This window comes from Felis catus, chromosome B2, assembly GCF_018350175.1.
Source record: "Felis catus isolate Fca126 chromosome B2, F.catus_Fca126_mat1.0, whole genome shotgun sequence".
Classification (NCBI taxonomy): domain Eukaryota; kingdom Metazoa; phylum Chordata; class Mammalia; order Carnivora; family Felidae; genus Felis; species Felis catus.
In genome coordinates this window covers 112642469-112786647 of record NC_058372.1, presented here as the reverse complement: position 1 = coordinate 112786647, position 144179 = coordinate 112642469, and the positions used below count along the sequence as shown (strand labels likewise).

Below are 144179 nucleotides of genomic sequence, written 5' to 3'. Positions count from 1 at the left end.
CACTTGATTACTGTTCTCCAGGTAGTGATGCTGTACTTAGGCTTCCAAAATAAATATATTTTTCTACCTCCCAGGAAAGGGGAGATCCATACAACTCTTTGATTCCCTAATGATGCCTGGCATGTAGTAGGTGCTCAAAAATATACCTGCTGATTAAATCAATATTTGATTAAATGAAATACAGAGAAAGAAACTAACTCCCATAGATCTCAGACAGTCATCATTTCCTTTAGATGAGTGGAGATTCAGTCTCCATTTATTCTCATACTCTGCATCAGTTTCCTTTTCTTACTTAAACTTGTTGGTTAGTGATGATGCTTTGAATTAGTAAGGAGATTGATGAAGGAATGGTGAACCCGGTCACATTTAGGTTTATTGAATATTGCAAATTGCTTTGAGTTCAGAAAAACCGAGACCATGTTTGGCAAAGTACTTTCTTCTCAATGATTTAAAAGCATGTGGATTTAGGATGGAAATTTAATCTGCATGTTCATTTACACGTAACTCATCAAAACATTTTAAGCAGCACTTTGAAGACTTCAGAGCCTTTTCAATCCATTTTATGGAAACATTTCAAGTGTTTCTGGGGTTTTCATGAAAATCTGTGTTTTGCTAAGATCAAGCATACTAGATGTAATGCACCCTCTCATTCCAAAATATTTCATATTGACCTAAATCTCATAGCCTATATTCATGAGTTCTGTTGTGATGCCAACCCATTTCTTCATAAAGAGAGGGACAAATAACTGAAACTCGAAAAGGAGAAAAAATATCATCAAACTTTGACGGACAAAAGCTAGACATAGTCAGCCTTTGATGGCATTGTAATGGAGAATAAAAGTGAGCAATTCAAACTAGCCAAAAGGAAAAAAAAGAATTCAATTTGGTTTGAGAACAACTAGTGTCTCTAGTAGTCCATAAAACTCAACATGGCCAGAAACATTTATTTAGTTTCAGTTAGATCTATAAAACTTTGACACATTTTCGTCAGAGAGTGGTGTGGTTGTGCTTGCTTTTTGGTTAGGAGGTTGCTACAGTAGTGGAAGACAGAACTGAAGGAAGCCTGCTTTAGATAGTTACTGCAGTGGTCTAGGTGATGAGGTGGAAAGGCAGGCATAGATTCAAGAAATATTTCAAAAGTCAATTGGCAGGACTGGAGAATGATTGGCTAGCTTGGATCACTTGGGGGTTGGTAGTGATAGTGAGTGAGAAAAGGAATATGGGAAGAAGAGAGAGATGGTGAACTCCACTATAGATGTGTTGATTCTGACATGTAAGTTGAGATATTGAAATATAAGGAGGTATTGGACTTATGATTCCGAAGATGTGGGGAGAGATCTGGGATGGATAAAAATTTGTGAGTTACCAGCTTATAGCTAGGCAATCATAGGTGAGAGGTGGGTAAGCTCACTTGTGAAGATTAGTAGACCAAGTTTACAGTTTTTAAGATGGATGCTTATGTATGTATGAGGTTATATGCTTTCATTTTCTCAAGTTGTAGACAATGTGGTTGGCCAATAATTAGAAATATGAGCACGCTTGAAATATGAGAAATCTTGAGGAGAATAGTCAGTAGTAAATATATATTGATATGGGATAAAACATACATTGTATATTTGCTCAGGGAAGAAAGGGTTGACTGTCCCAGCACTGGTAAAATGTCTTGAATTAGACATTTGCAGTGATATCATTTGCAAGTGGCAAAAAAGCCAACCAAGGCTTGAGAAAAAAAACAAAGCATATTTATTAGTCTACATGGTTAGACATCAAACAGTGTCCTCAGAAATTTTCAGGCTCTTTCCCCTTCTCAGTTGCTTTACCCTAAAGAAGGTAGTTCGGTGTGGTATCAGCAGATCCACACTTTTATTCTTTTTGGAAAGATGAGATTGAGCTTGAGATGCTGGAACTTATTTAAAACTTCTGATATGGGACACTCCTGAAGGATAACATATTACACAGTGTGGCCATGCAAACTATTCCAGTAAGGTAGAGATGGATGTATTGTGTATGGAGGAAACCTGAGAAGAATGTGGCCAGGGGTAGGGAATCCTCACAAAGACACATTCAAGATGATGTTGGAGTTGGGTAAGAAGGACCACTTTGAACTACATGCCACTTTTCCATGAATGAAAGGGAGTGACTGGGAAGTTTCTAGATGACAGTAACAAGAAAAAAAAAAGGTAAATACTATAAATAGATGGTTTAAAGCAGATAGTTATTTTCCTGCCAGTGAAGACAAGGACTATAATTGGGGAGGCACTAGGACTTAGGAGAAGTCCTACTCACTTTCACGTGATGGAAATCCAAAGCCAATTAGTTCAGACCAAGACAAATTTATTGGTAAATAAATAAATGGGTGACTAGAGTTAAGGATGTCCCCACCAATGGCACTGTTCTTTTTGCTACTCTGCCACTCATTTTGCCACTTATTTTGCATCTCTTCACCTTTAGACTTCTATTCTGAAAAATGTGACAGCTCATATTGTTCAGCTTTGCCATATGAGAACACTCCCTTATCCCTCAGCTCTAATGTGAAAATTTTCAGAGAACTCTGAAAGTTAGGTATGCATTGTTGGCTCTAATACTATGGCCAGTAATGTGGGAGGCTGTGATTGGTCCATTTGGGATCAAGAGTCCAGCCCCGGACCAATCACTGTGCCTAGGGAGGTGGGACCTGAAGTACTGTTTTCAGAATAAAGCAGGTTCTTACTATGGCCTGTAGGCCTTACTCATCAGATGTTCTGCTAGACCTTCAACTGTGTCCCCATTTATGCCACACAAATCTCTTGCCCTTCTTTGATGACATCGAATGTGCTTCTGGATCAACATCTCTGCCTCTGATGTTCCACAGAAATGCTTTCTTTCTAGATGCCTGTGTGATTAAATTCCCCACTACATTCAGGTCTCAATTTGTATATCACCTCCTGGAGAGGCCTTCCTTGACCACTCTATCCAAAACAGTGCTCCCTGCCCATCTACTCTCTAGCTTCTCCTAACATTTGTTACCTCCTTACATCTTAAGTGTTTGTTCATTTTGCCTCCCCAGAGAAAACAGCAGCCCCATAGGAGTAAAGATTTTTGTCTGTTTGGTTTATTACTGTATATTCAGCACCTTGAATGCTGCCTGATCCCCTCTGCCTCAAAGTGGGAGAACTCTTTAGCAAGATTTAAACAGCAGAGCTTATCTGCCCACAGTCAGGCAAGTACCACACCCTTGTTCAGCAAACCCCCTTCTCTGGCCTGTTTCATTCCTTCCCTTATAAGAGTTTCCTGAGAATGTCCCCACAATAAGTCAGGTATAATGGAGTCTCTGGCTCGGGTCCTACTTATAGGAAACTCTATTTAATACATCTATATTAAAGTTACCTGTTATATATATAATCAACTAAATTTTTTTAAATTTTGTTTTATTTTAGAGAGAGAGAATGCAAACAAGGGAGAGAGGTGGGGCGGGGGGGGGGAGAGAGAGAGAGAAAGAGAGAGAGAGAGAGAGAGAGAGAGAGAATCCCAAGCAGATTCCATGCTCAGTGTGGACTCCCATGCAGGGCTCAATGCCAGGACTCTGTAATCATGGCCTGAACCAAAATCAAGAGTCGGATGCTCAACTGACTGAGCCACTCAGGCGCCCCTCAACTCAAAATTTTAAAGTAAGGCCTTCTACTCAATAAGTAGGTACATAATGAAATTTCCTAAAATAAATGATGAAGATAGAGCCTCTTTTCGAATGATAAGGTTGGGATAGGAATATGCCAGAAAATAAGGGTGGTGCTGATCTGTGCAAAAAAAAATAATCCAAGTCTTCTACCGACCCCCTTCACCTGATCCGTGGAGCATGGAAGACTGCATAGAAGCATCTGCTCTAGCTGTGTCTGGAAGGAAAGCCCAGTTTAGTTAAGGCAAGGGAGTAAAGGAAATGAGCATTCAGTAAAGAGGTAAAGAGTATAAAGAGGTTTGTTCATCTTGGCATGGAGGATCCAGCAGGAAGAATGGGAAGGTCTGGAAGATGAGAGAGAAGATAGAAGACAGGAGGGGAAGCAGAGGACAGTATGGAGATGGGACTTTGAAAAGAAGAGATTTCGAGGGGGTGTTATGTTTGGAGTAGTAACAAGGCATGACAGGGAGGAGGTGGTATTAATTCCAAATGGCTTTTTTTCTGGGCCTATAAGCAATAGAGTCAGCCTCGTTTGGGGCTGGGGTGGGCTGAGATGGCTGTGAGCCAGCAGTCTTGGCCTCCTGGTATCTGAGTCACAGCTTGAGGCAGGGTCTGTGCAGGCAGACTCTGAGGACAGGTGGGCCCACGGTGCCTGGGAGGAAAGACTGAGAAGCCTGTCTTTGGATTGAATGTTACTAGATTTTGCCCCGCCCCATATTTTAAATATAGAAGATTAAATAAAAGTTAAAAATATCATTAGAACTAGCTTATTGGCACTAAATAGAAGCAATTTTCAATCCTTCATATTATGGGGTTTTATTACTATGATCTAACAATTCTTTACCTAGAATTTAGAATTTACTTCAGAAAACTAACAAAATTTTTGAAAATTCATGCAAAATTTTGTGTACATGTGTTTTTGTACCTATTTATGGGAGAGGATCCTTTCACCAAATTCTTAGAAACTTCCAGAATTCCAAATGATTAAAAACCATTATTCTAACCTCAACAGATGAACACGCCTCTCCCCTGGTTCTCTGGAAGATTTGATGTTAGTTCCATTTCTCTGGCTACTTGGTTAACATTGTTTTAGAATAGCTGAATATGTACAGATTTACCCTGTTATATATGTTTTATTTGGGATATTATTAAGTTATTTTGCATTACTTCCTAATCAGTGGCTTGATGATGGAGAGAAGCATTCTGCACTTGATTGGGTAATGATAAGACTCTATTTAAAATTTTCAGTAGATAAAACATAAAGGAAGAAACTCTAATACAGTTGTCTCAGTGAAGTTGCCCAAAGGGAGCTCCTCAGACAGGGATTCATTCCTATGTGAATCCAGTCTTGGGGAAACTCTTGTGAGGGAGAGTGTGGAGCAAGTTAAGGAAGGGGAAGGAGAAAGGGGCCAGGCAAGGAGGTGATCCTTGATCTGACTGTGGGAAGTTTGAATCTCACTGCAGGGTTGCCTCACCTTGACACAAAGGGACCAGCCTTTCTCATCTTCCTATCAGTATTGGTCATCTGCTGGGAATGAGGAGGAAGGTTGTGGGTGTAATAATAGTGGGGAAGGTGGTGATGGCTGTGATGGTGGCCATTGTGAAGGAGGTGATGGCGGTTAAGAGTTGTGGCTGTGGTGAAGGCGGTGATGGCAATGATGGTGGCTGTGGTGAAGGCGATGTAGGCAGTGATGTGGTGATGGGGGTGATGTGACCTCCCTATGCTTCCTAGTGAAGTGGCACCAGAGAGCCCAAGGCAAGTGTCTGGAGAATATGACAGAGGTCAGTCTTTACCTCACCACTGGCAGCAGCTGAGGGAATGGGCACCCTGGCCGGTAATGGCAATTTGGGAGAGTCACCAACAGCACCCACTAACAACATCTAATTCTTTCCGTATTTAACTATAATATGTCTCTGAAAATTTTGAAAGTCAATAAATGATCAAATACATATTGAGAGTCTATTATGTGCAAGATATTTTAAATTTAATAAAAATGACCTCTTAGTAGAAGTATGACTATCATTTGTTAAACTGTTGAAAGTTAACGATCTCATTTTAAGTCATCTTTTGGTCTCTCTGGGCTGTGTGCTGTGCTGACAAAAGCGATAAGTATTAAAAGGGGCTGGTGTGCTTTGGTAAAATCGTGCATATTCTATCTGAGAAATCCCTGCCTCAGGCTTCAATTTATCTAGGACAATGGTTTGTAAATTTTAGCATGCATCAAAATCACCTAGAGGGCTTTTCAAAGCATGGGTTTCAGTCTCTCCCCCCCCCCCCCACCCTGGTTTCTGGTTCAGTAGGGTCTGGGATGGGGCTGGAGACTGAGTTGCTAATATGTTCCTAGATGCTGCTGCTCCTGATTGTCTCTCTATATTACCGCTCCAGCAATGAAATAGCTCTTATTTCAAGCTATCAAAGACATTTGAGACAGTCTCTTCTTAGTTCTACTTGTAAACACTCACACACACTCACACACACACACTCACACACACACACACACACACACGCACACAGTGACAGTTTACTTAGTTGTACTTGTTTATTGTTGTGTGCTTAAGTTTACAAGCTCTATCCAGGTGGGCATTGCAGAGACAATTAGAAAACTGAATAGTTTTCCTGAGGGTAACATAAAGGTTTAGATCAGCACCATAGAATGAAATATGATGCAAGCCACATATGTAATTTAAACATTTCCAATAGGCACATTAAAAAAAATTTTTAAAAAGGGCACCTGGGTGGCTCAGTTGGTTGAGCATCGGTCTCTTGATTTTGGCTCAGGCCTTGATCCCTGAGTTATGGGATTGAGCCCCATATTGGGCTCTGCACTGAATATGGATCCTGCTTGGGATTCTCTTTCTCCCTCTCTCTCTGCCCTTCCCCTGTTCACGTGCACTCTTTCTCTCTCTCTCTCAAAACAAATAAGCATTTTAAAGAGAGAAAGAAAGAAAAAAGAAAATGGTGAAATTATCTTAAAAATGTATTTCATTTAATCCAATAAGCCAAAATATTACCATTTTAGCACGTATAAAATTAGTGATTTATTTTGTATTCTTTCTTTTTGAAACTAGCTCTTAGAAGTCGGGTGTATTGTGCATCACAATTTTTTACTAGCCACTTTTCAAATGCTTAATATCCACCCATAGGTAGTGGCTACTATACTAAACAGTGCAGAATATGGTCTGCTTTTGCCAGAATTATTTAACTTGTGATCTGGTTAATTCAAGAAAAAGTGTGATTTCTCTCTTTTATTGTCTAAATTATCCACTTTTCATTTGGTAGGTAGAAATCTGCTCTTTAAGGTCTTAACAATGTGCAGTAATAATAAGAGGTCCACAAAGGCTGCTGAGGATACCAAAGTGTCTCTGAGTGTGAGTGTTTTCCTACAGAATGCAAGGGAGAAGTGGCATTTTTCAAAATAAATTTATGATTTTGATAAATGAGTCAGGAGCCCTTTGTCATTAAGGACACAATGCTTCCCAATAATTGCAAATTTTGAGTCAATCCAGTGTACCAGGGGAAGACAAGATCGCCTACTTTACTATAGCCATTCTACCAGCCTGAGGGGGTAACAAGGCAAGTCTGAGGACTCCATCACACATGGAAGCAAGCCAATGGGAAGCTGTCAAAGGTTGGTTCCAATTAGTCTGAGGTTAGCTAGAGGTTTAGCCTCATTTCTGACTACTGGCAGGGTGCTAAAACTCATGTAATGCAAATGAAAAAAATAATGAAAGACAATTTATATGTATAGGGCTTCCTAGAAAATGCCTTGATATGTGTTATTTCTCCCTTTGACTTGGTGTCTAGAGGTAGGTAGCATTTGTATTCTTTGTCCCCCATTCTACAGATCACTGTGGACAATGACTTGCCCCTGGTTGCATGGTTACCGGTGCATGAGCCTGGATTTGAATCCATGCTCTGATTGTCACCTAGTCCCATTGCACCCAGACACTGCCTGTGAAATACATGTAATGTGGGTGCCTGGAGCTGTGAGAGACGGAGAAAGCAAGACCTCAAGTCATTTTTACAATGGAATGATGTCAGATATTTCCTAGCATTTAAACAGTTTCTTTTTCTGATAAACTGTAAGTGGAAGGACCTTCCAGTACTCTCACTTAATCTCTGGAAAATTGAAAAATTCTGGACCTTATATTGATGCTGATAATACACATATATGTTCTTTTCTGAGCTTTCACAAAAGCCCCTAATGTGAAGACCAAGCAGCTGAGAAGTTGTCACTTGGCCTGCTTTTGGCAGAGCTTACCCACTCCTACTTACCTGGGCCTCTGTTACCTATATCTAAGACAGGGAACTTGAATTGGGATCCAGTGTCCCCTTGCTTCTCTTTAGGTAGGCTGTGTGCAAGAACTGAGAGAGTTAGCCTCCCCTTGAGTGAGACATTTTGGCACAGAAGGATGAGATATTTCCAAGTTTTCAAATACAAAAATGAGGCCATCACACTGCTTTTTAATGTCCCTATGGCTTGTGGGACAATGCAGAATGCAAGGGAGAGGTAACATTTCTTTAAAAAAATAATTTATGTTTTTGATAAATATGAGTCAGTTCCAAACACTGTGCCCAAGCCTGGCTGGACATTAGAAACACCTGAGGTAAAGGTGCCTGGGTGGCTCAGTTGGTTAAGCATCCACCTGATCTTGGTTTTGGCTCAGGTCATAATCTCACTGCCATGAGATCAAGCCCCGCATCTGGCTCTGTGCTGACAGTGAGGATCTTGCTTGGGATTCTCTATCCCTCTCTCTCTCTCTGCCCCTCCCCCGCATGCACACTCTCTTTCTCTCTGTCTCTCTCTCTCTCAAAATAAATATGCATTAAAAAAAGAGAAACACCTGAGGTAGAAGGTATTTTTTAACATATGGGGATGCCCAGGTCTATCACACAGAGATTCTGATTTCACTGATCTAGGGTGAGACCCTGGCACTGGTGTCTCAGGTGATTCTCATGTGAGACCTGAGTTAAGAGGCAGTGTAAAGTGAAATTTTAAGTTCATGTCATTCCTCTCATCCATATACAATTTTCAGGTTTTCTGGGAAACTCAAACTTCATCTCAGAAGTGCAATTTGAAGTTTAAAAAGAGAATAAATGGCTTTCTTATTTACATCTGCAAATGCATTTGGAAGGCAGATGACACAGGAGATAATTGGCCCTGCTGTCTTGAAATGACCTTGGAGAACTGTGAGGCAGGACAAGCATTGTGAAGTGGAGACTGCTCACCAGCTGTTCCCCACTTTCTAAAAACTTGCAACACTACTTTTAATGCTTTGGGAGGAGCCCCACTGGAATAAAAAATACTGAGAAGGGGTAACTCCCTCGCCCCTGGAGCACATTTTACTGTTCCCTCTTTCTGTTCCCCTCTCATACTCAGTTTCTCTCTGTTAACTGGGGGATTTATTTTATTATTATTTTTTGTTTATTTTTGAGAGAGAGAGAGAGAGAGACACTAAGCGTGAGTGGGGGAGGGGCAGAGAGAAAGGGAGACGCAGAATCGGAAGCAGGCTCCAGGCTCTGAGCTGTCAGCACAGAGCCTGACTCGGAGCTTGAACCCATGAATGTGAGATCATGACGTGAGCTGAAGTCGGTCACTTAATTACTGAGCCACCCAGGCGCCCCAACTGGAGACTTTAAATGCTAAGTAGGAGTTTGGGACTCATAGTATTTGCCATTTTTTGTAGAATGGAGCTTTATATTCTTGGTCCAGTTTTGGATAAGTGGCCGATTAAGAAAGACCTGAGTTAAAGTCCCAACTGTTCCTCTTCCATGCTGTGTGTCAACTGGCAAATTCTTTATGTCTCTAGTTGCCAATGTCCTCATCTATAAAATGGGGATGGCAATATTTATATCATTTGGTTGTTGTGAAGGTTAGATTAAATTTTGTATGAAGACTGTATAACCCTGAGTCGGGAGACTTTCATTTAATGAAGTATCAATAAGGAACAGCTATTACTACTCTCCTATTAATTGTGAGCTTTCTCATTACAGTAAATTAACATATATCATCCCCACCTGATACCCCACCATCTTGGCTTCTCCTAGTCCTCTTCCCCACCTGACTTCTCTTTAAGAAACCCCAAACAGGATCTCTCCATGTACACCAACCGTCTCTCCAACCCTAACAAATTTCTGCCATTATTTAATATGGCTCTGTTTCTTCTGAAGGTCAATGTTGCTTAATAGTAAAACTGCCCATTATAGCAATTTTACTTACTTGACCCCTCATTTTTCTCTATTTAAAACCCAATGTTGGTTTGTATTGTTGACTGGGTTTTTCCATTCTTTACCAGTTTGGCCAATATCGCTGGGATCTGCAAGTGTGAATCACACTTGTCCCCGTTTTCATTTCTAGATTTTTATACAGCAGTCAGCTGGCAACACTGATTTCTTGGTCTCCATAATGGCATATCTTGTTCAGTTTTCAGATATATTATTCTCACCAGCTCCTGCCTGCACCCCAGCTACATCCTTTTCTTTGTCTCAAAACCAACTTTCTTAGGAAGGTTTGCCACATGAGGTTACCCAGATTATGGTTTTTTTTTTTTGCATTTCTGGGAGCAAACCATGAACACAGACCAGGATGTGAATGGTGCTCCCTAGTAGTTTGCTGTGACTGCTGTATAACCATATAATGGTGTGCCTTTAGTATGCCTCCAGGCTTATTCTCATGGATTTATTAAGAGCCTTTGTTTTCCAAAGTGGTTGTACCATTTTACATTCTCACCAATATAGGTGTATGAGAGTTCCAGTTTCTCCACATTCTAATACTTGTATAATTAGGTTTTCTAATTTTAGCTCTTCTAATAGGTATATAGTGGTATCCCAATATGGTTTTAAACTTAAAAAAAAAAGTTTATGAATGTATGTATTTATTTTGAGAGAGAGAGTGAGAGAGCAAACATGGGAGAGGCAGAGAGAGAGAGAGGGAGAGAGAAAAAAATCTCAAGCAGGCTCCCCACTGTCAGTGCGGAGCCCAGTGTGGAGCTCGAACTCACAAACCAGGAGATCTTGATGTGAGCCAAAACCAAGAGTCAGACGCTTAACCAACTGAGCCACTCAGGTGCCCCTCCCATATGATTTTAATTTGTATTTCCCTAATGATCAGTGATGTTAAGCATCTTTTCTTCTGCTTGCTTGCTATTCATGAATCTTTGGTAAAGTGTTTATTCCAATCTTTTGCCCATTTAAAAAATTAGGTTGTTTTCTCAGTATTGACTTTTTTTTAATATGAAATTTATTGTCAAATTGGTTTCCACACAACACCCAGTGCTCATCTCAAAAGGTGCCCATCACCCACCCTCAGTATTGACTTTTGGGACACACACACATATATTCATTACATATGTTTATACGTAATATATATACTTTTGAATTTTGATAATGTCTCCTTGACAACTTGTAAATTCGTTAGAACAGAGGAGTTCCTTGAGAACAGAGACACATTATAATATGTAAATATGTGGCATCCATTTGAGATTCAAGTACTTGATCGATACTTCTTAAGCATTTCATGGTGGTGAGGACCAGTCCACATGTCTCTGTGACACATTTGGAGACCATGCTACCCAGAGTCAAATACTTTTTAACATTAAGCCTTTGGATTAACCTAATCCTATTTAAAGAGTTCTGTATGCATAGCATATGTTATAGAATTTGCAACAGAAGAAGTACTTTTAAGGTTTTGTTAGAGAATGAAAATTTGGTAGTTTCACCCAGGTGGTGAAATCAGGAAGCATTTCCTTCTAAATTACTAGCAACCTGCTTGGAGTACCAGTTTAATATTTCCAGCGGACTGTCTTTGTAGATAATTTTAAATAATAAATAAACAATTTTAAAGAAACTAGTGTCTGTTTACCAAATGCAGAATGTGTTAGTCAGTTATATTGCCAAGGGGCAGAGCCATGGTTTCTGAAAATAAGTTTAATAAGTTCAGACCAATTGGCAACCTAAACTGAATTATCTACAAAGCACAATGTCCTTTGGGATAAATGTCATTTGAAAAGTGAATACGAATAACATATTAAACCTCTCAAAGTAGTTCTGCCTTCTTCTCGGGTTGACTTATGTGCAAGTTGGTAGCAGCAACTCCCTAAGCTGTGAGAAAAGATTATTCTATTGGATCAAATGATACCCCGTGCAGCATTGGAGCAGATAATACTAGTCCTTGTAATTTGAGCTTAATTTCATTTTTAGACTTAATGGACAATCTCCAGCAGGTCAGTGGCACCTTGATGGATCCCCTAGTTCTTCCTCCCTCTTCTGGGCGGCTGTCAGCTAACCAGAACCAGAACTTCCACTCACTGAACCACGCAAGGAACTACCTCAGTTTTGTTTTATCCTGACTCTGATGTCTCACATCCAGTGATCTTTCTGGTTAATATTTTAAGTCTATTTCCTTTTGTCTCATTCCCAGAGCCCAGTACTTTCATTCTACCTGAACAGCACAGCTTCGTCTTGGAATTTTTTTTAACTTTGTTAACTACGTGTTTGCAGGCTCTACAGACTTCATGAGAGGGGATTATTTTGTTGAGGCTTTCTTATTTTCCTGATATGATTTACATATGGGATTCTATGTTTTTTCTGTTATTTGAATGCTAACTTAAACCACCAAAATCTTATAATAATCACCATCGTCCCATGGCAATTCAGAGAGTGTCCCGGACACTTTTCATATGTTATCTTTAATTTTGATAATAATTTTGTGAAATAGGTCTTAATTCACTCATTTTACAGGTGAGAGAATAAGTTGTCTGCCCAAGATCACACAGCCACAAGTAAGTGGCAGAGTTTATTATCGTTCTAAGCAGCAGCAGCAATAATTTTTCTTTAGTTGTTAAAGCTTTGTGCTAGAATTTGGAAAAAGTAAATGGAAGAACTGCCATCATTATCATCAATACATTTTGAAAAAAGTCTATTATACACATGGGAATATGGTGTAACTTAATTCTTTGACAGCTTTTAAAAGATGTGAAATGGAGACTAAGAACTGTAAGGTCACCCGAACTTCTACAGTCTCTTGAAGAATCAAGTATTTTGACATCTACTATCACCCGTTTTTTCCAATTGGTAAAGAGAGAAAAGTTTTGTTTATTACATACATGAATTTCCAAAATTTGTTATTTTGGATCTTTCGTCTTCTGGAGTGAATGGGTATTTTTGCTATTAATTAATTTTTAGATTGATCGATAAAAATTTTACTAGTTTACAGATTTCATAAGTGTATATTATTTCATGTACAGGCATTGGAAAGTGGCCATTTAGAAGATTTACCTCCAGTCATCCCATTCAGATACAAATACAGAAGGCAACTTCCTAAGGCTAAAGGTAACCTTCCAGTAAAGTGTATTTCAGAAGCTGGGACGGACAATGCTATTATAATGGGGACATCATTGTGTGTGGGAGCTGGCAAGTTCAGATCAGATAGAAATTAATACCGTACAAATGTATTAATTCCTCTTACATATAGAAATGAAAGAAATTGATATTGTATTACTGGATTGTAACAAGTTTATAAATGGCGAGTATATAATCTTTATCAAATTCAAGAGGGGCATAGTACTGGGGAAGCTTTTCTCAATGAATTGATATGTATTATGCATTCAAGTTATCCACCCCCCCCCCCGCCTGCAAATCTGTGTTATGCACTGTATGAGAGCACTTCTGAGATATGTATTTGGAAACCCTTATATCCTCATGACATTCTATAACATCTCTCCCCAGCACTTGCCAGTTTTAAAGTTGCCCATTTATTTCAATAATCAATGACTAATGGCAAGCTCTCTCTCTGGACTGCAAACTTTTTTTTTTTTTTAAATGTTTTATTTATTTATTTATTTATTTATTTATTTATTTATTTATTTGAGAGACACAGAAAGACACATTCCAGCAGGGGAGGGGCAGAGAGAGAGGAGACACAGAATCTGAAGCAGGCTCCAGGCTCCAAGCTGTCTGCACAGAGCCCCACATGGGGCTCAAACACACAAACTGTGAGATCATGACCTGAGCCGAAGTCTGACACTCAACTGACTGAGCCACCCAGATGCCCCTCTTTTTTTTTTTAAGTTTATTTATTTATTATTGAGAGAGAAAGAGAGAGAGAGAGAGAGAGAGAGAGAGAGAGAGAGAGAGAGAACAAGAGAGAGAGCATGAGTGGAGGAGGGGCAGACGGAGAGAAAGGGAGACAGAATCTAAAACAGGCTCTAGGTTCTGACCTGTCAGCACGGAGCCCGATGCGGGGCTTGAACTCACACATCATGAGATCATGACCTGGGCCGAAGTCGGATGCTTAACTGACTGAGCCACTGGACTGCAAACTTCTTGATGGCACGGACCACACCTGCTTTGCTTACCATTGTATCTGCCTGGCATGGTTTCTGGCACATAACACGTGCTCATGTACATAGTTGTTAAAAAATTATTAAGTGAGTGAACAAATTCTTGCTCTCCTGTGATTACAGTCTGAGAAGGAGGCAAGTTAGACACAACACCTATATGCCTTTTAGCCTCATAGGGGGAAGAGGACCGTGCTGGTGGCTTGTGTGCTCCAAGAATCTCTAAGTCCTCCCAGTTCTTGCCATGAAGTGGAAGAAGAGGGGTGGGATAAAGCATCTAGCATGTCCATGTTACAGTCAGAGTGAGGAAAGTGCCTTTCAGCTTCTTGGGGAAAAAAAGGGATGTTTTTCATCTGAATTGAGGGTAGGTAACCTAGGGTATTCAGTACCGTTTTTAGGAGACTGGCTATGAGGCTCCATATTATAAGCTCCTGGGAGGCCACTCGTTTCTGCTGTACTCCTACCTAGCTAAGGGATCCCCGGTTCAAAACAGAGATGTAAGTTTCTAACGTGGAAATCAGTGGGGAAGTAAGCTCCAAAAAGGACGTTAGCCATATAGCCATAGAGCCATCTTAGATAAAATATTGACTACATTTTCTGTATATTGAGAGATGATTTGCAACAGGAAGCTAACTTGAATAATAATTCAGTCCAATTAAAGAAGGATGTATGGGGAAAAAAAAAGTAGTTTTAGCTCTCAGTGTAGGAAACTTCATGTTGGAGAGAGAACCTGTTATAAACAGGCTCTAGGTCTATATTTATATTTTAGAGGACATGATTAATTCTTAAAATAATGAACAAAGTAATAAAACTTGCATAAAATAAACGACATGTGCTAAAACTTGCTTTTCCCCCCAAACATATATTCAGGTAAAATACACAGATAATGGAAGCTTTAATTCCAGTGAAGTTCTGGCAGCATTGACATCATGCATCATAACTTGGTATGTAACATTTTAAGTGATCTTAGTCTAAAAGGCCTTGGGAATGACATGTCAGGAAAAGAGGAGATGTACAGGAACAGAGAAAGCAGTAAGTTCCCCATGTGGATATCCCAGGTCTCCAGATCACTGAAGTCTGAATGTGGGAAGAAGGACCCTGGCTGCTTCCATTTGCCATGGATCTGCTGGGAGAAGCAAGACGACCCTGGAGGCTTGTAGTTCTGAAGAAAGGGCATCAGGGCTCTCCCAGTTCCCTCCAGACCCTTTTGTTGTGCAGTTTCTCTCTCAATCCCTTTATCCAGGTTGTCATTTCTACTCTCCCTAGATTCAAATGATGATTTCAATGATTTCTTCACAATAATCCTTGGGTCCTGGCTCTGATCAGCAAACTGGTTGTTTGTTTCATTTTTCAGATATTCCTTTGATTGGTTCCTTGTTCCTAGTCTCCATATTTTGCATTTTTTTCTAAAAGAACAGCATCTGCCACATGCCATATCAATCCTATAATTGATCCAAGTCCTTTTATATTTGATTAGTCTTCTGAAAGCAATGAGAGTGTCATTTGCTCTCTTAAAAAGTTATTTTCTCTGGATGTCTGTCTGAACTCCAATGCAGCTAAAATCCTTGAATTTGTGATGCCGCAAATGGGCACACCCACCAGAAAGAATAGATACTCATTTATATCCTTGTGTTATCCTCATTTGAAAATTCAGTGGCTAAAATGCAATACTTACAAATTCTAATTCCCAAAGTAAGGGATTTGTGGACGTAATAGTTGATGGTTTCACTCCTTTACATGTGCTTCTTTGTGTTTCTGTTCAAAAGTGTATTCTGTTTGGGTGTAAGTTTTCCAAAAAATAAGCCATTACCATGAAAAAGGTTTAATTAAGTGCATAAAAATATGTTTAATTAAGTGCAACTAACTGGCAAAATCATTGACCTCTGATACATAGAGGAGAAAGTAAGCCTCATTAATGGAAATTGACATAGAATCAGAATTTCAGAACAAGAAGACATTTTTGAGCATCTGGTCTTACATTCTTGTTCTTTGAAGAAATAGCATCTTGTTATTTCTCAGTCTCTTGGCTAGTAATGGAGAATAGATTTGTCCAAGTTTATAGAGTTATTGGTATCAGAGATGAAATTAGGCCAATTTCTCCAGACTCTTCAGTCATCATCCTACTTCACTGGCTACACAGATACATGGATTCATTTGGTAAACATGTGATCGTTCTGTATAAGCAGAACAGGTGAGTGATGAATAGGTGTGTAAGGAGGTGAGTAACTATATTTTTTCCCCATTCTTTTTTTTGTATAATGAAATTTTCAAACTCAAAGGGATCGTCTTGACTATGTTTGGAAAATTGGATGATGAAACATCATGGGCCCTGTTAAGGTTTGTGTGAAAGTTATGTAGGTTCAAGTCTCTCCTCAAATTTAAAATCTTGTTTGTTAGTTTTTTTGAAAAGTGGACAGATGTTCAAGAAGTTTTCTAATAATTCATTTCCTGGTGTTGATGTAAGAGGAAGCCAGACTGAGCTTACACTGAAAAACTGATTCAAAGGAACCACTTTTCTAACAAAGTAACCTTTTATCTAATAAAAAAAAATAGTTTTGGCAGGGAGGAAAATGGTTATTAAAAGAGGCATGAATCTCTAGATGATACCTGACCATCTTCCAGCTACACGTTTAAATGCACATTTCAACAATCATTTAAAAGGCAATGGTTTTAAGTGCACAATTTAAATTTCACATGCATGGAGACTTCAAACCATGCTGAATCTTCTTCTCCAGCACGGTCCTCCAAACCTTCTTAGTCTTTCTTTAGCCCCCTATTCAGTCCCTATGTCTTCGAAGCTCACCAACCTTGCAGGTCATGTTCAGAGATAGCAGCTAATGGGAGGCAAAAATACCAGGCCTTCAACTTGGTCCAAGTTCAAGTGAACACAAGATTACATGAACAAGAGTGGACATGAGGTGTTTGCAGACATAGCATACAGGACCAGGTTAGCGGAACTTTACAAGTAGTTCCTTTAGGTGGATTTTATGTCTAGGAGCACATGGGTTGTTTTTGTTTAAGTAAACATAAAATAATAAAACCACGTTTCAGGGCATTAAGTAGATAAATTGAAGAAAAATGTTTAACCAGAAATAATTATGCCTCATTTAGATCTCACGAGCTATTACTGTTTGACAAAGCAGCTGCAGTTTTAAGTAATGGCCAAGTGGGAGCTATATACACATTCTATGGTAGGAGTTGATTATAAATACCTACCTTTTGCTTTAAGTAACATATTAGCCAATCCTTCCTTTGATGGAAAAATACGTACATAAAATCCTTTTAAAACCCCTATGGGGTGTGTGTGTGTATGTGCGTGTATGTGCATGTGCGTGTGCGTGTGTGTGTGTGTGTGTGTGTGGTGGGAACAGAGAAGTGAGGGGTACTGTGTATATGTGTGTATATTTAAGGGGTAGATTGGGGGGGCATGGAAGGACCCTAGTATAGGCAGTCTTTGTTGTGGTGACAACAATATATTGAATATTCCTAAGTTCAAATTGGTGAATCTCAAATAAATTCATGTTGTAACAAGGCTCTTAACATTTTAACAAAATTTTAGGAGATTGAGTTGATTTAAAAACTTTCATGACTTGAACAGTTGTCAGATACAGTGTAGCACACCTAGCTAAATTTGAATTTCAAATAAACAGCAAATAAATTTTTAGCATAAGTTTATCCCAAATATTGCATGGCATATACTTATACTAAAAATTCATCATTGTTTAGCTGACATTCGAATTTAACTGGGTGTCCTGAATCTTTATTTGCTAAGCCCGGTAAGCAATAACGAAGTGAATATATGGAAGCCATTCCTTCAAAATTATTTAGTACAGCATAACTCGAATGTGCTATTTCAAAGTAAAGGAGCTGTTTCATCAACACTCGAGAAAGTTACGATCTGCAGTTGTGTCAATACCAAAAAGCTCATGTGCCTGACTTTTGCCTCCTCCTTGTTTTATTTTATTAAACAATACCACTCCAAAGCCCAATGCATCACTTTGAGGGAGGATGCCACATTTTAGCTATTCCCTTATCCTTGAAGACAAAAGCTTTGAAAAATTAGGACCATGTTTGGGTCCTAGATACATAAAGTATGCTTGCCAGCAAAATGCAATGTATTGTTTCAAGCTGATTTCCCCCCTTTTCCTTGGGAGAAAAGTACAGCATCTTAAACTAAAGCACACTTCAGCCGTTCCCCCTGTGCTAGCCTGGTGCCAGCAGCCACAACACAGGGTTTTCATCTTGGCTTCAAAGTGTGGTGGAGGGAGTTTGGGGGAGGGGAGTGGGGAAGAAAAGGGAGGGCAAGTTGAATGCAAAAAAGGAAACAAACAAACAAAAAAGAAAAATGGAATGGGGTGAGTAGAAGGAGAAGTCTCCTATCTTTCAATTATCACGTCCCGTGGCCAGGCTGTGAGATGCAAAACCTTCACCGTTTTCCCTGTTGTGTATTGTTTTTGTTACTGCCACTTCCCATGCTGGGAAGATTCTTGTCATCCCTCACATATTTTATCCACAGAAAAGGCTGCCCTGCCCTGGGCTTGGTGATTGAGGCTGTGCCCCTGGTGTGCCACTCTATCACTGGTTCCCAAGGCTGTCTAGCCTGGGAAAAGCTGCGTGGACACGTTCCAAAATCAGCATTACATGCATCATTGTTCTTACCCTCCCTGATTAGAGTGCACACAATGAAAACAACAGCAACAGCCTCGTTTTCTAGCCCTCCTCCCCACAAGGCAGTTCTTAGTCTGTTTTTCTTTCTCTAGGTCTTCCTACAAGTTAACTGCTTCAGTGCTGGGGGAGTCCCAGACCTCACAGCAACTGCCCTGCCAAGTTGCTTTGTGCTTCTGGGAGGTCACTCCCAGCTCTGGGGCAGTGGGGAGGCGGGCAGAGCTTTCCTGTCTCCTGGAAATCTGGGCAAAGTAACTAACAGGGCGAAAAGTCAAAAGCTGTGTGTGGTGCTGCTGGGTCAGCTGTGGGCATGCATTCCAGGACAGCTCTTCACAGCCCTGAGGTTGGTTAGGGGCTCTGAGTTTCTCATCTGTAAAGTGGGGACAGATGTAAAGAGGTGGGGCTCCTGGTGGAGGTGGGGGTCCTGGTGTTTTAACTCTGAAAGCCACAAAAATCTATCTGCATCAAACCTGTTGGATTTAGTGGTTGAGTCTCAATTATCCATAGGAAACTCTTCTCAACTGTCTTTGGAACTTTTGAATAAGATCTTTATAAACATTTGCAGGTATGTGGGGATACTGGGTGGGGAATGATAATTTTTACTTTAAAAGCTATTGGGCAAATCCAAGTCCTATTATAATAAATACTAAAATGAAAGTTCTGTTACAAAAATAAAAAAAGAAGGAAAAAGACATCCAATATGCAGCTTGTGACTTCTTCTTTATTTTAAATAGTGAAGGGTACGTGATATTTCAGGATAACTGAAGAATTTGTTCCTCTGGATTATATTGTAACATAATTGGTCTGGCTTTTATTAAGAGTGTGAGCGGATGAAGGGGCTATGTGAGGCTATGTGAGCGTGTGTCAGTACACTCAAAGCTGTAACTCTAACTGTTCACAGATTGCACACCTATCATGAAGCTGGAGAGCCCTTCCACACACCCAGAGTCACAGCCACAGTGGAGAAGGACTTTAATGCAGATGCGGAGACAGACATTATTTGCTGTGTTTCTGGTATCTGTCCTGAGACCAAGCATTATGTACATTTATGGTCTGGATGGGGGACTGGTCATGAACTTGCTTTCAGCCCACTCAGAAAGATGAAAGGCTGAAGTTTACTTTTGAGTCACTATCCTTGACTTTAAGTACTTTTAGGACGTAAAACAAATAGAGAATGACCCAAAGCATTGTGAGCTCTTAGAATGCACAGATTCACTGGTGCTGTGCAAAGGTTTCCTCCTGGTTGAAGCTGGATGTCACTTTCCTGCTACTTTAATAAAGAGCCACAAGACTGCTAGTAGAAAACCAATGTCTTTTATTGACCTATACAAGTGAAGGGGCTTCCTTCCTTTTCCTCCCCCCCCCCCCCCCGCCGGTTCTTCCACATGAGGCTAGAGGCATGATGGCTGTAATTAACCATAATGCTGTTAGCCAATTTCTGATAAATTGTATTTTTGAGGTCCACACATCACATCCATTTTCCAGAAGTTTGACTGTTGGCCAATTATTTGTCTCCCTGCAAATATCTATACAGGATGCCCAGTGTCTCAAAAACAAATAAGTGAGCCAAACTCCAAATCAAAAACTGAATTGTATCACTTGCCCAAGACATGATTTTTCTTACCAACCATAAAAATCTCACAATGAGAATTGAGGTAGAAAATCATAGTATGATGCTAGGGACAAGAGTAGATCTAGTTTGTCTACTAGACAAATTAGAGAATTTGAATTCTAGAAGAATTTGAATTTGAATAGAAATTGAATACCAGAAGCTGAATTGGTTCTGGTTTTCAAGGCTGTAAAGGTCCCTTTTGTAAGGAAAGCTTATTTCTTTGGACTCAGGATACAAGTAGGGAGGAAATGCAACATCATATCCTCTTACAGCCTTTTTTTTACTACTCCCAAACACTCTGAGAATAAATGTTTGTGGGGATGAGTTAGACTATTTACATTATTACATTGTATCAGTAGCATTTCTTTCCTTGAAGTAAAACTGCTTGCTGGCATTTGCAGTAGTATCTCATGTCGACTCTTCCTGAGTCAACATGTGTAAGCAATCTCAGCGCAGGGATCTTCCTTGTCCATATCCCCAGCTGATCCTGAAAGGTTCTCACCAGAGAGGAGCTGTCAAAGCCACTAACGGAGCAGAATGCAGGCAAGAGCACAGGATCTGGTGTTTGAAATCTTGTAATTTGTGGCTCCATCACTTGGAAACTTTGGGACAACCAACCACTTTCTCACTGTTCCTACTTCTCAGAACTGATGTGAGGATTAAATGAGATAAAGGGGAAGAATGCCATATAAAGTGTAGTTAAATTTTAGTTGCTGAAGTCTTATCATTGTGTAAAAACTGTGAAAATGAGATTTGCCACTGAACCAAATTGATTTACAGTGTGTAATGCTTAGCGAGTTTTATTGTTTTTTTTAAGTGTAGCTCTGCATTAGGCCATTGCTTTGAAGCTATTTCAGAGGGGGCTTTGCACACACAGACACAAAACATTTAAACTTTAACAATATCTGAATTAGTTTCCTTGGGTTGCCATACAAAGTACTACAAACAGGTAGCTTAAAGCAACAGGAATGTGTTCTCTTGTAGTTGTTAAGGCTAAGGTCTGAGATCAAGGTGCCAGCAGGATCATGCTCCCCCTGAGATTCTGGGTAGAATCTTCCTGACTCATTCCTAACTTCTGCTGGTAGCCATCAGTCTTTGGCCTTCATCAGCTTGCAGTTGAATAACTTCAATCTCTGTCTCCATGTTCACATGGCTTTCTCCCTGTATCTTTATGTCTTCCCATGGTTATCTCCTTCTTCTTGTAAGGACACCAGTCATGTTGGATTGGGCCCATTCTAATGACCTCATCTTGATTATATTTGTACAGACTCTATTTCTAAATAAGGTCACATTTGTGGGCACTAGGGGTTAGGACTTAAACATGTCTTTTTTGTGGATGCATTTCAACTGGTAACAATATCCTACAAAACAACACAGTGTCTCACTGACTGGGGACCTGGCTGCCAGCCTCAAATTTGCTATTAAGTAGCCAATAACTTATAGGTAAAATGAGGGAGTTGGAATAGATCTAAGGATGCTTTTCAATTTTAATGTCCTGTAATCCTAGCATTAGCATTTCTTTCTAGAAACATGAAGGTTCTCTTTACTCACTTACAAATCTATGTACACCAGGGGCACCTGGGTGGCTCAGTCAGTTAAGTGTCCGACTTCAGCCCAGGTCACGATCTCGCGGTCCGTGAGTTCGAGCCCCGCGTCGGGCTCTGGGCTGATGGCTCAGAGCCTGGAGCCTGCTTCCGATTCTGTGTCTCCCTCTCTCTCTGCCCCTCCCCCATTCATGCTTTGTCTCTCTCTGTCTCAAAAATAAATAAAACGTTAAAAAAAAATTTTAAAAACAGATCTATGTACACCAAAACCCAAAAGTCTGGCTGCAGAAGGAATGAGTGAACCGTTGTAATTTCTATGAGCCCAGCAAGCAGAATGTTCCTTCTTCAGCATCCTCAGGCCAGCTCTCACTTCCTTTTGCCTGGACTATTACGATAGTCTGTCAGCTTCCTCGAGTCTCCTCCTTGAAGAGCTGCCAGAGTGAGATTTTAGAAAACAACTTGATCATGTCACACCCTATATGACAACTGTTTCATGGCTCCCCAGGCATGCTGTATGGGATACCATTCTGAGCTTGGCACCCAAGGTTCTATAAGCAAGAACCAAACTCACCTGCATAAGATTTACCCTCAATAAATCTAATGTATTAATTTCTCTCCCATCATTTTTCACATTTTCACACTTTAGCGTAGGATGTTTCCTCTGACTGTTAGGATTTCCCCCCCTCTCTTCTGCCTAGAGAATTTCGATTTATCCTGCAAAGTCCAAGTAACGTCACCTCTGGGAAGTCATTCCTGACTGCCCTTCTCGGATGTAACCATTTTCTTTTCTGTATCACCATATAGTTCATATTTATTTCTAGTTTTTCACCTATCATAGAATTATAACATTGGTGTATGTGTGTGTGTGTGTGGGGGGGGGCGTTCATACTAGTTAAGATGTTGCTTAAGGTTTGGGTGATGTGCCTCCATCAAGGTCTGTATCTTCTTTATTTCCAGGTGTCCAACACATAGTCGGTACTCAGAAACATTTTATTAAATTGAATTAAATAACCAGTTCTTGACAAGGAACTGAAACCAGCAGTCATGGTCAAATGGCTTTTTTATATGTGTTGTTGAATTAATGAAACAGGAAGGCGTGCTTTGGCACAGCTGTCTGGCATACCTGGGTTAAATTCTAGTGCAAACAGCTGCGTTGCTGTAACTTGCTGTAAAACATCCACTTCACACGGTGCCGTGTGCTGTGGGGCCCATGGAAGGCAGCCAGGCCCAAGGCTAGCAGTTACCTGAAAACACTTGGGTTAAGTTTCTATTGTCATGGTGGTTAGGCAGCCCCTTGTAATTATTCCCTTCAACTGGCAACCTTGCCTCACAGAACATATTCTGATAGGGCTGGACTCCCAGACAAGTTGCTCTTGGTTACCACCTTAAATGTTTCACCACTGAGAGCTCTGCCCAGGTTGCTTGGAAGCTGCCTTGCAAATAGCCTAAGCCCATGTCACAGGACTGCAAGTTGTAAATTATCAACCACATTAAGAGACATGTTGGCCAACTTGGGGGCTGAGAACCCCAATGGGGTTATCGCTATGGGTGTGCTCACTTGTATTCTCCCATTAAATTGGCCTCTTTCTAATGCTGCTACAGAACTCTGGGAAGTGAAATACCAAGCTCCTGTAGAGAGTTCGGCAAGGCCAGGATAGGAAAAAAGGAAAGGGGTAAAGCCTTGGGCACTGCTGAGGGTGATGCAGGAGAAAGAAGATAGTGATACTAGAGTTGGAAGAAGCTGGGGGATGGATGCTGAGCCTCAATTTTGGCTATAAATCTTGTATTGGATGAGATAATCTTTTTGTATATAATCTCTGTTATCTAAAGAGTGGATAAGGGGCACCTGGGTGGCTCAGTCTATTAAGCGTCCGACTTCGGCTCAGGTCGTGATTTCACAGTTGGTGAGTTCAAGCCCCATGTCAGGCTCTGTGCTGACAGCTCAGAGCCTGGAGCCTGCTTCAGATTCTGTGTCTCCCTCTCTCTCTGCCCCTCCCCCATTCGCTCGCGCTCTCTCTCTCTCTCTCTCTCTCTCTCTCAAAAATAAATCAACATTAAAAAATTTAAAAAGAAAGAGTGGATGAAAAGACACAATTATCAATCCTCTTTTTTTTTTTGTCAATATGAACAGTCAAACCTCTATTCCAACAATAGTGCTTTCAAATACCACTAACTGGTCATTGATAAGTGCTACTGCCTGTATTTGTGTTTGTCTTGATTCTACAATGAGAGTGAAGCTCTTTGAGAGCAGGATCCATATCTCATCCCTCTCTGCTATACCTAACACCTGATTTTCCTACACCTGATCACACATGAAAACTTTTGTGATTAGAGAACCTTCAACATAAACACTGCAAGTAAGATTCCTCATAATCCAGGTGGGTAAAAGACCGCCTATGGCTTTATCCCATTACTGCTGTTGGCAATGAAAGTACAACAATTATGCAAACTGGAGACGCGTAATGGCCAGACTTTGGAAAACAATAATAAATCATAGTGGGTAAATGGATCATTAGAGATATGTTACCAGAGAGCTCACGATTCACTTTATCTTTCATATTCCGGCTTGGTAAATGCATGAATTTGTTGAAAATTCATATTATAAAGGCCTACTAAGTGTAAAGCACTCTGCTAGGTCTTATTATTAAGGATTAAGAGATTCAACATACTTGAGAGGCTGTTTCTAAAAGTTTTCTGTGAGGAAATGCTATACTACAGGAAGGAACATCACTTAAACACAGGACTCAAATCACTCAGAAAGGAGCGTCTGTCAGGGGGCAGCATGGCCCTCTAAGTACTAATGGGTCCCCAATGATGTTTCTCAACTAACAAAGCTGACAAAATACAACAGAATCATAGAATCTACAAATCATTTCCTTCCTTGTGCAAAATGCCAGTGCCATCTGACTACCTTTCACACACAGTACACGATTTCTGGCACTCCATTATGTTAGGAAGCCTGCCTATCACAAAGACCCCTGAGTCCATCCCATGAAATGTCAAAAATATTGTACATATTAGTGATGGGCCAGCCTCAGAAGTGTTAGAGCTTTAGTCTGGGAAAAGATCCAAGATTTTGTAAGCCTATATAAACACTTTTGATCTTGAAAAATTGGTCTGTAAATCTTACAAGAACAGGTCTCTCCCAGGATTTACAGTATGATTTTGGTTTGGTGTACCTTATGTGGTAATTTTTAGGGAAATTTTCCTATTTATACCTTTTTATTTTTACCATTCTGACCAGGAAAAAAAATGTACCGAGATATATGTGTTTTATAAGGGAAACAAATTGATTTTAATTTTGCACAAAAGTCACTTTATCTCTGAAAATAGGACAAGAATGTATCCACCAATCCTTATCTTACTAAAATTAATTCAACATTTCCAATGAATTATACACATATGCTATATTTAGGAAGAAAATAAATACACATTGAATTTCTCATGATGGATATGAACAAATGTGAACTGATATTAAAACTAAAACAACACTTTGTCAGCACTTTGTATATTGCTTTTAATTCACACTTATTTGGACATATGTGCATAATATTTTCTATAACATGCAAACACAATATGTGTATAGATAGAGTACATCTGATTTAATACATCACAGAGATCACATTTTCTCAAGCTCCATTTTAAATAAACCATGGAAACGTGGGTTGTAAAGAAGATTCTACTACAGTTCAGTTTCAAATCTAGTAAAGTTTTGGGGAGGAGAGGTATAGGAAAGAATTTCGCCAGTTGTGTTCTTTTTTTTTTATTTTTTTTTTTCATGTTTATTTATTTATTTATTTAAAAAAATTTTTTTAACGTTTATTTATTTTTGAGACAGAGAGAGACAGAGCATGAAAAAGGGAGGGGCAGAGAGAGAGGGAGACACAGAATCTGAAACAGGTTCCAGGCTCTGAGCGGTCAGCACAGAGCCCGACGCGGGGCTCGAACTCACGGACCGTGAGATCATGACCTGAGCCGAAGTCGGCCGCTTAACCGACCGAGCCACCCAGGCGCCCCCATGTTTATTTTTAAGAGAGAGAGACAGAGACAGAGCGTGAGCAGGGGAGGGGCAGAGAGAGAGGGAGACACAGATTCTGAAGCAGGCTCCAGGCTCTGAGCTGTCAGCACAGAGCCTGACGTGGGGCTCAAACCCACAAACTGTGAGATTATGACCTGAGCCAAAGTAGGACCCTCAACCAACTGAGCTATCCAGGCGTCCCAAGCCAGTTGTGTTCTTTGGGGTGTAAACATGTATGACCTGAATAGTATTCTATGGTAATTTCTGGAACTGTCATCTAAACACATTTTTTCTTTCACTATAACACTTTTTAGAACCTTTAAAATGCAAATGTTTAGTTGGATTTTTCAAGTAGAATCTTTCCCAAGAGAGTAGGTGTTCATGAACTAAATTTGGGGCATACTAGTATAGAGGAAAATATATTATAACTGAGGCAAGAAGACTCAGATTCGTGTCCTGATTCTGCCATTTACTTGAAATGTGGCTTTAAGAAGACTATTAAACTCTAAAACCAGTAGGTTAGATTGGATGATCTTCAGTGTTTTTTGTTTTAGCATTTTATATGAGGTTTCTACTTAGGGTTATATGCTATTTTCTTTATTCCCTGGAGGTCTAGCATAGTGCCTTATGTTTTGTTGGCCTCTAATAAATGTTGATTAAATTGAACATAGCCTTTTAAGTTTTACAAATCATTAATGGAGCCACTTTTTTTTTTTTTACTAGCTATGTTACTTTGAGCAAATCATTTCTTCTCTCTGAACTTGTTTCCCTGCTTATAAAATTTAGGACCATTGGATTTCACATCTTTTTTATTATTAGAAATATTTTTCATATTCCTGGTAACACATGGATATTTCTTCAAATGAAACCTTACACAGAAGTCCAATGTGTAAAGCAGATCGGAAGTGGAGCTGCTCTGGTTGGGTGCACAACCAGGTCCACCCTCCCCCATCCCAGCCTACCCTTCACTTTTTTTCTTGCCCCTGTCCTCAGGTGTGGGGAGGAACCCCTAGAGCTCCTCAAAGCACAATCTGAGAAAACGTCTTAGATTTTTCTGCAAAATATATAGAACTCTTATTGCTGAGCCTTAATATGCTTTGGGCTAAGTAAAATATAATCAAGCCCCTCTCTACCTGGAAAATTTTTTTTTACATTTTTCATGAAGCACAGTCTCAAACAAATGCCATAAAAATCAAGCGTTTATAAAAACTACAAATGACAGACCCAATTTTGGCTTTAGTAACATATTTGAAAATCAAAAACGATTTTTATTTCATATGTAGACAAGATTAACAACCTATAGTAAATCCCTATTTATCCTTGGAGTAATCTTTATGGTCCAAACTGAAATAATTGTACTTTATCATGGTTTAATAGTCTTTCATCTCTATGATTCATATAACCAAGACCAGAAACAGGTAAATATTTCATGTAGATTTATGAAGTCAAAAGTAGAAATTAAGTTATTAATTATCAGTGAATGCAAGGATAACTAAAAATGTAGCTTAGCATTTCAAAAACATCTGGTTAAATGCTAATGAAAAAATATATCTGGAGAACCAGTAGCTGCTAGAAACCATCAGGAAACATTTCAGTGACATGTTTATAAGAGACCTTAGGGCTTTCTACCTGATGCGTGTATTTTTTAAAAGATAAACAAGACTGAAATTTGTGTCTGAAGAAGACAAGCTCTTTTTTTAAAAAAAAAAATTATTTTGAGAGAGAGAGAAAGAGAGAGCGCTTGGGGGAGGGGAAGATAGAGAGGGAGAGAGAGAATCCTAAGCAGACTCCACGAACCATGAGAACAAAATCAAGAGTTGGATGCCTAACTGATTGAGCCACCTCAGAGCCCCAGAAGAAGACAAGTTCTTAAAGATTCAAGGGTGAGTGTCACTGGTACTGCAACAGAAAGAAACCCTGCATGAAGCCAAGAGCCCCTACCTTTCTCCTCCTCTGCACTTAGAAGCTGTGGGAATTGTGTGTGTTTACAATCTCTGCCTTCCTCCCTCTAGATAGAGCAGAATTGAGGCAGGGCTGGTGTGTGATTGACGCAATCAACTTCATCAAGCCCAGCTTTCTTATTTGCAAATGACACCAAATTTGCTAGGAGTTTGTTGATCTAGAAAACAAGTGGCATAGCATTTTGCATTTATTTCCATACTAAAATCCACACCAGCTACATTTGGGGACTGGGCCACAACAAACATCATTACTAGATCACTGTGTTATCCTGGGGAAATATTTATTCTATAGGTTATGATTCTGGGATCATGCTTAAAGTCAAAGTCTGGACTAAGGGAACAGAGCAAATACGAAGTATTCAGATGCCTTCGAACTGAGCGTCAGGCAAAAACAAAACCTACCTCGGTTTGAGATTAAGGGGGCAAGGCAAAATGGTCTGATTCAAAAAGAAAACCAGACTGTGCACTTGCAAATTTTAACCAATGTGTTCAAAAACAAAAATCTGGGAATTATTTTTTGTGGTAAAGAGGAAACATGTTAGAGTATGGTGCTTTGTTGAGCACAACATGGAGAATTCAGAATACAAGAAGATGATGTAGAATCCTTAGCCTCCATGTCTTACTCAGTGATGGTTAAGTTGTGCCCATTTCTGGCTTCACAAACGAGAGAAACAGAGAACTTGGAGGGTCTTCAAAGGTGATTAAAAGGATGGAAAATAAGCCTTTGGAAGAAAGGATTAAAGAAATGGGCATGAATTTAAAGGAAAGTAAAAGAAAAAGCCCTTTGAACATGCACATATTTGAATAATTTTAAAGAATTCATTTTGGTTTCTAGCTCCAGATTATTTTATGGAGAATTTCCTTTCAATAGAAGATCACTAATATGTTATAACATTTCCATAACCAAAGTAAGAGTAACCAAACACAGCAAAGAAATTAAACTAAGTTCCAGCAGTACCCACCATGGTTTTATAATTTTTATTTGTGTAGAACATGGAATTTGCCAACTTCTATTTGATGAGAAAGTATGTTTATACCATGTTGTGAATTTGCTGTTGGATCTGCTTTTCTAAAATTATGTTGTGTTCAGATACCATATCAGGTTAACTTCCCTATGTGTCAGTATCAATCTACAACAGACCACTGGAAGGAGAATGCAAAAATTTATTTTATTTATTTTTATTTTTAAAAATTTTTTTTCAACGTTTATTTGTTTTTGGGACAGAGAGAGACAGAGCATGAACGGGGGAGGGGCAGAGAGAGAGGGAGACACAGAATCGGAAACAGGCTCCAGGCTCTGAGCCATCCGCCCAGAGCCCGACGCGGGGCTCGAACTCACAGACCGCGAGATCGTGACCTGTGAAGTCGGACGCTTAACCGACTGCACCACCCAGGCGCCCCAGCAAAAATTTATTTTTAAAAATCTGTATAACAGTTTAGAAATAACCCAGGTTTAAGGACTGGCTAGATGAGGCAAGTATCCAACAGAATCAAAGCTACTTTTCTATGGATTTATGCAATATAGCTAAATGGGTTGCTATATACGGATATGGGTCTTCCACATATGGATATGTGAATCTTGGTTTTTGGTCCTTGGCCTTAAGTGAGGGGCTTAAGACTTTCTGAACCTTAGAATTATCATCCGTATAGTAAGAATCACAATATAAATCTATGAAGTTATACTTGGTAAGTGAAAGAAAATGTCTCATAGGATAATTATAAGAAATTTCATCAAGTATTTCAACAATGCCTAGCATGCAGTAAGTACATAAGTGTTAGGTATGATGATGATGATGATGATGAAGGTTATGGTGATGATGGTGATGATAAAGAATCTAACTCAGTTCCCAGAATATAGTGGGAACTCAAAAACATTAGTTAAAGCTGCATCTAATAGGACATATTAAAAAGAAGTGGTGGGATTCTGCAACATAGGTATAGATATTTAAGTATTAAGTGAAATACATTAGAAATGTATAAAATCTTGAAGAGAACATTTGGAATAACTTACCATCAAATTGCCAAATTGAGATGTATATTGAAAAATGGAAAGAGACAATGATAAAATTAATAAAAGAAAACTTACACATAGTATATATTAAAACTGAATGCTCATTACTCCAAGATACAGTAGAGGATAAACTTATAAATAGTTTCAGGGAGGGCTCAGCAAGTCACAAACTCATGACAGGCTAACACAGAAGCCACCGTCTCCTGCTGGAGGCTGTTCTCAAGGAGAATAACCATGTCATTGTAGTCTGACCCTGGTACATTGGATGGCCAAAGATGGCACATAGACTGGCAATTCCTGGTCATGGCTGTGACAGATCACCTTAGGCCATTGGTCCTTGAGGATGGCAGACTGAAACTTTCAGGGCAAGTTTCACAAGAACTCTTTGCATGTTGATTACTTAGTGGATACTTCCCAAATACAAAAGGGTAGGCAGCCTGCTTCTCTGTCCAGTTTGATATAAGTTCACCTTCTGAATCTAGATGTATTAAGTAGAAAGCAGAATAATGGAAGTATAAAAAGCCTTTCTCAAAAATGAGGAATTCAAGCTTAAAGACACAGAAACACGACAACCAGTAAACACAAATGACTCTTAACAGTCTCCCGAGGCCTGTTTTGTTATTTGAGCAGATATCTTCATCACAGATCCACACTATGCGTCAGATCACACATTTATCTTAGTATAGAAGAACTATAAAGATACTAAAAGAAGAAAGGATGGGATTGTGAATTCGTGATCTTTCTGCAGAAATGCTCATTACTTTGGTAACGTTTGAGAGAAGGCAAGCAGAGATATAACCAAAGCAGCCAGGGGTGCAAAAAGTCAGCAAGAGAATTCCCTCCTCTAACTCCATACCCAGAACTGGAGACAATTCACACTTGAGAATTGTCTCCAAAGTGCCATTGCTATCCTTCCAGCCAGCTGGGGCAAAGACAGCAAAAATTGTAGCTGGTGCCTGCAGGCTTCCAGTCTGTAGCGGACTTTCTTTTTGCCACACCTGAGCATTAAGCCTTACCAGTGTGCAGAGCATACTGTGCTATATTGTTAAGCCTCACACTCCCACACGAGAATGAAAAGAGCCACACCAGCGTGCCAGTACAAGCATTAGTAGATAACTGAAAGCACTCCCGTCAATCATCTGCATTCCGGTTGGCTTCCAAGTCTTGTCTAGGTCATATTATGACTCCTTTATTAGTGTTTAAGGTCACCAGGAGACAGGCAAGTGCATCCTATATCAGGAAGTGTAGTGAGCCTCAGGAGTGAGATATTTGGCTTTCATAGGCACTGTGGCCAAGACTCGGAAATCCAGGGAAATGAGTTAAGCTCAGTCAGACTCCAGGCGCCGTGCTGCCTCACAGCAGATAGAATGAAGTAGAATAATAGAAGCTTTCCTGCCATTCTCAACATTAGATTGAATTCCGGTCAGCCCTTCCAGTTGAGTTTCTGAAGACTGTTTTCTATTCAGCCCCCACACTGCAGGCTGTAACTCACGGGAAGGGGCTCTAGAGAAAGGTTGGCCCCAGATTCAGGCTGGATGGTGCCAGGGAAGCCCTCCTGCAGGAAGAAAGATTAAGGGGCATGTGTACCCATTTGGTGGGTGAGTGCAAAATTTAGTGCCTACATTGGGCTCCCACAGAATTTACTGCCTTGCTGACTTAGATCTGGTGACCACACATAAACATGAATATTTACACATTTCCACACGCTTCCTTGCACGGTGACTAACCACATCTGTTTAACTCCAGTGGAGAAGGAAACAAAAGGTAGCAATGGTCATCTCCTCCACCCACTGGCGAGCCTATGTCCTCGTAAGATAAGCTCTCAGCTTGTCTGGTTTGAGCTGGGCTCGTTCTTTTCACAATATGATTCCTATTCAAAGTCCTAAAAATTCAGATGACCTCACTGCAATATGAATCAGTAGCCCGAAAACTTTTCCTTTGTGGTATGATAGTAAAACACAGGGCGGTGGAAAAGCTAGCAAAAGGCAGTTCAAAAAGAAGAAACTTTCTATTTCGATTAACTGATAAAAGTAAATATCATATTGGCAAAGTTGCTGGTAATGGATTACTACCTTCTCACTTCTAAGAATTCCACATTCACATGAAGAGGTAAAAGCACCAGCAAAATCTTCCACATATAGAAGGTTGAGACATAATGATGCACTGTGATATCTGTACTACTAGAGTTAATGTAAATGTTCATGCATTTGGTCTTTGATGTTGCAAAAGAAGAATGATTTTAAACTTAGGAGGCCATTTTTTTCTGTTGATTTTATTTTATTTTTTCTTTAATTTTATTTTTTATTTTTTAAAATTTACATCCAAATTAGTTAGCATATAGTGCAACAATGATTTCAGGAGTAGATTCCTTAGTGCCCCTTACCCATTTAGCCCATTCCCCTCCCACAAGCCCTCCAGTAACCCTCAGTTTGTTCTCCGAGGCCATCTTTAAGAAAAAGCAAGAGGCATTTGTCACTGAGGCAGCCCTTTACCTCCTATCTGCTTTGTCCCAGTGTGCATACACATAAAGCTGGTTCTCAAGGACACAGTGGAGAAAGGACTCTGAGCTGTTAGCTTTCAGTAGGCAGAGAATGCATGTGTAGCTTTTTGCAAGGGTAGGGTTGTTTGTTTGCAGAGAAAACCTCAGCATCTAGCAGATTGCCCAGCGCAATAGGTGGTCAATAAGTGTTTTCAAGTGATTGGTGAATGGATGAGCCAACTAAGGCCATGACCACATGTCAATACATATTTAAAAGAAAGAACAAATACAGACACAAAATGGACAAGTTACTGTACAGAGATTTATGGATAGTTGACATTTTAAAGATTACGTGATTTTAAAGACCACTTCCAGGGCTAAAATTCTGCAACATTTTGTGAAACAATAGATTGAGTTTTCTTATCATGAGAGCTATTTAAGCTCTACTATTGAAGATATTCTATGGGGGGAAAAAAAGATATTCTGTGACCCTCCTTGAAAGACTTCAAGAAGTGCCAAGCCTTGAGAAGACTGTAGAAAATTTTCTATTGGTAGAATTTGGAAGAGCAAGAACAATAGAGAATGTTGTTTTCCTGATACAGCAGGGCTTTACTGAGTTAATGGCTTGTTTTGAAGTAATCATAAAGACTGCGTGCATGATGAAAAAGCTTTGTCTTGGGACCCTGCGTGCGCTACAGGCATGGGAGTGTTGTGGCATCGTGTGTGTGAGCACTAGATGAAAGAGGTTTCAGAACGCTGCTCCTGGAGCCTAGGGACATCCGCTCCACACACAGACTCCAAGTCAGGGGACAACACAGAGTGTGTGGCCTTGCCTGCTGAGCAGCAAGGCCCTGCTGAGCACATACAGCCCCCAGTAACCTGCCACCCAGGGCCTTACACTTTATCACACTCCAAAATCGTGACTACAGAGGGCTGAGGGCTTTGACATTTGGTCAAGTACTCATTTCTGATGATTTGAAACTATGTCAGGTAAATAAAATACAGCCTCTTGATTATGACCAGTGCTGTGGAGGGGTAGATAGGCAGGTGGGGGAGGGGTGGGGAGAATCTTCATAACGACCTAAAAACCCACAAGGCATTCTGGACATCAAACATCAATTACCAAGTACCACTTTGATGAGTTAAGAGTAAATGAATCAGAACCAGATGGATTAAATTCCTCTTGAAATATACACAGGATTAAAAATTAAGAGAAGCAGTGCTAGACACAAGCGTTTAAAATGAGAATCGGAGCCTTTGCAATGAATAAACAAAATTCACTAAAGACATTTGACAATTAAGTGATTGTCTACCTCTAGACTCTGAATTCTAATCTGGGAACATAAATAGTTGGAGAAAGTTTTATGTGTATGAATATAAAAATGTTTACTAGAATACCAAAAGGGGCAAAAGAGAAAAAAAATCTTTCAGCACTTATTTTATTTACTGGCTTAGGTAAATAAGGTAACATGAAATTCCATAGAAAATATTTATTAAGTTACAAGTGTGTAGAAATGAACAGTTGCATATGTGTGCATACAGACTGGCCCAGGCACTTAATTAAAGACACTTGATCATGTCTGACAGATCTTAATAGGTCCTTAAAACACGCACACACACACACACACACAAAGGCATCCACATATCCATGTGATGCATCCTGACCCTGATGTGTTGATCAGTCCTTCAGAGAGTTGCTTTTCTTAGTGATTACTCACTGCCACATGACCCTCTACATGGGCTCCTTGTCCCACTTGCTTGTGACAGCAAACAGGGCTGAACGGCAGGCACTTCTCAAGCACAATCCCAGAATCTCAGTGCCCTCTGGATTCCATGCACGGGCTGCCAAATAAACAAACAAAGGGTTCCAATTTTATGCCTAGTAGCCTTGGTGGTGTTCCTGCAGCAGGGTTTGCTCTGTTTATTTACTCACAGTTCCGCAGAGCTCCCTTGGGAATGTCTGAGGCAAAGGTTTTGGATTCCCAGACAGTCTGTGAAAGAAGTAGTGATTCTTGCCTTATTAGCCCTATGCGTAAAATTTCAGTTTATGCATGGATATGACACCAAAAAAGCAGGCAACAAAAAAAGTAGATAAATTGGGCTACATCAAAATGAAAGACTCTGTGGAACAAAGGGCATAAACAACAGAGAGAAAAGGCAACCCATATATTGGGGGGAAATAATTGCAAATCCTATACCTGATACGATGTTATTTTATAGAGTAAAGAACTCCTACAAGTAAACAGCAAAAACAACAAACAACAACAACAACAACAACAACAAAAACCCCAATCTGATTAAAAATGAATAAAGGACTTGAATAGATATTTCTCCAAAGAAGATATGCGGATGACCACCAAGCACATGAAAAGATGCTCGACATCACTAATCATTAGGGAAATGCAAATCAAAACCACACCGAAATACCATCTCATACCATTAGGATGGCTACAATCAAAAACCAGAAAAGAGTAAATGTTGTTGATTATTGAGCCCTTACTGTGTCCTAGGGGCTATGCTAGGAATTTTATAAATAACATGTCATATAATATAGTAACATAGTAAGAGAGACTTGATTACTCCCATTTACCCTTGAGGAAACTGAAGGTGCCAGAGCTTAAGTGACACAGCTAGTAAGTTTTAGAGTCATTGGACCAATTCTCTGACTCCAAAAATAGACCCTCAACCTATATGCTCCAGTGTTCCTAAATTATATTCTACGATCACCGACAGGATTCAAAATAGGTTCAGAAAGCAGATAATCAGTTATCTAAGTCTCTATAACCCAAACTGCAATTATCCTAAGTTAGTAAAAAGTTTTCAAAGGAAATAAAATGATACATATTTGAAGTAGAAGAATCACAGAATTGGAAAGGACCTTAGAAGTCACTTAATTTGGGGCTCCTGGGTGACTTGTCGATTAAGCATCTGACTCTTGATTTCAGCTCAGGTCATGATCTCATGGTTTGTGGGTTCAAGTTCAGCATTGCCCCCATGCTGACAGTGCAAAACCTGCTTGGGATTTTCTCTCTCTCTCCCTCTCTTTCTTCCACTTTCCCCCACTTGTTCTCTCTCTCTCTCTCTCTCTCTCTCTCTCTCTCTCTCTCTCTCTCTCTTTCTCTCTCTCTCTCAAAGTAAATAAATAAACTTAAAAAAAAGAAGTCACTGAATTTACTTTTCATTGCAAGAAATTCAGATGAATGTTTGCCAAGCCTCTGCATGAATACCCTCAATGCTGTGGAACTTACTACCATGTGTGGTAAACTGACACTATTATCAGACAGCTGGGGCTGGTGGAAAACTTCTGTTCCTTCTCAAAATAAATCTACTTTCTAGTGCCTTCCTTCCACTTTTTCTGGCTCTTCTAGAACCACACAAAATAATACAATCTCTGCTCCACAAGATGATCCCCACTTATCATGTACACTTTGGTCTCCCCATATGACTGTAAGGCAAATTATCCCTGGCATAGCTGGAGGCAGCATAGTACAAAGGAAAGAATATAGATTTTACAGTCAGAATGCCTGTTCACATTCTTGCTCAATCACTCATTACTTATGAGATCACAGGCAAGTTACTTAACTTCTCTGAGGGTCAGTTTCCACATCTTCATAAAGACTTATAGGACAGCTCTGACAGTTATGTGAGATGATAATATCAAATGCTAGCAGGTAGTAAGCATACAACAATGATCAGCAATTATTCCAAGGTAATATTTTCTCTGGTAAAGGGGCTAAGTGTTTTGCTAACCTGAGTTATTCTCAGAGTGTTGGTTAAACTAGAGCCTTCTCTAGTCCATAGCACATGGGCAAGTGACCTGTCCTATGGTTAAGTGGTACAAAAATAGCAACTTTTCAAGAGAGATGTTAAATTTGCTATTGTGGGTGTGGTGTGGTGTGGTGTGGTGGTGGTATGTGTGTGTGTGTGTGTGTGTGTGTGTGTGTGTGTGTTTAGTTTCTCCAGCTATATCTAACTAATTTATTTTGGCTACCCAGGCTATACACATTGATAGTCAAGTGTCCAAATAAATTGGGATCCTGGGATACTAGTGTCTGAGGTGGGGCTCAAGGTCAGGTTCTTTAACTTAACTCCCTGATAATCTGAAAGGTCTCCTTAGAGAACTTCAGGGAATGTCTGCCCTTTGTATAGTTCTTCTTTGGTTAGGAGAGTGGTTTTACAGAGCACAGCTTTCTTCAGACAAATGTCTTACCTTCCCTGTAGCTCAGGGCATATTTCCCAGTCCACCTCAAAGTAAAGAAGGCTGTTGAGGTGGAAACAGCTAATTGCCTTCCAAACTGTGTTCTTGTCTTCTTCCATAATAACAGAACTGTAGCTGGCATGTGCCTACCCAGTCAGGACTGCATTCCTCAGCATCCTTTGTAGCAAAAGTTGGGTATGTATCTTGGCTCTTGCCAATGAAATGTGAAGAGAAAGGAAGTGCACAATTTCTGCTTCACTTGTTTTAGAGGAATTCCCTGACCTCGAACTTCTAATTTTCCCCCCTTTCTCCAGGAATTGTGACTTTGAATACCTTATTTTCAAGATGGCAGAGCTACCATCAGCCTGGGTTTCTGAATGGCTACAAGGATCAGAGTTGCCTGCAGGCATGAAATTCTGACCTTGGAGTTGTTACATAAGAAAGGAGTAAATTTATTTGCTCTTTGAGCCACATGATTGTTAGGTCTCTTCTTTTTTAAAATTTTAATTATTTTATTTGATATAGTTGACACATGATGTTACACTAGTTTTCAGTGTACAACACAGTGATTCAACACAATAATGATTGGCAATTATTCATAGCATAACTTATGCTATGCTCATGTAGTTCTAATAAAGCCACTTACTTATCCACCTGCTTTATTTAATGCAGCTTTGAAATTCCATTTAATTTCTGGAGACAAAGCAGTCAGTAGTTTCTTCTATATTCAACAAGAATTAATTATCTATTTTATTGGAGCCACTGTTCCAAAGAGAAGAACAGAGGAAAACATTCCTTTGTCCTAGCAGTAACTAGGACAGAATTTTCAGAGTTCAATTTTCAGAATCTTCAGTGAGTTCACCCTTTGGGCAATACCAACTCAGACCTAATTTCCAGAATTGGCTAAGATTAAACTCAAGGGCTGAAGGGGCAGAGAAGCTAGATATTTTCTTTGTTCCACCCTTCTTGTAGTCCCACAAAAACTACCTACCCCATAGAGTTGCTTCCTTGAGCTTCCAGACATTTCCTGTGTGTTTTACCATGAGAGGCTGTGTTTCATCCAACCATGAAGACTTTTTGCTCCTACTACTTCAAGCGTAAGCATGGACTATTTTGGAATGGAAACTATCAGTTTGGGGGGAAAGCCCTATTTCTCTGATCTATGCTCTAATTCTGGCAGGTCCTCTAGGCTTTCCCAAAGAGCCACAACTGTGAGCCTTGACGTGTTGTCTTATCTCTACTATGCTCTGTGCACAGGAAATCCTGTGTGAGGCTGGCAGGAGGACAGAGGGGATAAAGAAATCACATTCATCAGAACAAGCTGGTCAATTTCCCTAAGTAAGGAGCTTGTCTAACATCCAGTGGTTTCCTCCAAAAAAGATAGTGTACTTTCTTAACTTACTGATAAGATTAGTGCATAGGATCACTGTCTGCAGATCCCTAGGCTACTTTTCAGCTTTATTCTTCCCAACTAGACAGGTACAAAGTGCAAATCTCAATGTTTACAATCTGTAAAATCATAGGATAACATATAATATTATTGTAATGTATTGTAATCATTATTAAATGATAGAAATCTATTAAACTCAATGTATATTAAAATAAACTTCTGATCTTTCTAATCTGACTTCTGCTACCCTCTGCCTTCACCCATCTCAGGTGGTGGTAACTCCATCTTTACAGTTTCAGGTTAACAACCCCGGTCATCTTTGACTCCTTTTATTCTCATCTCACAACCAATCCATCTGAGCTCTTGCCAGCTCTACTTTCAGAATCTTTCCAGAATCTTATTCCTTTGTACCATGTCCACTGCTACCAGTCTGGTGGCGCTGCCAATATCTCTTGCTTGGATTAAGTGCCCTCCTAACTCCTCTCACTGCCTCCTCCACTCACCCTCCAACACACACACACACACACACACACACACACACACACACACATACACAGTCTATTCTCAACAGAGCAGCCAGAGAGATCTTTTGAAAATGGAAGTTAGGTCATTGAATTCATCTATTCAAAAACTTTTAGATGATTCTCCACTTTGCTCTGAATAAAATTCCAAGTCCATGAAAGAGTCAAAAAAGCCTTTGTTACCTTTCTGACTACATTGCCTACTGCTCTCCTCCTCTTAGTCAGATCTCACCCTGGTGACTTCCTTGTTGCTTCTGGATCACAATAGTCATGCTCTTGTCAAAGGGCATTTGCTCTAGGTCATTCTTTTTTCTATTAAAATTAAAAAAAAATTTAATTTAATTTTTGAGAGAGAGAGAGAGAGAGAGATTATGAATGGGGGAGGGGCAGAGAGAGAGGGAAACACAGAGTCCAAAGCAGGCTCCAGGCTCTGAGCTGTCAGCATAGAGCCTGATGTGGGGCTCAAACTTGTGAACCGTGAGATCACGACCTGAGCAGAAGTTGGACACTTAGCTGACTGAGCCACCCAGGCACCCTTGCTCTAGCTCTTTCTTAATGCTCTGTCCTGAATGTCTGCTTGGAAACTCTCTCACCTTCCTTAAGACTTGGCTCAAGCATCTCCTCCTTCATAAGATCCACTCTGATGACCCATTTGTACTGCCACTTCCTTCTCCACCAACTCAACCTTTTTAATTGTTTGATATCACTTCTTGCCTTCTAACATAATGAAGTAATTTACTTACTGTGCTTATTGTCCCTCCCACTCACTACTAGAACATAAACTCCCTGAAGGCAAGATTCACTGATATACTTCCCTGCACCTATAACACTGTGGCACTTAGTAAGGACTTTCTATTTGTTTGCTGAAAGAATTAATGAATGAAACATACACATGATGAAGTTGATTCCTGGATGACTGTGAAGTCAACTGAGGTCATCAACTTCTCTAGAGACTGAGGCTACAGAGATTACTTTCATTCCTAACAGCAAGGATGTGGTAGCAGGAAAGCATTGGACCCTGAGGACAAGACTTTCCTGAACATGAACCAAAAAGTATAGAAAGGAATCTTGAGATGGCAGCCCTGGTAAACTCTCCTAGGTAAGATGTTGGGATGATTGACCCGGGAGGTTGAGAACACTGTTTTTGGAGTTAGGACTTGGCCTGCTGTTAATAAGAATCTTAGTGATGGAGAAAAGCGGTGTGGATCGAGTTCCCCGCCTCCTGCACAAATATTTCCTGGTCTGGTTTCAGGGTATCTCTTTCCTTGGGTGGCTTTATCATTGAGGGATTAAAGTGCTTGCGATTCAGAGCCTGGACTGCCACAGCAGTGCTGACGCACGTGCAGTATCTTGGATCTCTATTCTGTTCCTCAATCACATTCACCTTTGGGCTGAAACAGCAAACTTGGTCCGTGGAAGCAAATACCCGAACCTGAGTAGCCCAGGGTGTTTGCTGTCTGTCCACTTCTCTGGTCCCAGGACTGCCCTGCCTCTGGTAGCATTAAAGCGAGGGAAGAAGGGCAAGGAACATAGAAAAGCAATGGCTGGAAGAAGGTGAATAAATGGGAAGAACATATGGATTGAAGACAGAAGAAAATAGGCTGACCACCGTGTTGTTACGTTGCTGTGTGTGCCCCTTACTCTCTGGCTTTTTCGTGCATTATGCTCTCTGGTGACACGAGGAACACACTATTTACTTTGCTCCATGAAATATGGAAAAAGCTACTTCATCATTCAAATTTGAAATCACTGCCAATAGGGGAAGAATATACTTTGCCAAAGTTTGCAAGCACGAGTTGCTCTAAAATGTGAAGATTAAAAGGCTCTCAAATGACCCTCTGACCACTAACACGCTTTCCAAGGCATTCCATATTAGACTTCTAACCTAAAGGAGATGTATTCTTTTACATGTTCAACCCCAGGCACTCCGCACCACCTTTCTTAAGCTGGTTTCAGTCATCAGGAAATTTATGAACCGCAAATTAGCTTTGCTCAGTTGTCTTCTGAAAATGTACACTACAGGAATAGCAGTAATTGTGAGGCAGCAATGCAGGGACAGAAGGTTAAAAAACAAAACAAAATCCGTTTTCTCCAAAAAAGGAAGAATCTGCATGAAAGAGACTTTTCAGATCTAGGGAGTGTCCGGTTGAGTTCCCAGCAGCCTGTTGAAAGGCCCCGTGTTGTCTAAACAGCCTCCTGTAGGGTAATTGCCAGAGCAGCCCATATAAAAGGAACAGTGGAAAGGTGCAAAAGTCATTAACAGGGAGAAATAGGAAGCAATCAGCAACACTTTAAACAAATTATTGCCATGAAATTACAGTCTCAGCTTGAGATAAGTGTCCTGGGTCTGTTAAAGCTATATACACCTCACTGGCTTAAATGAGATGAGGAAAGTTTTCCTCTCTGGTTATTTATGAAGTGTGAGACCACGATGGATTGCGATGCCTGAGTCAAGGGGGCTGCCTACTTCTTCCCAGGCTTCTCGAAAACACATGCATTACCTGCACTGGAGCTGGGGCAGAGAGGCTTTTCAGATAGGCACCTGGACAAGATGCTACCTTTTTGGATGAAATGGAAACGTATTGGGCCTCCCGTGTTTTATTCAGAAGTCGTTTTGAGGAGAAAAGTCCAAGACTTTCCAGGGTTATTAGCGGGAATGTGGGCGTTCGCTGCTGCTGCCGGAACTCGCTTGGCACCTGGGCCCTCCCTCCCACGCGGCCCAGCATCCGCCTGCATAAAGGGCTGCTTTCCCCTTTCCAAGAGTCTTGTCCCTCCCCAGATCCATTCCCCTGCGTGGAATGTTCCTGCGTCTTGGCCTTATTTTAAGTCCCATAATCCTCTCTGGCTCCACTTTGGAGTCTGCTTTTCAAAATGCCCTCAGTTGGCAGTGACTCAGACTCGGGATGCTGTTTGCTTCTCCACCCACCACCCTGTAAAGTTCCGGATGAGGAACTGCTGGCTGATCAGGGACCTCCGGCCCCTGCCACCCCATCAACACCAGCCTGGACCATTGCACTTGGCCTGAGGTTAGAGCACCTCACCCCTTTAGGAAGTGTCACTCTGCATTACTGTTGTCTGTTTTTGAATCTCTTATCTGTTTGTCTGTGCTTGGACCCAATGGGCTATATATCTGGTGTGCTCCACAAGGGACCAAGATGCGCTCTTGGCGCCCTAGATGCTTGGATATGCAAAGGTGTTTTTGGTTTTTTTGTTTTGTTTTTTGTTTTTTGCTTTTTCTGGCAAGCACCTTGTTTTTTTTCCCCTAGATGCCCTAGGCATGTGCCCAACACTCTCCCGTTATATTTATTTCCCGGATGCATCATTGCGGCTCTCAGCAGCCAGCCCAGAGGTAGTGCTAATTCTCAGTTACAGTTTCTTTTTTTGCATTCTCATTTTAATCACAAGGAAATCTGTGAGAAAATAAAGTTTTGATTTTTTAAACAAGATTTTAAGTTGAATCTTGGATGCTCGCTTTTGCTGAAAGGTGAGAACGGGGTTGTGGTACACTCAGTGCACAATGAATTGAAACTATAGAAAGAAGAAGACTTTAAAGGTATCATGAATAAAACTAATGAATGTTGATGTTATTGTAATAGGGACTCTTCTTATCTATACTCACAATTATCTATACTTAGAATCATGTTAGCATTGAAATGGAATGTAGAAAATAGTGTGTCTAATCTAAAAATGAATACAACAGTAACTATCTATACACACTTGAACTGTTGTCATGCAGACTCTTAAACCTTCTAGAAACTTTCAAACTTACAAAGAAGCCCATTCCAGTTAAAACAGCCCAACATTGTTAGATTCATTCATTCTCATATTTAAATGCCTCCCTGTAATATCATTCTACTGCATTGTTTTGCCTTCTAGATATTAGTAAAAATCAATTCAATCTTAGAGTTGAAAGAGACATAGAGAAAACCCTATTGCATATTACAATTCTTCAAATGTTCCCCCCTCTCCCCAAGTGAAGCCTCTCTACTTGTTTCAACTCTTCATTATGTGACATGGTTTCTGATTGTTCTACATTTTGGTCTCTACCTTTGGGTTCAATTCCTATTAAAATTTGGTGCCCAGGGGTGATTATGGTGACAGTCACAGACTTTGACTGCTAAGGAAGATTCACAGGACCCCAAATAGCAATACAATATAGCAAGAACATTAAAATAAAGATACCCATCATACCCAAAAGTTACCCCACAGTAAAGAGTCTGGAAAGTCTGGCCCAGGCTCTAATTATCCTCCTTCTATAAAGACCATTTTAGACATGCTTTCTTTTTGAAGCTGGAACCGACAATGTGGGCACAGAACACCTTGGAACCAGGGAGCTCAGAATGGACTCCTGACTGGACTTCTTATACATTGCTGGTCACATAGGCATATTTCTTGCTGTGTAACCAGATGCAAGGACAAAGCCTACTAGGCTCTCGTCAAGACCAGGTACACATCATCAATCTCAGTGTTATCAATAAACAATGTTGACAAACTGGAAGAACCACTCTGAAATTTGCCTTGAACTCATAGTTACCAAGCAACACTATTATTCAGCACATTTCACATCTTGGCCAGGGGTCAGATCTGTGTGGATACATCACTTACTTCAAGCAAAACAGCCCAGGCCAACTCCAGGCCTGCTGGAATAACTCCTAACAATAAACCAGGACTGAACACTCACTTCAAAAAGTGAACTGACTGACTCAGTATATGGTAGGATAATGTCTGCCATATTCTGGACACTATCATCCACGTATTATTTTAAAATAGTCTCCGTGAGTTTCTCTCTGGGTATAAATCCCTGATGCCTCCCTCTGTAGGTTCAGACTAAGGCTGAGCCAATCTTATTGAGGAAGAAAGTTCAACTAAAGCTTTATTTCCCTAGCCAGTAAGATCTGAAATAGGTCTTGTCTAGCAATTCAGAGCTATTGGGGTGATTTCCAAAGGGCCTCCTGTTTGCTTTTCCCTTATTTCTAGCATAATCTCAACCTTGTCTTGTATTCCCTTTCTAGCTATCTGATTCTTTGTTTGTACTGTAGTCATTCCTTAAGGCCCTAGTTGAAATGGTTGGGTACTAGTATCCCACAACATTCTTGCCAGCCCCATCCATAGTTTGGGATCCTGCTGAGAATAAACTTTTATAGTAAATTGTGACTCTGATACCCACTTGACAGGAGACTGCCCTCTTTTTAGCCCCCAGGGGCAGAACTCCTTGGATGCCCCACACTAGGCCTGAATCAATCCCTGTGGACCCAAAGTCTTAGAACATTCAGCTGCCCTCGTGGGGCTACCCTTCTGCTCTTAATCAACAGAATTCTAGGTCCCTCCCTCTTACCACTTACTTTTATTGATAAAACCCCAGCATCCCTCATGTTTGAGCAAGGCTGGATTAAAATAGTTCAAATAAGAATAATCCTTGAGAAGGAAAGCTAAATTAAGTTTGTAAACTAGCTGCAAAACAATCTTAGAATTTTAGAACTGGAAGACTCCTTAGAGATGATCTAGGCTGTGGTTTTTAAAGTTTCTTTTCTTCTGGGGCATCTGGGTGGCTCAGTTGGCTAGGCATCTGACTTCAGCTCAGGTCATGATCTCGTGGTTCGTGAGTTAGAGCCTGGCGTCAGGCTCTGTGCTGACAGCTCAGCTCTGTCTCTCTCTGACCCTCTATCTCTCTCTTTCTCTCAAATTAATAAGCATTAAAAATGTAAAGTTTCTTTTTTTTTAAGTGGAATATTACATGTAAATTCACATGCAATTAATCAAAATATACCTGCTTGGAGGAGGGATTAGAGGTAGGAATTACAATCAGAACATATAGGCTATTTGGGATCTCCTCATGCTTCCTCCTTTGAGGAAGCATTAGGGAACCCCGGTAGTGTAGTCTGAGAATTATTAATCTATTCCGATGCATTTATTTTATAGAGAAGTATTTGAGGATCACAGATATTAGAGAGTTCCATAACATTAGTCTGAATGTTATTTTACTGTGTTTGTACCTCTTATGGTACAGGAAAGCAGAAATATCAGGTTATCAATTGACCAAATATAAATGACTTATTTATTTCCATTCTAGTAAATTTAAACAAACTTGCATTTTTGAGTACCTGCTGCATGCAAGATACTACCCTAGTGCTGCAGGAGAGGCAAAGGGGACCAAAACAGGTGCTGCATTGTGGAAGCTCAAACATTAATAGTACATCTATAATTATAAATCCAGGTGTCAAAATTAGTTTAATACAAAAATACAAAAAATGTTGAGCTTTTAAGATGAGTGTATCCATCAGGGTTTTCCAGAACCAATTTGTATGTCTGCTGAATACATATAGTATATATGACATATATGTGATATATGTATATATTTATGATATGTGTGTGTTATATATATATATATATATATATATATATATATATATATATACCCAGAGAGAGACAGACAGAAAGAGAGAGGAGAGAGAGAGAGAGAGAGAGAGAGAGAGAGAGAGAGAGAGACTGACTTTAAGGAATTGGTCCATGCACCTGTACAGGCTTTAGGGTAGGCTGGGGACTTAGGAAAGGATTGATGCTGAAGCTTGAGTTTGAAGACTGTCTGAAGACAGAATTCTCTGTCTCTTGGAGGAAATCAGTCTTTTTCTTCTTTAGGCCTTCAACTGATTGGATGAGGTCCACTCACAGTTTGTAGGGTAATCTGCTTTACTCAAGTCTATTGACTTAATGTTATTCCATCTGAAACATACCTTCATAGGGACATTTAGAGTGGTGTTTGATGAATCATGAGAGTACCATGGCCTAGCCAAGTGACACATAAAATTAAGCATCATAGTGGGAAAACTATGTTTTGAGGGAAAAACAAGGAAGTCCTCAGATATAATATAGTGTTTGAGGGTTGGGAGTTAGGAAGTGAAGGCATTATTAGTGTGGGGAGTAGCAGGAACTAATACACACATCTGGGAAAACAAGAGACCCTCATGACACTAAGTGGTCTACTTAAAAACCCAACTTAGGCAGTAGATAGTCATTATTCCTGATGCATGGACTGAAGGCAGTTCCATACAGACAAGTTTCAAAAACCATGGCATTCAAGTAGTAATTAGAATCTGATTAATTTTACTGAATTCTACTATTCTCCTCTTTCCTTGCCTTTAATTGGTTAATGTGTGACATTGTTTCCTACTCTTATCCATAGAAATGAGACTGACCAGCCATAAACTTTTCATTTGTACAGGAAGTAATTGCAAAATCTTTGTGAAAAAGAGGACTGAATTAGAAAGTGGAAGCCTTAGGTCTCCTTCCCAGTTTGCTGTGTAATTGTGCCTTATAAGAAACTGTAAATACCTTACCTATTTTCCTGATCTTCCATAGCAATTCTCTTTCAAAGGCAGGCAACTACTAACTTTATCATATGTGAATTTCTGGGGTGAAAATTTTACTTACTTTTTATAGGCAGGTTAGCAACTCATTCATATTCCCTTTTCCCCCCAAAGTTGTCCTTGTTTTTATTTTCAGTGTTATCAAATAGTTGTTTTTACTATTTGTGTGTGTGTGTGTGTGTGTGTGTGTGTATAATTTCTAATTAAGAAAGCATTAAAATTTTAGTAACAGCAACAATGCTTTGATATTTATGGCAAAAATGTTCTGTGGTACTTTCTTGGGTAGTGACTGAAAGAGGTAAGCTAGATGCTTTTTATCACATTTCAACCATATTTTTAGGCTCTCCCATGTTCTAGCCTTTAGGGGAGTTCCTGGGAAAGAGATGGAAATGAAAAGTGGACTTATTTTTAAGGAGTTTGGCATGGGAAACGTACTACAAGGGAAATAGGATCCCAGAACCTGGGGGCATGGGGCAGGGGTGACATGCTGTATTGGTCTCAGGTTGGCTGGCCACCACAGGAGAGGTCAGGGGCAACTTTACAGAGCATGTGATGTCGGCTGGGTGTTAGAGGATGAATGTGATTTCACTAGGAAAAGGATGGGATGGTCTTCCAGGCAGAGGAGCCAATGTGAGTACTGTCAGGCAGGTGTGAGGGTCCTGGTGTAATCAAGAAAGGCCAGCAAGTTCCTTACAGGGAAGGCCAGTGAGACCTGAATAGCTGGGAGGGTATGTGGAGGTGGAAGAGAATGAAATGAGACTGAAAAGGTAGATGAGCCAATAGAGTCTGATTGCTGATCATTTCAATACTATTTTAATCTATTTTACACATTTATTTAATCATTGATTTTTACAAAAGTGATGTTTGCTATCTGTAAAAATCGCTATTTCCTTTAAGCTTACTTGTTCTGTAAGGTTAAAGGTGGTCAAAGACCCAAAGGTTGCAGTTCTCATAGTTCTATCTGCTTAGGTCAGTGCAGCCCTGATTAGCTGCTTTAACCCAGAAATATGCACATTTCCACCTCTCAGAGAAATCCTTATACCTTATCTAACTGAAATGGTAGAGACAACAGATGAATGCTAAGCAGCATTTGGTTGGTAGAAAGGAATTGCCAAATGTTTGCAAGTAAGTTCTTATCAGAGAGCCATTGCACTGCCTTAAATAGCTAATAAAAACAGTTAAATAGCAGTTTATAAGTGATTAAGTGCAACATAAATATTCTCTAGTACTGCAATAACAATTCCTATGCAATGGGAAACAACTGTATTTGTTTGAAATTATTTGAATATGAATACAGTCTTGCGTTATTTTTAACATTAAAAAAATATTTTATTATTGTTGGGAGAGCGCAAGTGGGAAAGGGGCAGAGAGAGGGGAACAAAGGATCCAAAGCAGGCTCTGCACTTATAGGCTGACATCAGTGAGCCTGGTGCGGGGCTTGAGCTCATGAGCTGTGAGATCATGACCTGAGCTGAAGTCGGGTGCTCAACTGACTGAGCCACCCAGGTGCCCCTTGAATTATTTTTAACATTTTAAACCATTTTACTGAAGTAAAGGAAAGTAATAAAGAAATAAAGTTGGAAGTATCCCTAGGAATTCCTCCTACTATTATTTGGTTACATCCTCATTAATGGAATAAGCATCCAGTTACAACTACAGGGAAATAGATTCTACGTCTTTCACAAGTCACTTAAATAATCTCCACAGATATAAGCATTTATTTCACTTCACCCAACTGTGCTATGCTATAGCTGAAATCTCTTACATCTTTTAATCAAATCTTAATAGGGACTGAGTATATTGGTTTGGATCCTTTGTAACAAGATCATTATATCTGTTTGTTACTACTACCAGTCTTCCCTCATGCAAAAGAACACCAGTGCTCACTGGACAATGCTTAATTGTAATGTCCACTTCTAACCATCTCACTTTGAGAATGACACACACAGGAGTATCCTTTCCACAAATGAAGAAACTAAGCCACCACAGTAGGTCCATTTACACCAGCCAACCTTGCAAATCTCTTCAAAGAACAAAAAATTGTGTCTTTAGTATCTAAGCAGATCAACCCATACATTAGCAGCCCCTGAGAATCTCAGACTATGGAATAATAAACAAGTCTCCCTGCTGACTGCTTTCTCTATGAGGTAACTTGTAGAAGGAATGTGTAGAAGTTATAGAAGGAGCAATGGTAGAGGTAGACTATGGAATTCTGTTAGTGCTGGTGTGTTTTAAAACTATTGCAAGGCCAAACTGCTACAGAATTTGTTCCCAGACTATCATCTGTGGAAAAGCTTCTATTTGTGTAGTCGTGTTTCAGGGCAATCAAGAGACACTCTTGAACCATTATGCAGTATATTCTTTTCTTAACATGGAAGGATCTTAACTATGAAGATTTCAAAATCAATTTGTTAAAAGTTCCGTCATGTTATTTTCTTAGACTCTAGGCAACAGAAACAGAAAATATATTGATTGAACTAAAAAAAAAAAAAAACAAAACGAGAAAAACCCCCCAAAAATACAAAAAATTCAGAGGAATAGCCCATATCCTATCACATATTTAAATAATTCAAGAAAAAGTCTTGATGCTGCCTTTCTTTCCCCTTTATACCAATGCCCCATGGTACTCGTTCTCATTTGTTTCTCAAGATTATGATTATTGCTATGTTTTGAAAAGTATAATTACCCTATATTTGTACCCAGAATTCCTAATAGAGATTTTGAAAGCACCAGCATGGTAATGGAGAGTGAGGTAAGAGAACAAGGGGATGGGTCCTGTGTGAAAAATGGAGGCAGGAGGTCCTGAGCATTGTTCTTCCCCCTCAAACTAGCAGGTATGTCTCAAATGTGCTCTAACCTTGTTGGGTATCATATGTGGTGTGGTTTGCAGAGGAAAAGCCAATGAAGCCCCACCAGAAAATCCATCTCTATCCATGAAAGCCTTTTTCCAGAGAAGGTATTTCTCCTTAGTTAAAATAGGATCTGGATCAAAGGAGCAGAATGTGAAGACTTGGTGGTGTAATTCTTGCTGTTCTAATAAGCCATGTGATTGCCCAGCTCATTCCATCAAGCTGTGTGTCTGCTTCTTCTTCTTACATATGTCTCTGAGACGTGACCGTGAGATCTTCTCCTGAAGCACTTACATGGTTGTAGCAGCGAAGGTCAGAGTGCTTAGAGACTGAGGGATTTCATGTGCCTAGAAATATAGAACCATCTCCATGCTCTTGTTTCTGTGATAACGAGACAAACAAGATGGCAGATTCAGGATTCCTGTCCATTGTGTGTGTGTGTTGGGGGGAGGGTTTGGTGTGGGAATGAGGTGGAGGGTGGAGTGAAGGCAAGGAATGGGTAGAGGAAGGAGACTTAAGGAGGAGGAGGAGGCACTGGGAAGTAAGCCTAGGGCTGGTATCTGGGGAAAGGAGAACCAATACCTCTTTTGTTGTCAGGAAAGCCCTGGGCACAAAGGGTGAGTTTGAGTTTCACTTCAGGTCAGTCCAGGGCATTGTGAAAAGGCAGCTCTCAGACAGTGAGCTTAACTGACTGACTCTGAGGTAATTAAATCACTACATTAGGCTGCTGACCATGAAAGCAGAAAAATACAAGCACACAAAAAATAAAGAAGAAAAAAAAGCCCTTACATTTGTTTCTAATTATATAATTAAAATGTTTACTGTTCCATGTAATAATTATGTGGCTCATATTTGATCATGATGGAGTTTCTCTAATTAGTTAAAAGTTTTACCCATTCTTCTTGTGGGACAAAATTTGGTTTTATTTAGTCATTTTTCATTCAGGCATGTAAGGCTTCCATGCCATCTGACTTTGTTTTATTCTGGCTGGGGTCTTGGCAAATTCTGTGGTAATTTTCAGTTTTATTTCCTCTCTTCAGTGATGTCTGTAATTTTGGACAGCCAGTTACCTGAGGAAAGGATTGTTTCTTAGTCCTCCATTTGCTTTCCTAATGTAAATTTTATTTCTCAGACTCCATGATGCATGGTAGGTGTCAAACCAGAACGGTCATTCTGCAGCGCTGAGAAGGTCCCCTACAGAGGACTTGGTGGCCTCCACAGTTCCATTGTGACTGGCTCATTTTTCCTCTTTTAACCGCTATTACCTTGAGCTTCCTGTAGCTTTAGATCTTGATTATTCAGGGGCTGATTCATTACATCGCAAATTATCTAGGCACTTTATTTCTCTTCCTCCTCATCTCCTATCTCCTTTTTATTTTTTATTTATCTCTTTGTGTTTTGCCATTTTACAGATGACCGCCAACAGTCATCAGAATAATGCATGTGGAAAGAAAAATGACAAAAGGAAAAGCAGTTACATATTGTTCTTGTTCATTGTTCTGGCTAATGGTGGTAGCAGAGAAGACGCTGAAGTTTAGGACTAAAATTAGATTTTACTTTTAGTTATGTAATTCAATGATCTATTTATTGTCTGTTACTTCAAATAAGTAGTTTGGTGGGATAAGTGGGTTTATAGCGGTATTGAGAATCATTATTAATCTAATACAGGACAAAGATGGATTTCTTTCTATAAGACAAGCACCACACTGATAATCTGTAATGAGGTGTCCAGAGAGGAAAACGAAAACAGCTCGAGCCGGGAATACAATTGGCTAGTCAGTCATAAAACGTACCAGTTCTCTTGGGAGAAGGGCGTTGTGTCACTTCCGGGAGCCCGAAAAGTCTGTCCAATCAGAGAGAGCTCAGACCATAGAGGTGGGCCAGCCGGCCATGCCACTGCATTCTGGGAGTTGGGTGGGGCCACGTGGAGGGGCAGCAAGATGGCGGACAGGTTCAGGTAGCTGTTGGATGAGTTGGAGAAACAGTTGGGGTTTTCGTTCTAGTGTACACCTTCCATTTATCCTGGCTCTATGGTAGGCTACCCACTTCAGAGAAGACACTTGGTACCTGTCAAGGTGACAGTAAACGGATAAACTATTTTCCCCCCTCCTCCAATGTGCTAATAAGAAAATATTACAGCATTAGCTCTAAACCCCAGGGCAATTGTGCCCCCCATGGGGAAGTAATATCCAGGGACAGTTTTATTTGCTACAGCTAAGGTCACTACTGGCATTGAGTGGTTAGAGAGCAGGAATGATGCTAAACACACCTGTATAGCACAGAACACTGTTGAGGTTAAGAGTTTCTGGATAGAGGCATCTGTTTAGAATTCCCTAATTCTCCTTCTAGGTAATAGAGACACTTGTTTAAAAAAATGCTGTTCTGGAGGCACCCATCCATCCCTCTCTCAGTGTGGTCAAGAAAACAAAAATATGCCAGAAAAAGAGAGGCTCTTGAGGAAAACTCCTGGGTGTCACAATGGCATGTCTTCATGTGAAGTTAGTTTATGTAGTGATTACAGTCACCACTATGCACCCAGGAGAGCCCAACAGAGAAAATAAAGCATTTGGTGTGGTTTGCTGTAACTCGGTTGGCTTGTAGTGGGCAAAGCAGTGTGCTAGGTGCAGCCAAGTTTACAAAATCCTGGACATACAGTGAGTAAGAAGCCACTGACGCCAAGGACTGTGGTTAATGGGAGAGAAAAAGATAGCTAGGTAAGAAAACAGAGGGAGGTGAGGGTGCGTGGGCACACATTGAAGAGGCATATGTTCTGCACTTTAGGGGCTAGAGAAGGCATCATGAAGAAAAGATGGATAAATTGATAAATTGTAGTTAGCTGCTCTTGGTGGGTTGTGGCAGATAGTCACTCAGATCAGTAATAATCTTGTTTGGCACAGTCTATGGAGAGTGAAAACACAACACTCCTTTACTGTCTCTCTGGGGATGTTGATAGTTGTTTTTCCTCCTTGTCACATTATTTGGAAATGTGCCCTGTAGTGATTTCAAATGATTTATAATGAGCTAAGATGCTAATTCTAGCATCTCTTAGATTATTGTTGCTATCATACTTCATGCATTTGCTTTCTGCCTTCTCATTTTTAGCTTTTATAGAATTTCAAGAACAAGAAACTGTAATGTTTTCAGCATAATGTTTTGTTGGCTAAAATGTCCTGGCCATCCTAAGTCTGTTGAAAAAAAAAACACATAAAGAAATTTATTTATATACAAAAGGAAGTAAAACTAGGGGGTGCTTTTATCTTGAAATGAAAGTAAGTTCACTAAGAGAAGTTCATATGTGGTTATTAATATAGAGAGATTGGTTTTATTTTAATGTGGAAATAAGATTTTTTTTAAGTTCATTTATTTTTGAGAGGCAGATTGAGAGAGAGAGGGCGCACAAGGGAGGGGAAGAGAGAGAGACAGAATCCCAAGCCGACTCCACACTGTCAGCACAGAGCCCTATGTGGGGGTCAAACTCACGAAACTATGAGATCGTGACCTGAGCTGAAATCGAGTCAGATGCTTAACTGACTAAGCCACTGAGGCACCCTGGAAATAAGATATTTATTATTATTATTGAAATCTGGTTATTGACACACACCTCTGAATGCTAAAATAAGAAAATCTTTTTGACATAATTTAGTTGAACCTCTTGATTTTATAGGTGATAAAACAGGGACTGGAGAAGCAAAGTGACTTGCACAGATCACCAGTTATGTCACAGTTAATTCCCTTTTTAAACACATCACATTATTAGAAGGCTAGAACCCTCTAGTAATAGACACAAACTTTTTTTTTTTTTAATTTGGCAAACTATCTTGGGAGACTTAATTCATGAGTGAAATTTTGAAAAAAATGGAAAAAAATATCTTATATCTTACACTGGGCAAAAGAAAAAAGAGACCTAAGGATGTTTTGTTGTTCTGAGGGGGCATATATGTATCTGAGGGAGGTCTGTGCTTTTTCCTTGAAGGAAAATTTGTACGTCATCAGTTTATGAAAAAAGTCAGTCTGCCAAACTCATTGGTGATTCCTAAGAATCCAATCCATCTTAAAACTCTTCCTTAGACTAATTGACTGCATAATTTTATCTGTTCTACCTTCTAGTCACCCAGTGTCTTCAGCGAAAAATCTTTGTAGCCTCAGGGGAGATGCGCAAGCACCAGACTCTCATATTAGTTTCCTTGGTTGCCATAATGAATACTACAAAACTGGGTGGCTAAAAACAACAGCAATTTATTCTGCCACAGTTCTGGAGACAGAAGTCCAAAACTCAACGTGTTGGCAAGGCTGTGTTCCCTCCAAAGGCTCTCAGTGGATTCTGTTTCTTTCTTCTTTCACTTTCTGGTGAGTGTTAGCATCGCTCCAATCTCTGCCTCCGTTTCCACATCACCTTCTCCTATGTGTCTCTGTGTGCTCTCTGTCTCTCATAAAGACAGCTGTCATTGGACAGAGGGCCCACCCTAAATCCGGGAAGAGCTCAGGTCTTTAATTACATTTGCAAAGGCCTTTTTTCCCCAAGTAAGGTCACATTCACAGGTTCTGGGGATTAGGGTGTGGGAATTTTTTGGCGGGGGGGGGGGGCGGTGTTGGGGGGACACCATTCAATCCACTATACTTATCTTTCTACAAATAGCACAGTCAACTGTTCAGTCTTGCTGTCCCACAGCTGAGGTGACCAATTGTCCTGGTTTTCCCTGCATGACGGATTTTTCTGGAAGTGAGACTTCCGTGCTGAAGCAGAGGAAGGTGCATCTCAGGGAGACTAGGATGGTTGGTTACCCTATAACAGAACAAAGAGCCTGAATGACCAATATCCCCATCCTGGAAGCTTGGAAGTCATTGTTAAACCATGTCGATGTCAAAACACCAGAAAGCAAATGTCTCTGAGAAAAGGTGGGTTGTCCCCAGGTGCCCCTTCTTCTCCTTTTGACCTCTGCTTTGACAGCTGTGATGAGTGAGTCACAGGCTTCTGCTGGAAGGAGAGGCCTTAGGAGAGCAGTTCTGTCTGTCAGAGCCATTCTCCAGACTTCATTTCTGCTCATCTCATGACCAGTGACCAGTGATCCCTCAGCAAAGTTTCTTGTGGAGCTAGTAATGATTTACATTGTGCTAAAATGCCCTTCCTTTTTTCTCCCCCACCCCCTCCCTCATTAACCACCCCTTCAGCCTCCACAGCAGGAGAGTCAAGAGAAGCAGTGAGTAAAGCTAGGGCTTTGATCTTCTAAGAGGCAGTGTCCCTTTTTCTGTCTGTTTGGACCAGGGGTCACTGGGCGAGCAGCAGCACAGCTGACCTCTCTTTGAAGAGTTTACCACAGTCAAGGACACTGAATGAGGTCTGGCATCCACTTGCTGTAGAGATGTCTATGTGCAGTGGCCATCCACCTTGTTCTAATGACTTTGGTCTTGAGAGAATAAGATAAACCTGCCTTTAAACCAGCTTTATGAGCTTCTGGCACTGCACATACCCTCTTCCGACCTGCAGCTTCATGGAGATGGGCTATATCTGGTTGCATCTTTAACCCCATTTTATTCTCCAGGCTGAAAAAGATAAGACTCGTAGGGGAACAGCTGCTTTGGATCAAGTTAGAAGCAGTAAATTAAAAACAAAGTAACATGAATGAAATGATAGGATCAGGACATGATCTTAATGATGAAATGACTACACTTTTTGCTTTTGTCACATTAATTTCATCTTTCATTTACACTGATTTTACACATTTTCATGATTAAAAATTTTAATACCTAATTCAGTGATTTACAAAAAACTCTTTTGATCATTATCACTAGTAATTGTGATGGTTTAAACATGCAACATGCATTATTATGCAATAATTTTTTGTTGTTGAAAGCAAATTTTTTCTTTTTTTTTGGAAATGAGATATTTCTGAGAACCAGTTTTCATTTATTTATTAATTTATTAATTCATTCCATCTTGATTTATTTATAGTGTTTTGGAGTGTTTAGCTTTGTATACTTTTCTTAGTGGTTGTTCTCTGATTACATGTGCATATGTCATTTACAACAGTCTATTGGTATCAACTTATGTTTTACTACCTACTTTTATTTTTTTTATTTTTTATTTTTTAACGTTTATTTATTTTTGAGACAGAGAGAGACAGAGCATGAGTAGGGGAGGGGCAGAGAGAGAGGCAGACACAGAATCGGAAGCAGGCTCCAGGCTCTGAGCCATCAGCCCAGAGCCTGATGCGGGGCTCAAACTCGCGGACTGCGAGATCGTTACCTGAGCTGAAGTCGGGCGCTTAACCGACTGAGCCACCCAGGCACCCCTACTACCTACTTTTAAGATACAATTCCCTTTATATACATTGGCCACCACAAAGATGGCTTTATTATTTTTGTTTTAAACATCAAATATGATATAGGAAACTCATGAAAAGAAGGATAGTCTATTATACTTGCCCATTTTGCCTATTACCTATTTTTACCCATTCTCATGTTCTATTTTTCCTTTCTGGAATTCCAAGCCTTCTTCTGTTATCATTTCCTTTATGTATAGAGAACATTCTTTAGCCATGCTTTATGGCTGGATTTTCTTGTTTTTCTTCATCTGAAAATGTCTTTATTTTTCCTTTGTTGCTGAACCATATTTTCACCAGATATAGAAAAGAAGGTTGACAGTTCTTTTCTTCCAGGGCTTGAAAAATATTGTTGTGTCCTTTGTGGTTTTAGATGAGGAATCCCTTGTAATGTGTCATTTTTTTTTTTCTGGATATTTTCAAGACTTTTTTTTGTTTTTAGTTTTCAGAAGTTTAATTATGGTATGTCTTAGTGTAGATTTCTTTGGGTTTATTCTATTTGGGGTTCACCCTCCTGAATGTGTAAGTTTATGTCTGTCTCCAAATTTGGCAAGTTTTCAGTCATTATGTGTTTGAAAACTTTCCAGCCTCACTCTCTCCTTTCCTTCTGGGACTTAAATGATCCAACTATTAGCTTGAAAAAATATATATTTTACAGATTCCTGAGACTCTGTTAATTTTTTACCCTATTCCATTTTTCTTCATATTGTTCAGAATAGGTAAATCATTTTGACCTGTCCTCAAGTTCAATGATTGTATCCTGTCATCTCCACTCTACAATAGAACATATCCAGGGAATTTTTAATTTCTGCTATTGAAGTTATTTCTATTCTTTGTAATTTCTATTATGTTGCTGATATTTTCTGTATTTTTCATTTGTTTCAAGAGAATTCATAATTGCTAGCTGAAACATTTTTTATGATGGCTTCTTTAAAATTCTTGTCAGATAATTCCTTCTGATTCATCTTAGTGTTGGCATCTGTTGACTGTGTTTTGTCATTCAAGTTGTGATTTTTCTTATTCTTGGTGTGATCCAAGATTGATTTCTTTCTTTCTTATTTATTTATTTATTTATTTATTTATTTATTTATTTATTGGTGTCATGGAACTTGAAGTATTATATTATGAAGCTCCTACTGAATCTTTCTTATTTAGCAGGTAGTCTCTTGTTGAGGTGTAGCTTGAGGGCTGGGTGAGTGCCTGTGTTGAGCTTCATGCTGGGTCCCACTGACACCACCCACCAAAGTGGAACACTTGTTCACACTGCCTTGTTGCAGACAAATGGGATGGTACTTCAGTCACCCCTCATCCCACTAACACCTTCCAAGAGAAAGTGGGGCATGGCATTTTTGTTTTTGAGTCAAGGTGTAAGCTTAGCTCCCTGGGCCCTGTTAACAACAAAGAAGAGAATGGAGGGTTGAGTGGGAAAGGACTCCTTCTGATACCTCTTACCACCTCATGGGTGCTGATTGGGGGGTAGAGGCTTAGCTTCTCAGGGAACCAACTGATAGAGGGAGAAATGGGGAGCTAGACAGTGGACCAGCCTTGCTTTGCACTATCTTATTCTGTCTCAATTATGCCAGCTGGTTTAGTTTATTGCTCAGCCCCACCAACACCTGGGAGGGGAATCAGAATGTCTCATTCATTCACTTATTCAAGTAGAGTTTATTAAACACATATTGTGTCTTCCAGACATTAAAGAAGATTCATAAGGTCAGTGAGGAACCAAGGAAAGGTTGGTTCTCTTCCTTTGTGGACCTTGCAGTCTAGTGAGGGAGATAGACATTAAAGAAATAAATTTCTAAATAAATATTTAAATCAGGAAAAGTGCCAAAAAGGACTTACAAAGGAAAAAGTAGAGATGTCTTAATACAGAAAGTGAATTTTATTCTTATTTATTTATTTTATTTAACTTCAAGTTAGTTAACATACAGTGTAGTCTTGGTTCCATGTCTTACACATAACACCCAGTACTCTTTTGCCTAAAAGTGCCCTCCTTTATGCCTATCACACATTTAACCCATCCCTCCCACCTCCCCTCCAGCAACCTTCCCGATGTTTATAACAACATTATCAAAAATGGCCAAATTATGGAAAGAAACCAAATGTCCATCGGCTGATGAATGGATAAAGAAGATGTGGTATATATATATGCAATGGAAAACTACCCAGTGATCACAAAGAATGAAATCTTGCCATTTGCAACAATGTGGATGAAACTAGAGTGTATTATGCTAAGCAATATAAGTCAGTCAGAGAAAGACAAATATCAGAAAGTGAATTTTAATTAAACCTTGAATGAATGGGAGTTCACTTGCTGAAGGAAGTTCCAGGGAGAAGGAAAGAATAGCTAGTGCAAAGGTCACAAATTGAGAAGGACCTGGCACCAAGGTAGCACTGTCAGAGAAAACTTTAATACAAGGAGCATGCACAATTTTAAATTGTCTAGTAGCCACAATAAAAAAAAAAAAGGGAGGGAGGGAACAAATGAAGTTAATTGAAGTTAATTTTAAAAGATACATTTTATTTAACCTCAGCTGTCCCCCAATGTTATCATTTCAACATGTGATGAGCCTAAAAGATTAATGAAATATTTTATATTCTTGTTTTCATACCAAGTCTTTGAAATCTGGCATGTCTTATGCACTGTAGCACGTCGAAATTTGGACTAGCCATGTTTCAAGTGCTCAAGAGTCACGTGTCCCTAGTGGCTATTGGATTGGACAGCAGAGTTCTAGGGTATGATAGATCTCAGCTGAGTGATGGATGTGGAAAGTTTAAGCTCAAATCAGGGGTACAGTCATAATTTCTTTTTTCTTTCTTTCTTTCTTTCTTTCTTTCTTTCTTTCTTTCTTTCTTTCTTTCTTGAGAAGAGCGGGTGCAAGTGAGCAAGGGGCAGAGAGAGAGAGAGAGAGAGAGAGAGAGAGAATCCCAGGAGAGGCAGAGAGGGAGACAGAGAGAGAGAGAGAAAAGCGGGGCTTACCTGAAATGGGTCTCATCCTCACCCGAAGCGGGGCTTGAGCACACCCAATGTGGGACTCGAACTCATGAACAATGAGATCATGACCTGAGCCAAAGTCAGATGCTTAATGACTGAGCTACTCAAGTGCCCTAGAATCATAATTTCTATGTCACTGAGGTGGTTGGACTTGGAGAGACTGGACATGGGGAGATTTAGGCTAGGCAGTTGCAATAGGCCAGGTGAGAGTAGACTAAGCAGTGAAGATGACAACAAGAGAATAGTTTGGAGGAATATTTCAAAGGGAGAATTACCTGAACCCACAAGATTCGGAAACTGATTTTCTGTGGTGATGGCTACAGTTCTGGTATGAGCATATTTTCAATCAGTGCTGTGAGCACTAGAGCAAGAGCAGGTGAGGGTAAGAGAGATGTTTGTTTTAGACAAATTGAGACTGAGGTGCCCATAGGATACCTTGTGAACTAAGACCTTGGACAGAAAGAGATAATTAGTGCTTCTCCCACAGGTCTGCACAGACATGGCTGAGAGGTGGCTCTGTCACTGGGCCACTTCTCTACATGTCCTTGGTTTAGTACCAATTACCCGGGAGGCATGGAATAAAAGAATTGACTCCTGAAATGCCACCTTCATGAAACAACAGCAACAACAATAAATCGACCACATGATGACATGGACCGAGATGGGAATCTATTTCCTTTTTTAACGTCTTTAAGTGCAAGATAGATGCTCAGGTAACTGACAATAGTTGTTTCGAGCAACAGAGAGGACTAGTTCATTTCTCAAAGCTTTTCCCAACCCATGAGTCACAGAGCTGCTGAGAAAGAAGAGGTTGTGTGCCTGTCCCTGTGTGGGGTGCTTCTCCTGATGTCCAGCTGTGCCAGTGTTTCCAGCACTGCCTGCTGATTTGCTCTTGACTCTGCCTCCTCTTAGTTACAGTTCACAAGCTGGGCTGGTTGGCCATAGATATAGGAAAAAACAAACAAAAAACATGCAGCCTTGGCTTTTTAGGAGTAAAGGTAGCATTAGAAAAATAAATGTGGGATTTATTTTCTCAATGTTTACTTATTTATTTTGAGATGTGGGGAAGGGGCAGAGAGAAAGGGAGAAAGAATCTCAAAGAGGCTCCACACTCAGTGCAGAGCCCAATGCAGGGCTTGATCTCAGGAACTGTGAGATCATGACCTGAGCTGAATCAAGAGCCAGATGCTTAACCGATTGAGCTGCCCAGGTGCCCCTAGATGTGAGATTCTAAGTGCAGAACTTCCATTGCAATCTGGGAGCTCACTGAACATGGTATACACCCTCTATTAGTGCTTCACATGGGAGAAGAGCCAGGAAATAGTAATAGAGTACATTTCAGAAGCATTTACTAGTATCACACCCTACCGTAGGGGCTTACAAACACTGTCCCATTTACTTCTCACAATACTGTAACATAATTACCATTTTCTGCTTTTTAATGATAAAGAAATTTAAGTTTAAAACGCTGGGTACCTTGTCATAGGTTGTGGATCCAGAAAGTGTCAGAAACTCAGAGCTGAACCTAGTCCTAACTGATTGCAAAGCTCTCACTCTCTGCTGCACTCTTCATGTTTGGGGAAGGCTTGCCATCTAAGGGCAAGCATCAGAGCTTGTAGATCTCTTGTGTAACCACTGCCCGAGGGGACACGGTACCATATCGATGTGAGGATCTGATATGGTGATGTGAGCAAAGGCAGTTAGAAAATCTGTAGGTTCTAAGGTCTGACTCCCAGAATGAAGAGTTTTGGGGGAAAAAGTGAAGGTGTGGAAGGGGGTTGGATGTTGGATAAAGGCTTGTGCCCTGCGTAGGCAGGTAGCTCTGCTGGTGAAATATGACATTCCCGGAGACTGAAGTATATTGGCTGAAGGATGCTTTTTGGAAGAACACTATATGGTATCCACTGAAATATCCTTCCACTGATCTTCAGGGGGAAAAATATCCCCCTCAATTCCTTTAGGAGAGGGAAATAGAGCAGAACTGGATGCTGTAAGAAAACTGAAAGAGTGGGACACCTGATTTGGAAGCCTAGTTAAAAAATTGCAACCAGTTCCAAGGGGAGAACTCTAAAGGATTATCTATAGCTATGTGACCTTGGTAACCTGCTTAACCAACCTAAAGCCTAATTTCTCTACTTGTGAAATGGGGAGAGTAATCATGACATTGTGTAGTGGTTGTTGGGATTAAATGAGAATATACATGAACCACTTGGTACAATAAACCTAATGCTCCTTTCTCTTGCCTTTCTTGCCTTTCTCTGTCTTTCCCCTCCTTTGGTAAACAGCACTTTTGTACACTAGTGCCAGAACTCCTACAGTCACCACTATTTGAAATTTTTAGCTTTGAATACACAAGCTTTATTCGGTTGGAAACTTGTTGATTTAGTATGAGGCATCCCTGGTTTATAATCAGAATAATTCATGATAACCCATCTTAGTTACAGTGTTTCAGGCCAGAAGTCTTGGGGTTATCATGACACACCTCTTCTTGAACCCCACATCCAAAATGAACCAATCTTGTAGGTTTTATCTATTCAGAATCTGGTTACAGAATCACCTCTACAGCTAACACCCTGGTGATAGGCACCATCACCTTTTACTTGGCATTGAATAGAAGATTCCAAATTGCTCTCTTCTTTTCTGCCTTGTTCTCCTTTAGTCCATCCATTCTCAACACAGCAGCCAGAGGTGCCTTTTTACCCTTCACATAGAATTCATATCATGGTTTCTGCTCCACACACTCCCAATAACTTGCCATTTCACTCAGAGTAAATGTCAGAGTCCTTACAATGGTCCACAAGGCCTTATATAGGCTGGCTTCTTTGTTACTTCTCATCTTTCACCCTTTTCTACTGCTGTCCTCACTCCCATTCAGTTCCAGCTATATTGGTCTTGTATTTCCAGGACCGTGACCAAGCACCCTCCTATCTTCGGGCATTTGTACTTTCCTCTACCTGGGAAGCCCTGCATGATGGGTTGGTTCCTTTTTTATGCCTGGGCTGGAAAGATGCCTTCTCAGTGAGGCTGCCCCTGACCACACTGTTACAATTCCTCTCCTCTCCATTCTTCTTTTTGAAAGTGTTTGTTACTTTCTACCACTCTACTATATTTTGTTGAATTCTGAATGTTATCACTTAAGGCTTATATCACTGTTTCATGGCCTGCCACAAAGAAAAAAGATCACCAATTAAAATATTATTTACCATCAATTTAAAAATGCATCCCAATTTACATACATCAAAATATGGGAAAGGTATATGTTAAAAACTAATGAAACATGATACCCAATTTTCTCATTTAACTTTGTTTAATGCCTATTTTGTTACTATTTTGTAAACTCCATGAGAGCAAGGATTTCACTGTTTATTCACTGTCTAAAACAGGGCTTGGCACCTAGCAGGTCCTCAATGTATAGCTATTGAATGAATATAAGACGTGACTCCCACCAAAACATAAGTATAGTGATAAGACATGGACATTTAGAAATAGGCATTGCAGGGTGCCTGGGTGACTCAGTCGGTTAAGTGCCTGGCTTCATCTCAGGTCATGATCTCACAGTTCGTGAGTTCCAGTCCTGATGAGGGCTGTCTGCTGTCAGCACGGAACTTGCTTTGGATCCTCTGCCCCCCTCTCTTTCTGTCCCTCCCCTGCTTGAGCTCTCTATCTCCCTCAAAAAGAAATAAACATAAAAATAATAGGCATTCCATGATGAAGGTCAGTTCAGTAGCTTGCTTGTGCTTTGTGAACACCTCTAAGCAAGAGAGCAGAATATTCTTGCTAAAGCTTTTATTTTAATTACAAACATATTGTGTAGCTTAACCTGATACGTGTTAATAAATAGCATCAAGACCCACCTCCGTTCTTCCCATCACAGGACCAAAGGATATTTAAAAAAGAAAAGGAGAGAGGATTTAGGAGTAGATTAAGGATTCATTTTCCCTCCACTATACCACACAAACCTTTTTTTTTTTTTTTTTTACTCATGTGCCCACACTTGACCTCTTGTTTCCCTCTTTCACCCCGGACTTCTGTAGCAGCTCCGTGACAAGGGCATCTAATCATTTCTAGCATGCGACAACATTTGGTTCAGATTCCCTTATCAGCATTACCTTTTCTTCTCTCCTATTTGCCCCACCTCCACCTTAAAGGGGACCTGGAATGGACCTCAGGGATCATTGACATGTCCACCACTCTTCTTCAGACACTTCATGCAGAAAATCTTTCAGAGATGTGATTGTGGGAAAGTAGACCTGGAAAATAACTGTCATCAAGACCTTTACATCTCTTAAAGGAATTTACTCCAGTGACATTGCCCGGCCCTAAATTTATTGTTCAAAAATTAAGAATCTACGTATACAACTGTGGGTTTTATTACACATTTACAGGAAACTCATCTAAACTCCACTTATTTCCATTATAAATCAGTTCACTTAAACAACTTGAGAACTCCAATTTGTATTGGAGTAAAAGGCAGTTTCAGTTAGATTTTTGAAAAGTTGTTTTTTTGCCTTTGAAAAATGTGTGGATAGCATTATGGTAGTTTTTAAATATGTTGCATATATTTGACGTATTTTCATTATATAAATGCATATTCAGTGATATGAGTGTTAACGTTCACAGCTCCAACTAAATGAAACATTAACTATGGCTTTTAATTAACACTTAGAAACTTCAATCTTCAGAAAATGTTGCCTTTTAAAATCAGAATTACTTCCAGATTTCTATAGTAGTCTGACTACAAAAATACTTTTAAATATATCAAATTATTGTGGTGGGAGCAAAATCTGAAATTTCTCTTTTTGTTGACCTTTGAAGACTTTAGGATTCACTTGAGAAAGTATCACTTCTTTGAAAGTCGAGCTATTTTCTAAAGCTCTGTGTAAATCAATGTTTGCTGATTCACTGTGATCCAGGGTACTTAATCAGAAGCAAGTGTTAGGAAAATTCTTCACATGAAAATGTAAATTTTTCCTGCCCCAACCCAACTTTGTAAATAAGGTGGCAAAAGAAAACACAATGAATATATAAGCAATGTGTTCAGTTCACACAATTCTCAGAGAAATTTAGAAAATCGAATCCTCTATTTTTTATGAAGTTATACAATGAGATACATGTAGTTCTTAATATTAATTGTGTAATTTGCTTGAATGTTATATTTCCTTTAATTTGTTTTCTGGAATATAACAAGATGACAACAGACAGGTGGAAGAAATATGAAGCAATTTGAGACACAAAAAATTTGAGGTCATTCAAACAAGTATTGTATTTTGGCAAAATTTTTAAATTTGAAGTTTTCTTCATTTATTATAATGGTGTCTGCTCTGAAAATTGTTTTAATTTTTTAAAAAAATGTTTATTTATTTATTTCTGAGAGATTGAGAGAGAGAGAGAGAGAGAGGGAGACACAGAACCCAAAGCAGGTTCCAGGCTCTGAGCTGTCAGCACAGAGGCCGACCCAGGGCTTGAACTCACAAACCATGAGATCATGACCTGAGCTGAAGTCAGACACTTAACTGACTAAGCCACCCAGGCACCCTTGTTTTAATTTTATTTTTTAAACCACTCTATTGTAGTATGATTGACATAACATTAATTTAATTAAAAATTTTTTTTACATTTATTTATTTTTGAGAGACAGAAAGAGACAGCAGGAGCAGAGGAGGGGCAGAGAGAAAGGGAGACAAAGAATCAGAAGCAGGCTCCAGGAGCCTGAGGATCTGAGCTGTCAGCACAGATCCTGACGCGGGACTTGAACCCACAAACTGTGAGATCATGACCTGAGCCAAACTTGGACGCTAAACCAACTGAGCCACCCAGGCGCCCCTAATATTAATTTAATTTTAAATCTACCTCCAACCTTAAATGTTTTTACATATTGTTTCAACTGCTGCTAAATATTTTCTAATCATATTAATTTTTTTATAAAGATAAAACAAAAACCAAATTCTAAAATTAAGATGCATGTAACATCCTCTAAAATAATATCAAATATAAATTTAAAAGAGAAAGGCCCTATGAGTGAAATAAATGTGAATCTTGATGACATTTTAATCTCAAAATGTTTCTCTTGAGCAAAGACTTATAGATACAGTTTTTTGAAAGTTTTAAGTTACCACAATCATCTTCTTTTGATGTTAGAATTAAGTAGCATTATTTACTACACAACATCTATTTCTTTTGTAAGTGTATTTTCTAAATTTTGGCATGTTAGAAATCATATGAACGTTTTATTTATGTATTAGGCACATTTACTGAGTGAAGTTTATTTTGGGCAATAATATAATAATTTAATTTTAGAAGACATGGGATTATATGGTTTTCGAAGGAAGATATTTTCAAATTTAAATGTTAAATATTGATGCTGTAAAGCCTGAATATAATTACCAATACATAAGTTAATGAAAGTGTGTGTAAGAATCCCCCTACAAAAGAGTACTCTGTAAAGTTACTATTATTTTCACCAAAATGGTAAAAAGACACTTTGACTATTTGATTATAATTATTAGACTGTATCATGTATCAGATTATAATTGGTGCACACACTTTATCTTTTCAGTTTCTTAACTACATATTTTGGTAGCCCTTTGCCCTCCATAATTTTTATAACATTTCTATTGATTAGAAAAAGTCTAAAAGTTCTAACAATACCATACTTCAAGATTTTGATGATATTAATAGTTGGAACAAAATGGAACACATGGAAATAAAGTGCAATTTAAAATTAATTACCTTTCTTTTATTTTTTTTAAATACATTTTTTATTTAAAATTTTTTTTAATGTTTATATTTACTTTTGAGCATGAGCATGAGCAGGGGAGGGGCAGAGAGAGAGAGGGAGACACAGAATCTGAAGCAGGTTCCAGGCTCTGAGCTGTCAGCACAGAGCCGGGTGCAGGGCTTGAACCCACAAGCTGTGTGATCGTGACCTGAGCTGAAGTCAGCCGCTTAACCCACTGAGCCACCCAGGCGCCTTAATTGCCTTCTTTTAACATGGTTTTATAGTCTATTATAAACCTAATAGCTATGTAGCTTACTAAAACATATCACTGATAAGAACTCTAATGTTTCTAAGTTAAGTGTATTGTAGCACATTTAAAAATGCAATTGTCCAAAAAAAAATTCAGCTGTGAACTACAGTTACATTTTCGTGATGTATTTATATCATTAAAAACTCTTCAAGTAATCTTTACTATTTTGTTAGTGATATTTTTGTTGGTTTGATGTCTTTGTCTTTCTGTAAACTAACGAGGCCTTTCTAGTCAATACAGCACTAATCCAATCTTTTGAATTAACAGCTTGGGGTGCCTGGGTGGCTCAGTCAGTTCAGCGTTTGACTCCTGATTTGGGCTCAGGTCCTGATCTCACAGTTCGTGAAATCGAACCCCTCCGTTGAGCCAAGAACAGAGCCTGCTTGAGATTCTCTCTCTCTCCCTTTCTGCCCCTCACCCTGCTTGTGCTCTCTCACTCTCAAGATAAAGAAATAAACATTAAAAAAATAAACGGCTATATTGAGATATAATTCACATACCATATAATTCATTTGTTTAAAGTGTACAATTCAGTGGTTTTTAGCATATTCACAGAACTGGGCAACCATCGCCGCAATCAGTTTTTTAAGACATTCTCATCACTCCAAAAAGGAACCCTGTACCCATTAACCACTTCCTATTTCCCCCCCTAGTCTTCCCAGCCCTAAGCAACCATGAATTTACTTTCTGTTTCTATGAATTTGTCTATTCGGAACACTTCATATAAATGGAATCACATAATATGTGGCTTTTTGTGACTGGCTTCTTTCACCTGACATATTTTCAAGATTCATTCATACTATTGCATTTATCAGTACTTTATTTTTTCCACTGCTGAATAATTATTGTTAGCTATATCGCATTTTGTTTAACCATTCATCATTTGATGAACATTTGTGTTATTTCCACTTTTTGGCTATTATTAATACTGCTGCCATGAACATCTGTGTACAAGCTTTTATGTGGACATGTGTTTCCATTTCCTGGGGTATGTTCCCAAGAGTGGAATTGCTGGCTCCTATGGTAGCTTTGATGCTAATTCTAATGCTAACTCTTAAAATTTTGAGGACTTTCTAGTCTGTTTTCCAAAGCGACTGCTCCATTTTACATTCCCACTGGTGGTGAATGAGGATTCCAAATTTCCTCTACTGCCTCTCCAAGATTGATTATTGTCTGTCTTTTTGATTACAGTCATCCCAGTAGATATGGTGTTACTTCATGGTGGTTTTGATTTGCATTTCCCTGATGGTAACTTATCCAATTTTAGTCTAAACCAGAAAAGCATGTGTTTCAACAAAATAAACATATATTTTCTAGAATTTTAAACATTTTTTATCAGAAAAATATATGCATTAAATATGTTCTTATTTGGGCTATGTGTTCTACTTAATTTTCAAAATGTGAAGATTGGGTTGGTGGACTAGGAGACTGTCAGGCTAAATTCTCATTTCTCTTTCTTTGTGGACATTTTAATCTATCCTTCTCATATAGTGGCCTACTCAATCCTAGAACACAAAATTGTTGGACTCTTAGTAGGAGTAACAACTACCATTTGGTTCAGTGTAAGTTTTTGCCTGTATTGATTCCTTTCATTACCACAACACTGGAGCAGGTATTATTATTCTCATTTGGAGTTAATAGAGTGATGTAATTTGGCCAAGGCCACACATCTTGTAAGAGGTGGAGTAGACATCCAAACCAAGGTCTGTCTGACTCCAAAACCTGTGTTCATCATCACTGCCCACTCTTGACTTTTAAATATTGTTGCTTAATTGGAAATGTCATTTTGTATGGGGCTTGAAATATTCTTTTGAAGTCCTATATGATTATTGCTCAAGGGAGTCTTCAAATAATATCCCACAGTGTGGTGTTTCCTACTTGAAATAGTTAATTGATAACTTGTTGTATATACTCTGGACCAAAAAATAATAATTACTATTTATTGAGCTCTTACCATGTTCTAGATACTATACTATGTCTTTAATACTTATCATTTCATTTAACAAGCTCTTAAATAGTCGTGAAGTGATTTACAGTCTAGTTGAAGAAATGAGACATATATTTGCATATAAAAAATTAAATTTAAAAAGAGGCAAATAATAATACATGACACCATTAAGCAGCATGTGATTAATGTCCATATAAACAAGTGAATCATATAAACAACATATACAATGTTTGGAGAGGGGGTATGAACTCTGTGGACTGGCCTAAGCTACTGTGGACACATTAAATGTGACTGTCTTACTGCATTAAATGGCAAAGTTTTCTTCATTTACTAAACTATATGAACATGAGATTTAAAGACACCCTTAAGAAGTCATTGCCTAGTGTGTTCATAGGCAAAACGTCTCCTTTATCACCTTATATGGTAATAGCTTATTACTCATATAATCCTTAATGGATAGTATACACAGCACTTTCAATTACATTGTTCTTTACATCACTCCATTTAATTTTTGCACATCCAGATGCAAAAAGAAGACCTAGGAATATTATCTATGTTTTCCAGATGAGAATGTGCATCTCTGGGAATTCAATGATTTGCTTCTAGTCACAAGGTAAAAGAGAGATTAAAATTAGTTCTGGCATTCTTTCTGCTGCTAATCCTTTCCTATGTAGAAAGAACCTAAATGCATGGTAGTTGACCATACTCTGTCCACTTCTGTAGTCGTAATTTCCATACTGACACTGGAACACTTTCTTGGAAATAAATATAGCATAAAGATTCTTTGTTTTATGGATGTGGAAGTAGTCCTAAAGATGGAAACTCAGGAAATAAAAAAATGAATTTGTCACTAATGGCAACCCTTCAGTCACCAGCTTTGTTGAGATGTGCTTTCTGTCTGAGGTGATAGGAGGGGATACCGGCTGCTTTCCCAGAGGATACTCTTTGGTGTAATTGAGTAACCCGAGCACTGATAAGTTACCAGCACTCCAAGCTCTCTCCCCAGCCAGATGTGATCTGGACCTCCAAGTGTTTGCAGGATGGGCTAGTTGGAATTTATTTTCATCACCTCTAACCCCACCCCCAAGATTGTGGGCTTGCCTTTGTTGAACTCAGTAAATGAGGAAAACCTCATTGATTTCTCTCTTAGATTGTACCAGGGGTAGGAAGCCTGGGGCTGGTGGTGGGGGTCAAGGGTAGTTAGAGGTAAAGAACAAAGTCTTTCAAGATAGAGGAAATAGGGTCTGCAAAGGGCTCTGGCCTTTCTAATGTGGAGGATCTGAAGAGGATGAGTTTCCTTGTGAACCAGTACTCTTGTCCCCACTATCGTCCAAGTAGGGGTCTGTCATGAGGAAGTAACCGTGTCCAGAATTCGAGTATGCAGGGAAAGACTCCACACTGGACTAAGCTTTTGTAAAGTATGCTTTTCTTCATCACTTCTCAGTCAAGCCCCAGCTGATGCCTCTAGGAAACAATTATGATCACAGGAAAATCTGGAGGCATAGCAGAAGTTTAACTGCCTAAACTTGAGGGTCAGGAGAAGATAAACTACTTCTCTCTTCAATTTTATTTAGATATGAATTATGGTCATTTTTCAAAGAGATGCTTGTAGGGCTTGCAAAAGCCAGTGGATGCTTTTATTTACAGTTATGGCCTTTCTCCTTTCCAGTTGTGGCCATCTTAGGTACAGGGTAAGATCCCAGATGGAGTCTGAAAAAGCATTACTGTGTACATCTTAAGAGCATTGCAGCTAATTGAAAGCCTTGGGTAAATTACCAAACTCTCTGGCTCTCTGTAATGGCTTTCCATGTCTGTAAAATGGGGCAGTAATAAATAGTGCCTTACCTGGTAAAGACTATGTTAAGAATGAAGGGTATGTTAAGAATGAAATGGTATTTGTGTTAGATGATTTTGCCCAACTCGAGGCAAGTACAAGTAAGCACTTGGGACAGTGCCTGGCTCAGAGTAAGTGGTCCAGACATTTTAGCTGCTCTTAGATGTTAACATATTTATATTAATATTATACATATACTATTTTAATTTTTTGTGTGTTTAAGATGGTTTCTCCAATTCTTTAACATATTCTTATAGCTGTTATAACATTTTATTTATACTTGTTTGTGTTTTCATTTAATTTCTGCCAAGAAGCAAGATGAGTTTTGTGGCCTTCTTGTGGGAGTAGGGGTGGGGACAGGAATTGATTTTATAAACAAAGCAAGATTTTATGTTTCAAAGGTAGTTCTAAAAGGTTGAGTTCTGTATTTTAGACTCTTTTGCACCATTTGCTTTATTTATAGAATTGAAATACAATTGCTATTTTCATCTCTATGTAAATACTTCATTTTGTTAATTTTAATTTATATACTACATGGGGCGCCTGGGTGGCTCAGTTGGTTAAGCGTCTGACTTCAGCTCCGTCTGTAAGTTCAAGTCCCATCACAGGCTCTGTGATGACAGCTCAGAGACTGGAGCCTGCTTTGGATTCTGTGTCTTCTTTCTCTGCCTCCATCCCACTTGAGCTCTCTTTTCCTCTCTCTCTCTCTCTCCCTCTCTCTCTCAAAAAATGAATTTAATTTACATACTACATTTCCAGAAATACGCTGATGACAGAATGCAGGGTACATGTGCAGTAACTTTGCCTGTAGGCAGAGTTTGACCCAAGTCTCTCAGTCACCAGACAGTAGTGAAACCGCAGCTGCTGTTCTTCTGGTTTTCTTTTTTCAAATATATTATGTTCATGCCTGGACAGACGGTCCCTGGGTTACGATGGGTCCCCTTATGGTTTTTCGGCTTTGCGATCCTGTGAAAGTGATACGCATTCAACAGAAACTATACTTCAGATTTTGAATTTGGATCTTTTCTCGGCTAGAGAGATATGGTAAGACCCTCTCTGGTGACGCTGGGCAGAAGCAGTGGCAGCGGCAGCTCCCAGTAGCCACCCGATCGCGAGGATGAACAACCAATATGCTTACCACGATTCTGTCCCCATCCAACCATTGTTTCTCCCTTTCTTTTTTTAAAATTTTTTTTTCAGTGTTTTTTATTTATTTTTGGGACAGAGAGAGACAGAGCATGAACGGGGGAGGGGCAGAGAGAGAGGGAGACACAGAATCGGAAACAGGCTCCAGGCTCCGAGCCATCAGCCCAGAGCCTGATGCGGGGCTCAAACTCACGGACCGTGAGATCGTGACCTGGCTGAAGTCGGACGCTTAACCGACTGCGCCACCCAGGCGCCCCGTGTTTCTCCCTTTCAGTACAGGATTCGATAAGTTACATGAGATATGCAACACTTTATTATAAAATGGTATTTGTGTTAGATGATTTTGCCCAACTTGAGGCTAACGTAAGTGTTCTGATCACATTCAAGGTAGGTCAGACAAGCTATGATATTCAGTAGGTTAAGTGAATTAAATGCATTTTCAACTTATGATGGGTTTGTTGGGACAACACCCCATCATAAACTGAGGAAGATCTGTACTCACATTGCTGCTAATTTAAAAGAAGATCTGGGGCAGAGTTTATGAGTTCTCAGATAATTTGAAGTTCCCAGCAGCTAGGGGACTATGGCAGATTCATTACAGGTTGGTTAACAGATAGCAGAAGGCTCAGAAAAGTCAAGGGAAAACCAGAAGAGCCTCCATTGCTGTTTTTTGAAGGGGTGGGTATGAGGGGTATAAAATATAATAATATAATATAATATAATATAATATAATATAATATAATATAATATTATATATATAATATAAATAAAATTTTACCATTTTAACTTTTTTAACTACAAATGTTCTGTGGCATTAGATATATTCACATTTTTGTACAACCATCACCACATTCATCTCCAGAACTTTTTCTCCATTGCTTTTTGAGGCAGCACTACCCCACCTGGGGGACCTTGAGAGTTGAGCAAAATAGACACATAGTTCTGTCCTTTCCAGTTTGAGAGAGATTTATTTTTTTTTCCCTTCAGACACCTGCTCAAATAAAGAGAGAAAACATGGACGTTATTTATTTATTTATTTATTTATTTAACGTTTATTTCTTTCTGAGACAGAGACAGAGCATGAATGGGGGAGGGTCAGAGAGAGAGGGAGACACAGAATCTGAAACACGCTCCAGGCTCTGAGCTGTCAGCACAGAGCCTGATGCGGGGCTCAAACTCAGGGACCGTGAGATCATGACCTGAGCCGAAGTCGGATGCATAACCGACTGAGCCACCCAGGCACCCCGGACTTTAATTTTTTTTATTGAGCTTTTCATGTCCTCTTTTTCATATTACAGTATTTGAACATAATAACTTGAAAAGGAACGTGGATTTTCAGATAAGTTTTTTAAGCATTATGAGGACTCAGATACGTCCCTTCTGCAGAAAATACTAAAGTGTAACAGTCTTTGCTTGTCACATTTTAAATCTATCAGAGAGTAGCTGAAGGCTGTTGTGTTCCATCTATGTGACAACCTCATTCCCAATTATATAGAATTGTGAAAATAACCCTGTTTTATTGTAGAAGACAATGTAGCCTCATAATATGTTGTAGGTTTATAATATGTTTTTAAAAAAATGTTGACATTCAGAAGAACTTGCCAGATAATCAATCATATGAGTGATTTGACAAGGCAACCTACCAGGAGCAATGTGCGAAAGGAATGACTAAATCTTAAAATAGCTTAAAAATTAAAGTGAACTTTCAGTGCTGTCGATGGTGGTAAAATGGACATTTAAATTTTTTTTTTTAACGTTTATTTATTTTTTGAGACAGAGAGAGACAGAGCATGAACAGGGGAAGGGCAGAGAGAGAGGGAGACACAGAATCTGAAACAGGCTCCGGGCTCTGAGCTGTCAGCACAGAGCCCGACGCGGGGCTCGAACTCACGGACCATGAGATCATGACCTGAGCCGAAGTCGGGCATTTAACCGACCGAGCCACCCAGGCGCCCCGGTAAAATGGACATTTAAAAATATTACTAATGGGGGGCACCTGCGTGGCTCAGTTGGTTGAGCATCCCACTTTGGCTCAGGTCATGATTTCATGGTTTCTGGGTTCAATTCCCTCTCAGACTTTGTGCTGACAGCACGGAGCCTGCTTCAGATTTTCTGTCTCCCTCTCTCTGCCTGTCTTCTGCTCATTCTATCTATCTCTCAAAAATAAACATTAAAAATATTAAAATAACAATACTACTAATGGAGAATAAATTGGTAAACTTGTGGGGGAAATTATACACCCACAGCACTTACTGATATATGTTACTGATATATTTGTATCATATATATATATATATATATATATATATATATAAGAATAAATAGGTAAACTTGTGGAGATATTATATCCAGAACCAGATATTTTGGCCTTTTTTTCCAGTTTTATTGGGCTATAACTGACATATAACATTGTATAAGTTTAAGGTGTACAATCTAATAATTTAATATATGTATATTGTGTGAAATGATTACCACAATCAGTTTAGTTAATATCCAAGAACCAAAGACTTTAATTGCAATTCCATTTCTAGTGAATTATTTTAAGGAAATGAGTAGACAAAGATTAACACATTAAAATTATAACAACAATATTTAGAAGAGCTAAATGATAGAAACAGTTTTTTTAATGTACAAACATGAGAAGTTATATATTACAAACTAACCTATTTGACATAATATTATATAGCAATTATAACTTGTTAATAAAGGATTTCAATGACATGTAAAAAGTCTCATGATGCACAGACTGTTGAGTGAAAAGAGAAGAGTATAATTTTTGAGTGTAGCATCATCTCAACCATGTCAAAATATGTATATAAAAAAAGCTGATTATATCTGGACGTGGGAATCCAGGTTTCTACATCTAGATTCCCACATTCAAACCAATAGGACTTCTTTTTTCATACACCGAGCTTCATTTTACGAGAAAGAAATAAATCACAAGTAACTAAGTGAATGTGAAGAATTTGTTTAAAAGTGTACATCCCAGGGTAGGTCTGTGGGGAGTCAGTTTATTCTTCTATAGCTCTTAAAAATGACATGTTTAATGGTGACCCTAAGCCCCATTACATTCTAAGGCACTTCGGAACCAAGAATGGTTTTACTCAGTATAGTTTTCATACTAGATGAACATGTTGCCCTCCAGTTTTTGGAATTGGTGGTCTGTGTATGGGCTATACACAACTCTGTGTAAGTAGAAGATCCAATTAACATAACACACATAAGGCATTCTGCCTTCTTTATGGATAATCTGGGGCTTAAAATCTTGTGGCCACAAGCTTTATTGACTTAAAGAATTCATTTTCATTAATAATTAATTAATGGATCTCACATGGCCTCAAATAGTCTCCCACATGAGAAAGTCTACATCTAAATGATGAGAATACAGTAGTTTCCAAGTTTCTTTAGGCAACATAAAAATACCAATTCATGCCAACTGAAGGAACAACTTCCACCATTAATACATTGGCAGTGAGAAAGGAGACAGACCACCAATGTGTTTCACACAGTCCACTGCATTTTCCCCAGGAGCCTCTTCTGTGGCAGAGCTTCTCAGTGCTACCAACAGAAGACTGGCATCTCTCCAGGAAGTGAAAGGCTCCTTTTCATACCCTGTGCTGCCATATGTTTTGAGTTGAAGTTGGTACTTTAAAGGTTTTGTGAAGTGGCCACGGGGCTTTCCTTATACATGTGCCTTTGGATCTGTCTCTGAAGACTAGCCCCCATGGTCCTTCTGATATTTTAACAGCTTTGTTTGCAATTTTGGATACATATTTTGGTCTAGGATCAAATATGAGTTCTGAATCGAAGACAAACGCTGAAACTGGCCACCAAAAATGTTTTCCTTCAAAGTGTGTCCAAAACAGCAGCTCAATTTTGGCACGTTTCTGGATCCCATAGGCAGGACCTCCGAGCTTTCCTGATCCAGGTATTTCAAAAATCCTCTTTTCCAATTGGTGACCTGACATGACATGTCAGAGTATTTTAAGTGACTCTCAACTATTCTGTAGCTTCCCTAGGTGTGGCCCCTTTGAAGTTAACTGTGTTAGAGTGCGTGTATCATTGGGGGTCTGTGCTAGACTGGAACAAAGACAGTGGTTGTCCTTATAGTGAACTTCTTCTAGGAGAGGAGATGCTTTCATTTAGCCTGTCAGATGGCAAATACTTTGCTGAATGTCTAATGAACAATGTATTCATTCCAGGAGGAATGAGCTTAGAGAGAAATGATGGAAGCCTTTTACATTTGAGTTAGAGGGATGTAGGTCTCAGAATCACAGTGAACCCAGTAGAGGGTTCTATGCTCAGCAGAATAATGAGTAAATAAATGAATAAGTCTACTTTCCATGAGAAAAAAAAAATGATGATATAGTGTCTGTATGGGCAATATACATAGTACAAATGGACAGTTTGAGAAAATTAAGACTGTAGACGTGTTTGAAATAGGGCTAGATTTACATCCAGCAGTAGTAAGGAGATTGGAAGCACGTCTTAAAGAGCAAAGCTAAGTCTACTGTTTGCAGTATCTGTCGGAACAGAAGTATCTATTGGTTGCAACACAACAATGCAAAAGTACCTTCTATAGGACAGAATGCCCTCCTTATTGTGACGAGGCCTTTCTAGTCACGAGCACGACAAAGAGTGCACACGTACACAGCACAACTCCAGTGTGCAGATGAGTTGTTTTCTTGGATTCTTTCGAAACTCATCCTACCACGTCAAAATGTAGCTTTTCTTAGTACAGAAATAAAAATAATCCCTCCTTCAGCTGAGTCTCCATTACACTTATCTTTTTTCATAAATAAATACATTAATTAATTCTATAACTATTTATTGAGAATTTACTCAGTCCCAGACACTGTGATCAGTGCTGGGAATACAAAAAAGATGTGATCCCTGAACCCAAGAGTCTTGGAGTCCAGGGAATAGAAGCAAATAGATAATTAAAATACAATGTTCCTGAAGTATCTCTATTGTACTTATTTGTTTAGATGTCTACTTTATTTATTTAGATGACCTAATTTGAACTATGGGAGCACAGAGACTGGATCTTATATTTATTTGATTTCCTAGTATCTGGGATGCATCCTATATATTTAAATATATTTATTGAATTTAACTTAATTGAGTAAAGTCTGGCATATGATTGATCTCGAAGTAGTAACCATTACTTATTTTTTGCTCATATTATTATAGAAGTTACATATGTTGGAAGAATACTGCATTTACTTAGTCCAAATTGATCCAAGCCTGATTCTAAAATGTCATATTAAAAAAAACAACTCTTATTTTTAAGGTAATGATGTTATATAATGGAAAGAGATTGAAGTTTATACTGGATCTGGATTTCAGTTCTATGTAAGTACACCTTTTCTTAGACCCAATTGCCTTTTCTCTAAAAGGAAAATATAAAAAAAAAATGAAGTCAGGAGTTTTAAAATGAGATTAAAGTAGATAGTATATGTGAAAAACATTTTGTCAACAATAAAGTGAGATGAAATTATAATGGTGAATCAAAGAGTCAATTAATTACATAGAAATAGCTATTGGGTGGGCATTGTAGTAGGCAATTATTACTTTTTTTTTTTTTCTATTCATCATCTTCTCCTTGGGGAAATGCCTTTTCCCCATTTTTATGTGAGGCACATAACAGCCTCACTTGGATACTTTTCCACAAATGTCCACTACATTCCCTTTGCAAACTCTGGTACATCTGATGAGGACAGTGGGGGAGGTGAGGGGATGGCACCTGAGAGTTTTTTCCAGGTAAACTAGTCTAGTTCCTACTGATTAAACCTAGAATTTTTTTGAGATATGTGGATCAACCAATACCCTGGTAACCTGCCCATCTTTCCCTTTCCCAAGGGCTCTGTGATAAGTAACCACCAGATTTTTCCAGGTCTGACAGTCTGATCAGCTCTCCCTGTTTCTGCAGTCTGTTATGGTAATTACTCCTTTCAAGTCCACCAGGATTACATACTGCCATTGAAATCAGGACCCAACTGTGCAATAACATTCCCCCTCCCTCTATCTCTAGCATAGAGACATTCTGCATCTTTGTAGAGCTTTCTAAGGTAGAGCTTTCTTTCCCTAATGCATTTCTTAATAAGGGGAGCATCATATGGGTCTTCTAAAGTGGGAGTGGGGCATGACGGGGTGAGGGTACTTGGGTGGTTTACACATAATAAATTCACTCCAACACTTCCACCTTTTGATGTGTATGGACCCCTTATTCTTCCAAGAACAACTGTGATATTTCAGCCTCATTTACTGGTCCAATTAACTGGGTAAGGAAACTGCTTTACAGGGGTTCCCAACCTTGGTACCTATCTGGGGCAACTAAAAACTTTCCGATGCCCTTGAGGCACCTGTGTGCTCAGTTGGTTAAGCATCTGACTCTTGATCTCAGCTCAGGTCATGATCTCACAGTTCTTGAGTTCAAGCTCCATATAGAGCTCTGCACTGGTGGCACTGAGACTGCTTGGGATTCTCTCTCGCCCTCTCTCTCTGTGCCCCTCCCTGACTCTCACACACTCTCTTTCTCAAAATAAATAAACTTAAAAAATTTTTTTTTTCTGATGCCCAGGCTATACCCCAGAAAAATTAAATTAGAATCTTTGGGGTTGGACTCCAACATCACCAGTATTTTTTGAAGGTTGTGCCTGCCAAATGTGCTGTCAAGGTTGAGAACTACTATGTTAGGCTCAGGTGAGTGCACTCATATCAATACATTCAATCCTATCCAACTATATTTTGTCTTCCTTGGTCCAGTCTATTTCTACCCATGTTTCCCAAGATTCTGCTTGTTATGGATTGAATCATGTCAACCCAAAATTCATATGTTGAATTTCTAACCCTCAGTGCCCCAGAATGCGATTGTACTTGGAGATAAGGCATTTACAGAGATAACTGAGATAAAATGAAGTCTTATGAGTGGGTCCTAAACCAATATGACTGAAATTCTTATAATAAGAGAAGACTAAGACACAGACATGCACAGAGGAGAGACTATATAAAGACACAGAGAGAAGTTGGACATCTAGAAGCCAACACATCAGAATGTAATTAGCCCTGCTAAGACCTCGATCTTGGACTTTTCACCTCTAGAACTGTGAGAAAATAAGTTTGTTTTGTTTAAGCCATTCAGTCTGTGGTAATTGTTATGAAAGCCCTAACAAATTAATACACTCTTTGTAAAAGTTTGCAAGATTTTATAACTCCTTTAGTTAGAATGAGTTGGGTTTCCTTCAGGAGCAAATCTTGAAATTCTTCTAAACCACACTGGCATTTAACTCTCCTAGTGAGTCTGTTGGGAGTGTGTGTGTGCATGTGTGTGCACATGTGTGTGTGGGGGGGAGGTGCTGGGTGTTGGGGGGATTTGAGTAGGTTTTGAGGAGAATTGACATTACCTCAAACAGAATCTGCTGTGGGTGAACTCACTGGAAGATCTATAAGTGAGGGAAAGCTTCCTTTTTCTTAGCAAGAGAAAGAGACGCTTGGCTTTTGATCTAGAGCTGTGGTTTTCTTTCCTTTTGTGTGTGTGTTAATTTTTTTTTTAATGTTAATTTATTTTTGAGAGAGAGAGACAGAATATGAGTGGGGAGGAACAAAGAGAGAGGGAGAAACAGAATTCGAGGCAGGTTCCAGGCTCCAGTCTCTGAGCTGTCAGCACAGAACCTGATGGGGGGCTTGAACTCATGAACTGTGAGATCATGACCTGAGCCAAAGTTGGATGCTTATCCAACTGAGCCACCCAGGTGCCCCAGAGAGCTGTGGTTTTCAATTTGTACTTTTGCGATGAGCAGCTAAGGCCTCATCTGTGTTAGAAATGCACAGTGTTGGACCCTACCACCTAACCTACTGAACCAGAGACTTAGGGTCAGTTCTAGCAATCTCCTCTCTGGCAGTGACTCTCAAACTTTATTGAGTGTCAGAATCATCCAAGATCTTGTTAAAAATAGAAATGACTAGATCCCACCCTCTAAATTTCTCATTCAGTAAATCTGAGGCAGGGCCTGCAAATGTTCTAACAAGTTCCCAGGTGATACTAATGTTGCTGGTCTGGGGACGATACTTTGAGAACTGCATCTCTCAAAGAATTAGCACCATTAGGACTGAAACGACAAGGGAAGATCATGTTACTGGAGTCCAGTGACTGCTGGGATTTTGTAGGAGAGTCTGCCCAGTAGGAAGGAGACAGTAGGGAACAAATACCCCAGTTTCTCTCTCCTCTCTTGCTCTCATCTCTGCCTCCCTCCCATTGGTGGAGAGGAAGACAGCTGGAGGAGAGTCTAGTGATTCTCCATAGGGGTCAGCATTCCAGGACACAGGCAGGTCATAGAATAGATTTAGATCATAGGGCTAAGGGAAAATGAGTAGCAGATTGGGTCACTTGGGTGTGAATCTGGGACCCCACCTTCACTCAAATTACAGCTTAATCTAGTTCAGACTTTCAATTCAACCTTTTCTATAACTCAACCAAAGTCAAAGAACTAGAGTCAGCCATAGAGCCAGCACTAGAACCAGGTCTTTTGACCCCATGCACTTTGCTCTTTTCACCACACCAGCAGGAGTTTAGGCTGATAAATCTGGATCCACCATAGGAAATACCCTGGGAGGTGTGTTTGTGATTCAATCTTTCTGTGTTGGGATGGTGGGTAAGAGTGGAGTTCTGGGAACTAGGGAAGCGGTTCAGAACTTATTGCAAGAACTTGGATATGAAACTATAAAACACAGCACCAGGTTGGAGGCAGCAGGAGTAGAAATGAGGGAATGGATCATGAAAATCTTTGAAAGGAAGAATGGCTGGGATGTCTTGGGCAAAGGGAAAGAACATTTGCCAAAGGTGAATAAATCCTGGAGAGGAGCCTAGTAAGGCACATGGGAGGGAAAAATTTGCAGGTTAGTTTTCGCAACTGAAGCACAGTGAAGAGAGCCAGGGTTCCGAAAGAACAGAGAAACAGAAGTCAGCCCTGCTGCCTCATTCCCAGAGTGTGCACCCTCTGGCACTGATTCTAGCAGGGCTGTGTGTATTGCTCTCCCTCTCACTTTTCCAGCTGGCACCATTTGTGACAACAGCACACTCTGGAAGGACAGCTGGCCAGGCGTCAGGTGAAGTGAATGACAAAAGGTGACTGGCTCCCACAAGGCCAGTCCATGCTTCCGACCTCAGTATACCAATGTGGTATCAGATCCACCTGGGCTTGAGTTTCAGGTCTGCCACCAATGACCAGGCAACCTTGGGCACATCCAGAATCTCCGGGAGCCTTTGAAGCCTCAATTCTGGACTGGGAGTAAAAAATAATATCCACCTTTTTTCTTGTTATTTTAAGCTTTCTAACCACGTTGACCAACTTGTCTCAGATTTACAACAGTGACTCAGTGTGAAATAAAGAAAGTATTGGCATCTGGGTTTCCAGCCCAGGAAGTGGACAAGTTTTGACTTTTACATGAAAAGCACAAAGTGACTAAAAGAAGAATTTGTTAAATTAAATTGTGAGAGACTGGATCTTTGAGGAGAGAGCAATCACCAGTATAAGAATAGGTCAAGGTTTTAGTCAAATAGATTTCCCTTCCTGATATGCTTAAAGAATCGATAAGTGTTATCTTTTCCCAAGGTGTGCTTAGATAACTACTTTTACATATAAATAGGACATTTCACCAGATCACACACTCATGGATATTTTAGGATCCTCTGGAATTGTCAAAAAGCAGGGAAAGTTTAGGTTTGTTACTTGGGAAGACTTCTTTTATAGTGAGCCTTATCACTTCATCGTGAATATTTTTAAGGGGCTGGTTGGAAAGTTCAATGTTTATGCTATTTAAAAATTATACTAGCCATTAAATTCAAAATTTTAGTGTGGAGGCAATTTTTGCCTTCAGCAGGAAGAGTGATATTAAGACATTTTTTTTTTTGCTTTCTCCATCTTTTCCATTTATTTTTAAGTTTCTGATGATACACACGAGGTAGCCCAGAATAAGCTAAAAAAATGGCTGTCAAATGGTTTAAGTATCTAAGTTTTCTAGCACCTAAAGTCAAGAAGTAGGCTGCTCTTTGCTAGTTCTGCAGTGTTGAATGAAGCAATTATTAATGGAAAATGAGAAGTGACCAGCAAGTTAACCCATATTTACTGCAGGCAGATGACTTTTATGTTCAAAGCTGTGATTCAAGTAACTACTGTTATACCTAGCTTTAAAAGCAAACTTCCAAACAACTATGTGTGTTGTCTCATTTACCTTATTCAGCAACTTGGAAGTAAGTGATATATTCCCATTTTACAGATGAGGAAGGTGAGGGCTCAAAGAATTTAATAACTTGCCAATGTCACCAGGCTAGCAGGTGGTTGAGTTGAGCATGGAATTCAAGTCTGCCTGATTCTAAAGTTGGGGCTCTTTCCATTACATCATACTGTCACCCTGAGTGGACAGAAGCAGCACTGACAGCTATCTGGATCTGGAATGATGCGTTCCATCTGAAATGAGGGTGAACAATGTACAATTTTGGGGAAAGCTGATGGGAAACAAATCAGAATCAGCCCTACAGAGCAAGGGCTGGCTGTATTATATGGAAATAAGTGACAGGAAAGGACAATTCATCACTAAATAATTTTTTCTTGGGCCAGTCGTCTCCCAGGGTACTTGAGAATTCTGGTATAAAAACATTTCTTATGTTTACATCACTCGATCACACATGTAGCCCTGTTTATCTGTTAACATCTTTGTGTTAATTAGTATTTGAAACTTGTTTTTCATGGGACAAGTGACTGGGATGGGACAGAAAGAAATGCGATGCAAAGAGAGTAGATTTTGATGGTCTGAAAGGTGAAAAAAAGGTTTCAGAGAAGAAACTACCCAAGAATGGGAGGACAAGGTGAAGGGTCACAGTGAGAGGCCTCTCCTACTCTCTGAGTTCCTGTGAGGGTGTGGGGAATGGAGGGGCCAGGTCAGGGACAGGGGCCACCAAAGGTTTACATATCCTTGGTGTTATAATTTTTAGCTAAGGGTGACTCTGAATTAGGGTTTGAGGCACAAATGATGGGAAAATCAGATTGTGAGCAGAGTAGGAATTAATCTTAGTAACTGTCCAGCTTAACATGGAAATGGGTTGAAGGCCTGGAGCTATTGCTGTCCCTGAAAGTGGACCCTGGGAGCCGGCAGGCCTAGAGGCTGATAACAGAAAATCCAGGCAGGCGGGAAGATTGCAAAACCTTCACCAGCTTGTGGCACAGGTGGGGGCTGCCTCCTGGGGTGAGATGGGAAGTCAGTGAGACAGCATCATAAGACCACCCTGAAAAGGAAAGGATGTGCAGAGAAGGAAGACTGGGAAACTGAGCTTCATGCCTGCATTCAAAAGGAAAAATAACCTTGTTGCTGTGTAGTGAGGAAGGATGTTTCTGTTAACACGGAGAGCTGGGAAGAGCCACAGAGGCTGTGGGAGGCCTTCTGGCGTGTTCCGCTTGACCTCCCACTTGACTCATGGCACCTCGCCTGTGATGGACACCAGGAGCCACTCCCAGGCCTCCACTTGTGAGTGTTGAAGTGTTAGTCCCATAATCCAGCCTACAAGTGGCCAGTAAGATGGAGTGCATGGGGCACAGTGCAAATTCCAGCCCCTTCGATAAGTCGTCCATGGTCTGGGGCTTGCCTGATCAAAAGGTGCAGACTGGAATTAAGATTCCAGATAAGTAGAATGAGTGTCTGGGGAGAGGCCTATTCAATTCTTTGAGGCCAACTGCTGCAACTTGTGGTCTTTATTTAACCCACACAGAGGCAGGGATTTTTTTTTTTTTTTCTATTTCGGCTAGTTTAGTGGACAGCTTGTGTCTCTAATGGCCCAAAATATAAATGCAGTGTACACCAAAGTGAGGTATTTCCCCATGCAAGGCTGAGGGCCCATTGTTGAATCTCCTCTGGGAGGGCAAACTCTAAATACCATACAGGTTTAGTTACAAAAATATTGGGCCATGTTATCTGCTTCTCATCTGGATCACATATTATAATTGATTAACTGCCTCTGGGCCAGGATCCTAACTCACTTTTGCCTATGTGGTCTACTTGCTGGCCATAGAATCTTTCATGGGACACCTTGAAATGAGAAAATTATCTCAATGATTTATTGTTTAGTGCATTCTTTGAATATGTGTACATAAATGTAATTTGGGTAAAATAGATAAAAGAAAAATAAAATATCCTAGGAAGGAAATGTTGTAATATCCGATTGGCAAACCCGCAATGGAAAAATCTTGATTCTTAAGACTTTGTTCTCGGCAGTACAGAGAAGGAACACTGACAAGAGTCTGAGATGCAGTCCCAGAGAGTACAGATTTACATAGATCAAGAATTGTCTCTGGAAGTAAAATGACTCTTCCTCATTCACATGCTAAAGAAGCCTTCCCTTTTCATAAATGGACCTCCACCCACTGAAGCCCATGATGGAACACTCCTGGCAAAGCTTGTCTATATTTGCTTGTTCTAGAGCCAGAGATGGAAAAAGCTCATTTCTCAGATTTATTCACCAGTATTGTTTTTTCTCAGATTTCCCCTATGAATTTTATTCTAGGGAATAAGTGAATTCTGAGTTAATAATATCAAGTAATTTGCATGCAGTCATGTAATTTGTATTTCTTTCATTGGACATCTGAAAAATGATGGACCTGCTCAGATTTCTGGCTTTCCAACAGTTTTAATACATCTGATCCCTGTAAGAAGACAGCATCAGAGTGTAACACTGAACTCTCTGTAACACAGAGAGTAACACTAAAGTGTTACTTGATTAGAGAATTTAAATGAAGAAATAATACCAGTTAACTCTCTTTAGAAAAAAAAATATTTTTGACTCCCATTGTTCTTTTGTTTGTTTGTTTTTTTGCCAATTGTTAGTTTAGTTGAAGCATAGATTAGTTGAAGCATGTAAAAGAGACAGATTGCTGTGATGAACCCTCTTTTACTCGTCGCCCACAGACATTTCTAAGTCCTCATTGGTCGAGCTTCATATAAACTCCACCAACCATCTTTCCTTTTATTTCGAAGCACAACTCAAAAATCATTGCATCTCATCCTTAAATATTTCAATATGCTTGAGCGTTTATTTTGTTTTATTTAAAAAACTTTTTTAAGTTTATTTATTTATTTTCAGAAAGATAGAGTGCGAGTGGGGGAGGGGCAGAGAGAGAGGGAGACATAGAATCCCAAGCAGGCTCCACCTTCAGTGTGGAGCCAGACATGGGGCTTGATCTCACGACCCTGGGATCATGACCTGAGCTGAAGTTGGACGCACAACCTACTGAGCCACTTAAGCACCCAGAGACTGGTCGATATTATTTATTTATTTATTTTAAATGTTTATTTATTTTTGAGAGACAGAGCGTGAGTGGGGGAGGGGCAGAAAGAGAGGGAGACAGAGAATCTGAAGCAGGCTCCTGGCTCTGAGCTATGAACACAGAGCTGGATGCAGGGCTCAAACCCAGGAACCATGAGATCATGACATGAGCCAAAGTCCAACGCTCAACCAACTGAGCCACCCAGGTACCTCAAGACTGGTTGATATTAAAATTGTGTCCCAAGCAGCTTTGCAGCACATGCGTGGCATAGTGCATGCTTAAATCCTTTAATGAAAAACAACAAACTTTATTTGAAATAAGGGAATTTGATACCTTTGTGCTGTATAACTGTCTACTGTTCGAACAGAAACCTGGAGGTTTAACATGTTTCTGGAAACCATCTTGTCCTTTAAAACTTGAAATAAACAAAACCTCTTTGATGAGGGAGTCTCAGTGTCATAACTGATGGGAACAGTGTAATAAAAGAAGCTGGCAAAAACCATGAAAGTTTTATGAAACAAATACTACCAAAATAGAACCACAAACTTCTGCTAGGTGATAGTCAACAAAATAAATGTGCTTTTCAATACTTCTCTTAGGAAAACCAAGCTGAAATCCTATATCAAATCTTGCTCAGTTCACTTTGTTGAAATTTCACTAAAAAAAAAAAAAAAAAAAGCTTTGGTTTTCAAAACTAAGGCAGTGTTCCCAAACTAAGCCAACGTGACACTTAGTCATTAATGGGATATGGACCTCGGTGTTCCTCCCATTTGTATTTGGAAATCAACACATACACAGACATTGAACATTTCAATGGTAAATAAAAAGCATCACATTCCTCTTTCCCCAGGCCAGCTACTTTTACAGTTGTCTCTCCCTGGGCTCAGGAAAACAACTCAGGATCTGAGCTCCTGTGAGAACCTGTTTGATTCAAGCTCTGCCAAGAAAACACCAAGTCGTTTACCTTACACTACAATGCAGGCTGCCTGAATAGTGGGCTGATCAAAAGGGATAACAGGTCAGAGCACTGAATAGAACCACAAAGAAATCCATCCCTAAGTGCATTTCACTGGGCATCCATGTGTCCTGCTCCTGGTTTCAGACCTCTGTTTAGCTCCCCTTTTAAATAAGGCTCAGTTGATTTTCCAGTTAATTTAAAAGCAGTAAGAACATGTCAGAAAACCCAGAAGCAAATGGGACAGTCATAGCTTCCTTTCCCAAAGATGGTTATCAGCGCTATCAGACATCTCTGGTCTTCACCCCTGGGAACTTGCCTTTGCCTCCATTTGGACAGTGTCTAAGGATTAATTGGCAAGAAGCTGTCTCCTGATATTGAGTTTCTTCCTTCCCTCGCTGACAATCGAACACCACTCCCCCAGTTTACTGTGATATTGTGGTGCTTGAGAGTGGTTCTGAAACAGCCCAGGGAGACCTGCCTTCCTCCACATTGTCCCGTACCTACTGTCCATTCCCAGGGACTAGAATGTGGTTAGAAAGAAAAACAATGGGCCACAGTGCCATGGTGCAGAATGGCAATGGGAGGAAATGACAGAGACACAGGAAACAGGGAGAGAGGTTTTCTTACACAAACAAGCCCAGGGAGGAACAGACTAGCAAAACAAAGGTAAAACCGGAGAAAGCAGCCACTGGGCCCCGGGGAGAATGTGGTCAGGGCAGGGCCTCTGCCAGAGCAGTGGAGCCAGGGACCTTGGCGCCTGTGGCACCTTGGTGACCAAGTCTACAGGGGCTCCTGAAGTCTGAGGCAGTAGAGGGGCCAAGAAAGAAACCTAAGAAAATACTGACCTCTGGGCTTTAGAGTCTTGGTGAAGGGCTCACCCTGTCCCTGTGGGAGTCAGGAGCACGCTGCCTCATCCCTCTGTCCCCGCCCTCCCTCTGCCCTCCCACACAACACAGTGGGGGAATATTCACAGCTGTGAGCATAGCTCCTGCCTTGGGATGGGGACTACTCTCTGGAACAGCCCGCTCACTAGCTCTCTTCTGCCAAAAGATGGAAGTCCGGGCCTCTCTAACTGATGCTGCACCCTTGCTTTGTCCTTCCTGGTTAAAGAACTGGTTGCTCTGGGATGGATCCCTGCCTCAGTTGCTCCTGCATCTCCATTCCCATAATGCCTGGTAGGCATCCTTATAACAGATCCTGTGTGCTCCCTTATCATCCCTTGTTGCTTGCACAGCGCTGTGATCCATGACCTCTGCACAGTGCCCAAGCTTAGTAGGTGCCCAGGAAAGGCATGGGACATGAAGTTAATTGAATCCTTGCCTGTACTCTTGCTCGCAGGTAGAATCTTCCTGTTCTGGGGCTTCTGATGCTGACTCCTCCCTGATGACACCTCTTGGCCACTTGCAGATTCTACTTGCTCTTTTTTTCTACAACTTTCTTCCAGAAAGGGGCCAGGGAGTGTTCTGACAGAGCAATAGGAAATGCCTTCTGCCTACTCCCTAACTATTTTGAGGGTAGCATTTAGGAGTAGGACCACTGTCTGGAGAATGCTGCCATTTCTAATATTCCTCTGTGGAATTATTTTTGGAAGGTGTCCCCATCCCATCCCCCAGCCCCCAGTGGAAACGATTCAGCCAGAGGCAGCTCCAAGGGTTGCTTGGGGGATGGTAATGGCTAGAGCTGTCCTATAATCTCCACTGCCCTCTCTCCTAAGCCACCATGAATAAGACAATACATTTTTATGTGCACTATTTTTTGTGTGACTATTGCTAGTTTTCTAAATGTGGTATTAATAAAATAATAATTTTAAAAAATCTATGCCCATCTGAGCTGAAGTTTCCTAAAAGGTACATGGAGACTTGAAGAGGTTCTCTCAGAGACCAGGAGGGTGTGTTTCAGAAAAAGTTTACCCCCTTAGAGAGGGCTTCGCTTTGGGGCTCATCTCCCCTTGAGCTATGAAGTCACATTTAGCATTTAGTTTGACATCCAGTTATTCAGTGACATCTACGTGCCCCCACATCTTGGTGTGGTGAAGTTACGAAGAAACGAAGAAATGAGGCAGTAAATGGAGGTGAGGCCTGCCTCATACACTTCTGTCTTCCTCATGAACCCTTGGCGGGGAAGAGAATTTTACAGGGGTTCTCAATAAATAGCAGCCACATTAAGTCATGGCCCATGGCTCATGGTAGAGTAGGAAGGGGCCCTCAGGTCAAGGAACAGTGGTCAACTGGATGACTTGAAGGCAGGTGTGAGACAGAGGGGAGTGATCCTAGGATGGAGGGGAAAAACCACCACTGCAGGCACAAAGTACTTGTGTGATTAGTTAACCAATGTACATCCCTCTCATTGAATTATAAACTTCAAGTGGGCAGCAGGGACTGTGTCCAGAGTTATTTGCAATAACTATTTGTTGAGCAGGTGAATAGATACATTTATGACACTATTGATTTTTTAGAAGTTTCTAATTTACGCATTCAGTCATTAAAAAAGAAAAGTTCACAAAATACATTGAATCTTGTCTCTGAGCTGAGCACTGGACAGACACCTTGGAGTAATGCAAAGCAAACAAATAAACAAAGCTTCCCCATCAGGATATGGTTCCCCATAGGATAGAGCTTGCCCACAGAATTCAGCCCTGCAAAAAGTTAATTCCTTCATCATGCTAAAAACCAGCCCCTGGAAATTCTGTTCATATTTACTGGACTTATTGATGATGTCTCAGTTTCTCTCCATTGGAATTATCTCTTTCTTGCATCTTTCCAAAAGATACTTAGGATTCTTAGGAACGTTAGTTCATTTATCTCTCAAACTCCCAGCCCATGCACAACAATGCAAGTTTGGTTGAATTAAAGTGGATTTCTTTTTTTTTTTTTTAATTTTTTTTAATGTTTATTTTTGAGAGTGAGAGAGACAGAACACGAGTAGGGGAGGGGCAGAGAGAGAGGGAGTCACAGAATCCGAAGCAGCTTCAGGCTCCAAGCTGTCAGCACAGAGCCTGACACAGGACTTGAACCACGAACCGTGAGATCATGACCTGAGCTGAAGTCGGACGCTTAACTGACTGAGCCACCCAGGTGCACTTAATTAAAGTGAATTTCTAAAATTTGGACGTGTCGTCTCCAGACATGTGAAGGTAGAGGTGGGTCTAGATTTGACAATAAGCTAATGAACACAGCACTGTTTTCAAAATGCTCTGAAAGCTGATAAAGCTGATTACCTCTTAGTCTTGGGCTAAGACATACAGGGATTTTGAAACTAGAAAGAAACTTGCAAGTAACCTTCAAATTTTTCTCATTTTATAAAGAAAGGTAGAAGACAGAGTAACAGTTAGCTTCTATTGTTAGCTCTATTACTCCATATATCTGCCGATTCTAAAGAGATTATAGATATGGAAGTTTAAAGTGCCATGTAAATGAGATGCTTCTGGAAAGGCTGGGTGGACACTCATTTAATTTTCTAGTACCTGGGAAGTGGTTTCAGATAAAGCAAATCATGACCGTTTCTTTAAATCAGATGATGTATGTAAGGCTCTATTATAGTCCCAGGCTCCTAGTGAGTGCTCAATAAATGTTTGCTATTATTATTATGATTTCTTTAATATCTCAGAAAGTATCATCATTTCAGAGTAGTACATGGACCAATTGCACTTGAAAATACACCTGTATTGGGTTTATAGGGAACACAATATGTGATGGGATATCTTTATCTTGATTAATACAACAAGCCAAAAAAGCGAGATTTTCTGGTTGAAGGAATAAAATCCATGCATTTAAATCTGGAATTAATCCCAGAGAGCAAATTTTATCCCCTCAATTAGTCTTCATCTTTCTTCATCTACATTACTTATTTAGAGTATCTTAGTTAAAACTTTGTTTTTAAGGATCAGATCTGAATGGATATTCAGTGGTATTTGTATAATCACTATACATATTTACATCAGTTTTCCTACAGAATTTGAGAGGCACTGAGATAATTATGATACTTCCAACTTACCCATAACATTTAAATAACTGGAATACAAAGAGGAGATAATTTTTACCAAATAGTTGGAGCTTCAAAAAACAAATTCCTTATTTAAAAATAAATCTCACTTTAACAAGAGGTTTGCATCAATTTTTTTTTACTTCAAAATATTTTATTTCCATAATTTTTTTTTTATCTAACAGCAGAAGCTGCTGAATGAAAATATTCATTCTCTGGATGGGGACATGCAAAGGCCATGTGAATGTGTAACTTAGAAGTGATTCTAAGGGGGGGAGCACCTGAGTGGCTCCATGGGTTGAGCATTGGGCTCTTGATTTTGGCTCAGGCCATGATCCTGGGGCTCCACACTGAGCATAGAGCCTGTTTAAGATTCTCTCTTTCTCTCTCTCGCTCTCCCCCCTCTGTCCTACCCCACTCACACACATTCTCACTCTCAAAAAAAAAAAGTGATTCTAAGGGAAAATTATAAATAAACATCTCAGACCATTGCTACCCATTCTACTCTACAAGCTTCCCAATTTGTGCTTTTCCTTTTATCCACGAGCTGATGTTTACTTTAGAGCTGTGCCATTACTCGCAGTGCTTCTAATTGAATATTTGACTTCAACTGGATTTTAATTAAAATGGATTCAAACTGGAATGGGAGGCCTTGTGAGAGAGTAAAGCCCATCGCCGGATGTTTGGTCAGATCCCCGATGGCTGTACACTGAGGATGCTGAAGAGAGCATCCTTTGGGAATTGGCCTATATGGCTAATAGAATCGTTTCCAATTCCTGAGATTTTATTCTAAAGATCTAACATAATCATATTTATTTTTTGCATTTATTGTGTAACTATTCCATTTGTATGAGGTATTTGGCATTTTACTTAATTTTATGCTGCCTGTTCCTTTTGTATTTATGCAGCTGCACACTTGATTTTAAAATCACTTGAGATTTGCTGGTCGTGCCTTAGGCAGTTGTCACCAAGACCCTCCCCACACCCTCCAACACAACTCACTGGAGGAACAGCCTCCCTAGGGGGTAGATGAACAAGTCTGGAGTTAAAACAGGACTATAGATTCTGGAAACTCATTTTAGGGAGTTTGATGCAAGGAGGCAGAAAAGGGAACAGAGGGACAATAAGAATGATTTATATTGCTATTTAGGAAGCAGAGAGTGAGATTTGTAAAAATAATCAAGTGTTTTCTCAAAGAAAGTGAAAGAGGCACATCCCAGTCAGTGACTAATGGGATTGCATTGGCTCCATACAGCCTTGTTCACGATGAAAATGAGTAAGAGTCTAAACTGCCTAGTAGGGTTGTTTGACTGCTGTGTTCTCTTCTCCTCATGGCTGCTATTTCAGTGGAGTTCTTTATTTTTCTTGGGTAGGTTCAGCTCATGAATATGCACCTGCTTTAATCCTCCCAGAGCCCTCCAAACTTACACGCCTTGTGAAAGTTGGTCCCTAGGTGTTGAGCAACGCTCAATTACCTGCATTTATGTCGCAGAGTGGGAAAAGTAACAGTTGGCCACTTGCTGAATTTCTTTCTCCATCAATTTCAGAATGATGTGGAGGCTAGTAAGGAGCTGTGAATCAAGTCTTTAGGTAAATGAGAGAAAGATTAACAGAGATGGATGTTAACCAGACTTACTGTGATTATTTTTGTGATATACACAAATATTGAATCATTATGTTGTACACTTGAATCTAATGCATTGTATGTCAATTACATCTAAATTATAAAAAAAAATGGGGAAACTTGGACCCTGAACTATGGAACTGTAACATTTTAGAACCAGCAGATGCCTTAGAGATTGTCTTGTTAACCGATTTTCTACCCTGATTGTGCGTTAGAACCATCTTGGTTGCTTTCAAAAACAATGGCAATATTGGGACTCTACCCCAGACCAATTAATTTCCTTGAATTGGCCTCAGGGAAACTACCTTATTTTTCTGATAAACAAAAGGAGGACTGCAGTTTCTGTTAATTACACCACGTTCCAGAGCAAGTGGTGGCAGAGGGATACCAGTGCCTGCCTCAGGGCAGTGAGCTCCCACCAGGAAACATTTTGGTAAAATCTCATTTCTCTCCTTAATTTCAGTTTTTTTTTTTCTTCAGTTCCAGATGGAAATAGTAATCTTCTATTTCTTTATGGCATTTCTTTGCCTCCATGGTCACCAAACACCAACTACATCTTTGAAGGATTTCTCTTGCAAAATAACTTGGAAACTCCAGGCTGTGTTGTTTATTTAAAGAGTCCCTGACCAGAGACACTTGGGATAAACCAAGATCATGTGGAGTTGATGAAGTTCCCCACATAAACACACACACACACACATACACACACACACACACACACACACACACAAACACACACATCTTGAGCTGAAATTGACCCAGCTGGTGGGTTCAAAAGGGTAAGAAATTCGGTTGGAATGGGTTAAATGTACAGGAAGGCATTCTTGTCTTCTCCCCTCTCCCTTAATTCCAACCCCTAAGCTACACTGTGGTTAAGTGGGTCACATGAGAGCCTCCCAGGTGGCCCAGCCACCCTCAGGAGGAGACACTTGTGGTCCTCTGACCTGAGGGCAGCGTTTTCCATTACAGAAGTGAAATGAGGCTATAAGGCTGGAAAGGGGACATTGTTGTTGAATGGTGGCTGACTTTTACAACCCAGAGCAGAAACTCAAAGCTTTCAGTCTTCCCTTGTCCCTCCCTGCCACATTTCTTTTCACAAAGCAACAAATTCTGGCTGGTTATCACTTATGCTCCACCCCATTCTTCTAAGTTAGCTTTTGTGCAGGAAAATAGAGAACTGTTTTCATTGCCTTATCAGTGTCCCAGGAAAGGGGAAAGGAGCGTCTGGGCTGCTATCTGCGCCTTGCATAGGGACAATGAAATGCTGAAAACAGGCTCCATGAGCAAGGGGCTGCCACTTCAGCCCCACAGAGTGTCTGTAAGGACCAGGGAAGGAGGGGCTGGGCTTAGCCTCCTGCAAACATAATAGCCCCTGGGGTGGGCTGCCGCAAACAGGAAGGGTGTGGGCAGGATCTGAGTGCAGCTGCCATTCTGCTCATGCCCCCATTCCCACAGCCTTTGATCAGCACGCAAATGGCATTTTGTGCCCTGAGATAAATGCTCGGTCAGAGGGTGTGGGGGCTGTGCAGGGGGATAAGGATTAAAGATGAAGATGTTTTATAACCTGCCTTAAGGATGTGTGCTTTAAACCTGGGATCAAGGAGGTGCTAACTACAAGGGAACAGAAAGATTTTCCAGGAGTGCATTCATTCATTCCCCAGGCATTTTTTTTCTGCACGCAGTAAGTTCAAGGCATTGTGAGGCACCTGGGTGGCTCAGTCGATTGAGCAACCAACTTCGGCTCAGGTCTTGATCTAGCAGTCTGTGAGTTCAAGCCCGTGTCAGGCTCTGTGCTGACATCTCAGAGCCTGGAGCCTGCTTCAGATTCTTTGTCTCCCTCTCCTCTCTCCCTCTGCTCTTCCCCTACTCTCTCTCTCTCTCCTCTCTCTCTCTCTCTCTCTCTCTCTCTCTCTCTCTCTCTCTCTTTCTCAAAAATAAATAAACATTAAAAAGAAGTTCAAGGCATTGTGCTAGACAGTGTAGGAGATGCAATGGTGAATAATACACATGCTGCTTCCAGTCTAATATGGCAAATCTCATGTGTTGGAGAGGTTATTTGGAACGTTGGAAATTGTGCATAGCAAGAGGTGGGGTACTCTTTCAGCCTGGATATATTCTTCCCCACAATAGACTCAGACACTCACTGTCCCCACCTCAGGATTTGTGCTCTGCAGTTGATAATCACTGTGGACTAGGAATGCTTTGCACATTTCAAGTGGGTGGAGGCAGATTAATAAAAACAAGGGGAACGCCTTCTTAACCTAATTTGCAAAGCTAAGACTCATACAAAAAACAAACAAATAAGCAAACAGCAATAAACACAATCAAAGCCTCCCAATACACAGTAAAGATTGTTATTGCACAATCAGGGAGATGTGGATCTAAATCAGTGAGAGCAGAGAGGAAGTGGCTTCTTCCAGCCAGAGCAATGGCAGTGATAGTGATGGTGGGCATGTGAAGAAGAGCCTCCGGGAAGGCACGATTCCTAGACAAGGCTTTGAGTGTGGATGAGATGAAATTGAAGTGTGTGGTGATGGCAAGAAGTGCCAAGGAGGCTGGAAATGGTAGAAAGAACAGTTTGGGGGCAAATAAAATATCATTAATAGGGCACAGTGGTGGGGTGAGCACATCTGGTAGAAAATAGCTCACTGGGGTAAGACTGTATATGTTTACCCCAAGAGGGAAGGCTGGAAAACAGTGGAAGGCTATTCTATAGAAGTCTTTGAATGCAGACTAAGACCTTAAACTGTGATCAGGCCATAGTCTATGGGGAAAACCCACCACTTACCAACCCTAGACTTTTCCACAGCCTGAAGGAAGGTCCCCAGGTCCTGTGGTGTAGCACCTTGCCTCTGGGCCACACACAAAAATGAGGGCACTATACCATGAAAAGTCAAAAAATGGCCAGAAACCTTTCTGAAACTCTAGGCAAGATGTCTTACCATCATTGGTTGGTTCATAAGACAAATATCTCAGGGAGGTGTCTTTTTAAATTTGTGATTGAATTATAATTTATAATATATAATTAATTTATATTTAAAATAATTTTTATTTATAATTTAATAATGTCCTGGCATCGTTCCAGGCCTTAGGAGTGCGGCACCAAACAAAAAACTCAGAGTCCTGTCCCCAAGGAGGTGATATTCTAACTGGGGAGAAGCAGCCAACAAATAAATGTAGTGAGTCAGGGTTCGGAGGCAGATTCATGCAGGGTAAGATGTTGAGAGAGATGGTGGTGGTGGGTTAACTTACATAGGGTGGCCAGGGAAGGCCTTCTGGTAACTGAATGACATTTGGGCAGCAGCATGACTGAAGTGAAAGAAAAGCATTCCAGGCAGAGGGAACTGGGGGGGAATTTGTCAGTTCTATAGTCAATGCAAGGAAGAGGGACATTGCCACGTCCACTTATGATGGATACAGGCGCCTCCTCTCTGAGGTGAGGAGATGAGTAAGGGAAAGCCAGTACTGCATGCTTGACCTGGAAACAATCCCATGGCCCCGCCGGGGGTTTTGTTCCTTGGGCAATTCTGGGTGTTGTTTAATATAGCCTTCTTAGGATGGAGGCAGACAAAGTTTACCAAAAATATCTCCATAAGCCCTGATTTTGGTGAGCAATGCTGGATTAGGAAAACACTGTGGTTTAGAATGCTTCTATGACACTGAAGCTGGTTTTTGCAAGGAGACTGTGAATTTTATAGAGGATGGTGGATTGTTAGGGATGGAAAAGTGCTTCTTATAGGTCAGTTGTTTATTAATCCAAAAAAGATTTCTCCTTTGAGGTGAAAGGGAGGATCCATCTGTCTTGCCCACTTGAGCCAACAACACACCAATGAATGGTGTCAGAGTTTTTTTTGGCAGAGGAAATCCCTGTTAATACACTACAAAATTTGGTATATTTCCCCATACCCTACAATTGCCTGCTGCTCCCCTAAATGTTATGTAAATATAGTTGGAAAGCTTTAAAAAAAAGCATGTATAATAAAAAGAAAGAAAATGTGGGGAAAAATCAGTAAGTGGAGTGAGTCACATATTTTGGTATACATATGTTCCTGAAAATGAGAAAGTTGAACCATAGAAGTACTTACTTCCTGAGGGCTAAAATATGAGGAAAAAAAGCAAAAAGAAAAAAATCCTAATTTTTAAAGAAACACTTAGGAATAATTCAAGAGACATTGCCAATTGCCAATATTAATTCAGGTTGAAGCTGCTTCCTCTTATAACTAGAATTCTTTTAAAATACTTTTATTTTCATAAGGTAAGGGAAAAGATGTAATCTAAAAGGAATATAAAAACTTTTCTCTATTCTTTTCTTCTTTTCTTGTAATGGCATTTCTTTAAGTGTGATCTTACCTGAAAGACCACTTGTTAAGGAAATGAGATGAGTTTGAATGCATTTTCTGGGCTGCTGTGGTGCTTTTCCGTTTTGGACCCTGAAGGATCTTAACCGTGAATATGTTAAGACCGCTCAAATAGCAGCACACGTGTCAACTATAAATGGATTATTAAATAACATGCTCACCAAACAGGGAGTTTTAAACAAGAAAAGGAAACCTATTTCAAAGAGACTTTCTTTTGTTCTGTATTGGGTCTCTGGAATTAAACATTCATACATGTATACATATATATTTCACACATACATAAATCTCTAGAAAATATAAATTTCACTTTTCTTCTGCTTATAACCACTAACTTTTTCTCCCCCCTCCAAATCTCTTGGAAAATGGCCCAGGGCTGCTTTAATGGTTTCTTTGTTCCCTTACAGAGCAACAGACCCTTGACCATAAACTCCAGTCTGTGTGCAGATCTAGGTTCTGTCTTACACTTGAGGAGCCATCTGCCTGAAGCTTAGAACTCTGGGGTGACCCTGTGGCCCTTTGGTATCCTGGTTGGAGCCCAGCTGCAAGTAGGTGGGATGAATGAGAGCCAGGGAGTAAGGGGGTCTCTTCCCATCCGCCCTAAGGTGATGCTTTGGAAATAACTACTTTTGAAAATCTTCTTGACCTAATTGTAAAACCCAGGAGATGGAGTGTAGAATCAACTGTCCTGAGTTGAGAATTTTCTTAATTTCTAGCAGGGGGAGGTCCAAGATAAATCAGATATTTTAGGTGTGGGTGAAATCCACTTGAACCCAACTTGCAACAATGGACAGAGGATCCTTGGGGTGTAGTCAGTCCTTCTTTGGCTACTTTGTAGCTCTGAGAAATTGAATATGTAGCCTAACCTCCTTGAGCTTCTACTACCTTAGCTCTATAATGTGTGGCAATTTCTTCCTCCTACTGGGATTGTGAGGCTCACATGACACACTCTTTGAGGCAGCCATCATCATTCCTAGCACTTAGTGCCTGATACACGTTTGCTTCCTTTCTCTTGTCTATGAATAGGGTGTGGACATTGGCTCAGGTGCTCAGGCCCTACAGCAGCATATTATTCTCAGACCCATCTGACACGAACACCTGATATTAACTACTTCAGACTTAGTTGTGAAATCATATGAAATTCCACTTTCTTAAAATCAGCATTGATTTATTCAACATAGATATCTCTTTGTGCTAAGCTCTGGAGATATCAATGAAGCACAACCCTCATCCTAAAGCAGTTATGAGTTTAGGGGAAAGTCCAGCATGTAACAACAAAGATTACTTGGAGTCAATCAGGCAAAGAGGATGGCAGGTGAAAAAGGTATTGGGGGGTCATTTTTAATAAGGACACTGAATAATTCAGATGGAGGTGGCTCAAGTAACATACCTGAAAAATATATTGCTCTTAAATATATTCATTCTAGAAGTCTAATTTTTACGAATAACGATGTCCCTTATAGTTGACTACAAAAATTAAGACTGCTTTATCACCTTGTCTTATTATGTACTCTTATTTTTTTTTGTAACCTCCAATCCTATTTACCAAGAAAACCACACTTTCTCCCACACCTTTTCCAATCATCACATCTAATGAATACAAGCACTCAAATAATTAACTTCACTTAGCTCTCTCAAAAGTGTAGATCTCTATGGGCATGTCTCCCAAGCCACCAAGATTGTGTTGAGGTCTCTGGGCATTACAAACACATATGTGTAAAATCACTGATTTAGAGGCACATGGATACATGCCCAGTCTCAACTGCATATAGGTGTCCAGTGTTCATTTAGATGTATCCAGCTTAATAAGGAACAAGCCTTAAGTGGTCCCATGGTCATTGTGTAATGCTAGAACATGCTTTTGCTTGTGTTTACGATTATAATGGCTTGTGGGTTCAGGTTGTATTTATATAGCACTGTAACAAACAAGGTGAAAAATAAAAAAAGTTCAATTAACGGGCTGATTGTGTGACCTTCATCGTATATTGATGATTTTATTATTTTCTAACTTTGCCAAATGAGTGAAGTATTTTAGTGAATGACAAGTACAGACAAGTGCTGGGCAAGTGTTCCATCTGATGTATGTTATTTTTGTTACAGCTTAACTTCTTGAAGATCTGTTTTATACAAAACCAGTGTGTGTACTGGCACAAGGCTTGGTATTTACTTGGTATTTACCAAAACGTAAAATTCCACATGCAGATTGAGACACCTGGCTCTGCAGCATCCAGGCTCATTTACAATACAATTGTGCCTTCTACCAAGGTTGGCATTGCTGGTGCAGCAACATTCGTGTTCATTGTTTTGATTTGTCATAATGTCTGGCTGAAGAGTAAGTACTATATTCCTACAAGATAGAGTCAATTGCTGGCTTCTCACAATAATTTTTTTTCCCCCATTTGAAGTGGCCTGTGTGAGAGGCAGATGGCTAAGTGATTCCATTACGCATGGCATCTCACACATCTTAACCAATTAGAAAAGGCTGTAGAGAATTACATGGAATTAATCCCATCCAGAAGGTCTAGGGACAGCCTCATCTACTCAAACTCTAGTTACTTGGTTTACAATGTCACAAGAGCCCCTTGATGGGATTAAAGCTGTGTATCTCTGGGCAGTTTGTCTATTATTTCTTGTGAACAGTGTGTGGGGGTGGTGGGGGGGCTACAACTGTGTCAGCATTTGTTGGGGGTTAACAGTAAGCTCTCACATTCATTTTATTCAATCTGCCAAGCCGTGAGGCCCTTTGAAAATGTCCACTTCTTTTATACTTGTAAAAACCATGCCATTTAGTTGACTTCTTTTGGCTTTTTCAAGTGTTTGTTTTGAAGTTTCATTTATACAGGAAATAGACATAATCACCAATAAATTTAACTTTAATAACTGAGACCCTGGGAGCCTTTCCTGGTTGGCAAAAAATTCCCTACATGCTGCAAATCCTCCTTATGGGATATCCTATTTCTTATCTGGAGTTGAAAGTCGGGATTAATCCAGATGATTAAGAAAATCTTTCTAAAAGATACCCTGCATCCTCTTTAAAATTAAACTCTCCTTGGAAGTTTCCTTTCTTTTCTTACTAAAATCATAATGGCAATGATAAAAGTAAAAGTACATCACAGGAATTTTGGTATTTTCCATAGGTATGTTTAAAACTCAAAGACAGTGGGATCCTCCCAACTTACTATTCCACAAAAAATGACATTAGAATATAATTTTGAATCTAATTATTAATAATTGATATTAATTTGACAATGTATGCAATACACTAAAGAAGTTGCAAGTGTATATAAAGAAAAGCTTTTGATTCTTTCATTTAAGTTATCCATTTGAAAAGCTCCCACATCATATATACCATATATATGTGTTTCAGTGAATACACACACACACACACACACACACACACACACACACTTCATCTTCTTTGTAAATTCCTAAAGCCAGACACCCTCCAGCAGATAGTGTTACTGAAGGTTTCTGTCCCTTCCTCTTTGCTTTCCAAGCCATGGAACTCGCACTCTCCTTCTCAAACAGGCAGATATGCTATAAAAAGTAACATCAACCATGGGAAATATAAAGGGAGAAGGGATATGCCATAAACAGGGATAAACATCTTCTGTTATGCAAATCTGCAAGATCTCTTTAAGCACAGAACTGCTCCTTGTCCCCACTGTGGGCCCTCTTTCCTGTCCGGGGACCTATGAATGGGGTCTTTCCCTCTTAAGTGACCCACTATGAGAGGCTTAGATAAGGCACAAAGTTGCCCTCACTAGACTTCAATCCCCCATCTCTGCAACAAAGTGGGAAAGTTATACTTTTGTTAGCACTCTATCAAGGAAAAAAAAAAAAACAAGGAAAACATCCACTGGACAAAGCCTACTTTGTGTGCCGAGAAACCCTGATCCTTGACTATTGTGTCTAGTCTTGTTTATGCAAGAAATGATTTTTCAGTATTTTAGCAAAATTATCAGCAGGGAAATTTTAATATTCTATATGTTTATTTGGTTAGTACACTCTTCAATATCTAGAGGAAGAAAACATTCAAAAAAATTTCTTTAAACAGAGGAAAAAATCAAATGTTCATTTCTGAATAAGAAAGCTGTCACTGTGAAATGCCCTGATACAGTAAGAAATGTACTTTACGCCAAACTTTAAGAAACTTACTCTATACATAGGATATGTGGATATATTCTGTGTTTATACTTTTTTATCATACAGTTTATGTATAGTTTAGTTTATATATTTATATATATATTTAAATATATAAAATATTTATATATTTAATACATATATTTAAATATATATATTTATATATACAGTTTATATATTTATGAAATATTATTATCTCAAGTCTTTTATGTGTGAACAAGTGCAACTATGAGACTCAATGGCTTTCTCTGACTAACCCCAAAGCCCAAGTAGGCTTTAAATTATATGTAGTGCTTTCAGCATGTGACAGAGGCAGGAAATTGAGGGAGAGGTAGAGAACGCCAAAGACAGAAGTGGGTTTAGAGATCCCATGGCCCAGGTTCTGAGTCTCAATTCCACACTTCACTCATTAATAGACCCTAGTAAATATTATTTTGTTTTGATTTTTGAGCTATGATGCTAGGATAATAACATCTCCCTTACAGACCTGCAAGTACTCATGTAAAAACCTCCATTGTAAAGGAGGCATGAGAAATAAGCTTTGAAAGTGGTTGGTTAAGTACCAGAGGTAGGTAACTGCAGAATGGCTTGGTTTTCTTTCTATCTCCCCTGGAGAGGACAAGGGGTCTTGAAAAGACCTTTGCTCTATTATGCCAGTGAATTTTCAAACTAGAGTCTGTTACCCACTCAACAAGTATTTATTACTGACTCTAGGCCAGGCGGTATGTCAGATATTAAAAGAACTCTGGAAAATGATTCAGGAAGCTTCAAATGTTTGATCTGAATTTTATTCGAAAAAAGAATAGAAATGGCATGCATGTTCAATATGCTGGATATCAGGCTGACTCTTGATAGCACTGGTGTTGTAACTCGTGTACTCAGGTTAACTCGTTTTTGTGTAGAGTCAGAATATAGCTTCTCCTGCCTTCTCTGAAAATATTTTTACTTCTAAATGTGCCATTGATTAGGAATGTAATGGTGCTTAAATGTTCCTTTAAAAAATTCAGGCCCACTCATGTGTACTCATGTAAAACTGTACAAGCACACGACTGTGTTACATGAATGCTGGGTTCGGTTACATGAATACTGGGCTCGATAAATGCCAGGTCAGGCCTGGGGATCTGCCCAGAATCTGCTCTGTTCACTATGTAACTACACAGCTATGCAAAAACAAATGACCAGCTACCTTGTTCGAAACAGTTCTTAAGTTGTAATTTTGAGTGCTTCTCTTCTGGCTTTTATATTTTTGAGAAGGAATGAACAGTTACTAACATATTCCTGATGATACCGTTTTTTACAATAAATATTTCCATCCACTTTTTCAAAGAGTATGTTGAGATTGCCAGGGGAGCTATGCAAGAGTGTCGGCCTTTGCAAAGACTTCTACAGCTGAATTAGGATTTTTCTCAGTACTGTGCAACCAAAACGAAGTAGAGCAAAAAATGAAATACTGAGGCTGATTTCAAATTATTTTCTAAATCAAAACACTGGTTGTGCTTAATGATGGATTTGATAATAAGCCAATGTTGTAAATTAATTACATAGAAGAAATACACTAGTAGAATAATGTTTTGCCTGTTTCTATGCTGGGGTATTAAGTGCTCTTAAACAAGTACGGAAACCATGGCTTGAGGTATGACTTTCTCCAAAAGGAAGGCCATAGCAAGACAGCAGCAGAAGTAGTATAGAAGCTCTGTTTAAGGCAGTGCTGTTTTCCTTGTTTCTGGAGAAAAATGTAAATGTAACCCCCAGACCTGTAGTTTGCATGGTAACACAGACACAAGTGTTCTATGACACAAGTGAATGTCGAATAAAGTTCGAGTGAGATGGTCTCAATCATATTTTACCCATTTTGTGTATAACATCCCTTTTGTAAAGGCATTATCAAATTGCATGCATCTCTTCCCCCAGACTCAGAACCATCTGGGGATCTGCCCAGAATCTGCTCTGTTCACTATGTAACTACACAGCTATGCAAAAACAAATGACAAGCTACCTTGTTCGATAGAGTTCTTAAGTTGTAATTTTGAGTGCTTCTCTTCTGGCTTTTATATTTATGAGAAGGAATGAACAGTTACTAACATATTCCTGATGATACCGTTTTTTACAATATCATCCTCTCTGGACAAGGCTCATGTGGATTCTTCTGGTTCTGTAGGGCTCATTTCTCCTTTCACTGAAATGTCAATTCGTGCTTAATTCTTTAAAAATCACAAGAAACATCACGTGGATATTCAAAAATGAAGATCACAAGCTTTATAAATATTCCTATGAGAATGTTTCCCTGCTGTGGTCAATATTTAGAGTCGCGTACATTCACAGTGTCCATCGTTATTCTATTGAGACCAAGGAGTAAATATCACTTCCTGTTTCCAGATCTTACAAGCTGAGAGGAAGGAAGGAAGAAATAGGGAGCAACCTGTTGGCTGCTGAAGCTGATGCTTCCCTTAAATAAGGATTGGATGGAAGCTATATGTTGCCTCAAAAAGCTTTTGTGCATTTGGGGGTGGGGTAAGGGTATTAGAAAAGCCTGTATTAGTGTAGTGCCCTGCATGGGTAATGATGTTCAGTTATTACCCCATTTACAGTCTTAATAGTTTAAATGTTGACCTTTATATTGGTGATGATTTACAGTTACTTTTTGATCTGTTGCACCTATACTAGACAATTAAATAGATGCAAATTTCCAACTAGGAACTAGGGATATATTTTGTTTTATCTTATTCTCTAGGACATTAGTGTGATAAAACTGTCTTCCTACTTGCCTATTCCTTAATACTGGTTGCCTGTTTCCTTTGATCCTCTTGGTCCAGTGAGGTCAAGTCATATGCCTCTCCTGAAATCTGTTTGCAGGTTAGCACCGGTGGTATCAGCCTTGCTGATGCTACTTTTCATTTCTCAATCTCTGGCTTTGTCTAGTGCTCCTTCTACTGCTTTCTCTACTGCTCTTTAGGACTTGTTCTACATTTTTGTTCATTTTCTGTTTCTAAGACTACTCCCTTCTGTACTTTTGCATCCATGTCCATAGGTTTTCAATAGGACTCTCGTGTATAGAACCCAAATAACCGCATATAAATTCTGCCATTTTTCATTTTGGAACTATGCCCGCCTCCAAGACTAGGTTAAGATGAACAATAGATTACCTCTCTCAGAACTAGAATAGTCCCAGGGTGCCTGGGTGGCTCAGCTGGTTAAGCATCTGACTTTTGGGTTCGGCTTAGATCATGATCTCATGGTTTCCTGAGTTCGAGCTCTGCATCAGGCTCTGCACTGGCAGTGCAGAGTCTGCTTGGGATTCTCTCTCCCTGTCTCTCTGCCCCTCCCCCACTTGCCCTGTCTCTGTCTCTATGAAAATAAATAAATAAACTTAAAAGAAAAAGAATTGGAATAGTCCCTATTGGTCACCACACAGCTCGACTGAACATGAGATAGTTACTAAACAGTGTAAAGATCCTTGATCATCCAGTCTCTCTCATCCTTCATATGAGACACTTTAAACAAAAGACACTCAGAGCTAATCATCTGAAAATCCTGCCAATGTAAAAATAAGCAAAACTTCAAAAACGTGTTAAAACACGTGGAAAGGGATGTATGCTTATGCTTAACTCAATATACATTTGAAATCATTGTTTTCCCTTTACAAAATAATTATGTGGGGGCAAGAGTAGCCTAGAGGTTAGATTTGGTCTGAGTTCTTGAGGTATAATCATGAAGAGGACTTACTCTGTGTTCTCGAGCAAGTCACTCCTTGCATTTATTTCCCTAACTCTAAAATGGAAATAATGTCTCCATCCTGAGGGTCCTGGGGCTTACTGTCAGAGAAGTGCTTTGGAATCCACCACTGAAAGGCGCTCAGCAAGTTCAAAGCACTTATACTAAGAAAGGTTTATCATATTTATAAACCAGTAAATCCCTCCCACGGGTGTAAAATGATTCTTACTAATTTTATTCCCTACACAGACCAAAAGAAAAGCTTCAGATTCTTCGATACCATCAACTTAACACAGTGCTCCAGCTGTGTCCAGGCACAAAACTCTTCCCATCCTCTTTTGATTTGCCCCACGCGCTGAGCCCAAGACAAAAGAACGCACTACTCGCAAGTGTGACTCATGTGAAAATTGAAACTGCATGCTCCATTTTATTAAGGGCCTTGCTTTCTTTCAGTGGGTTAGAATAATTGGGAATAAAGATAAACACTGTAAAATAAACATGAACACGGAGTCCAATAAAGTAGGTTTGAATCAGCTGCTCCCCAGCAAACCTAGTGGACAAGTGGGGAAACTGCAAGAGGCAAAAAGCTATTGATGATCCCAATGCATTACTTCACTAGGTGCTTCATTTAAATACATGACTTGAATTAATAGAAACAATGTCTAATCATAAGACACATGATAATTGTAATAATCAGGGTTTATTCAAGAGAAGAGGGAGCCTAGAAGAGAAGAGGGCACCTGGCCAGCAGCATGGATGGATGGCAGAAAGGTTGAGGGCCCAACAGAAGTGATGTTATCTATCGCAGGTTATAAAGGGAGAAAAGAAGAAAGATCCAGACATTCAGTGTGTGCCAAGTGTGCCAGGCATCACGCTAAGCACCTTACATGCACCGTGTCTTGTAATCCTAATAATGAATTTGCAAGATAGGCATTACGATTACTTTTATTGAAGCTGACACCTTGGGTCATTTTTCCAGGTACTAAATAATAGAATAAGAAAACTGTCTGGTTTCATATGACTCCCACTCGCACTGTTGATACCACATCCTGGCACCATTTTAGAAAACAACTCTGTTGATTCTGAAAACTATTGTTAGGTTTTTCATTATGATTTGTCGCTAAGCACACTAAAATACTGTTAGTTTCCATCTTGGCTTGGTGTATCTCTTTCACTTCTCTGTGGCAATATTCCCTCTTCTTCAACAATATTTGGATTGAAAGCCTGGTTTTTCAATAATTTTGTTGAATTATGTTTTAAATATGTTATTGGTAGTGAAAATACACACGTCAGGTCTAATGATTGGTATCTCCCTTCTGTCCTGAGTTATCGATAAGGGTGGAGAGGCATTGAGATGAATTTGAGAATTTTCAAGAAACCTTGGCAAAAGGTGTAAGAAGAGAGAACAACTTTTTGAACACTTCTTTCAGGAAATTTGTTCCAAGTTGTATACTAGGAAAGGAAAACCGTAGTTCTGGGAAATCCCATGAGGAGAAACTAGTGTGTGGATTGCTCTGAAGAAACCAGCTCTTGTCCCAACTGTTTGTGTCCTTCAGTGTCTGCCTCCAGAAAGTCTCTAGAAAGGAACTTGTGAGGTTAGCTCAAAACTGTCCCCTGACCCATTAGTGCCTTGGCATTCTTTCTTTACTCCCCTCTCTCCACCGCTCTCTAGGTTACTTCTTTCTTCTCAAATCTTCAGTTTCAATTCCCTAGTAGCTTCTCTCTTGCCCTGGAGCCTGGGGCTAGGGATTGCCTTTGTTTATTTACTAGACGCTCAGACTTTCAGCTGCTTTCAGGACAGTATCTGGGGTCTCTCTCTTTCATCTGAAAAACTAAAGGATGAACAAGGTCAGAGAGCCATAATGTTTCTTCTTCGGTGACCAAAGAGCACTGGGTTGCAATTCATCAAGGCCTGGGCAGGAGTGAGGCTCCCATACCTGGAAGTCCCTGTGGGGGCTTGATACTCATTAATTTAGACAAGTCTAAAACCAGCAAGGAGGCTAGCCTTACCATACCCAAGTGTGTAATCTTTGCATGCACAGTGTTTTGAAGTAGCATTTGAATTGCACAGTCTTAAAGTGTCTTTTGCACTCTAAGATTCTAAGTATCTCTTTCACTGCAGAGAATGAGGTAAGAGAATGACAATTGAAGCTTGAACCCACTGCTTTTGAAACACAGATTTGAGAAGATGGCCTGGTCTCTGGCACATGAAACTAGGTAAGTATCAGGAATATCTAGAAGACCCTGTGCTTAGGAGCTGGCTTTGCTGTTTTTGATTAAGATTTACTCCACATGGTGGAGCGCCTGGGTGGCTCATTCGGTTAAGAGTCTGACTCTTGACTTCAGCTCAGGCCATGATCTTGTGGTTTGTTGGTTCAGGCCCTGTGTCAGGCTCTGCATTGACAGTGAGGAGCCTGCTTGGGATTCTCTCTCTCTCCCTATCTTTCTGCCCCTCCCCTGCTCGCTCGCTCTCTCTCAAAATAAATAAACTTAAAAAAAAAAGATTTATTCCATGAAGGTATTTCCAATGTCTCTCTGCTGTCTTTTCTTGTTAACCACTTTTATTTTTCTAATCTTTGAATCTTAAAATTCTTCTTTTCTCACCCTCCCCATCTATTTTTATGCCTTTTGTTTCTTTCTATAATTAATCATCTTGAAGAAGAGCTTAAGCTCATGAAGCAAAAGGTTTTCATCTATATCAGCCCTATACAATAGAACTTTTGGAGATGATGGAAATTTTCTGTATTTGCACTGTCCAATACAGAACTTATTAGCCATATGTTGCTACTGAGGGCTTAAGTTGTGGGTTGGGTGGCACTAAACAGTGACAACACAGCAGAGACTGGAGAGAGAATTATAGAGAGGAACAAGGTAGAAAAAGGACTCCTTTAATTCTATGATTAAAGTCCCGTATTGCTTGCTCCCCACTCCTTACCCTGAAAAATGGCTCATGTGCATGAAACCTGCCAAAATAAACACAGCAAACACTTAGGAAACTGAAGTTGGTGCGCAATATCACATCTGCAGATTGGGCTCTGAGAAGCACACAGGTGAGGGAGACCAAAATAACAGTACAAAGCTTTTGAAACTAAATTGACATTCAAACCACAGTCCACAAAATGGAGTCAAGACACGTTCAGGGTTGATTGCCTGCTAAAATATATGATTTTAAAAGAAACCTGATTCTTCTAACTCAATCCTCAAACTGTTAAGGAATCAATCCAAGTCCCAGAAAAACCATAACTCAAATGAGAAAAGACATGCAATGCCACGATCGCACAGAGGTTGGAGTTAAATGACAAGGTTGTCAAGCAACTGTCATGAAAATACTCCAACAAGAAATGCATGAAAGGGAAAATGAAACAAACAGCAATGGGAACTAATAGAAAACAATCAAACAGAAGACGTAAATTCTAACACATTGTGAATTACTTTGAAAGTAAATGGCTCAGCCCCTTTCCTCAGCTGCTGCTAAAGTGCTTGGTCCGACTGAGGAAGCTTCACTTTATCCAGCAGCGCCCAATCTCCCCACCTCCGCCTCTGTCTGGGAGCTCGCGGGCATCTACTCGGGTCTCACGGGTCTCACCGTGCAGGATGATGAGGTTTCGGTCAAGGAGGATGAGGTCAATGCTCTCATTAAAACAGTGGGTGTAAATGTTGAATCTTTCTGGCCAGGCTTGTTTGCAAAGACCCTGGCCCACGTCAACATCGTCAACATCAGGAGCCTTGTCCATAAGGTGGGGGCTGGTGGTTCTGTCCCAGCAGATGGGCCTGCCCCCTCCACCACTGCTGCCCCAACTGAGGAGAAGAAAGTGGAAGCAAAGAAAGAAGAATCAGAGGAGTCTGATGATGTGGGCTTTAGTCTTTTGACTAAATCTCTTCTTTAACCTGTTCAATAAAAAGCTGAACTCTTATAAATAAATAAATAAATAAATAAATGTAAATGGCTTCAACTCACCATAAAAGACAGAGAATGGCAAAATGGATTCAAAAAATTATGATCCAACTATGGGCTGTCTAGAAGAAACGCACTTCAAATCTAGGTATGATACAGGTAACTTAAAGTACAAGAATGGAAAAAGATACATTGTGCAAACATTAATCAAAAGAAAGCTGGAGTGCCTATATTAATATCAGACAAAGTAGACTGTGGAGCAAAGAAAATTAACAAAAAGTGGTATTACAAAATTATTAAAAGGGTCAATTACCTAAGAACACATAACACTCCTGAATATGTATGTTCTAAGCAGCAGAACCTGAAAAAACATGAAAGAAAAATTGCAAAACTGAAAGGGGAAATAGACAAACCCGTAACTAGAGCTAAGGCTTCTCTTAGTAATTGATAAACCACCAGACAGAAAATCAGCACAAAACCTGAACATGAATGTTCATAGAAGCTTTATTTGTAAATCAAAAAATGAGGATGGGTGGGAAGGAGGGGAGGGTGGGTGATGGGCTTTGAGGAGGGCACCTGTTGGGATGAGCACTGGGTGTTGTATGGAAACCAATTTGACAATAATTTCATATTAAAAAAAAAACCTGAGAGATGCCTGGGTGGCTCAGTCAGCTGGTCATCCAACTCTTGATTTTGGCTTGGGTCATGATCTCACGGGTTCATAGGATTGAGTCTGCCTCGGGCTGTGCACTGACAGCCCAGGGCTTGCTTAGGATTCTTTCTTTCCTTCCCTTTCTGCCCCTCCCCTGTACATGTGCTCTCTCTCTCTCTCTCAAAAGAAATAAATAAACATTGAAAAAATAAAAAAAAAACACTTAGAACAACTTAAATGTCTTTCAGTAGGTGGACAGATAAACAAATTATATTACATCCATTGCTACAGAATGAATGTGAACCCCCAGCTTTCAAATTCATATGTTAAATCCTAATGTCCAATGTGATGGTATTTGAAGGTGGAGACTTTGGAAGGTGATTAGGTCATGAGGGTGGAGTTCTCATGAATAGGAGTAATGCCCTTATAAAAGAGAACCCATAGAACTCTGTTACCCCTTGCAGCATGTGAGGACATGGCAAGAAGATGGTTGTCTATGGACCAGGAAGTGGGCTCTTGCCAGACACCCGATCTGTAGACACTTTGATCTTAGAATTTCCAGTCTCCAGAATTATAAGAAATATATTTCTGCTTTCTTATAAGCCATCCAGTCTATCACATTTTGTTACAGCAGCCCAAATGGACTAAGATGTCCATACAATGGAATACTACTCAGTGATAAAAGAAACAAACTGCAACAGCATGTTGGATATCCATTATGCTGCATAATGAAAAGTCAATTATATTCACGTTACCTTCTCAAAATGACAGAATTATACTGATGAATGACAGATTAGTGTTTGCTAAGGGTTCGGGTTGGCAGGAGGGCAGGACTATGAAGGGATGGTGAAACGGTTGATGATGATCTTGATGATTATCATAGTTCTACAAATCTATATGCACGATAAAATGTCATAGAACTATACACCCCCCACGCCCGCCAAATGTGCATATTAAAACTGGTAACAACCCAAATGGTGTCTGTAGTTTAGTTAATAGTATCGTACCACCGTCAATTTGATGGCTTTGATAATTATCCTATGGTTATGTAAGATATTACTGAGGCAAACTGGGAGAAACATCCATGGGAACTCTCTGTACTATTTCTGCAACTTCTGTGTAAGCCCTAAATTGTTTCAAAACAAAAATCTTTTTTAAATGTGGTGAGAGCAACCAATCAACTGAATTTTTAGTTTAGTTTGCTTTTTATAAATTTAAATAACTGAATGTGGCTACTGGCTACAGTATTGAATAATGCAGGTCAATACTAAGTTTTGCCAAGTAACCTTTTTATTTTCTTTTGTTCTTATTCCTAGGCCTCTGAAGAGAAGTTTCATCTATGAAAAATTCACCCAACACATAAAATATAACCCATATTATTTAAATCTCCCTTAATCAAGTATAATAAATACTCTACAAAATTAGAGCATGATGAAATTCAAGGTTGAAAAGTAATGCATTTGGTCACTTTTCATTTTCTATCCCATTATGGTGACTATTGTGGATGGGAGAATATTAATTCCTCAGGTAAGTTGTAAAGGTTTTAAAATTCATAGCCTTGTTTTGTAAGCTCGCTGAATAGGAAGAAGTCTGTAGTTGTTTAGAACCTTAATTATCTCTTTTTACTGACAAAATCTAAGCAAGTTACTACCTCCAAATCCCTAGGAATGAACAGTTGGTCTTTTGACTCTCCCTGCCAATATAAGTGACTTTAAATCTTTGCCAGCACAGGTTAAGAGATCAACTCTTCTCTCAGAGCTCACTGAAGTCAAACTGCTCTGACTCGCAGAAGGGGTTTGATTCTGCTCTCCCTTTTCGTTCATTCTCTTCTACTTTTCCCCAAGCATCCTACTCTAGATAAAATACACAAGCTTATAGTGAGGCAAATTCATTGTGTGCTGCCTCAACGATCCTCACTCCCTGCCCTGCCCCCACACAAAAGCTAGAGTCTAATCATAATGAACTGCGCCTGCTTTCCTGGAGACACTCAGGGGTGGACACTCAAGGTTATTTTGGGACTGGTGGCTCTAAACCTCTCCTTCTAACCACTTCTCTCCTTCCTTGGTGATGGAAGCTGTTGTGACCTCTCACCTTGGGGAAAGGTTAAGCCTGGTTGCCCAGAGATTTCCAAACAGGAATAATACTAGGATTCTCTTCAGTGGCGTATGGGAGGTAGGGAGTAAGCATTAACACTACCATTGTTTAGGATTGCCAGCTCACCATGATAATAAAGTGCATACTGACTTTTAGTTGTTTTTTTTAAGCAATTTTTTAAGTTTATTTATTTATTCAGTGAGGAGCCTGACATGGGGCTCTATCCCACCAGCTGTGAGATCATAACCTGAGTCGGAAGCTTAACCGACTAAGCCACCCAGGCGCCCCCTTTTAGTTGGTTTTTATTACTGTTTGAAATTTTCTACAGATGGTGCACCCACTTGTTGCTTGTACTAGGGAAAACTACTCTTTAACCCTCCCTTCAGAAAGCTACCGTTTTCTCCCATCTGTGTCCAGAAGCACACCCTGCTCTCACCTTTCCAGCAAATGGAGGGAGACTCAGACATGACCCTAAAGTGTAAGTTCTGAAAGACAGGAGATAGTCTGATTCCCTCTTGGATCTGGAACAGGTAACACAAATGATTGGCTCTAATCTGTGTTTAGGAAGTTATTGCTAAATAAATAGAGAAATGAATTAGTTTTTATTTCACCGAAAGAAATGACCACTTTTCTGTTCTCTTCATGCTAAGAGATGATCCCACGAAATAGATTTCACTGCACTTAACTGAAAAATACCTCTCAGGAGTGATAATTTCCATTTATCAAGGGCAGTTTTCCAGGTAAAGGGGTACCTGTGAGCCATTAGCAGATCAACTCACACTAGCTGTGGGATAAGTGCACTGGCCTGGAAAAAAGGGATACTGCCAGGGCACCAACAGCATCTATGATACTCTATCCCTTACACCACTCATATCCAGTTGTTTCCCACATGAAATTCACTCCATCCTGGAAAAGATTTTCCAAGCTCTTTGGTTATGATGTTTAGAGGTGGTGGTTAGCAGCTGACTTACATCAATGGCTGAGTCATTCTGTCCACAGTCATTTCATGACTAATGAATTAAATGGAGCTGATGAAGACCATGATCCATTTACCTTTTAAGTCTTTGAGGATGGTACCAATCTCTGCCTTTCCATCTGGAATATAATATTGTTTTTGATGTATTACCTTAGAAATTGCAGGGGGTATTCATTTTGGTTTTTCCCACTGTAACAGCTCTTTATCTACAAATCATTGTGAGGGTTTTCACAAACGTTAAGTACACGTATGCTGATTATAAATTTAGCAAGCCAGGAAATAACCGCAGGGTAGATTCATGGACCCTGTGCACCCACTATGAGATGGACCCAGCCTAGAACTCTGGACCCAGATATGGCTCTTCTCTAACAGGAGGATCCATGATGGTACTCTGTGCCCTTAGGTATCATAGTCAACTCAGATTCCTGAATCAACAGCCCACTTTCCCCAGTGTATCTTTATTTCAGTAAATGGCCATTGGCCCCATTGTAGAAGGAGGGAAACACTACTTTATACAGTTTCCATGGTGTTGCAAGTTAGGAAGCAATAGGTTATGGGTCTAAGAACTAGCTAAAGTCTGTAAACTGATGAAGGGATCATGATTTTCCACTGAGTGGGTAGACCTTAGTGTTCTGTTCATCTATTCATGATATATCTTGATTGCTGATATACATTAAGCAAGACCCCTATTGACTTGTCCATCAATCTCATTCTGGGAACACCATTTTCCATTAGGTAGCTCCATGGGTCTCTTTGAACACAGCCTGTTAGTCCGTCTGCTGTGCACTTTGATAATCATGCCCACCTTGCTTCTGGCCATCTGGCCTGTGCTATTCTGAGGTCCTATCATCCCCATTGCTATCAAGGAGCACAGTGCTATAGGAGGATCTCCTATCCTTTTAATCCTCACCTACATGGGACAGCCACTGCAGCTTCTCGACAATGCTGGTGCCCCTCTCATCCAGGAGGGGAGGCTGCAATATTGTGAAAGGAAATTCACCAGGGAAGAAGGCAGCCTTGAACCTCCAGCAGCCCAAACTCACAGCAGCTGTAAGCTGGATACAACAGGCTGAAGAAGGGAATCTTGACAGGGCAGCAATGGCATCCACTTCAAGGTCTTTCCTTTCTGCCCCAGATCCCTACTACATGGGTTTGCCTTAGTCCTTACAAATAATGACATTATCTGTTCACATGACTATTCCTGACCATAAAGGCTTTCTTTATGGTGTAACTTAGTTTAATCTCACTACTGAGGTGTTTTCTCAGTGGAGTTTATAAGGTTTTTCTGAATCCTGCATGAATAATGACTTTGACCAACTTATCTTTGTTTTCCCTGCTATAAAAATTTTGCAAATATAATTTTTCAATCCATATGACTCATGCCAAATGACTACTAATTTTCTTCCTGATTATAAAGCAGCCATAATTCTTGTAGTAAATTTGAAAAGTAAAGAAAAACATAATGAAAAAATAATCTTATCTGACTATCTGAATATAACCATCGTTAACAATTACATTTACTCCAGAGCACCTGGGTGGCTCAGTTGACTAAGTATCCAGCTCTTGATTTAGGCTCAGGTCATGATCTCACGGTTTGTGAAATATATCTCCCTGTGGGGCTCTGTGCTGACAGCATGGAGCCTGCTTGGGATTCTCTCTCTCCCTTTATCTCTGTCCCTCCCTCACTCTTTCTCTTTCTCTCAAGATAAATAAACTTAAAAAAATTGCTTTAAAAATAAACAACTAAAAGTCAGTATGCACTTTATTATCATGGTGAGCTGGCAGTCCAAAACAATGGTAGTATTAATGCTCACTCCCTATCCTGCCATGTTCCACTGAAGACAATCCCAATATTATTTCTCTTTGGAAATCTCTGGACAACCAGGCTTAGCCTTTTCCCAAGGTGAGCAGGTGCGGGCACAGGCTCTCTCCCTCTCTCTCTAAAAGAAAAGAAAAAAATTGCATTTACTCCCAAATATTCCTGTGTGTGTGTGTGTGTGTGTGTGTGTGTGTAGGTACATATATATCCTATTTTTATCTTAATGTGACTTTATGTGACCTTTATCATGCCATTAAAAGTAATATTTGTAAGACTCTTTTTAACAACTACATGATATATTGTCATATGATTGTACTTTTATTAATGTAATTAATTTATTTGAACACTCTCCTAATTTTGGACATTTAGATCTTTCTTAATGTTTCAACTATTATTATAAATAACATTGCAGTGGGCGTATTTTTTAAATAATTGAAGTATACTTGACATACAATGTTATATTAGTTTCAGGTGTACAACATAATAATTCAACAATTCTATACATTAGGCAATGGTGAACACATTGTTTTTGTCTGCCCTTCTAGTCACTTAATTCATACAGTATTCCTTTAGCTGACAGGTATTCACTCAGTCCCCATTACAAGCCAGAGGCACTGTGCATTCAGCTAAGCACACAGCAAAAGACCAGGCAGGCACCCTCTGCCCTCCCTGCTGCCATGGAGGTCAGGATCTGCTGGGGAAATAAATCTGGGAAGTACAGCAGGTCCAGGGGTGATGATAACTACAAGGGGAAGTGCAGTGGGTCTTGTGTCTTTGTGAGCTTGGGTGATGATGACAAAATATTACAGACTGGTGGCCTAAACAACAGAAATTTATTTTCTCACAGTCTGGAGAGTGGAAATCTGAGATCAGGGTGCCAGCACGGTCAGGGTCTGGGAAAGGTTCTCTCCCTGGATTTCGATGGCCACCTTTCTGTGCAGTGCTCGTGTGGCAGGTGTGCCGATAGAGAGATGTCTTTTTCTCTTTATATAAGGCCACTAATTATGTTGGATTAGGAACACTCTTACGACCTCATTTAACCTAATTGTCTCCTAAAAGCCTTATCTTCAAATACAGTCCCATTGGGGGTTAAGGCTTCAACATATAAGTTGGGAGGGGCAGACATCAGTCCATAGCACCTTGGGAGCATTTCAGGAGAGAGTCTAGTTGAATATTTTTTTCAAATGTTTAAAAAAATTGGAGTTCTGGTAATTTGCTTTTTAATTTGGATGTACCCTTTTAGGCTTGCCAGATTTAGCAAATAAAAACAGAGAATGCTAAAAAAAATAAGATAAAATAAAAAATAAGATAAAAATACAGAATGTTCAGTTATATTTGAATTTCAGATAAACAGCAAAAAATTGTTAGTATAAGAGTGTCTCTTACAATATTTGGTGTTCTTGGGGTATCTGGGTGGCTCAGTAAATATCTGACTTCGGCTCAGATCATGACCTCACCGTTTGTGAGTTCAAATTCTGCATGGAGTGAGCTCAAGCTCTGCTTGGGTGAGCACGGGCCCCGCTTTAGGTAAGCCTTGCTTGTCTCTCTCTCTCTCTCTCTCTCTCTCTCTGCCCCCCCCCCCACCTCACTTGCGCCCTGTCTCTCTCTCAAAAAAAAAATTCTTAAATGCGTTCTGTTTTTTTCTCTGGCAGTCCTTTTCATGCTTCAATGTGGTCAATGCTACTTTTTTATTCGTGTAAGGGATCATATCCTATGAATTTGTCATTCTGCAGGACACCAACTTAAATGTTTGTGTGTTGAATTAATATAAGGGCAGTGAGATTAAGTGTTTTTAAAGTGTCCAGGTAAAACTGATTGCTACATTTGTCTGACATTTCTGTGGGAAGACACTTCAAAGAAAAGATAGTCTCCTATTTTTTGCCAAATTTGTAAGCCTCTGTTATTATCTGACTAAAATTTGTATTATTTACACTACATCTGTTTCTAAAGCATCAAGACATATATACTTTTCTTCACTTTAAAATAAAATTTTAAACAGAAGGAGGCTTGTTTAAGAAAAAGTATTCTCACTTCCTCAGTAATTCTTCATGGAACCCCCATTATGAAGTGAACATTTAACTTCCTTTGACAAGTCCCTACTCCTGGAAAACTACTTTTTATAAATACTCAGAACAATGTGGCAATGGTGTAGGGCTTTCAGAAGACGTGTGGCTGTACCTCTTCACATTAATCCTTTGTCCTGAGGCTGCCATTCACTGTATTTTAGGCAAGGTAGCTCTTATCTCAAGAGTAGGGTTTCAACTGCTAGCATACTTTCTGACTCTCGATCACTTTCTCTGCCTTAAAGGCTTTATAACTGTTCCTTGAAAAACACTCAAGCCAAGAAGGTGGCACAATTAGCATTTGCCTCAATACTCTCACAGAGGCTCTACCCAAGATAATTTTACACTCAGCCACAGACACATTATACGATTTTTTTTCAAGGGATTACCAATTGGAAATGAGAGCTGAAATGTATCCTATACAGTACAATTGTACATACAAAGTGCTAACGTCTTAAGAGACACAATGTCACCCTATCTATGGAATCTAGCTGCCCAACGAAATATTCAGCAAATATTTATTACATGGCAGTATCTGATTTGAATGTTGATGTCCTCTGAATTTCTTTACTGGTCTCCAAACTCCTTTTCAGATTTCCTAAGAGAGCTTTTCTTTCTCTTCTCACCTCTAAGTCCATAAACACAGCGCATTGTCTCGCTTATCATCGCTAAAGAAGCAAGGTCTACTTGAATGACCCAAGCTCCCAGCTAGTAAATGCTCAGTTGTAAACTGTTGGGGATGGAGAACATAAGAACCTAAAATTATGTTTGGCTCTTAGTTGGATTTCGATTTAATCGTTTCGAGCAATGGGAAGCTGTGAATTAAAACTATTCTTGTGAAGGGTTGGAGGGAATACTTTAGTTTTCTGTATGCAAAGGAGGTATTTTTTTTAGAAGTCTGAATTACAAATGTTTTAATACAGAGTTTTAAGTAACAGCTGTTTTGCATGCACTCTTCTTGACTGGTAGTGACTTCCAACATCTACAGTCCCTTTCAAGATCTAAGCTTCATGGGGATAGTAAGTTTTGCTTATTTTGCTTATTTCTTTATTTCTAATGCTGGGAGCAGTATCTAGTGCATGGTATATTCTCTTTAAATATTTGTTAAATGTATGAATAAATAAAATACAAGCAAAAAATGTACTTGATTTCACTTCCCAGTGTATAATCATGAACAAATGTTTGGTGAAGTAAGAGGGATACTCATAATTAGCACTAATTTCGTTCCTACTGTCGAGGTGGGTGTTCATCGGGTGTTCATACCAACTCGTTCTAATTGATGTTTTCAGAACTCCCCTTGCCAAACATTAGTGACTTTTGTCCTGCCATGTTTACATACCTGAAACCAAGCACAGGCACTTTTTGAAGTTAATTAAAGATTCACTTATGTTAAACATTTCCGGATGATAGCAAGAGACCAACTTGGCAGACAATAGAAATAATCTCTAGTGCTTCCTTCTGTGATTTTTCTCAGACAGGTCTTGAAGGGTCTGGTCCTAATGGGATTGATAGAAGCGAGATGGGGCGATTGGGAGATGCTGTGAGACTTAGGTTGCCTACAGCAGGAGAATGCAGGTGAATTCACAAAGATCACCAACGTCATCCTCTGCATAGCCGAGTGCTCATTATCCAGGACAAATATAAAATCCCCTTGCTGGCTTCGGCCTGCCAGCCAGTGCCTTTCTGGTACGCCTTTTACTTATTTGTTGTTGGGTGTTTGAAGGCTAACACCAGCCTAAAAGATAACTTTATCAGATTGCTTCCCAATTTTATCACCTGAAATTACCCTTTTATTTACTTTCTCTCATGATATACTCAATTTTTGAAAGATTTTACCCACATAAAAACTGTATTTATAAAGTAATAATTAATTTCCCATTTCAGTTTTATTTTACGAAACTCTGCTTATCAAAGTTTGGCATCAGAAAGTGATAAGCTATTATATCAGGTGTTGATTTAGTTCCAGCCAAGAGCAAAGAGATTCAGTGTTAACTGGAGGAAGTGTATTATGGGTAAAATAGATGACTGTCTTTGGGCTCTTTGAAATATTCAAAGTAGTTCCTGAGGACCTCTGGGGGTCCCAGGCTGAGAATCACATTAGGCTTTACATTGGGACCAACTGGAGAGCTTGAAAGTCCTGGTGCCGAGGCCCCATTCCAGAGCAATTAAATTAAAATTTCTGTGCCCCGGCGTGACTTGATTTTTTTGAAATAATAAATTCATGTGGTTAAAAAAGTCCAACAATACAGAAGAGTGATTTTAATGCATGACTAGGGTTAAAACCACTACACGGTGTAGCATATCTAAAGCAAATGTTAAAAAGAAAACAAAAGTAAAAACCGGGAAAAGAAAGGAAAAAGAGGAAAAAGCCTGCCTTGGAGGATGCATCGGTAACTGGGAGAAAAGCTTTTCGTACTCTGGGTCTGGCCTCTGTCGGGCTAATGACAACTCCTGAACGTGAAGGCAGATGTGTCCCCTCCCCCCTGAAGCCTCTCCTTTCCCCGGGGCACAGTCTCAATAACAGACCAGGGCACTGCCAAATCCGACAGGAAACAGGAGAGTGAGCTCTGACTCAAGATGTCTCAGGATTAAATTCCCTGCATTCAATTAAATATGTAGGGGCACCATCAATATCTCAGTTGACGTTCTTCCTGCCAAGCGATCCTGCATTTGCCAACAGCTCTCTCATTCCCACACAGCTTTGGTGTCATCCCTTCTCTCAAGCCCAATGTTTGCTAACATGTCAATGACCACTAAGGTCGCAAAGTTGCCTAATAGCACGGGTCAAGCCTCTGTGTGAGATTTCCTACTCTTCTGGTGGTCCCTGAGGCCCCACCTCTGGTCCCCTTGCTTCTGAATGGTGACCATTCAAAACCTCAAGAGAAGTGATGTGTTGATTAAAGATGTCCAACATTACCCTTGAGGCATTACAGATGAGCAAAATAATTCCAAGTGAAGAGGGATATTTTTGCTGGAAAATTGCCTGTAGGGAAAATTGCCTGCAAAGGACAAAATTGATAAGGAGAAATAAACAAGAAGATGAATGTTAAACTTCTTATGAAATGTGAAGATTCTCTGATTCAATATATTTCCAACTGTCTTATAAAAATAATTAGAGGAGCTTTTCATATGTTCACTTTGATACATTTAACATATTTTGCAGTACCTTATTGTTTTCAGAAAACAAATACCCATGCTTTTATGACTTTTATGTCTTTCTAAGAGCTGGGCATCGTAAGGGACCTTAGAAAATCATCAGACTCGGCCACCTGGCTGTGTTAGGGAATGTAGAATTATGAGTACCCTTAGAGGCAGTTTAGCTGGTAGAGAACAAAGGCATTGGAGAAGACTGGATCTGGAGTTAAACCCATGTTCTGCTCTTTACTAGCTGCATAATTGAAGGCAAATTACTTACCCTTCATAAAGCTCAGATTCTGTATCTGTAAAGTGAGACTCCTAATACCGGTTTCACAGAGTTGTTAGAAGGATTAAATGAGCCATGTCTAGAAAGCATTTAGTACCGACTCTCTTTAGGAATAATATACACATATTGCTATCATCATTATTCAAAAAGAAGATGACTTTCCCTTGTTTCAACAGTTTAAAATCTTGGGTGGAAAGGAATAGTGCAAAAGAGAAAAAAAGAAAAGAACACAAGTTAGTGCATAATAAAGCTCTCAACTAGAAAGAAAGACAAAGGAGCAGGTTCTGGATTCATGTCAAGACTGGTTTAGTCAATGACTGTGTGACCTTTGGCAAGTTATTTAACTTTTCTGAGCCTCTTATTTCCTTATCTATACTATGCAATTATTAAACTAAATGAGTATGTACAACTTCTAAGGGTCCACAAACAATGAGAATCCTCAAGCTATTTTTAATATTTCAAAAAACTCAATAAAATCAAAGTTTGTACCGAGATAAAACTGCTTAGATTAACTAAACTATCAAAATTCTTTGCTTTTGCAGGACTAAAAAAAAAAAAATCACCTTTGAATGATAACATTACTTTTCATGCAGATAACAAATGATGGTCAATAGTAACATTTCAGGAATTTGCGAGAGAGATAATAAAATGTATTCTTGGTTATTAGAAGGGCAGAAACTACTGTAGGACTTAAGATTTTCCAGTACAGTTTCTTTTTTTTTTAATTTTTTAATTTTTTAACGTTTATTTATTTTTGAGACGGAGAGACAGCATGAACAGGGGAGGGTCAGAGAGAGAGGGAGACACAGAATCTGAAACAGGCTCCAAGCTCTGAGCGGTCAGCACAGAGCCTGACGCGGGGCTCGAACTCACGGACCGCGAGATCATGACTTGAGCCGAAGTTGGATGCTTAACCGACTGAGCCACCCAGGCGCCCCTCCAGTACTGTTTCTTATTTGATTATTTCATGGATTTGGTCGAAGCAGTTATTCCTGAAAATCAACGCAACAGGTTTTCAGTTCAAAATTTTTTTTCTTATTTCCCCCAGATTTCCTACAAAAACCTCTGCCGTGACAGCTTCACATTCCTACTTCTCATGTTTTGCCTTTGCCTCAGCAACCCCTCTCCTCCCAGGGCTACATCTTCCTCACAGTCCCACTAGCTTGAGACCCAAACTACTCCTCCATGTCACACTTTTGTCAGTAGTTACAGGTCTTCGGTCTGACCGCCAGCCTGATACTTCATAGCTCATTTCCTACACCTGCATCTATTTCTTACCTTCCCATTTAGACTGTAAACTCAAGGACTGATCATTGTTTTAGAGTCATTTCCTAGCCCCCTTTTCCCATAAAGCCCATGAATTTTAATTAAGGAAATTGATTGTCACTGTTCAGGCATGAAAATCATTGATGCATGCCCAAACTAGCTGGTGATAGTTTGATGACAACCAGGATATCGATAGTGTCAATGTATATCCTATCAAAATACTTGTTAATAACTTATTAATAAATAGTACCAAAAAAACTGGCAGACATAACCATAACCAAATGGCAAAAAATTCACAGCACTGAGAATGGAACAAACTGACATCATGTACGTCGTTATGTGATACTCCGAGGAGAGCACGGTGTCACTGCCATGGTATTCATGCCAAAAAGCATACCTGGAATCTAATCACGAGGAGAAAGCAGACATATTTAGATGGAAGACTAGCCCACAAAATATGAGTCTTAAACACCTAAAAAATATTAAGTACATAAAGCACAAGGAAAGACTGAAGAATTATTCCAAGTTGTAGGACATGACAACTAAATACAACAATCTTAGATTGAAATCCTCAGTTTATAAAGTATCTTATTGGAAAAATTAGTAAAATTTGAATGGATTCTATAAATTTGATGGTGGTAAACTATCAAAGTTAATTTTCTGATGCTGATGGCTGTTCCGTGTCTATGTAGTAGACTGTCTTTATTTTTAGAAAATTAACACTAAAATCTTGAGGGATAATCTTGAGGGGTAAAATCTTGTATATATATGTATATACGTATATGTATATATATACATATATATATGTGTATGTATATATACATATATATATATATGTATATATGGAGAGAGAGATGTGGAAAATGTTGAACTGGCTAATCTGAGTGTAGGTTATATGAAAGTTCTTTGTACCATTCTTGCAACTTTTTTGTATGTAACTTTTTTGTATGTTTGAAATTATTTCAAAATTAAAGGTTAAAAATTAATGGATTTCAGTACAACCAATATGAGAAATTAAATTAATAACCTAAGCCTAAGAAATTAACAAATATAAAAGATGTTATCCTAAGACAACATCCTAAAGTGTGATATAATAGAAATATCATATATAATAACAATTCTTTGGGGAAGAACCATAATCTATTGCTAGAGAATAGGCTGAAATGAAATCAAAAGATGCTACAGTTTAGGCATAAAGAAAATCTCCTTTACTGCAACTTCATTACTGACATTATATATGGTTATTCTTTGCTCATTCTGAAATGGAATACACTTGATCCTTGAACAATGCAAGGGTTAGGGTGCCAACCTCTGCACAGTCAAAAATCGAGTATAACTTTTGACTCCCCCAAAACTTGACTACCATTAGCCTACTGTTTACTGGAAGCCTCGTGGATAATGTAAATAGTCAATTAATCCAGATTTTGTACATTATATATATAATTAACCCAGATTTTATACACTATATTCTTTAATAAAGTCAGAGAAAAGAAAATGCTAAGAAAATCATGAAAGAAAATACATTTATAGTACTGTACAGTATTTACCGAAAAAATCCGTGTATAAGTGGATCCATGCAGCTCAAACCTAAGTTGCTCAAGGGTCAACTGTATATACGAAGTATGGACTTACTGGAGAAAAACATCTCTGGATTTGCTTGAAAATTCAATGTAATTATTTTCTCATATTTCTGAGTGACCCAGAACAAATGCCATGCAATCCCTTTGCCCAGCCCCATGCATATATTGTTACTGCATGGTAACAACTAGAACAAACATTCATTTTTTCACCTTAAACAGCATCTAATCCATAAGCAACTTGAGGAGCATAGTGTGGGATTAGTGTGCCTTTCTTACTGAGAAAAAGACAATGAAGGGACTGACGTGCTTCTTGGAGGAGCCATACCTTTTTAAACCCTACCCAACAATGACAGATGGCCTGGTGCATTTAGCTCAAAGTATATTCTATAATGGTAATTCTCAAAGTGTGGTCCCTAGACCAGCAGCATCAACATCACCAAGGAATGTTTACATGTTTTCAAGTCCTGTTCCAGACCTACTGAATCAGAACTCTAGAAGTGGGGCTCAGCAACATGAGTTTATTAAATTCATCAGGAGATTCTGAAGCATGCTGAAGGTTGCAAACTGCTGATAACTCATCCACTCAGCAAGTTTGAAAGAACATTGTCTGCTAGGAAATACTCAGGCACCTGTGTCTCCTCAGAAAAGGGACTAATTCCCAATTTCCTTACCGTTAAAAGCCTTCAGAAAGAATCACCATAATTTAAATGGCTCGAGCTCTCAGGGAACTGCTTAATATGACCATAAATAAAAATTTAAAAACAATTAGAGAGGCACCAGAAGCTCTTTTTATCCTCTTGTGATCCTCTAAATGCACCAAGGACTTGCCACTTGGCTATTATAATTTTATATCCACCTCTATATTAAGGTTCTTGGTTTGTAGTGTTTGCTTTGGGAACCAAATGCCTGTCATTTTATGGCACCATGGAGTGATTAATAAAGGCTTTTATAATGCAGTGAATCGCTATGTGAACACATCCTGCTCATTAAATGAAAATGGCTCAATACAATACCTGCAAGCCAGCAAGCACTAGAGTGTCCTATGGGGCAGGCAGAGGAGTCTATTTGAAGTTTAAGATAAAGCAGGATTGGGAAGCCTAACAACCTTATGAGAGATGTGGCAGGGATGAACAGCGGAGGGAAGCACAGGAGGGAAGGGCACTTCTGAATTCCCATCTGCCTGGAGTGTGAGTGGAGGTGGGTCACAGTGGAAGCGCTTTGCGTGCCATCGGATCCCTGAGTGGTTTTGTACCCTGGGTGCAAAGGTTCAGAAAGGACACAAGAGCACTCCAGTCATATTCTGTTTTGGTGTTTCTTTTCTAACTCAGACAGTGTTTTAGTCAGTTCAGGCTACTGTAACAAAAATACCATAGACTGGGTGGGAGGGGCTGAAACAACGAATGTTTATTTCTCACAGTTCTAGAGGCTGGCAAGTCCAAGATTAAGGCATCAGCAGATGCTGGGTCTGATGAGAGTTGGCTTTCTGCTTCATAGGTCTCCCTCTTCTCACTGTATTTTCAAGTATGGAAAGGGGGCAAAGGAACTCTCTGGATGTCTTCTACAAGGGCACTAATCCCATTGATGTGGGCTGTACCCTCATGACCTCATCACCTCTTAAAGGCCCCACCTTCTAATACCATCACATTGAGGATTAGGTTTCAGTGTATAAATTTTGGGGAGACATGACATTCAGTCTATAGCACATAACTTTGCCAGAATTTAGGAATCTTGGGGTACCTGGGTGGCTCAGTCAATCAAGTGTCCAACTCAATTTCAGGTCAGATCATGATCCCAGGGTTGTGGGATCGAGCCCCACATCAGGCTCCATGCTTATGATCCTCTCTCTCTCTCTCTCTGCCCCTCTCCTCAGCTTACTCTCTTAAAAAAAGGGGGGGGGGCGGAGAAGACAAAGAAGTTAGAAATCTTGTTAACTTTAAAGGAGAAGACTTTAAGTAATTTGGATTGGACATTCTCTCTTGCCAAAGGACAATCCCCATGGCTCTGAGATCTTTGAGAGTAAAATATTTTCCTTCTAGGACAAATTCTGCCTGAAGTTTGCTGTGACATCTGGAAAAAGTCATTTCAATTCCATTTATAAATGACTTATTTCTCCATATTAGACAGAATTGCCTCTTGTTAATAAATGGACACACTTGTGCCACAGGTCATAATTAGCAGTTCCACTTAACAGTCCCTTCACTGGCACTCTAAGACTTGAAGCCTCACTGAACCCAAGTTCACACTCATGAGGTGGCCCCAGGCCTGAGACACGGGAAAGACTAGAAGTTTCACTAACATGATGGACAGTCCATCCAGGAAGAGTCATCCCCAGGACAAAAGCTGCAGTTAGCTTTTTCTGAGCCCTATAACTTCAGATCATTTAATTGGTGGCTCTGAGGAAGTACTATAGGCCAGTGCTCCTGGAACCTTCGGAGCCATAGACCTTCTATAGGTCTACTTCCAGGTATGAGGCTAGTTCTCCATATTCAGCCCTGGTTGCCTATCCTACTATTCCCGGGGCTCCACTTTACCTATCTCTTAGAAATTAAATCTTTTCTCTCCACTAAGGCTACCTACCTTAAATTCACACCTGCCTTCTTCTTCTTTTTTTTAATAAGTTTATTTATTTTGAGAGAGAGAGAGGGAGAGAGAATGGGGGAGGGGCAGAAAGAGAGGGAGAGAATCCCAAGGAGGCTCCACGCTGTCAGAGCAGAGCCGGATGCAAGACTTGATCTCACAAACTGTGAGATCATAACTTGAGCCAAAATCAAGAGTCGTAAGCTCAACCAACTAAGCCACCCGGGTGCCCACTTCAAACATGCCTTCTAATGGAGGCCACCATAAACCCACCATCAAGCCTTTGAAGAGAAAGCAAGCTTTAATGAGTATTCCACTATATTGGTTAGTTGAAATGATGTGCAATTTCTTGCTTATACCACAGCTAGGAGAAGTGAATCCACTTCAGTTAAATTACATTCAATCTTTCCACCAACCTGAACTATTTGCTTTTCCTGGAATGTTCAGCAATATGCTATGCAAATTTTACCTCTGAGTCTTTGAGCATATTGTTCCATCATCAACAACAACATCATAGCTAAAATTTATGAGATGTCTACTTAGGCTTTCAAAAGAAATTACATCTATGTATTCATTTATACCCCACCAAACTTTTTGGGTAGTTACTATTAACAACTCCATTTCAGATAAGAAGTCAGGGGATTTGTAAAACTTGTCCAGAGGTTTACAGCTACTTAGTGGTAGAATAAAAGTCAAATCTGGTTATTGTAACAGGGGTGCCCCACCCCAGCCCCCTACCTTGGTAACACTTACTCAACCTTTAGATCAGGGTCAGGATCATCTATTGCAGCACACACTCTATGACCCCAGTTCAGGATTCCTCTTCAGGAGGCACCTCTACCTCATCACACGGCAGCGTTTTCTCTATATGTGTTACTCTCCTCTTGCTTCTGCCTGTGTTGGAGAGTGGTACTCATGTGGATCAGGAGTGTTCATGACACCTTATTAATATCTTTTAGCCTTTAGGATATCTGTGAGGAGTCATGTTTTTAGCTGTTCTGGTGAAATGTGCGGAAACTGCTGCGATTCCATCTGATTATTTAGAACAGGAGGCATTCAGACTAGAGGTAGGAAATGCTAGAAAGAAGGGCAAAGGGTGCTATACAGGTTGGGGCCAGTTGAGAGTCCAGAGCATGTGGGCACATTATAATTGCTCCACTATTTGAAGTTGGACTGCTTGGCAGGGTGTAAACCCAGCATTTAGGAGAGGGGGAATAGGATCCTACTCCCACATCTACCTCTCACTGGCTGTGGGACTTTAAGCAAATTATTAAAATTCTCTGATTAGCAATTTCCTTTGTGAAGAATCTTTTAGTTCCAAAGCTATATCATTTGCTTCAAAAATATGCTTAATAATACTTTATAAGAATATGAAATAATTCTTTAAAAAAAAGACAAGGCAAATGAGAATAACTATTCTTACAATGAATTAAAAATTCTTTCATTCTCACTTAGAAAAAAAAAAAAGAGGAATGCATAACCTGGAGGGTAAAAGAATGTGTTTGCAAATGACTGCTTTTGGAGTCTTTGCATTTGTGGTTACTGCAAAAAGCAAAAAAGTACCTTATGGTCCTATTTAGTAATAATCCCAAAGGACTGAGTAGGCATACTGTAGAGCCCTGTGATTTTATCAGCCATAGAATCTAAACTGACAAGAGCAGTTTAGCAAACTTGGTGTTTCTCAGAGGTGTGGGCAACTCTCTAGACTCTGGTCTCCCATAGACTAACCAACCCCTTCCTTTTTAAGTTTGATATACTGCTTCTCTGTTAACATTGAGCCAATATTCTGGGAAAGTCTGTAAAACAAAAAGTCCAGGACGTGACTTGGACAGATTGCTGACTGTCTTTCACAGGCTGGATTTTATGAACTCTTCCATGTATGACAGTGTTTTGTTTTGGGTTTAATGTATTCGATGGTGGAGGGATACTGAACCAAACCATTGTGGTGAGGCTCACAAAGATTATTTAATAGAGTCCTAGGCAGGCCACAGAGAGGGATTCATTATGCGCCAAGAGTGAGATTCCAATGATGTGTATTCAAAATAGGCTATTGTCATTAAAAATTGAGTTTAGTGAGGTGAAAATGCTTCAATTTATTAGCAGGTCATGCAGTAGGATGAAAAACTATCTAAAATAGACTATTGCTGCAATAAAAATCATCAGGGATGAATAACTAGATACTAAACATCACCACACCTCTGCACGCTTTACAAGGTAAGCAATTTCTGCACGCTTATATTAATCCATAGTTTCTAAATCTCTTCTTTCAGAAGCCAACAGTCCATTCAGTCCAAGAGACAACTTGGTGTTTGCTGCTATATGATCATGAACAGAAGGATCCGCTTTCTGCTTGGATGTTGGTGGGGCATGTAATCCTGGTCACAGCTACAATAGCTTTTACTTTTCAACCCCTCACTGTTTGTAGAAGATGGGATTTAGTATTTTGTTCGGGTATCAGAGGTAACATAAACTTTGAACTTACTTTTAAAAAGTGCGAGATTGGGGCACCTGGGTGGCGCAGTTGGTTAAGCGTCCGACTTCAGCCAGGTCACGATCTCGCAGTCCGTGAGTTCGAGCCCCGCGTCAGGCTCTGGGCGGATGGCTCAGAGCCTGGAGCCTGTTTCCGATTCTGTGTCTCCCTCTCTCTCTGCCCCTCCCCCGTTCATGCTCTGTCTCTCTCTGTCCCAAAAATAAATAAAAACGTTGAAAAAAAAATTTAAAAAAAAAAGTGCGAGATTTATCTGGAAAGAAAGCATACAGAAAAATAACTATAGTCTTTAATATCCTTTGAGCATCTGTTGTTTGTCAGCACTATATTAAGTGCTTTACATGCATTGTTTTATTTAATCTGTAAAGCAGTGATGCAGGTAGATGTTATTACTATTCCCTTTAACAGTTGAGGACATTGAGATTTAGACACATTAAGCACCTTCCCAACATCACACAGCAATTAAGCAGAACAGCTGGAATTTGAACTGAGTGAGGCACATCTGGCTTCACATCCTTACCTCCTAACTGCTCAAAAGACAATAAAACTCTCTTGCAAGTGATATGGAAACAAGTGCAAATGTGCCGACTGAGTTCATAAGTCTTCATCAAGACCTGGAATAAAGAAATAGAGTTTGTTAATAATGATATTTGAGAGATGAAGTTCGAATATTTTTCTTTCATCAGAATGGACATAAAATATCACCAGGAACATGGTGAAGAGATTAACATATAGTGAGTGTATTTTATGCCAGTTTCTACCACTAAAACTCATCCCCTTTATAATCTGGGCTTCCTTCCTTCCTGACCACACCGTCCTTCCATCTCTGCATTTTTGCCCTCTATGCCAAGAGTTACTGCCTGAAAACCTGAAAGAAATGAAAAAGGAGTCTTAGCGTCATTTTAATTCTGTCCTTTTCATCTGAAGAAGTGGCATTATGTGGATAAAGAGATTTAGTTTCTGAGGAACCAGCTTCTAGACTTGACCATGGCCACCTCCTTCTCACTGGCCCACTTTCCTCCACCTCAGACCCCGATGATCCAGGTGATGGAGCAGGGCCAATGCCTCCGCCACCCACCCCACGTTATCTGACCCCTTGAAATCTCTTGCGGCTTCCAGTTGTGTTCCCTCCATATAGGTCAGGCTGCTCTGGCCCTACTATGGGGCTCTTTATCTGATCCCTGGATCTGTAATGAATCTCTTTCCTTCTTTCAGGTTCCCTTCATTTTGCCCAAACCCATCTCCTTACCATGTGCTTCATCTTGTTCTACCAAGCTTACCCCACTTTCATGGAAGCCATTCCCAGGTTTCATCCAATAGTCTCTCTATTGGGAAAAGTCTTTCCCTTGCTTTCATTTCTTCTGAGATTCTCCCTGATTTGAGTGATAATTGCTCTGTGTGTGTGTGTGGGGTGTGTGTGTGTGTGTGTGTGTGTACAATGCTCACAACAATGAAAACTTCAGACAAATATGAAAATTAGTGATAATTTATGGGCTTGCTTATATATTTATTATTCCGTGTACTTTCTTCTTGCACGGTTGGGTGTGGTAATATTCTTTGCATTGTTAAGTGCCCATATTGAATTTTAGATTTTAAACTTCTAGGGAGAGGAAGCTGTCTACTTCACTTCCTGCTAAAATATTTTGAGCTGCTCTGTGTGTATTTGGGCAACTGAATCCTATCTGGCTGTTAGGACCAATGGAATACAATTTAAAGAAAAACAAGATAATACTAATTTTTGGACTGCTTATATGGAATTCATTTTTTTTTCTTTCTGAGTTTTGGATAGCACATGTGAATTTTATGGTAGGGTCATACAAATCCTAAATAATTAAATAGAATAGTGTGAAGGGGTGAAAATTCCAGATTACATTCATTTTAAAATGAAAACAGTTGTATTGCTTTTAAGAATGTATAATAATATGAATCATGTACAAAGTATTAATAATATTTGTTCTAGGAGACCTACAATATTGGTGCAATCGTCAGGAGGCTGTATATTATACTGAGCACAGGAAGAGCTACATTTGAATCCCAAATTTGCCATGTAAAACCTTTATGTTCCTGGACAAATCCCTCAAGTCTCAGATTGTACATGTCCCCTCCCAAATCAGTACTGAGGATTCAGTGGGAACTATAAACAAAGTACTTAACCTGTATGTGTGAGCCAATGATAAGTATCCAAAAGATTTTTAGCTAATATTAATATTTTAGCTTGCTTTTTGAAAGACGCTTCAAAAGCACGTAATTTTCTTGTTTGTGTCATTTCGATTACATTTGATTACATTTACTCAGCAAACTTTTTCTTCATTGTTCTTTGTCTGAATAATTCATACATTCTCTTTAAGAGATTTAGGGGATTTTTAAAATTTATTTTTCAGAGAGAGAAAGAGAGAGAGAGAGCACACTTGCAAGTTGGGGAGGGGCAGAGAGAGAGAGTGGGAACCCGAAGCCAGCTCTGCGCAGATAGCAGAGAGTCTGATGTGGGGCTCAAAGCCACAAACTATGAGACCATGACCTGAGCTGAAGGCAGATGCTTAACCACCTGAGCCACCCAGGTGCCCCTCTAAGAGATTTAAATGAATGTCACATAAAAAATAATAAATAAATGAGTGTAAGTTAGGTGGAATCAGGATAAGAGAACTTTTTCTCTGCTTCCTCAGTCCCACATATCCTATAAATCTTCTGTGTTGTATGGAACACAGAGCTGTAGAAACAGGAAGTATTAGTTTGGCAGTCTCTTGTTGGCATAGCAGGCTTACGGTGGCACTCAGAATCAAGACCCTTGTGCTTGGGGTTCCTCTTTTCTCTTCCATTGCAAGTTAGATGACAAACTGTCTCAGAATTCTTGTAAAAGCAGGAATTATAGCACTATGGGGGCACCTCGCTGGATAGAGATAAGAGATGGGGTTTGGAATTTACACTCAGGACAACAGTGTAGACATACAGACAAGGAGTTCATCAGAGAAGAAACAGTGGTGCAATGGGGACAGGGTCTTTTCTCATAAGTGTGTTGCTTTGTTTTTTATTTAGGAGCTAAGAAAAAGGTCTATACGATGCCTGAAGACTCTACAGGCATGTCCACCTTGGTAATGAGGGGTTGGGATCTTGCTTCCAATGGTTTAGGATACAGTAGTTGAGAGAACAAGTTGTATTCAATGCTAAACAATAAAAGAGAAATAATGCCTGATGACTGGATTCATTTCTCATTTCTACAGAACAACAACCTTTTCATGATTATCTGAATCTCACCACTGGTGGGTGATGGGACCCATTGAGGTCAGAACCCATCACCAAGGTATCTTTGAAGGCAGGATGCTTCATTTGTGAGGAAACTATCAGAGACTGTGGAAGGTCTCAGGCATCTAAGCTTGTTTATGTATTACTTATTTATTTACCTCTGCTCTAGAATAATCAATAAGAGTTGATTACTCTTTTAAACAATGTTTCTGACACTTTTAAACCCTTTCAATGACTTTTAGGACAAGTGGGAAAATTTTCCCATTTCTTTAAAATGTTTTACACATTCACCTGGTATTTCCCAAACCAGTTATTCTAATAAAAAGGCTTTTTAATGACTTTTATACACCTCAAATATGCATGTGACATTAACTGAAAACACATTTCCCTTTATTTTTGTTTTCATCAATAACATAAATCTTTTCTAAATATAAATTCTTTGAAATGAATTTAGGCAATGAAGTAGATGAATTAGACTGAATAGCTTGTAGAACCAAAGAAGCATTCTGATAGACTAGACTTTCAAAATATCTCCTTGTCTTTCATATTCATTTTACTTAGGGTACGGAGAAGCATGTAAAAGTTTGTCATTCATGTTTGGCTCCGTGACACTGAAAACAGGCAACACTCAAGTAATCGTGGGCAAATGCAACTCTACAAGTGTCTACTTCAGTCAATTTGCTAAGAAGAACTATCTTAATTAACATATAGTATATTTGACTGAAAAACCTTTGAAACCACCTTTACTGTAGGATCTGTAGAATCCTTCCAAAGGTCTTGCACATGTTCATGTATCCTGTGCACTTCCTTATCTATCAGAGTGAATTTTCTAAAAGGCAAATCCATCAGGCTTTCCCCTACTTAATGGTCCCTCTTTGCTCATAGGATAAAGCCAACTACCTGCAGACCAGACTTCTTTGGGAGCTGGCTCCGTTGCTCACCATATTACCCTCCTGCCACATTCCTGTGGACTACTCTGTAGGTCAGTGAATATGCCCACAGCTTCACTTTATGTTCAAGCCATTCATCTAAAAACATGATTCCCCTCGCTTCCTCTCTCCTTGGCCTGCTTGGGAGAATGTCCACTCTCTTTGCAACTGTTCAAACAATACTTCCTCTCTCAGCCCAGAAAGAACTGTCTTCCTTGCTTCTCCACCATCATACTTTTATAGCTTTCGCTGGCCACACCCTGCATTGTTAGGTTGCACCCTGTCTCCCCAGCTGGCTTGTGTTCCTTGAAAGAAAGATGTGGCCACAATATTCATTTTTGTGTCCGAGTGCTGGCCACTTAGTGAGTCCTCTAGAAGTGTGTATTGAATGACTGATTGATTAGGTGAGTAAACACAGAATTGGATTATAAATGATATTCTCTTACAAGAATAGCCAATGATTCCCTGCCTGTAATTGTCACCATAAACTGTTTTATAGACTGTCTCCATCCTTCCATTTGTGATACTGTTGCAGGTTTCAGGGAGTCCCAACAGTCTGGAGTTGATAGTCAGCAATTTGTCATTTTCTCCACGGCTCATCAGGTTTTCTGTGGTTTGACACCCTAGTTGTTTGCCCACTAGTATTAATAATAATAATAATAATAAATAAGTATATAGGAAATGTTGCTGCTGAGTGTTAAAGAGATTCGGCCACTCCTCACTTGGCCTTGAAGATTTAGAAACCTCTGTACTCAAGAACCACTTCAACTGGACCTCCTGGAATGGATTCACTCAGCAGGGGAGTGATTCCTTCAGGAACTGAAAGACTCCCTTCTTGAGTCTGGGTGGTAGAAAACAGCACAGCACGTGTGTGCATATGTGTATTTGTGCATGTGTGTGTGTGTAAAAGTAAGGGAGCTTATCTTATATGTTAAAGAGCAAGGAAAAAAATTGATAGCTTTCATAGTTGTTTGGCCTTAATATGACCCACACTAAACTCCTGGTATCTTTTAGTTCCAAAACTCCTGCTGCTTTCCTTGTCTTAGTTAATAGCAACTCTGTTCTTCCAATTACCCAGACCAAATTCCTTGCATCTGATATTTGGGATCAGCCTCTTGCCCTCACCCCCACAGCTATCCCTTTGGTTCCAACCACCACCATATTTCACCTGGATCATTTCAATAACCTCCTACCTAGAGCCTCCATAATTGCCCAGCTTCAGTATATATTTTTTAAGGTCATTATTTTGAGAGAGAGACAAAGTGCAAGTAGGGGAGGGGTAGAGAGAGAGGGAGAAAGAGAGAATCTAAGCAGGCTCCCACACTGTCAGTGCCCCCATGGGGCTCAAACTCATAAACCATGAGATCATGACCTGAGCTGAAGTGGGATGCTTAACTGACTGAGCCATCCAGGTGCCCCAATGTATTTTTTATTATTATTAACAAAATTTTTTTTATGTTTATTTATTTTTGAGAGAGAGAGAGAGAGAGAGACAGAGTGTGAGCAGGGGTGGGGGAGGGGCAGAGAGAGAGGGAGACACAGAGTACGAAGCAGACTCCAGGCTGTGTCTGTGCTGTCAGCACAGAGCCCGTGGCGGGGCTCAGACTCACAAACTATGAGATCATGACCTGAGTCAAGTCAGACGGTTCATGGAATGAGCCACCCAGGTGCCCCTCCCCAGTATATGTTTAACACAGTAGCCACAGCAACCCATTAAAACATAATTCAACTCATGGTGCTCCTCTGCTTAAAGCTCTGCAGTGGTTTGATTTCAGTTCAGGTCATGATCTCATGGTTTGTGGGATCGAACCCCATGTCAGGCTCTATGCTAACAGCACAAAGCCTGTTTGGGATTCTTAATCTTCTCTCTCTCTGTTCCTCCTCTACCTCTCAAGAATAAATAAATAAACTTTAAAAAAAAGGAAAAAAAAACCTCTCCAATGGTTTGACATCTCATTCAAAGTAAAAGCCAGAATCCTTCCTGTAAACCACAAGCCCCACGTCACCTGGCCTCCTGGGAACAGCTCTTCCCTGCCTCCCTGGCTCCCTTTGTTCCAGCCTCACCAGCCTCCTGCTCCTTAAACCTCCAGGCACACTTTCACCTCATACCCCTCAAGCTAGCTCTCTCTGTGCATCAAATCTCCTTCCCTGCTTGGATAGATCCCTCACTTCCTTCAGACCTTTCCTCTAAGCCTTCTTCTCAGTGAGGGCTTTCCCTATTTAGATGTTACTTTTCATCACCTCCTTCCCTTTCCTCTTCAGTATTTATTGTACAAAATTCAATTTTTCTCTGTTCTGTTTACTGTTGTATCTCCAGTACTTAGAATAAACAATGCATGGTACGTAAGAGATGCTCAAATAAATATTTGCTGAACTGATTTGGGTATTTTAAAAACATTGTTTTCAGGAACTGAAAGCCCTCTAGTCAGATTTCTTCATGGGTCAGAGGCAAAAGGAGAAGGAGAATTAAAGGCTACAGTGTTAGCATCAAGAACAAAGTGTTCCAACATGCAGGTTGCAGATTACACTGAAAATTTTTTTTAGATCTCCTTGAAGTGAACTGTCTACTCTATTTTTAAACCTGTATTTTAAAAAAAGCAAAAAATGTGAGCATTTGTGAATGCAGTCATATGAGTTCAAATGGTATGAACCCAGAATAAAATCTCCAAGGGGGGGTTTCTGCAGAGGCACAGAGGACAGGCTGGGAAGAGGGGTGAGCAGACTCCTGGGGCCAAAGTGGTGTTAACACCGAGGGGCACCGGGCTCCCTGCTCTGACCAAGGGCCTCGCTGCTCCTGGAACCATCAGTGTTTACCAAGGCTGTCTGGGGAATCTGAAGTCTAAGCGAGTTTGTTGCTTCGTCTCTGGACAGATCGCCAGGCAGCAAGCAACATCTAGAGCCATGGAGCCAATGTGACTTGACAGGGAGACTGCATGTGCCCACACACACTCCAGGCCTCCTGCTTAGGGGGTAGTTGGAATCACCATCCCCTCCCTCCTCACTGATCAGGCCACTGCTATTTATTATACATTAAAGCAATACATTTGGACTTTAGGTTTTAGGCCACATGTTTTCTGAGAGACTTTCAGCAACCATGCAGCACTTACAGGTTTGTGGACTTATTCCAATCTATTCTTGGGCACTTTAAATTGATAAGCTTTCTTAAGAGATGCTCTTTTCTTTATAACTGATCTGTGAATGCCATCTAAAATCTGCCACAAGAGAAATTATTACAGTGGATATTGGCTTTATGTTATTATTTTTGTCTGAAAGAACTCAAGCTTTTTGTCCCCTGCAAAAAAGACTCCAAATAGTTTTCAATATTTGATACGTGTGTGTGTGTGTGTGTGTGTGTGTGTGTGTGCAATGAAATTAAAGATGAATCAAAATCCATCATCAGATTTGGATGAATAAATTTAGAGAGGATTGAAATATTTTATTTATTTTATTTAGGCCTGCATGTTTTTGAGGACACATGAGCAATACTATAACATATGTTAAACTTTCCCCGGGATCTTACCGCAAACATCCACTTTTTCCTTTACACAAATGCCTCACATTTACTCCACTCTCCCAGAGAAGAGTAATAGATTTCAGTGTCTTGCAGGGAAAAATTAGAGCAATTTTTACTTGGGAAAGAGTGGATTTTGGAAGCTACAACCTTCCTTCTCAGGTATGTGATGGGCTGCATTGCTAAGGGATAAACATTCTAAGTTACTCCAAAGAGAAGAGTTAGGACATCGAGCGGGAGTTAGAAATGAGCAAGATTTTTGTGCTAATGTTGAATAAGGTTGTCTTAATATGGACAGCTTTATTGAAAAGTAGTGAGCTCTCTTGTTTCCGGAAGCTTATTGGCTGACAGACTCCAAGGATATTACAGAGGATATTGCTTGGGCACATACACAGCCGATTCTAAAATTCCATTGATGAAATAAGATGAAGTCAGCTGAAGGCTGTTTTTGTTGTTGTTTTGAATGATTACGTGAGTGCTTTGATCCTAAAATTTTGGCAATTGCTATTTTGAACTCAGAGGAAGGCCTTTGCCTTTTTTCTCTGTTAAGCCTTTTCTGGCTGTCTGGGTGGCTCTCTAGTAATGGGCTCCCCTACCCTGGAGAAATTTTCTCAGTTCTATGCCCACTTGCTAGGGTTGCTGCAAAAAGACTTCTTAGCCGGGCAAAAGGTAAGAGAGAGAAAGGAAATGAGTTGGTATTGTGTTAGGGACTCGATACACAGCATTTCATTTAAGCCGCCCTATACTTTATGTAATGTCATCTTTATCTTACTTAAGAAGAAACTGCAGCTAAGTGATGTTGCAAAACTTCCACAAGGCCACACAGCTGCTAAGCAAGCAGAGACTCATGTCTGGACCTACCCCTGCATGGCCTTCTCTGTCAGCTGTTCTGTTCCGATGTAGAGGGTCTGCACACAGAGGCTGGGGGCCTCTAACAGCCACTAAATAGATTAATCAAATTGATCAAATAACCAGGTCCTTTGATGATTCAACTGATTTGTTCGTTCAGTTGACGTCTTTGATTTAGTTTGCAATATTGGATTGTTGTTTGGGTGACTTGTAGAAAATCTAAAGACATCTTTTAGGCTCAGTTGGCAATGAGATGAATTCTTTATGAGCACAATATCAGAGTTTGACTTGGCTTGTCAACAAGAATATGCAGAACCTGGCATGTGGCTGTGTGTTGAGGGGAGGAAAAATGATAACAGATGGAAGCATGGATAGAAGGAGGCTGGCCCAGTGGCACAAGGGCCAACAAGGTGAATTCTTAAACTCTTAAAATCAGGAATCGTTCAAGTTGGAAAAGACTTTAGAGGACATTTCCATTTTGCCCTGTCCTGTTACTGAGGAGTAAGCTGTGCCCCCGAGAGTTGAACAGAGCTGCCCACAGGCACCTCCTGATTAATGACAGTGCCAGATGGGCCACCTGTCTAATGACCCCTCATCCAGAATTCTCTCCACATTCAAACAACCTGCTTTAACAAATGAGTGGTCTCCTAGGAGAGAAAAGTCAAGTCTTGACAGAAAGACACCAAATTAAAATAAGTGCAAGGTCATTTCAGTTAGTGACATCACTGACCTTTCAAGGGTCTTGGGAGTAAGTTTAATTTTTTATTTATGATTTTAGGTCAGGCTGCTTTCAGTGTTTCAAGGTGAAGAGAAACGCTCTCACTTGTGAAGCAGCGAACATCACCAACACAAATATTATATCTGTCTTGGCAAAAAGGCTGCCAAGTAAATATTTGAAGGTTTCCCTCCTGCTTTTCTTTGGGATTCTGTCTGTGTCACATTCTTAGCTGATAAAGACCGATAAATAGATCATCAAGAGTCACCCATGCTCTTTTTCCCCTACAGAGAAGCATACTTATAAGCAGAGTATTTTATTTTTTGAAGAGCAACCCTTAATTTGGTTATCAAGGGAGGAAAAAAAGCCAGCATTTGCCTTACCTTCCATAGCATCTCAGCCCTCCTCCACTCTACACTGCTCTGTAAAAGTTGGAGACAAGAGAGTGACTCTAAAGTTACATATATTTCTCTCTAACCAACTGAAAAAAGCAGGATTCCCCATCCTCTGCTCCTCTACAGCTCTAGTCCTGATAATTACTCTGGGTTTCAGATAGATGGAAGATTAAATATTTAAACACACACACACACACACACACACACACACACACAGAGACAGAGACAGAGACAGAGACAGAGAGAGCTCTGTAATGATTGCTTTAAAAGCTGCCATATTCTTACCTTTGGGGACACCTGATTAGTAGAACTGGCTAGTAACTTTATTCCTGTCCATTAAATGGAAGTTGCTTGTCAATTCCTTGCATTCTCACTCTATTGTACCCTGTCCCACAGGCCTGGCCACTGTAGCCCTGAGAAGCTGACTCACGTTTCCATTAGGCAAATCCAAGTTGATTTGGTGGGTTGCCCTTTAGCCCCCTAATTGCTGCTTTGGGTGGATGAGGTCCCAGGTTTGGACCACAGTTTCTAAGCTCTCAGGAAAACTTGGCTTAGCTGAAAACTATCTGATAAAATGTCTCCTCAGAATAATTCTAGCTCCTTCAAATGAATCCTAAACCTCAGTAACCATAATGAATTGCATTCGGATGCTACAAAACCCCAACATGGTTCATACTCCATGATTCTGGAGTTCAATCATGTGAAGTTGAGATTCTAATCAGAGTTCTGGCCAGAAAGGAGCCTGCCAGCTTAGCCAAAGTAGTGGTATTTAGGGGCTCAAGGATCTGAGGATGGGAGGCTCATTTGGATATTGTAAAACATATGCATTCCATTTAGGACCCTTCTCCTGAGAATGGCTCGCACTCCTATGCAGAAGGAACACGAAACTCACATACTCCTCTCAGCTGTATAAATAACATTTGGCAAAAGATATGAGCTGGAATGCCAACAGTCAGAATACAGCCTTTCATCTCTATCATAGCCTCAGTTAGGCTCTCTGCCTGTGTTTGACCTCCTTTCTGGGCTCTTACGCTTCATTTTAGCCAGTAGAATGCTACAAGGCAGTGGCATTAAGGATAAGGAGGGGGCTGCCAAGAGGACCTTAAAGAGCTACCATAGTAGCTCAGTGATGCAAAGATAGGCAGCGGGTCCTCTGCCTGCTGTAGGTATTGGAGCATTTCGCATAATTTCCGACCAAAATTATAAAGCTATATTTGAGATGCTCCACAATTTAAGTCAAAAATTCAGCCTGATTTTCCAACCCTCCCTGCCTTGACTGGTTCCCATATGGGTCAGATTGCCCTTCGTTCCTGAACTGAAAAGGACTATACTCTCTGAGTCTCATTTAAGCCCAGATGTGATACACATTTATTTCTGTTCAGCACCTAGTACACAGGTTATCAGAATTTTTTGGTTCTTAATTCCCTCAGGGTCTCTGTCATTTTCTCTTATGATATGAAAAAACAGTTCAATTTTCTAAGCAGAAAGTTTCAAGTAACCTCATAGTCATAGTCTGTTCAGTGTTCACACACATCACTGTGTTTAGATACCTTGCAGTACCCCTGTGAGTTTCCTGTGGCACCCTGGACACCCCTAAGTACAGTTAGGCACTGTACTGCTACAGGGACAGTTTAACACTGTTACTTGCTGTCTGAAAGGAGCTAGGCAATCTAATAGAGAACATAATAAAGTATGCTAAGACATGTTATACAGCAAAGCAAGATGGTATGTCATGATGAGAAAGGTATTTTATTGGTCAGGATGTTTAATTGCAGAAATATAATCCCCTAGCCTACTTTGAGCAGAAAGTGTTTATTAAAGAGTGTTAGGGTGCTTACATAATTTCTAGAAAGGTTGGGGCATCTGGCCAGCTCAGTCAGTTGAGAGTCTGACTTGTGATTTCGGCTCAGGTCATTATCCCCAGGATTGTGGGATCAAGCCCTGCATCCGGCTCTGTGCTGAGAGTGGAGTCTGCTTAAGATTCTCTCTCTCTCTCTCTCTCTCTCTCTCTCTCTCTCTCCCTCCCTCCCTCTGCTCCTCTCCCCCACTTGTACTCTCTCTCTCTCTCTCAAATAAAAAATAATTTTTTAATTAAAAAAAAATTTTAGATAGGCCAAGGAAGCAAAGTTGGATGCTACACAGCCAGAATTGTCCACCATCTCAGAAAACAATTTAGTGAAAACTTCATTGTCGTGGCCCTTGCTATCTTCCACTCAGCACCTATGATCCTACGTTCTGTACTTCGCTGCCTCAGAAGAACGAAAACCTCTTTGAGTGTAGCTGAGTGTAGCAGTTATGCCATAATGACCACTTCTGCTTTTCAAGTCTTGTGTGATCCCAGAGATTTACTTGGGGAACCTAAGGCATAGGTAGAAACTCTAGTGGAGGGGTTTGGGATTAGTGGGGGTTTTTTTTTGTTTGTTTTTGTTTGTTTTTTTTAGTTGTTGAGCTTCTTTAGTACAAAAAGGCAGTCCAGAAGAGGCCTGGAATGAGTGCCTTGTGATCTACAATCTGCCATATCTGCCATGGGTCCAAATGCATACAATGGTTGATAAGAAAGAGTAGGGATCAGATTTGGTTGTGAGATAATAGGAATCGCTCCACCCTTCATGGACATAGAATTGAACTGGACCTCAAGAAGCTGGTGGTATCTCAATAGCCAGAAATGTGGGTGGCCAGTTGCAATGGAAAAAAATAAGACAAAGATTCAGAGACAGGAAAGAGTACGGTAAGATTGAGGAAATAGTGATCGTCATAGGGAGCATACGTTAGCAAGGAAGGAAGAAGGAGACATAAGGTTGGGAAACTGGGTTGTATCAATATGGTAAGTCTTATACTGGATGAAGAAGTCTCTGAGTACATGATAAAGGTTTTGTGAAGGTTTTTGACTAAAGACTAAATAGAAATAGAAATGGAAAAAATCTTTGGCATCTTATTTTCTCTGTCAATATTCACTTTCCTGGATGACCTTATCTAACTCCCATGTCTTTAAAGGTGTCTAAATGCTAGAGACCTCACATTTCCTGTATTCAACCCTTCTGAACTCGAAACTTATATATCCAACTACCTACTCTACCTGATGTAGATATAATTAGGCATCTCAGACTCAACACGTCCAAAATGGAACACTTGTTTCTCCTTCCACCTTATAGACCTACTCAGTCTTCCCATCTTAGTAAATTGTAGATTCAAAGTTCTAGTGCTCAGCTAAAACCACAATGCTATCCTTGACTCCTCTCCTTCTTTCACCCTGTATACTGACTGTCCACAAATCCTGTCAATTCTTCCAAAGACATCCAGAGCCCGACACCTTCTCATCACCTCCTCCACTGCCACCCCATTCTAAGCCACTATCTTCTCTTGCCAAGATTACAGCAATGGCTCCTAACTAACCTTTCAGCTTCCAAACATTCTCTACACAGCAACCAGAGTGTTTTCACAACAGGTTGAGTCAGATCATGTTACTCCTCTGCTCAGAATTTTCAGTGGCTTCTCAACTCATCAGGGTTAAAAGCAAAGCCTTTACAAAGTTCCATTTGACTCCGTGATTCGGTCCCGGCAACTTCTCCGACCTCCCCTTTTACTCCTTTTCCCTGCTTCACTATGCTTCTGCCTCAGGCGTGCTCACTCTTCCTCCAACATCCCAAGCACACCCTGCCTCTGCAACTGCTGTTCCTTCTGCTTTGAGCACCTTTCCATCTGATAGCCCTGTAGCTGTCTCACACACTTTTCTTCAAAAATCTGCTCAAATACAACAATATAGAGTGGGCTACCATTGTGCAAACTACACACCATCTATCTTCCTTATTTGCATTATCACCATTTCTTATCACATAATATGTATATTTAAACATATGTTAAAATATGTATATTTAATTTGCTGACCCTTCCTATGAACTAGGACAGTGCCTGGCATATAGTGTTTCATAAATATTTGTTGCATAAATATAATTAATCAAAGGCAGATTCATAATGACGACATACCGTAAAATAAAGAGACACCTATTAGATTGTTTTTTACTTCCATATCTCCGGGATCCCACCCTATCACTCAACACATGGTTCATGTATGAAAAATCTGCCAAGAAAATCTTGAAAAAATATGAATATCATGTGAAACGATGTGTTCACCAGCACTAGATACAGAACAGTATGATTTGGAGGCCAAATAGGTGGCAATTAGAGCTCCATACCCTTCACTAACCCCTAGCTGATTACACTGCTCTTTCAGATTCATCTTCTAACCATGTCCTCACAACAATGCTGAGAGTCAGTTGGATGTGTTATTCTCACTTTAGAAAAGAGGAAAATGAGGTTTAGCAAGATAAAGTTACTTCACTTGGTCAGAAGTACACTTGGCCAGAAGGTACACTTGGCAACTCCAAGTGCATCTGAGAAACTCCCAAGTTCTTGGCCTTTTCCCATCACACCAGGCACATGAACCCTAATTAAAATGCTTTGCGAAGAATGGAGCCTGTTACCTACACCCTCGTCTGTTTTTCTTAGTTGAGCAGCTGTACCAAAGTAGCCAGTAACTTTTAGGTTGGTGCAGCTGCTGAGTTTGAGAGAAACTGATCTGGAATTTTTAATGTGTATTTGGTGTGGAAGCACCTTGTACATTAGTGCCTGATGCGTGAAATTCCTCAGTGTTTGGATTAACAGTGATTCAGAACACAACTGTGTTCACACTTACTGAAGGATACATTCTTCTGGGGGGGGGGCGGGGGGAAGAAATATTGCAGTGAATGAATATGGACGAGGACTTTGAGGGAGTTTATCCACAGGTGCAGCACTGCTGTCCTATGTTTAAATGATTTGCATGCATTTCTTGAGAACGAGCTTTGTTTGGCCAAAGGAAGGAGATGGGCTTTCCTTAATATAGTTGTGATCTAGGTTAATTGAAGGAAGATCTTTCTGATGAGTGTTAAGGACTTCCTGGGCAGGTTTCCCAGAGTATGTGTGGCTCTCCAGCTTCTGAGAGAGAAAAAAAGAGAGGGGTCTCTCCAGCCCAGCCCTGCAGACACAAGCCTGGATATAGCCAATCTTGCTCTGAGGACTGGAGATGGGAGTCTGAAGGCTGAGAAGGAAGTTTCTGGGAAAGTTAAGATTGCCCCTGTTTCCAATTGCCTGACACAGGAAGAAAACAGAGGGACAGATTGCTTCATTTGGAAAATCAGAGACAGAGAGATGACAACTGTATGGAAAGTATAATTAGGGAGGATTTAATAGTTTCCTTCAACAGATAGTTCAAGTACTAACATATACTCTATCAAAAGTAGAAAACAGGGAGCTTTTAATGTAACAAAGTATCATTCGGTGGCACAGAGATATTGGTGAAGGAAATTATCACCAGAAGGCTGGAAGCTAGGAGAGCCTGTTTCCTCTGACTCTCGTGAACATGAAATGAGGGATTCGGGCCATCATCTGCATGATTGGAGTTTTCTATTTTCCCCCCAATTACTGGAGCTCTCAGTCTCAGGTGGAAGGTTTCTGGACCTACATTTATCACTATCATCTGAAAGTCTCTGTTTGCTTTACATGGTAAATATAACCGTAGTGGTCTTGTGTTTGTACTCCCTGCAAAAAACCTTTTGGTCCAAACTCCTCACCTGAATGGCTCTTTTTTTCCCTTTAAAATAAAGATGCTCACACCTTCTAGGGATTCTGATTTAGTAGATTTAGATGAGGCTGTAGCAATTTAAGTTTGACACAGATTGATTTTTAGCTACCTTTGGAAGGCACGAAACCACAGGGTCCTTTTCCTGGGGGGGGGGGGGGGAGGGTGGTTGACGTTCAGTGTGCCATTTAACAAACTCCTGTTCTCACTTGCTCTCTTAATGTTTCCTAGCACTGCTGAGCAGCAAAAAATTCCAGTTCTCTGAAGAATCCAGTTAACTGGATTTCTGTGTGTTAATACTGCACTTCCTATTGATTTTTTCCCGACTCAGAGCCTGAGAATTTGGCAGGGAGTGGCCTTCATAGACCCCAGCCTCTAACATCGGCAACCTTAGTATATCATGCCTCCAGTACAGTGAAACAACGCTGTCTCGTTTTTTTCTTTTCCTTAAAAAAAACGTTACCTGCATTTTCACATTTTTTCCTCTTTCAGTGTGACATTTCCTTCCCATCAAAGAATAGAATGGTCACGTCATCCACAGAAAAGAAAAAAATAATAAGTAAAAGAAAGGGTACATTGATGTGCCTCCTGAGGAAGAAGCAGGTCCCGAACAAGGGGAGACTTTGAGTGGGATTTCAGCCTTACTCCAAAACAACAACTCTCTTTACTCAGCAAAGAGCACAATATCCAACCTTTTCATGGAAGGATTTAGTATTCTTTTCAAAGCTACATATCAAAACCCCACACACAATGGAAACATTCTCTCTGACTGGGGCATTAAAGAAGAGAGAACTTGCATCCAGGCTTTCATTGCAGCCTCAGATATGCTCTCTGGGGACCACAGACTTAAAACCATGAAGAGGAGGGTAAGGGGCCATCATGCCATTTCCATTAAAAGTGGTTGTTGGAGGCCATTCTCCCACTTTCTGTCTCTTCTTCCCTATTTCAGAGTAATGCTTGCATTCCAGTAAAATGAGTCTTCTTGCAATAGGCCAAGCAACTCTGTTCTTTCCCCAATGCCAGTTGCTTTTCAAGTGGGTGGTGGGATAACTGAGAACATTTGTTACTGGGGCAGAGTCTTCAAAACCCATTTAAACAAAGCATTCTGCCCTTTCTTTTCATGGGGCTATTTTTCCTCTATATAATTCAATTTAATTTCTTTTGGGAGAAGGCCTGTGGTCAGTTAAAAGTCACAATCTCTCCATCTACACAACCAAAGTGAAACAGGAATAGAGACTTTTCCATTTAGTACAGACTTCTGTTTGACTGACCTTATCCTGTGTATTAGGAAATGCATAGGGAAGTGTAGGGACTAGTACATATTTGTATATATTTTGTTCTATGCTATAACTAGTAACATGCTGTGATAGGCAGACTTCTAAAATGGCTCCCAGTGAGCCCTGACTCCTATCCCTTATGCCCTTACGTGTAAGCTGTACCTAATGACTTGCTTCTAATGAATAAAATATGGCAAAAGTGATGAGATGTCACTTCCACAATTACCTTACAAAGGACTATGACTTCCGTCTTGTTAGCATGCTCTCTTATGGGTACATTCTGCTATCATGCTGTGAGGTGTTCTTTGGAGAGGCCTACAGAGAAAGAATAAAGTGAGGCCTCTTGGAAAGGAGCTCAGGAGGAACTGAATTTTCCAGCCAACAACCTGCAAGGAACTGAGTCCTGCTATCAACCACAGGAGTGAGCTAGGTCACAAATCCTGCCTCTGTGAGCCTTGAGAGGGCCTCTCTTGACAGGGAGGGCCAGAGGACCCAGTTAAGCCATGCCTGGATTCTTGACCCATGAAGCTGTGGGATAACAAATGTGTCTTAAGCTGTTGTTTTGAGATAATTTGTTACAGAGCATTAAATAACTAACATACATGCATTGTTTTGTAAATTTCTTTGAGTGCACACATACAGAAAACCACACAAATCATGAGAGCACAGTTCAATGAATTTCTATAACGGGAACACACACATATAATTAACCATCCAAATAAAAAAACAGAATATTGCCAGTATCTCAGAAGTCTTTTTTCAACTCCTCAAATCATTAACCCCCTTTCCAAGATAATCATTATTTCTATTTCTAAAACATAAAAATTATAGGTTAAATTGTCTGTTTTGAGGCTTTATGCATTTAAAATCAAGCATGATATACCCATTTGTACCTGCCTTATTGTCTAAACATTATTTTTTTAATAGTCTTTCTTGTTGCTTCAGGTAGCAGTATTTCATTTATATTTATTGCCATAGACCACAATTTTTAAAAATCTATTCTACTATTGATGGACAGCTATTTTTTTGTTTTTGTTTTTGTTTCTTGACTATTTACTAGAAGAAATGCTGTTATAAACATTCTTATATGTGTCTTTTGATAGATATATTTTGCTTTTCTGTTAGGAATGGAATTTGCAGAGCATTGGATGCGTTTTTTTCTGCTTAGTAGGTATGTCAAATTAGCAGTGTATGGAAGTTCCAGCTACCCGTTGCCCCCACCCACGTGTTGTAGTGTCAGGTTTATTTTGCATTATGGCCAGTCTGCAGGTTATGCAGTGGAATCTCATTGTGATCTAGTTTGTATTTTTCTAAAAAATTAATGACATTAGGCATTTTTTCATGTTTATTGATATTTGAATTTTCATCCATATAGCATCAAGATATATTTTCATCCTTTTTAATAAAATACTTATTGCCCTTAGTGTAATATTAAGATACATTTTAAAAAAAACATGGATATTTAATTTACCCAGAACCTTTTGATGAAAGATCATCATTCCTATTTCATTGAAGTGGCATTGTGTGAGTTTCCTAATGCTGTCCTAACCACGTGCCCTGTGTGTCATATAAACAGAAAGTTATTTCTCACAGTTCTGGAGACTGGAAGTCCAAAATCAAGTTGTCAGCAGGGTGCATTGCCTCTGAAACCTGTAGAGAATCCTTACCTGCTTTTTTCTAGCTTCTGGTGATTTGCTGGCTATATACTTGACTGACTTTGTTTCTTTCTTTCTTTTTTAATATTTATTTATATATTTTTGAGAGAGAGGGAGCACAAGCAGGGGAGGGGGAGAGAGAGGGAGGGACACACAGAATCTGAAGCAGGCTCCAGACTCTCAGCTGCCAACACAGAGCCCAACACCAGGCTCAAGAAATGTGAGATCACGACTTGAGCTGATGTCAGATACTTAACCGATTGAGCCGGCGCTCCCATACTTGACATTTCTTAGCTTAGCTGTGGCCTTTCACTCTCTGCAGCCTTCATCACGTGGTTTTCTCCCACAATGACTTATGTCTGGGTTCAGATATCCCTCTTCTTATAAGGACATCAGTTATACAGGATTAAGGGCCCACCTTACTCCTGCGAGAACTTCTCTTAACTAATTACACCTGCAATCTTCCCCTTCCCAAATCAGGTCACACTCTGAGGTACCAGGAGTTAAGACTTCAGTATATATTTTGTGGGAGACACAATTCAACCAGTTACAGGCATTTTTTTAACGTTTATTTATTTTTGACAGAGAGTGAGAGAGAGAGAGAGAGAATCCGAAGCCAGCTCCAGGCTCTGAGCTGTCAGCATAGAGACCAATGTTGGGGCTCGAACTCCTGAACTGCAAGATCATGACCTGAGCCGAAGTTGGCCGCTTCACTGACTGAGCCACCCAGGCACCCCAAGGCATTTTTGTCATAAATCAAATGATTGTATACATATAGGTCTGTTTTTGGACTTTCTACTCTAATCCTGGGCTTTCTAATTTTTTATTAGGCTATTTGTCTCTTCTTATGTCTATTATTATAAGTTGATCCTCATTCTATCTCAAATTTCCTATGTGGGATAATTTTCTTTTTACCTGAAGAATACCCATGCCTATATTTTTGGTGTGCTTAGACTGGTAACAAATTCTCTGCTTTTGTTGGTCAGAAAACAGCCTTGAGTTTCCTCCAATTTTGATGAATATTTTTTCCAAATATAGAATTTCAGGCTGGCACTTCGTTTTAAAGATACAATTACATTCTCTTGGATTCTATAATTTCTGTTGAAATATCAAATAGAAATGTTATTGTTGCTCCTGTAGGGGTAATGTGTCTCTTTTCTCTGGCTATTTCCTAAGATTCCTCTCTGTCTTTT

At 39.9% G+C, this 144179-nt stretch overlaps 2 long non-coding RNA genes across 6 annotated transcripts; both read left to right on the top strand.

Moving 5' to 3' along the window:
- The first annotated feature begins 19008 nt into the window (after positions 1-19008).
- Positions 19009-19960, top strand: LOC123385538. Its single transcript, XR_006598262.1, has 2 exons — positions 19009-19220; positions 19557-19960. It is a non-coding gene; the product is annotated as an uncharacterized LOC123385538 (long non-coding RNA).
- A 15405-nt stretch (positions 19961-35365) lies between these two features.
- LOC102900392 lies at positions 35366-124896 on the top strand. Of its 5 annotated transcripts, none has more exons than XR_006598258.1 (10): positions 35366-35989; positions 73661-73804; positions 75170-75231; positions 76460-76581; positions 76735-76984; positions 94518-94658; positions 96211-96442; positions 104087-104181; positions 107828-115149; positions 124581-124896. It is a non-coding gene; the product is annotated as an uncharacterized LOC102900392 (long non-coding RNA). The 5 variants fall into 5 exon arrangements; XR_006598260.1 differs by lacking the exon at positions 35366-35989 and adding an exon at positions 47220-50635; XR_006598261.1 differs by lacking the exon at positions 35366-35989 and adding an exon at positions 53197-53498.
- The last annotated feature ends 19283 nt before the right edge of the window (positions 124897-144179 follow it).